The 138,548-nt window shown below is 43.7% G+C and overlaps 4 protein-coding genes and 1 pseudogene across 19 annotated transcripts in view; 3 read left to right on the top strand and 2 right to left on the bottom strand.

Moving 5' to 3' along the window:
• The first annotated feature begins 439 nt into the window (after window positions 1–439).
• UCMA (upper zone of growth plate and cartilage matrix associated) lies at window positions 440–13,141 on the top strand. Of its 3 annotated transcripts, XM_054435968.1 has the most exons (5): window positions 440–619; window positions 1,002–1,064; window positions 1,166–1,261; window positions 5,127–5,225; window positions 12,705–13,141. In XM_054435968.1, the coding sequence occupies exons 1-5, from the start codon at window positions 562–564 to the stop codon at window positions 12,800–12,802; spliced, it is 414 nt and encodes a 137-aa protein (XP_054291943.1). In that variant the 5' UTR covers window positions 440–561; the 3' UTR covers window positions 12,803–13,141. The 3 variants fall into 3 exon arrangements, with proteins under 3 accessions (XP_054291943.1, XP_054291944.1, XP_054291945.1); XM_054435969.1 differs by lacking the exon at window positions 1,166–1,261; XM_054435970.1 differs by lacking the exons at window positions 1,002–1,064; window positions 1,166–1,261.
• Window positions 13,142–23,219: 10,078 nt separating this feature from the next.
• Window positions 23,220–69,360, bottom strand: MCM10 (minichromosome maintenance 10 replication initiation factor). Of its 4 annotated transcripts, none has more exons than XM_054436306.2 (20): window positions 69,180–69,360; window positions 66,568–66,649; window positions 61,638–61,979; window positions 60,414–60,518; window positions 60,129–60,266; window positions 57,203–57,374; window positions 52,342–52,507; window positions 49,834–50,001; window positions 46,330–46,446; window positions 43,563–43,762; window positions 41,244–41,344; window positions 40,269–40,379; window positions 40,064–40,181; window positions 37,372–37,600; window positions 35,796–35,937; window positions 34,767–34,885; window positions 31,870–31,983; window positions 29,035–29,180; window positions 24,003–24,045; window positions 23,220–23,909 (listed from the first exon to the last, which is right to left on the bottom strand). In XM_054436306.2, the coding sequence occupies exons 2-20, from the start codon at window positions 66,572–66,574 to the stop codon at window positions 23,826–23,828; spliced, it is 2,622 nt and encodes an 873-aa protein (XP_054292281.1). In that variant the 5' UTR covers window positions 66,575–66,649; window positions 69,180–69,360; the 3' UTR covers window positions 23,220–23,825. The 4 variants fall into 4 exon arrangements, with proteins under 4 accessions (XP_054292281.1, XP_054292280.1, XP_063525631.1 ...); XM_054436305.2 differs by having other exon boundaries at window positions 60,129–60,269; window positions 69,180–69,338; XM_063669561.1 differs by having other exon boundaries at window positions 68,765–69,187.
• Window positions 69,361–73,547: 4,187 nt separating this feature from the next.
• LOC129044968 (BTB/POZ domain-containing protein 7-like) lies at window positions 73,548–74,990 on the top strand (annotated as a pseudogene).
• A 29,345-nt stretch (window positions 74,991–104,335) lies between these two features.
• OPTN (optineurin) overlaps window positions 104,336–138,548 on the bottom strand; it is a 37,250-nt gene continuing 3,037 nt past the window's right edge. For 4 of the 11 annotated variants that reach the window (XM_054436291.2, XM_054436292.2, XM_054436290.2 and 1 more), the window contains 13 exons: window positions 131,424–131,600; window positions 130,235–130,437; window positions 128,081–128,263; window positions 124,653–124,726; window positions 121,965–122,117; window positions 118,534–118,636; window positions 116,913–117,028; window positions 115,462–115,611; window positions 114,993–115,086; window positions 113,434–113,592; window positions 109,085–109,215; window positions 107,700–107,779; window positions 104,336–104,513 (listed from right to left, as the gene is read on the bottom strand). In XM_054436291.2, coding sequence (XP_054292266.1) covers window positions 104,392–104,513; window positions 107,700–107,779; window positions 109,085–109,215; window positions 113,434–113,592; window positions 114,993–115,086; window positions 115,462–115,611; window positions 116,913–117,028; window positions 118,534–118,636; window positions 121,965–122,117; window positions 124,653–124,726; window positions 128,081–128,263; window positions 130,235–130,437; window positions 131,424–131,589 — 1,734 coding nt within the window. In that variant the 5' untranslated portion in view covers window positions 131,590–131,600 and the 3' untranslated portion in view covers window positions 104,336–104,391. The remainder of the gene's footprint in view (window positions 104,514–107,699; window positions 107,780–109,084; window positions 109,216–113,433; window positions 113,593–114,992; window positions 115,087–115,461; window positions 115,612–116,912; window positions 117,029–118,533; window positions 118,637–121,964; window positions 122,118–124,652; window positions 124,727–128,080; window positions 128,264–130,234; window positions 130,438–131,423; window positions 131,601–138,548) is intronic. The other 7 variants (XM_054436298.2, XM_054436299.2, XM_063669559.1 and 4 more) reach the window with 2 other exon arrangements.
• LOC129006551 (small nuclear ribonucleoprotein G-like) lies at window positions 136,092–136,280 on the top strand. The gene has a single exon (XM_054436303.1). The coding sequence runs from the start codon at window positions 136,092–136,094 to the stop codon at window positions 136,278–136,280; it is 189 nt and encodes a 62-aa protein (XP_054292278.1).

Below are 138,548 nucleotides of genomic sequence, written 5' to 3'. Positions count from 1 at the left end.
CACTGTCAGCATGACCCACACGTCTGTGTGTCACCCTGATGTGTATTCCAGTCATTATGAGCCCTCCTTGCCTGACATTTAGATCAAAATTCCCCCATTGATCCCCTCTTCCTCCTTGCCCCCACCCATGCTTCAAGACCCTGAGGACCGGGGCCCTAACATCCCTGGAGCAGGTGCCAGGACCTCCTGACACAGCCCTTAGTCTCTGGAACCCTGACTGTTAGGATGAGCCTTCCCAGTAGCAGATCCCCAGACTCGGACATTGGAAAGTCCACTCCAAGACCGTCCCACCCAGGGCCCTAACTACAAGCTCTGCTTCTGGAGACATTTGCCAGGTGCCAAAAACATCTCCGGTGCTCCGTCCAGGAGCAGCCAATGGAGAGGGCAGCCCGGCCCCCTCCTCCTCTCCCCCAGTGGCATCCCAGCCTCCTGCCTCTCTCTTCCCTCCTCCGCCTTCCTCCCTTTCGCCTGGGCTGCCTGCCTCAGAATTGGGGACCCAGGAGGGTGCAGGACGCCTGGTCTGTCCTGTGGGTCCTGGACGGAGCCGCTACCTCCGCAAAGATGACTTGGAGACAGGCCGTCCTGCTGTCTTGCTTCTCCGCCGTGGTGCTCCTGTCTAGTGAGTACGGGAGGGTCAAGGCAGAGGGTGTTAGTTACACGGTAAGGGAGACTTGCCATACATAGGTAAGGCTGCTCAGGTGATGCAGTAGAAAGGGGTATGCTTATTGTTAGTGTGTGTGTGTGTGTGTGTGTGTGTGTGTGTGTAGGACACAATACAGAAAAAAAAAACCGGAAAGAAAGAAACAAAATAGAAAAAAACCCAAGCCAGCCTGCTTGGTGGGTTCCTGGTGAGATTGGCTCTGCAGCTGGTATGTGAGAAACCACGGGCCCCCTGCCAGGCCCTGGCAGGACGCTTAGCCTGGAAAGCAGGATGGGGGCTCAGCTCAGGGTCCGGGCTCCCCTCTGATGCTGCAGCCTCACTCTGTGCCCTTGTCCTGCAGTGCTAAGAGAGGGAATCAGTGCATCTGTGGGCACCATGCAAGCAGCAGAAGAGGCGAGTGAAGGTGAGTGCAGGGGCCGCCCACGGGGCAGGGCAGGTGCAGCCAGCAAAGCAGCAGCCCTGGCACCCCCATGCTGCTGGTGACAGGCCTCTCCTGGGTTTCAGATGCAAAACAGAAGATTTTCATGCAGGAATCAGATGCCTCGAATTTCCTCAAGAGGCGCGGCAAGCGGTCCCCCAAGTCCCGAGATGAGGTCAATGGTAAGGATGCTGGAGGGACCCCACCCCCCATCACCACCTCTGCTCGCACCTCCCGGCTTCTCCTCTCCCACAGTCAGCCGGGCAGCAGGATGCAGCCGGGCACCGAGGGCTCACCCCAGGGTATCAAAGGGACCGCAGCTCTGAATGAGAAATTACACCCTATTTCCTGAATGTAGGTCGTATATTGGATTGAATACTTTGTCAGGGTTAGGAGTCCCCACCTCTGCAAAGATGACTTGGAGACAGGTCCTCTTGTCCTGCTTCTTGGCCATGATGCTACATTAAACGTACCTAACAGGGATAAGATGCGTTGGATTTCAGAAAGGTGTAGGGAGGGAAATCTATACTCCGGTCTGGAGGGGACCCACACATCAGTGTGTGCTTTGCGGGTACTGGCCCAGCACACCTTCTGTGTAAGAGCAACAGCATCGCACATGGGGAAGGCACAGGACACTGGGTGCTGAGAAATGTGGGTTTGGGGACAGCTGTGCTGCTAAGTGGCGTTGTCTACTTCCTCCCTCTGGTCCTAATTTCCTTATTTATAAGCCTCTGAAAGAGCTGTGTTCAGCCAGCAGAGTTTTTTTGTTTTTTTTGTTTTTTTGTTTTTTTTTAAGTTTTCATTTTCAACACATTGGGGTAAGCCTGTCTGCTGCACAGCCTGCTGTAGGGCCTGTGGAGCCCTGGCTTCAGGGTCCTCATGCCCTTCACCTGCCAACCCCTGAGGGCATTTGAGTTTCTACTCTTGAATCTGCTTCTTCCAAGACGCTGAGCTCAGACCGTATCGCCTGAGTCTCTGGCTCCAGTCTTTCCTCCTCGTGCCTGTGCGTGAATGAACTCTTTGTATTCTTCAGGGCACTCAGCAAGGTGACTTGCTTGGTAAAAATAACAGGACTGTTTTCAAATCATGGAAAGAACAGAGATAGAAATGCTTGGAGATGAAATTTCCTTTTTTAAAAAAAATTGAGTAAGTATAACCATGCTAGGAAAACCTCCAGGCCTCATACAACTTGAGATTTAAAAGTTGGCCAATGTCAAGAAGCACTGAAAGGTTGGGAGGGGGGCTGGACTGTTTTTGATCAAAATGGGAGAAGCAATCTTCTGGCAGACTTCCAGGGGAAATAGGCTTGATTTTAGGCCAGGCAAATAGCTTCTGTCCTCTTTTTTTTTTTTTTTTTTTGAGATGGAGTTCACTCTATCGCCTAGGTTGGAGTACAGTGGCAGGATCTTGGCTCACTGAAACCTCCACCTCTCAGGTTCAGGTGACACTCCTGCCTCAGCCTCCCAAGTAGCTGGGATTACATGCACCTGCCACCATGCCTGGCTAATTTTTGTATTTTTGTAGAGATGGAATTTTGCCATCATGGCCAGGCTGGTCTCGAACTCCTGACCTCAGGTGACCCACCTGCCTCGGCCTCTTAAAGTGCTGAGATTACAGGCATGAGCCACCACGTATGGCCTCTTCTGTCCTCTTAAGCTGACTCCAAACAATGAGTACACCATTTAGCCTGAAGTGCCTCACGCCGGACAGAAGCTCAATGTGTCAATTAGTCGTGGGAGGTGCAGGACAGCCTGGTGAACACCCAGGATTGTGCATGAATGCATCTGCTGTCACCCAGTCAACTCCTGTGGATGGCAGGAGGGCAGCGTCCAGCGATCCCTCAGGTTGGATAAGGTGCAGGTGACAGACACTTCAATCAACTTGAATTTGGAACCAGGAGACAGGCATCTGACATCTCTAAGCCTCTGGGATAAAGGTGAAGGTTACTTTAGGGTGAAAAGAGAGTGTGATGAATGCGTGTTCTTGAGAAGAAACGTACACCATGCACAGAATGACGCATAGTATAAAATTACTATCTTGTCCTGAGGATTAAATTGTTCTTATTCATTACCTCAAAGCTCTAATTTGTGACACCTCTGAAAAGACCACTTGGGAAGATTGTTTGCTGTCCTGAGTACACAGGGGACAGAGAATGCTTCTTTTGGAATTGGCAGTGACTTACTAAGCACCTGCTTCCTAAACCCTGAGCCCCCGCACCTCCCACAACGGCTTTCTGGCGCTTGGAGCAACATCAGGACCCACAGTGGGTGGGAAGAGGGAAGCTAAGCCAGCAGTGGCGTGTGGGAGCCTGGTGCCCTAGCTCTGGCCCAACCTGCTGTGTGACCTCTGTTAGGTCATGCACGTCTCTGAGCCTGAATCCCCTCTGAGAAATGTGTGGATGCCGACTGAGAGGTGGGGCATGGGTATGGATGGGATAACCAACCCCTTCTGCCAGACTCAAGTTTCCTGCAACTAAGTAGGTAACGGCAGACGTTTGGGAAGAAACATTCCAGATGTCTGGAATCTGCACTAAGCCCAGTTCACAGCTAATTTGATTTTTAATCTGAGCTAACTTAAATAATAGAAAAGTAACAGAAATAACTAGTATTTATATAATTCATTAATTAATGTAAACATCTTACTTCCAAGAAGGATTTGAGATGGTTTCTATTTGTTTGTTTGTTTATTTATTTATTTTAAGACAGAGTCTCGCTCTGTTGCCCAGGTTGGAGTGCAGTGGCGCAATCTCAACCTCCACCTCCCCACTTCAAGCAATTCTCCTGCCTTAGCCTCCCAAGGAGCTGGGATTATAGGCGCCTGCCACCACACCCGGCTAATTGTTGTATTTTTAGTAGAGACGGGGTTTCACCATGTTGGCCAGGCTGGCCTTGAACTCCTGACCTCAAGCAATCTGCCTGCCTTGGCCTCCCAAAGTGCTGGGATTACAGGCGTGAGCCACTGCGCCCAGCCTGAGATGGTTTCCAATATTATCATTTTGCAAAGACTTTGCATTGTCTCTCCCAGCACCTCTGTAACGTGGGTTGGGGGTAGGAACCATGACCTTCCCCAGTTTCTCTGCTTCCTTCATCACCCCCCAGCCTCCTCTTGCACATCAGAGTTGATGGGGCAAAAAAATGGTACCTTCGTCTCCCCCATTTGGTGTGAGGGGAATCCCACCGTGAGACTGAGGTGTGCTGAGGGACCAGTTCTTCCTGCCTTAGACCTGGCCTCCCTGGCTTCATGGGTTTCTCCAGTTGAAGCTCGTGTTGGGGGAAATACCTTGAAAGTAGAGAGCTTTACATCGTTTCCTCCAGACAACCGGGAATTTTTATTCCAACGGCAGTAATGCTTGTTAAAACTTGTCTTATATCTTTCTCCTTATTGAACTATAGGTCTCTTAAGCAGAGGGAAGGATTTTTTTTTTTTTTTTTTTTTTTTTTTTTTTTTTTTGAGGCAGGGTCTCGCTCTGTTGCCTAGCGTGAAGTGCAGCAGTACAATCATAGCTCACTGCAGCCTTGAACTCCTGGCCTCAAGCAGCCCTCCTGCTTCAGCCTCCCTAGTAGCTAAGCTCACAGGTGTGAGCCACCATATCTGGCTGGAAGGACGGAATCTTTCTTACTCGGCTTTTTAATTCCAGTGCTTAGCCTACATCCTGGCCGTGATAAGTGCTCGAAAATGTTGAATGGATGTGAGATTAAGTTGGATTATTCCTTTACGGAATTCTTCTGATTATGGGATTTCTGGTTTCCAAGTGGCCTGGTATACTTGGATACGCCACCAACTTTATAATCAGAGCTAAATCACTTTACTCTTTGGGGCTTCTGTCTTCTCATCTGCAAATGAGGCAGCTGGATCAGACAATCACTTCAAGTTTTAAAGTCTGTGTCAGGAGTAAGTAATTTCAGGGAAGTCTCCAACCATAATCCCCCACAAACCACTCATCCCCCAACCAGATGTGACTTCTCAGATGAACTGTGCTCCCCTAAGTGTGTGCCCCTAAATGTCCTCATTCTTGAGGGGCAACTCTTGCTTCTTTTCCTTTCACAGCGGAAAACAGGCAGAAGCTTCGGGCTGATGAGCTGCGGAGAGAATATTACGAGGAACAAAGGAATGAATTTGAGAACTTCGTGGAGGAACAAAACGATGGTAAGAGCTCTTCAGCCAGTGTCTTCAGGGAGGTGGAGCTTTGGGGAGAAATCACATGGTTTGCTTTCTCTTCTTCTACCCAACTTTTTTTTTTTTCCGTTTTTTGAGATGAAGTCTTGCTCTGTTGCCCAGGCTGGAATGCAGTGGTGTGATCTTGGCTCACTGCAACCTCCACCTCCCAAGTTCAAGCGATTCTCCTGCCTCAGCCTCCGGAGTAGCTGGGATTACAGACGCCCCTGGCTAATTTTTGTATATTTAGTAAAGACAGGGCTTTGCCATGTTGGCCAGGCTGGTATTGAACTTTTAATTGGAGGAGGGAGGAAAGAGAAGGTCTACTTTCAATTCATATCCACGAGAGCCTTGAAAAGAAGGGAGGGCTGGGCGCAGTGGCTCATGCCTGTAATCCCAGCACTTTGGGAGGCCGAGGTGGGTGGATCACCTGAGGTCAGAAGTTTGAGACCAGCCTGGCCAACATGGCGAAACCCCATCTCTACTAAAAATACAAAAATTAGCTGGGCGTGGTGGCGGGCGCCTGTAATCCCAGCTACTTGGGAGGCTGAGGCTGGAGAATCGCTTGAACTCGGGAGGCAGAGGTTGCAGTGAGTGGAGATTGTGCCACTTCACTCCAGCCTGGGCAACAAGAGCGAAACTCCATCTCAAAAAAATAAAATAAAAAGAAGGGAGAAAAATGGCTACACAGAACTTGAGGAGGTGTGGAAGGAGACAGAATACCCTTATTTCCATTGGCTTGGGGGCTGTGGGGATGGGGCAACTGTTTACTGACTGTGTGGATATAAAACTCCTTTCCCTCTCTCCTCCTACTTGGACACCACCGCGCTGGTCTGTGTTCTCCGTCTAAGCACCAAAACTTAGGCTTAGCTCTGGTAGGATCATATTGGGCAGAGTCCAAACTCACTCGCAGGTGCCTTATATTCACGTCAATGTCCTGGCTCCAGGTCCTACTCCATCCTGGAAAATCAAGGCCTTCATTGACCTATTCAGTGTACTCAGCATCTTTACTGACTCGCAGAAGCAAACCAGGAAAACTGAACTCAGAAAACAGCTTGCCTTCTACCCTCTCACCCCACCCGCAGCATCAACATCTACAGCCTATCTTCAGGCTCCAACTCATCCAAAAGCATCAGATCCCCTGAAAATTTTTATACGGTTTTCTTGTGGCTTTATGCTTCTCCTATTTGTATCCTCTTCACTAAGCCTTGGTCTTTTCCTTACTAGCAAAAAGAAAGAGTAGGAAAGGGCCAGGGAGGCCAGGAATTTTGAGGGTCTGAGGTGGGCGGATCACTTGAGGTCAGGAGTTTGAGACTAGCCTAGCCAATGTGGTGAAACCCCGTCTCTACTAAAAATAACTAAAAATTAGCCAGGCGTGATAGTATACACCTGTAGTCTCACCTACTTGGGAGGCTGAGGCAGGTGAATTGCTTGAAACTTGGAGGCGGAGCTTTCAGTGAGCCGAGATCGCACCACCGCACTCCAACCTGGGCAACAGAGCAAGACTCAGTCTCGAAAAAGAAAAAAAAAGAAAAGGCCCAGACCAGAGAGCCCAGTGTCTCTGGCCAGGCAATTCGCACTCCTCAACCCCTTGGCAGACAGGGTTCCTGTCTGCTCTTAGAAAGTTCTGGCTGTGCCAGGGCTCAGTGGAGGATGGTGCGGCTGGGGACACGGGTAGAGGATGCTCTGTCTTTGAGCCACAGCTTCCCACAGAGTGGGATTTAATTTTGCTGTAAAGTACCCTCAAGGGTCACCCACAGCAAACATCCTTAAGACCGTTTAATGGGGATCACACCAGCATACCAGAGAATGCGTGTGTGTGTGTGTATTTCTTTTCCTTTTTTTTTTTTTTTTTTTTTGAGACAGAGTCTCATTCTGTCGCCCAGGCTGGAGTGCAGTGGCATGATCTCAGCTCACCGCAACCTCCCGCTCCAAGTTCAAGCGATTCTCCTGTCTCAGTCTCCTGAGTAGCTGGGGTTACAGGTGTGCACCGCTATGCCCAGCTAATTTTTGTATTTTGGGTAGAGACGGGGATTTACTATGTTGGCCAGGCTGGTCACGAACTCCTGACCTCAAGTAATCTGCCCATGTCAGTCTCCCAAAGTGCTGGGATTACAGGCGTGGGCCATCACACCTAGCCCTGTTTATTTATTTATTTGGTCTTTCTCCAAATTTCAAGATTGTAATGCTCCTGAGGAAAATCACCTGGTACCTCCTGGGTGCACGTGAACTTGGACGTGAGGCCCCAGTTTAGGTCGCCTTTGTTGGAGACAGTCAGCTCTTTCAGTTCTCCTGGCTGTTTGCTCTGATGGACTGGGGAGGCAGCACCCTCGGAAGGCATCTCCTAGTGAAAAGGAAACCACCCCGGGTCAGGTGCTGCACGCTGTGCCCATTGCCCTGCAGGTGCACCTGGCTGAGGCCTGCAAACAGGTGCTGGGCTTGGATCCTGGCAAATCAAACTTTCTTAGGAACATACTGGGAAAACTTCAGGCCATCACAGCTTGGAAGCACACACTTCTGCTAGAGATGTGTTTATCTTGGTGGGCAGCTCGGGGAGAAGCATTTAAAAGTTGAGAGTGTGGCCTTCAAAATTCCTTCAGTGTGATTTTGACTCATACTATTAAAATACCATTTTATTTTGAGCAGTTTTGAATGTTTTAGGTCCAAAGCTCTAGCATGTAGATGGAAAAACATTCACTGTTTTCCCTTTCTTGATGAATTCAGGATGCAGGGTTGGGCGCCTGCAGGTCCTCTTACAGGATAGGAAGACAGGAGATGCTAGGTTTCGCCCCCACAGATGGAGAAAACACAGGCCTTTGGGGAATGCAGTTCCAGAAGCTGTTGTCCTTGAGCCCTTGCTCTGCCAGGCACTGTAAGTGGCCACCTAATCCTCACGAACTGCCTCTAAGACAGGTCTTGTAATTTCCAGCTCATGTTTCAAAAATTGAGGCTCAGACTGGGCACCGTGGCTCACACCTGTAATCCCGGCACTTTAGGAGGCCAAAGTGGGAGCATTGCTTGAAGCCAGGAGTTCAAGACCAGCTTGGGCAACTAAGCGAGGCCCTGTCTCTACAAAAGAAAAAAAATTTTTCAATTAAAAAACATAGGCTGGGCGTGGTGGCATGTGCCTGTAGTCCCAGCTACACTGGAGCCTGAGGCAGGGGGATGGCTTCAGCCTAGGAGTTCGAGACCAGCCTGAGCAACACAGAAAATGAGAAAATTAACTTGGCTGGTGGCATGTGCCTGTAGTCCCAGCTACTTGGGTGGTTGAGAGAGGATCACTTGATCCTGGGGAGTTCAAGGCTAGAGTGACTATGATCATGCCACTGCACTCCAGCCTGGGCAACAGAGCAAGACCCTGTCTCAAAAAAAAAAAAAAAAAATCCACAACAAAAATAAAAAACTGAGGCTTAGAAAGGATACATGTATACCCAAGGAGACAAGGCAAGTAGATAGCCCTAGCATTAGAGCCCCAAGGCTTATTTGCCAGCAAAGCTCCTGTTCTTGTAAATCAAGGATGAGCAAATGCATAGAGGTCTTGGAGAGCTTCTTTGATCCAGGAATTGGCTCCGGGATGGAGTGAGTGAGAAAGATAAAGCAGAGTAGCCCTCAGGGGGTCTCCCCAGAGCTCCATCAAGGCAGGGGTCACAAGGTGGAGCAGGCCTGGCCTCCTGAGGATGGGTTTTGGAAAAGGTGGAAATCATTTCAGTCTTCTGTCCTCTCCGTTGCGTGTGGCTCGCCATGTTGCACAGGGTTCTGCTTGCCTGAAACCATCCCTGGGGCGGTGCTCAAGGCGTCTGACTTCCAAGCCTTCCCCTGAGGCCCCTGACATACCTGTCAGTCAGGACCCTGGTTTCAGCTAGCTGTCTTATGTAACCGAGTCACCTATTCTTTTTTTTTTTTTTTGAGACGGAATCTCACTCTGTCACCAGGCTGGAGTGCAGTGGCGCGATCTCGGCCGAATGAAACCTCCTCCTCTGGGGTTCAAGTGATTCTCCTGCCTCAGCCTCCTGAGTAGCTGGGATTACAGGCACTCGCCACCACACCCTGCTAATTTTTGTATTTTTAGTAGAGACAGGGTTTCACCATGTTGGCCAGGCTGGTCTTGAACTCCTGACTTCAGGTGATCCGCCCACCTCGGCCTCCCACAGTGCTGGGATTACAGGCGTGAGCCCCTGCCCCCGCCCCAAGTCACCTATTCTAAGGGTTACTGACAGCAGTTGGATATTTGACATCTCCCCAAAGTACTTACTTTATAAAAGGAATGCCCACCGGGACTACAAGCCTGTAGTCCCAGGACTTTGGGAGGCCAAGGAATTTAGTCCTGGCAACATAACGAGACCCTGTCTCTATTAAAAATTAGCTGGGCATGGTGGTGCGTGCCTGTAGTCCCAGCAACTTGGGAGGCTGAGGCTGAAGAATCACTTGAGTCCAGGAGGCTGCAGTGAGCTATGATTGTGCCACTGCATTTCTGCTTGGGTAATAGAATGAGAACTTGTCTCAAAAACAAAAACAACAAAAACAGGGATGCTGAATCAACTTCTACGTCAAAACCACACTCTCAGGGTTGGCAAAGAGTAGCTTGTCTACTGGGCTTGAGAAATGTCCAAAAGAGCTGAAGATGAACACACAAAGCTCTGGCCTGGGCCTGGCTCTGTGAGCTCCAGGCTGCCCCTGGGCTATCAAGTACCTAATGGGATTTTCGGCACCAAGGGGAGGGCCAGCTCTGCGCCCACATAGGAAGGAAACACTTGTGGCAGCCGTGGTGCCTCAACATGCCCTGGTCACTGAGCCCTGCACTCAGCTGGGCCGAGGTGAGACTAGGCCTGAGCAGGTGGCTCTCACAGGTGCTAAGGACCAAAGCAACATCTCCATTCCTCACACCCTGAAGCCACCAGGCAGTCCTGTTGGCCATTGCCACAGAGGATGCCAGTTTCACTTTCGCTAGTACCAAAATCAGGTTCATGGGCTTCTTGATGAGGTCCATATTTGAGAAAACAGAGGTAAGAAAGACATCTTGGTTCTTTAATTCTTGACATCATCTTCTGTTAGGATTTCCCATCCTTCCAACAACTTTGACAAATGCATCTTAAAAATGTGATAAAACACACATAACATAAAACTTGCCATTTAAACTCTTCTTTCTTTCTCTTTTTTCTTTCTTTCTTTCTCTCTCTTTCTCTCTTTTCTTTTCTTTCTTTCTCTCTCTTTCTCTCTTTTCTTTTCTTTCTCTCTCTCTCTTTCTTTCTTTCTTCTCTTCTCTTTCTTTCCTCTCTCTCTTTCCCTCCCTCCCTCCCCGCCCCCTTCCTTTCTTTCTTTTTTAGATGGGTTTTGTTCTGTTGCCCAGGTTGGAGTGCAGTGGTGTGATCATAGCTCGCTGCAGCCTCAACCTCCTGGGCTCAAGCAATCCTCCCACCTCAGCCTCCCAAGTAGTTGGGACTATAGGCACGTGCTATCACACCTGGCTAATATGTTTTTATTTTTTGTAGAGACGATGTCTTGCTACGCTGCTCAGGCTGGTCTCAAACTCCTGGCTTCAAGCGATCCTACCAGCTTGGCCTCCCAAAGTGCTGGGATTACAGGTGTGAGCCACCGTGCCCAGCATAAACTATTTTTAAGCATACGATTCAGCAGCATTTAGTACATTCATTGTGCAACAATCACTGCTCTTTCCAAACCCTTGCATAGCCTCTTACAGAAACTGCATGCATTAAGCAGTAACTTGCCATTCCTCCCTCCCGGCAGCCTCTGGCAACCTCTTTTTTTTTTTTTTGTCTCTGTAAATTTGCCCATTCTAGGCTATTGCAGTGGCTCACGCCTGTAATACTAGCACTTTGGAAGGCCGAAGCGGATGGATCACTTGAGGTCAGGAGTTCAAGACCAGCCTGGCCATCAGGGTGAAACCCCTATCTCTACTAAAAATACAAAAATTAGCTGGGCATGGTGGCATGCGCCTGTAATCCCAGCTACTCCAGGTGGAGGCAGGAGAATCGCTTGAACCTGGGAGGTGGAGGTTACAGTGAGCCGAGATCACGCCACTGCACTCCAGCCTGGGTGACAGAGCGAGAGTCAAAACAACAAAAACAAAAACTTGCCCATTCTAGACATCATCTAAGTGGAATCATGCACTATTCATCTTTTTGCGTCTGGGCTTATTTCACTTAGCAGAATATTTTTAAGGTTTGTCCATGTTGTAGAATGTGCCAGAACTTCATTCCTTTTTATGGCGAAATTTTACACACACACACCACATTTTGTTTATCCATTTCTTTGTTGATGGACACTGGGGTTGTTTCCACCTCTTGGCTGCTGTGACTAGTGCTGCTACGAACATTCACGTACAAGACAAGTATCCGTTTGTGTGTCCCTGTTTTCAATTCTTTTGGGCATTTTCTTTTTTCTTTCTTTCTTTTGTGTGTGTGTGTGTGTGTTTTTTTTTTTTTTTTTCTGAGACAGGACCTCACTCTGTTGCCCAGGCTGGAGTGCAGTAGCATGATCTCAGCTCACTGCATCCTCCACCTCCCAGGTTCAAGTGATTCTCATACTTCAGCCTCCTAAGTAGCTGGGATTACAGGTGTGTGTCACCATGCCTGGCTAATTTTTGTATTTTTTAGTAGAGACAGGGTTTCACCATGTTGGCCAGGTTAGTCTCGAATTCCTGACCTTGGGTGATCCACTGGCCTTGGCCTCCCAAAGTGCTGGGATTATAGGCATGAGCCATCCTGCCCGGCCAATCACAGCACTTTGGGAGGCTGAGACAGGAGGATCGCTTGAGACTAGGAGTTGGAGACCAGCTTGGACAACACAGTGAAATTCCATCTCTACAAAAAAAATTAAAAAATTAGCCAGGCGTGGTGGCAAAGGAGGCTGAAGTGGGAGGATCGCCTGAGCCCTGGGAGGTTGAGGCTGCAGTGAGTCATGATCACGCCACAGCACTCCAGCCTGGGTGACAGACTGAGACCCTGTCTCAAAACAAAACAAGAAAGAAAGAAAAAAAAAGAAAATTAATTCAGAACAGTATGGAGGAAAAAACTCCAAGTCGACAATGATTTCCTTCATGTTTTCAAGGCATGGTTTGTAGTCCCTTATTTTTCTTGCATGTCCTTCCAATAGTCCATTCCTGCTACTGTGTTGTTACTTTTTCATCTTGTGTCTTGGTTGTTATGTCTTTGAAACAGGGCTGCATAAGCCTCTGCCCTCCTACACTGGCTGGGCAGGCAGAAGAGCCTGAGATGCCCAGCCCCGGTCTACACCTGCCTGTGACCTTCGCCCATCTGGGCCTGACTTATATACAAGGCCTGTCAGCTCACATGCTCTGGATCCTCACCAGTCCTGGCCTTCTCTCACCAGGGCTCACAAACACTCTCAGTGCAGGTCACCACAGGGCAGGGGTTTGGCTGATGGCTGCTGGGCTCAGTGGCAGGTCAGAGTCCCCCTGTCCTAACAGGTGGCTTTGTCTTTCCTCCCCAGAGCAGGAAGAGAGGAGCCGGGAGGCTGTGGAGCAGTGGCGCCAGTGGCACTATGACGGCCTGCACCCATCCTATCTCTACAACCGCCACCACATCTGATCCCATCCTGAAGCCAGCCAAGAAGACGAAGCTTGTAGCACCATTGGCATCCCCGTGTTCCAGCAATCTTTCCCATGCAAACCGGCCCTTCAGAGGGTCTCAGCTTGGGGTCTGCAGTGGCCAGCAGCTCTGGAAAAGACGCATGCCTTTCCTTCCAGTGTATGAAAGTGTCCTGACTTTCACCTCTTTGCAGACCATCTTCTGAGGTGAGCAACTGCCTGCAAGGCCTCCTAGCACCAAACCTACAGTGGCTTCCCCTGGCTTCGTTCCCAAGCAAAAGAATCACAGTCAAGAATCACATGTTTGCTTATGGCTTACAAATAAAAATGCTGAATCAACCATGTGTATTTTCTTCTCAAATCTCCAACCGAGGGGTGTCATGCTGTCTTCCCTGAGCGATGATGTGATTCTTGCTGACTTGGGTGTTTGAAAGCTTGAACTTGAGGACCATTGCTCACTCTTCTCAATATGTCCCATATGCCACTGAATATGCTAGAGTTGACTCACCCAGTCGTCTATCAGTGTGATCGATTTCTGGACATGAAATGCTGGGTCATAACATATATGTGTGTGTGTGTGTGTGTGTGTGTATATATATATATATTTTTTTTTTTTTTTTTTGAGACAGGGTCTCACTCTGTCACCCAGGCTGCAGTGCAGTGGCAAGATCATGGCTCACTGCAGCCCCAACCTTCCAGGCTTAGGTGATCCTCCCACTTCATTCTCCCAAGTATCTGGGACTACAGGCATGTACCACCACGCACAGCTAGTTTTTGTATTTTCAGGAGAGACGGGGTCTTGCCATGTGGTCCAGGCTGATCTTGAACACTTGAGCTCAAGCAATCCACTCACCTTGGCCTTCCAAAGTGCTGGATTACAGGTGAGCCACTGCACCCAGCCGACGTCTACATATTTTAAACTGGCTAAATCGAATTTCTCTTTGAAGAGGTCGCGTGCTTCCTATCGCTGGGCATCTTTGCTGATCCTTTCTGAAAGCAAGTAAACTTAAGACCAGAAAAGTCCTGGGCAGGGGACAGGGGTGCTTGAAATATACACTATTCATGGTGTCTTTTCAGACAGCAAATCTCACTTTCAGCTCCATTAAATTTAACCAAGCCAGATGTAACCAGGTTCCTAGTGCAGACCCTAGCTATGTGATCCATGTACTTCTACCACCTACCCCAATGTCTTCGGGCCTGGCTGAACAGAAAGGCTGTTTAGGAACCCGCAGCTCTCCACAAACCTCCTTGAAAGTGACACACAGCTTTTAGTAAGCAATGTTCTAGCAATGGAAGAGACTGGTATAACAGAAAAACTTTAAGGCCAGGTGTGGTGGCTCATACCTGTAATCCCAGTGCTTTGGGAAGCTGAGGCAGGAGGATTGTTTGAGGCCAGGAGTTTGAGGGTGCAGTGAGCTATGATCAGGCCACTACATTCCAGCCTGTCAGACAGAGTGAGACCCTATCTAAAAAAAAAAAAAAGAAAGAAAGAAAAAGAAAAAATGAAATTTGAGAACAACATGTGTCTATCTCTAGATCAGTTACCAAGTGGATGGTGAGCCTGCCAACTGGGGTTGGCAGTTGGGCAGCAGTGAAAGCTTAACCACTGCTAGCTCAGATCCTGAGTCAGGTGTGCAGGCTGTTCAGCCAGCGATACCAGGGAGGTTGCACTACATTTGCACATAACTGACCCTCTGGTTGGATGCCAAGTCAGGCCCTGAGGTAGGTAGCCTCTGCTTACAAGGTTTTTTTTGTTATTGTTTTTTTAATTAATGACTTAAAAAAAATACTCAGTGTGCAATAGAAAAAAAGGCAAAGTGTTGCTCTGTCACTTCCATGGGGAAACAAGAGAAGCCCCAGTCTGGTTCATATTGGTCAGGATAACACACCCCAGTGCTTTCTGGCAAGAGGGCAGTTCCCCTTTGCTGCATGGTATTGATCAGGTTGATGTCAACCCATAACTTGACTCACAGCCACACCATGCACCACCTGCCTGTCGTGTGTCCACAGGAAGGAATGCAGGGCTTTTCAGATGTCAAAAACCAAGAATGGCTTGCTTTAAAAAAAGCAAAACAGTCTGTTCTTGCCTCTTCCCTGCTCACACTTAGCTTGGTGGCTCTAGATACAGAACTCTGGCAGAAAGGAGCCGAATAAGAATTCCATTACCTTGTTCTACCCCCATCCTTAACAAGGGCTCCATTATACTTCAGGGTTTTCAAATTCGGTCCAGAATTCCTTCACCAAATGCCAGCCATGGTCATTTCCTTGTGCAGGAGAAGCATAATAGAGGTAACGCGATCTGGGATCTGCACAGCCACAGTTCACAGGAAATTAGAACAGGGCGGTTTGTATTTTGGAGATTGGCCTTGTCAAAAGTGTGGCCTTTGGGGCTTCTTTTGCTTGGGTTTTTCTGTTCTTTCATTACTTTCCTGTAGTTCTTAGTGGGTTCTAGCTAAGCGGTTGAAAACAGACTTGTCAAAGGATATATCTGTCATTCATTTTTATTCACCAATTTTACATATGTTGGAATTTCATTTTCCCAGTGCAGGTTAAAGGTACAAGGGAAAAACAATGTTTTTGTGTGTTCCAGGAGAGAGTTTACAATTTATTGTCATGTGCCTTTGTTTATTTAGATTTTTTAGAAGGAGGTGGTAAGTTCTGTGAGCCACAGAACGATTAAAAAAATTTGTTTAACTTACGTGGTTTTTATCAGTTACATTGAGTTGGGTTATTTTATTTCTAATTCATTTTCTGCCAATTATGTTCTAATTCTTTGGGAAGTTTTTCATAATTTAAAAGGCTGGGCGTGGTGAGCCACACCTGTAATCCCAGCACTTTCAGAGGCCAAGGTGGGAGCGTCGCTTGAGCCCAGGAGTTTGAGACCGACCTGGGCAACATAGTGAGATCCCATCTCTACAAAAAAAAATTAAAATTAGTTGGGCATGGTGACACATGCCTGTAGTTCCAGCTACTCGGGAGACTGAGGTGGGAGGATTGCTTGAGTCCAGGAGGTTGAGGGTATAGTGAGCTATGTGACATCACTGCACTCCAGACTGGGCAAGAGAGTAAGACCCTGTTTCTAAAAAGAGTTCTGTCTCTAGCCTTTAAGGGATTTCTCTCAAAACAAATTGGTTAAATATAAATGTTCTAGTCTACAATTGAGAACTCTGATATACTCTGTGATCTTATAATGTTTAAAATTATAAATGTTTAAAAATGTTTTATTCACTTTCCACATTATCTTGGCTTTTTAAAATTAAAAATAGTCTAACAGGTACACGAGACTCCATCTCAAAAAAAAAAAAAAAAAAACAGTCTAACAGGTAATGCACACCCATGGTTTAACATTTTTAAAGAACAGAAAGGAATACAGTAGAAAGGTAGTCCCTCCTGGGTCTCCTGAAAGAAACCATTATCACCATTGTCTTGAGTTTCCTTTGAGTGATCTGTACACATCTAAGTATATAAACTTTTTTCTATTTTTATTATTTGTTTATTTTCCTGCCAGGAACACTGTGCTGACCATTTTTATTTTTTTAAAAAAACTTCAGAGTTTATTTTTGACCAGTGATACGTTTTTGGGCAGGAGTGCAAGCTCAGCCTGCTGCTAGCTCAGATCCTGAGTCAGCCCTGAAGGCTGTTCAGCCAGCGACACCAGGAAGGTTGCACTGTATTCACAGAAAACTGTCCTCCTGGTTGGATGCCATGCTTGGTTTAATGCCAGTTGGTTTACCTATTAAACCAACTTTCTACCACGAATAAAAATCTGTATAGTTAATTTACAGTTAAGCAGTTTTTGTAAAGCTTTCCAAAACAAAAAAAACCTTCCTACAGGAATGGCAGTGTTTGAAGGGGATGTGTTTGAAAAGAACCCTGATTTCACAAGCAAACAAAGGTGAACATTTTTCTAGATAATGTCTCATTAGTTTAGACACTCTAATAATACTTTTGAGTCTCAAATAACACACGAGTGAGTCTGGATCATTTAGTGTGTAAACCCCCAAGTTAAAGACTTGCAGAAATAAAAATGATGATCCCATTCCTCCGAGGCACTGAGGTCTGGAGTACTAGCTTATGATTTTATTAGCTCATGTTCTAAATTGTAATTTTTAATGCACTCAGTACAGAACGGAAGGGCACTGAGGGGCAAGATATTTTATATTTATATTTTGTGTTATATTCCTCTGTCCTTTAAACATCTTAAACCATGTGTATTCAAACTATTTTTAATTACAAAAGTCAAGATAATATGGAAAGTAGCAAAACTTTTTAAAATAGAGTTAGTACATTGTAAGATCACAGAGTATATCAAAACCATCAGTTGTAGACTAGAACATTCACATTTAACAAATTTGCTTATGGACAAATCCCTTAACTGCTAGAGACAGAACTTTTAAACTAAAGTGATTTACACAATTAGAATGGTATCCTGAAATCATTACTGAAAAAAATAGTGTAGCATATCCTTTAGAAAGTCACTGCAGATGTGGCTGGGGTGTGGTGGCTCACACCTGTAATCCCAACACTCTGGAGGCCGAGGCAGGTGGATCACCTGAGGTCGGGAGTTCCAGACCAGTCTGGCTAACATGGTGAAACGGTCTCCACTAAAAACACAAAAATTGGTGGGGAGTGTCAGTGGGTGTCTGTAATCCCAGCTACTCGGGAGGCTGAGGCAAGAGAATCCCTTGAACCTGGGGGGCTGAGGTTGTAGTGAGCCGAAATCGCGCCACTGCACTCCAGCCTGGGTGACAGAGCAAGACTCCATCTAAAAATAAAAGAATAAATTTAAAAAGTCATAAAAATAAGACTTGAAAGTCGAAATGACTTCTCAATCCATGGGTTGCAGAATGGAGGATGTGTTAGCAGGCATGAATACATTAATCTCTTTGTACATCTCTGTCAGAGCTCTTGGATGACCAGGTGTATTGTCAACAAGCAGTAATATTTTGAAAGGAATCTTTTTCTGAGCAAGAGGTCTCTACGGTGGGCTTAATGTATTCCATAAACCATGCTGTAGATAGATGTGCTCCAATCCAGGCTTTACTTTTCCATTTATAGAGCACAGAGTAGATTTGGCATAAATCTTCTTACGGGTTCTAGGATTTGGGGAATAATAAATGAGTATTGACTTCAACTTATAGTCACCAGTGGTCTTAGTCTCTAACAGGAGCGTCAGCCTGTCTTTTGAAAACAGGCATTGATTTATTTTTAGCTATCAAAGTCCTAGATGGCATCTTCTTCCAACAGAAGGCTGTTTTGTATACATTAAAAATCTGTTTAGTGGGCCAGGCACGGTGGTTCACACCTGTAATCCCAGCACTTTGGGAGGCTGAGGCAGGCGGAACACCTGAGGTCAGGAGTTTGAGACCGGCCTGGCCAACATGGTGAAACCCCATCTCTACTAAAAATACAAAAGATTAGCCGGGCGTGGTGGTGTGCACCTGTAGTCCCAGCCACTTGGGAGGCTGAGGCAGGAGAATCGCTTGAGCCTGGGAGGCAGGGGTTGCAGAGAGCTGAGATCGCACCACTCAGCACTCTAGCCTGGGTGACAGAGCAAGACTCAGTCTCAAAAAAAAAAAAAAAGTTTGCTGTAGCCACCGTGATCAATAACCTTAGATAGATCTTCTGAATAATTTGCTGTAGCTTCCATATTACACTTGCTGTTCACCTTGCACTTTTGTATTATGGAGACAGCATCTTCATCAAATCTCATGAACCAACCTCTGCTAGCTTCCAACTTTTCTTCTGCAGCTTCCTCACGCCTCTTAGCCTTCACAGAATTGAAGAAAGTTAGAGCCTTGTTTTCCACTCAAATCATTAAAACTTTCTCCATATGAGCAATAAGTCTGTTTCACTTTCTGATTATTTGTGTGTTCACTAGAGTAACTTTTAATTTCCTCCAAGAACTTTTCCTTTGCATTCACAACTTGGCTAACTGGTGCAAGAGGTGTGGCTTTCCGCCTATCTCAGCTTTCAACATGCTTTCCTGACCAAGCTTAATCACTTTCAGATTTTGATTTAAAGTGAGAGATGCAGGACTCTCTCAGTCGAACACCTAGAGGCCATTGTAGGGTTATTAATTGGACTAATTTCAATATTGTTGTGTCTCGGGCAATAGGGAGATTTGAGGAGGGGAGAGAAATGGGGGAATGGTTGATCGATGGAAAAGTCAGCACACACATTTATCGATTCAGTTTGCTACTTACATGGGCACAGTTCCTGGCACCCCAAAACAATTACAATAGTAACATCAAAGATCATTGATCACAGATCACCATAACAGATATAATAATAATGAAAAAGTTTGAAACATTGTGAAAATTACCAGTATGTGACAGCTACACAATGTGAGCACATGTCGCTGGGAAAATGGTGCCAACAGGCTTGCTTGATGCAGGGTTAAAAATCGCAGTATCTGCAAAGCCCAAAAAAAGGAGGTATTCCTATTCCCAAAATACAGAAAAACATGTTACAGTTTACCAAAAAAGACATCAAACGGTCAACAGCACATGAAAAGATACTCAATATTATTGGTCATCAGGGAAATGCAAATTAAAATCACAATGAGATTCTATTACACATCTATCTGTAGGAGATCGATAAGAGTGGTGGAACTACAGCGAAAGAAACAGGCTTTCGGAAAGCTCAGAAGGCTCTGCAAAGCTTCGGGGGAGATTAGCTGAAGGCAGCTGTTCTCTAACCCTGAGGCAGAGGGCAAGGAACAGGTACAAGGGAGTGTAGGGGAATTTATCTTAAACAGGCTTGTTTACTTATGTTGACCACCTTTGATCAGGCGCACAAACGTTCCTTGAAAGGGGAACAGTAAATGTTAATTACCCACAGACTGTGTTTGCTCCAGGCTTTCTGCATTATGCCTGCACTGAATAAAAGCAAGCAGCAAATAAAAAAAGCAGCAAATAAAAGAAGCAAAGCTTCCGGCTGCTGCACTTTGGCCCCTAGAGCCGCACAGCCCCCTAGCTGCTCTTACACTGCATACCTGTGTCTGAGTACTCCTTTCATCCATTGCTCAGCCTGGGTCTGTCCCACAGACCCTATCAGAGTGGCTAAAATGAAAAAGGTATTGGTGGGGAAGTTGGGTAAATGGAACTCTCGTGCATTACTAGTTAGTGCGGAAAATGGTACAACCGTGTTGGAAAATAGTTTGGCAGTTTCTTACAAAGCTAACGTATACTTAACACATAACCTAGAAATTCCATTCCTAGATACTTACCCAAGAGAAACAAAAACACAGCCACAGAAAGACTTATACCTGAACATTTATAGCAGCTTTATTCAGGACACCCCCAAACTGGAAATCCAACCCAAATGCCCACCAACAGGTGAATAAATTCTGGGGCATATTCATACAATACAATAAACCATGGATCCATGCAACATGAATTGCCAAATATTATGCCCAGTGAAAGAAGCCAAAGTGTGTCCCGTATGACTCTGTGTATATGAAACTCTAGGAAAGACAAATCTACACGATAGTGATGAAAATAGATGAGTGATGGGTTGGGGCTGGGAAGAGGCATAGGCCTTTTGGGATGATGGCAATGTCTCATATCTTGCTTGTGCTGTGGCTATGCAGATGTATACATTTGTCTGAATGTAGCCAACTGCATACCTAAGATATGCGCCTTTTACTATATGAAATTTATACTTTAACACAGTTGATTTTAAAAATATCACTATACACGTGCCTGTAATCCAGCTACTGGGGGGATGAGGCAGGAGTATTGCTTGAACCCGGGAGGCGGAGGTTGCAGTGAACCGAGATCACACCACTGCACTCCAGCCTGGGCAACAGAGTGAGACTCTGAAAAAATCAAAAACCTACTATAGAAGTCTTGGTCAAGCAGTGTTCCCACAGACTTGGTTCCAATTCTGTTTCAGATCTTATTTCCAAATTACTTAACCAACTTACAGGTGTGCATTACCATGACCAGCTAATTTTTTTCTGTTTAGTAGAGACGGGGTTTCACCACGTTGGCCAGGCTGGTCTCCAATTCCTGACCTCAGGTGATTCACCCACCTCAGCCTCCCAAAGTGCTGGGATTACAGGCATGAGCCACCGCGCCTGGTCAGATTTCACCCATCATTCCTGAAAGCTGTATTTCCAAATCTCTAGCCATGGGATCAGAGAAGTCTATTTTACACCTAATGGGTTGCTACTAGAGATATACTTATGCAAACAGATTTGTGCTCCAGATTTTCTAAAATGTCATTAGGTATGATTTCACCTGCTACAAACATCAAGCTTTACTTCTGTCTTCATCAGCTTCTACACAGAAACCCAATCCATGCAATCTCTTCCTGTCAACTTTGTTATCCATCAGTCCGCCTGAAGCTTTGAATGTTGAAGTTCCCTTTGGGGAAAATTCCACACCTATTATTCAGAAGTTCCTCATTTACTATTCAGGATGGTTGGTATCTAAAATACTTCAGATTTCCTTTTGATGTTTGGAAAGGGAAAATTTATTTTAACGAAACTCGAGACAAAGATGATTTTCTTTAGGAAGCCATTTATTTCCTCTAAACAGAAAAAGGCACAGTAAAAAGAAAAAAAAAATCTATTGTGAAGATTATAAAATTTAGATCAACCAGGTTCTCCTCGAAGGACACGGTTGTTTTTGTTTGCTAGTTCAGATCACTGTGTACTTACCTGTTCCAGTGGCCTGTGATTACACATTTAATCCCTACGTTACCAATGACAGGTTAAGAAAAATAAAACACGTATGTTGGATTTGCATGAAAGCATTTCATAAAGGTTGATAAGGAAGGTAGGATTAGGCTGGGCACAGTGGCTCATGCCTGTAATCCCAGGACTTTGGGAGGCCGAGGCAGGTGGATCACTTGAGGCCAGGAGTTTGAGACCAGCCTGGGCAACATGGTGAAACCCCTTCTCTATTAAAAATACAAAAATTAGCCGGGCACGGTGGCACGCGCCTGTAGTCCCAGCTACTCAGGAGGCTGAAGTGGGAGGATTGCTTGAGCCTGCGAGGTGGAGGTTGCAGTGAGCCGAGATTGCGCCACTGCACTCCAGCCTGGGTGACAAAGCAAGACTCTGTCTCAAAAAAATAAGTAAAATAAAGTAACAAGTTTCCCTACCCCACCCCTACCGACCGCTTCTCATCCCCAAATATGCTAAGAAAGCACATGCACAGAGCACCTCAAAGCAAAGTCCCCCAAGATTGAGCAAAACTAAGAAGTGACAATTATGTTTTAAATTTATTTTAAAAGTTAAAATCAAATTGTAAAAAGGCATCCAGATACAGCTCACCCTCAGCCTTTACAAGCATATTATACAACTTATATAACAATATACAAGTGAATACTGACTGCAATGATACCCTCTGTTCAAACAAGAACATTGTTTTTCCCATAAGAAAGGGATTGCTCAGACACCAACCTGGTGTTCAAGTTCTGTTGTGACCTATTTCATACACATAGCTGTTGTTTTAAGTTAATGAGATAAATAAATCTACCCTAAACGAGCCATTAAAAACATCAGTTTCAAGTGCTTTCTGGTTCTTATTAATAAATACTTTATTCTTTTCTTTGTTACAAAAAATTAAAAGCAACCTTCTATAAAGTAGAAGTATACTCCTAAAAAAATAGTTATTAGGACATAACCTTAGGAGGAACACGAGTTACATACAGCACCTTCCACCCAATTAGAGCAGAGTTTTATGAAATCTAAGGCATGTAAATTTTATTTCTAGCTTTTGAAAACCTAAATCAACCGTCTCCCACAACAACCTCCCAAAAGTGTTATGTCCCTAACATAATAACATCTTAGGGGAAACCTAAATTACTTTTAGCTAGAGCTCAAGCTTCAATACAATAATTCAACCAATTTACCCAATCTTTAGCTTGTATCAACATTCACTTAGGTCAAATGATATTTGGAAAACCAGGTTGCCCAGATGGAAGAATCTCCTGAATGAAACCTTTGCTGTGGTAATTTGCATAGGGGTTGACCTTTCATTCTTTTTTTTTTTTTTGGGAAACAGAGGTGGGTGGATCGCTAGTGCTCAGGAGTTTGAGACCAGCCTGAGCAACATGGCAAAACTCCATCTCTACAAAAAAATGCAAAAATTAGCTGGGCTTGGTAACAAACGCTTGTAGTCCTAGCTATTTGGGAGACTGAGGTGGGAGGATCACTTGAGCCCAGGGAAGCCGAGGCTGCAGTGTGCCGCGATCGCACTACTGCACTCCAGCCGGGGTGACAAAGCGAGACCCTGTCGTAAAAAATAAAAAAAATTTAAAAAAAAAAATGAGATTTTACATATTTCTATCACAGGGCTCCACAGTAATGTAAGAGCAGACAGCCTTCTTTCTATATATAAACTGAAGTGCAAAGTGGTTCAGTTGCTTGATCAATTTCAAAGAGTAAAGCAGAGATAACAGAATTGAATGAAGAAATCTGGCTTTTAATGTCCGTACATCAAGACTATATTAAAGGCAGTGATCATCATTATCTAGATGGGAAAAAGTTTTATTATTTGTAGAAATCCAGTGCTAAAAAATACATTTCAGGATCACTTAGTCCAATCTTCCTGATTTTACAGATGAGAAAACTGAAGCCCAGGAGTTAAGCAACTTACCTGGAGTGAGAATTAAGCTAAATTAATTCTTTTGCCTCTGGGTGTTCGTATAAGCACTAGAATTTTGTTATGACAAAGAAGTGAACACTCTATAACCAAAAGATACAGAAACATATCTCTCTGTTTACCTTCCAATTTTTGGGCAAAAACTTCAGTGAATGAAGTAATGCAATCATCCACACTGAGCTTAGAAAAGACAATGATAACTTGGTTTTCCACTTAAATGTCAATGTTAAATGTGGTATCAAACCAACACAATGGCAGAAAGTAAGGAGGCAAAGCTTATGGGCTTAACAAGCATTTGTTTTTGACGGCGTCAATCAGGAATCAATGGACAATACACAGCCAATCCTTTGCTTTCCAGAGTCACAGGAGGCCAGGAAGGCTGTGGGAAAATGTCTGAAGTTCGGGTTATTTAAGGCTGTTCAGAAATTTAGCATGTTCTTCTCCTCTCGGTAACAGAGTTTCTCCTCCTATCTTTGGACCAGTCTTTTCCTAGAAAAATGAAAATATTTTAATAGGAGATGGTTCCACATTACTAGCATGGGTCACTAAAAGGAGTGAAAAATTAGTACGCGAATGGCATACCTTTAGCATTCCGTCCCGTTCCCATTTGTAGAGGCCACAGTTACTGAAACAGAACAGATGGATTTATTCAGCAGGGTGGTGCAGGCCCACTCATGTAAAGACGATGGTGCTCACTGCACCTGGAGAGAGTAGGCCCCCATTCAAGGAGAAGCTGTTCAAGGTGACATTCATATTGTATGCCAAATCTGAGGTTATGCTCGAATGCGACAAAAATAAAACTGCAATGACTTGGGAAGTGGTCTGTAGGTCCTTACAAAGCTAGAGGCTTCAGAGATGGAGCTTCAAATGATGGCACCACAGGGATCCACGTGCTGCAGGTAATGAATGCACCCTTGGTTTTTACAACTGATGGTGGTTGGGATGAGACTCAGATTTAAGGAGCTGGCCTTCTGGTGCAGGATAATCTATGTTTGGCCCCTTCCTCCTCTTTTTTTGGAGCAAAAAGGTTGAGCTAAGAAAGGAATAATCTTCTTTCTAGTCTGGATCATCTTTCTCCCTTTCTCTTTATAACCCAAAAGCCTTTACTCACTTTCTTTTCTTTTCCTTTTTTTTTTTTTTTTGGAGAGATGGGATTTTGCCATGTTGCCCATGCTGGCCTCAAACTCCTGGGCACAAGTGATCTGCCCACCTCAGCCTCCCAAAGTGCTGGGATTACAGGTGTGAGCACTGCGCCCAGCCTCTTTACTCTCTTTTTATTCAATGGGCCCAGGGACTCTTGTTTTGTTTTTATTTTTTTTTAGAGACAGTGTTCACTCTGCGGCCCAGGCTGGAGCGCAGTAGTATGATCACAGCTCACTGTAGCAGCCTTGATCTTCAGGGATCAAGTGATCCTCCTGCCTCAGCCTCTTGAGTAGCTGGGACCAAAGGTGTACACTGCCATGCCCAGCTCATTTTTAAATTTCTGTAGAGATGGGGAGTCTCACTATGTTGCCCAGGGTGGTCTTGAAGTCCTGGGCTCAAGTGTTCCATCTGCCTCAGCCTCCCAAAGTGCTGGAATTACAGGCATGAGGCACCAAGTCCAGCCCTTCAATTGCTCTTGTTTTTAAAATGGTGGGTGACTTCCACCCTGAGAAGGGATGTGAACACTATGGTGAAAACTTATTTCCTACGAAGTTTACTCTGGGGAAAAGAGAGAGAAAGAGAGAAGACATATAATAAAGCCAAGGAAGTATGTCTGCCAGCTCCCTTGGATTTCAGAGGGGTGGGTGGGGTGGGGATGCTCTGCCTGTCTCCCCTTCCCCTTACCTAGCTTACAGTCTACTCGTATTAGTCTGTTCTCATGCTGCTAATAAAGACATACCCAAGACTGGGTAATTTATAAAGGAAAGAAGTTTAATGGACTCAGTTCCACATGGCTGGGGAGGCCTCACAATCATGGTGGAAGACGAAGGAAGAGCAAAGGCATGTCTTACATGGCGGCAGGCAAGACAGCGTGTGCAGGGGAACTCTCCTTTATAAAACCATCAGATCTCATGAGACTTATTTGTTATCATGAGAACAGCCTGGGAAAGATCTGCCCCATGATTCAATTACCTCCCACTGAGTCCTTCTCACAACTTGTGGGAATTATGGGAGCTACCATTCAAGATGAGATCTGGGTGGGGACACAGCCAAACCGTATCACAATTCCTGCCCTGAAAGGTGGCACGCCAGTGGCCTTAGCCCTTACTTACAGCCTCCCAACCATCACCTTCCACCTCTAGAAACTGGTTCAGTATCAATGAAGAGAACTCTGGTAGCCTACATGTAGATCAATGATAAAATTGTGAAAAAAAAAAATCACTATTCTAGTTAGGAGTCAGCAAACTACAACCCCAATCCAGCACATCACCAGTTTTTATAAATAAAGTTTTATTTGAACACAGCCGTGCCCAGTTGCCCGTGTATTATCTATGGTTGCTTTCAGGCTGCACCAGCAGAGCCGTGTGGTTGTGATGGATCATCTGGCCCACAAAGCCTAATATATTCACCACTGACATTTTATAGGCAATGTGTGCTGACTTCTGTAGTAGATCAAGAACTAGCCAAGCATGGTGGCTCAGGCCTGTAATCCCAGCACTTTGGGCAGCTGAGCCCACTTGAGCCCAGGAGTTTGAAACCAGCCTGGACAACATAGTGATACCCTGTCTCTATAAAAAAAGTAAATTAAAAAAATTAGCTGGGTGTGGTGGTGCACACCTGTAGTCCCAGCTACTCAGGAGGCAGAAGCAGAAGGATCGCTTGAGCCCATGAGTTAAAAGCTGCAATGGGCTGTGATCATGGCACTGCACTCCAGCCTGGATGACAGAGTGAGACCCTGTCTCAAAAAAAGAAGGAAAAAAAAAAGCAACTGACAAAAAGTCCAGAAAAAGCATGGTTCTTACAATCACAGTGCCATCTGGAGGCTGAAAGGCATCGTGCCCTTCCATTTGTGCCCTGTACTTAATGAACAGAATTTTTTTTAATTTTTCTAACGTTTTCCGTAAGCTCTTGCTATAATGACATTTTTAGTCATCTATTTTGGAAAGAAGTCAAGTATCAATATATAAATAACTACTTAAAAATTATAATCTAGATTGTGAAAAATTGGCAAGCCAGCTCCTGGTAAAGTGATGAACTGGCCCGGGTTCCTGGCTCCCTCCCTCGATCTCTGGATCCACCCTGGAGAATCTGAAGTGAGAGCAAAGTATGAACTCCAGGAAGTAAACAACAAATGAGAATAAGCAAACACACAAAAAGGCAGTGATACTATCCCAGTGAGAGCTCTTGACAAGAATAAGAACTCACTGAGGTGAAAGCACTGAGGGGCTGAGGCCAGGGGACATGTGTGGGGAGGGTGTAGGGTGCCCGCGGGTAAAATGTGATGGGTGCTGCCTTGGGCACTGTCATCAGTTAGGAACAGCAGACCCAATGAACATAGCGAGCACAGACGCATCCTACAAACACAGAGCCGAGTGATAAACGAAATCAAATGAGACGTCTAATTCTGTACCACCTATGTGAAACAAAAATGGCTGCAGAGCAAGCAGTACACGTTCACAAGAAAACTAACAAGAGGATCACAGCAACCATTGGAGAATGGCTGAGGATGGTGTGAAGGGATGGGATGGAGGGAGAATGGGTAAGAAGAGCACGTGAATGAGTCGGGGAGGGCACTGGATGGACCTGCGATGGCAGCATGCTGCACCAGGGAGGGTTCCTTAACCCAGCTCCAGATGTGCCATCGTCATATTCTACGTGAATGATGTTCCTTGACTGTCAAACACGGCAGCTCTGCCTCCGTATCTGACGTTGCCCCCAAAAGTAAAAAGAGAAACAAAAGACCCTTACAACACACAGTCAGCCCACTACACCTGTGGGTTCAACCATCCCATCCGTGGGTCCAAAGTATTCGGAAAAACACTCATCATCAGAGATATCATCTTATACCAGTAAGAATGGCTATTATTAAAAAGGCAAAAAATAACCAGATGTTGGCATGGATGTGGTGAAAAGGGAATGCTCACACTGCTGGGAATGCAAATTAGCACAACCTCATATAGAAAACATAGGAAGATTTTGCAAAGAACTAAAAATAAAACTACCATTCAATCCAGCAATCTCACTACTGGGTATCTACCTAAAGAACAAGAAATCGGTATACTGATTTCTGCGCATGTATGTTTATCGCAGCACTAGTCACAATAGCAAAGACATGGAATCAACCTAAATGCCCATCAAGAGATGACTGGATAAAGAAAATGTGGTACATAAACACAATGGAATACTGCTCAGCCATAACAAAGAATGCAGTCACGTCTTTTACAGCAACGTGGATGGAACTGGAGGCCATTATCCTAAGTGAAAAAACTCAGAAACAGAAAGTCAAATACTGCACGTACCCATTTATAAATGGAAGCTAACATGGGTGTGCAAGGACGCAGAAGGCGGAATAACAGACACTGAAGGGTGGGAGGGGGCGAGGGAGGAGAAATTACTTAATGGGTACAATGTACATTATTTCAGGTGATGGCTACACTAAAAGCCTCGACTTTACCACTACACAAACTATCCAGGTAACAAAATCGCACTTGTGCCCCTTAAATTTATACAAAAAAAAAAAAAAAAAAATATATATATATATATATACACACACACACACACACACACACACACACACACACGGGAAGCACAATAAAAAAAAATACAATAAAAGACAAAAAACCAAACACTGCATGTTCTCACTCATAGGTGGGAATTGAACAATGAGAACACATGGACACAGGAAGGGGAATATCACACACTGGGGCCTGTTGTGGGGTGGGGGGAGGGGGGAGGGATAGCATTAGGAGATATACCTAATGTTAAATGACGAGTTAATGGGTGCAGCACACCAACATGGCACATGTATACATATGTAACTACCGTGCACGTTGTGCACATTTACCCTAAAACTTAAAGTATAATAAAAAAAAAGAAAAAAACAATATAACAACTATTTGCAGCATTTACATTGTATTAGGTATTCTAAGTAATCTAGAGATGATTTAAAGTATATGGAAGGATGTATGCACGCTATATGCAAATATGACACTATTTTATATCAGAGACTTGAGCATCCAGATTTTGGTATCCTGTGGGGAAGAGTGCTGTCCTGGGACCAATGCCCCTTGGATACTGAAGAACAGCAGTCCTCACAAGCTAAAGACATTTAAAATGATCAAATAACTCTGTGGAGTAGAGAGAGGAAAAAAATATTATGTGCATCCTAACCCCTAACAAACACACACATGTTCACCACCCCACCCTATGATTCTTCACTTATTTATTCAACAAACACTTCTGAGGACCCCCTATGGGCCAGGCACTATATTAGGTGCTGGGGACAGCAGTGAAAGGGCAGGGTCCCTTCCTTCCAGGGATTTCAGTTAACAGCTTGAGTCCCAAGGGTAGCCTGGAGCTATAGGAAGGCATGGAATGATCATCCAACGTTCCAAGGGAACAGAATCACAGACTCTGGAAAAAGAGATGAAAATCCCCACGTGGGACAAAGAGCTCCAGGTGATTCTCATACCTGCAGTGCTTGTTCGGGAGTCTGTCCAAGGAGATGCTTCTGTTTCCACAGGGACATTTGAAAAATCTCTTCACACCGTCGTGCCAGTGGTATTCGTGCTGCTCACTGACGCAGGTCTCCAGCAGCTTGAAGTGGGTGTAGGCGCACTGCACAGAGCAACGAAAAACCCACACTGCCGGTGAAGAGCCTTTGAGGACAAATGCTCAGCTGCAGTCAGGGCAATCTGCTCCATGACCACCTGGTCTCTCATCACCACCTGGGCCCTTGCTAGGCAACTGGGCCACCTTCGCCTCTTGCTACAGTGACCCGTGTGATTGCCTGACTCCCTCACACTGATACCACCGTTTCTCACGTTTGGCCCAATTTCTGATCAGGCACAAAGTACACAATAACTTTCTGTTATTGTGTAACATGTTCCATCATGACAAAAGCAAGGGCAGGAGAGGAAACGTACTGTAAACCCCTAAATAGCTTCGGTCAGTCTGTGCTAGAGTCATTACGGCCCCTTGCTTACATAGGATGCTGAGGGTTGGGATCTATTTAGAAAGACTGACCAGCAGCTCTTTCATTCTCTTCTATGATCTATAAAAAGGATATAGGCTTCTTCTTACTCCCTATTAGCAGCAAAGCCAAGACAGAGAGATGAAGGAATTCACTTTTAATTTCGATCCTCAGAAGGACCGAAGAGAATGAGAAGGGGTGGGTGAGCAGCAAAACACGTGCAGGAGAGAGCGATGTAACTTCTGGGAATTACACTGAGTTTGATCAATAACTCAACACTTGGACAACCTCAGAAAGTGCACAGCAGAGTGGTGAGCCCAACGCTGGCATGACGATAGCCCCCTAAAAATGTGGCTACTCCCTACTCCCCGAAACTGTGAGTGTGTGATGGTCCAGAGGGAAGGGGAATCGAGGCTGCAGGTGAAATTCAGGTTGTTAATGGATAGGGAGATTGTCCTAGATGATCTGGGTGGGCCCAATGAAATCACAAGGACCCTTAAACGTGGAAGAGGAGCTCAGGGCTGCAAGGTGACAGCTCAACCCGCTGCCGCTGGCTGTGTGGAGGAAGTGAGGACAGGCAAGAATGCTGTGACTTAGAAGCTGGGCCAGGAGATGATTCTCCCCTACAGCAGCCCCATCTGCAAGAAACCCGGCCCTGGCTACACCCTGATTTTAGCCCAGCAAGACCCACACAGACTTCTGACCTACATAAGAGCTAATAAATTGTACACTGTGAGGCCAGGCATGGTGGCTCATGCCTGTAATCCCAGCGCTTTGGGAGGCCAAGGCAGGCAGATCATCTGAGGTCAGGAGTTCCAGACCAGCATGTCCAACATAGTGAAACCCCATCTCTATTAAAAATACAAAAATTCGCCAGGCAGTGTGGTGCGCGCCTGTAATCCCAGCTACTCGGGAGGCTGAGACACGAGAATCGCTTGAACCAGGGAGGCAGAGGTTGCAGTGAGCCGAGATTGTGCCACTATACTCCAACCTGGGTGACAGAGTAAGACTCTGTCTCCAAAAATAAATAAATAAATACATACATACATAATAAAATAACAGTAAATGTGTATTGTGTTAGGCCACCTCATCTGTGATCATTTGTTACAGCAGCAACAGGAGACAAACCCACCAAGTCCGCCTGCAGGTCCACTGCTGTGTTGGAGTAAGAGCTGTCATCTGAGGTGAAATGCAATGGTGGGTTTGCATTTCCTGTCTTCCAAAAATTGCGTTTAAGAGAATCATCTTTACTTATGCCCCAAGACAGAAACTTTCTCAAGGAAGCCATACTTTTGGTGGTAGCTGATTCAGAGCTGACCCCCAAATACATAGGAGAGCTAAAGTGTTAAAAGGAATAAGAGAGAGAAAAGTGCATTTGGTAAGCTACGCCACTTCCACCTCTTTTGCAGGTTTATTAAGTAGGCTGATTTGCCACACAGGGATTGTGAAAACAAATGGTAGTGGAAGGAACAGAGTTCAGCAAGAGCTTTCTTCTTTCTTGTCTTTTTTCTTTTTGAGATAGGATCTCGCTCTGTTGCCCAGGCTAGGGTGCAGTGGCGTGATCATAGCTCACTGCAGCTTTGGATTCCTGGGCTTCAGTGATCCTCCTGCCTCAGCCTCCCAAGTAGCTGGAGCCACAGGTGTGCACCACCACACCTGCCTAATTTTTTATTTTTTGTTGAGATGGGGTCTCATGATGTTGCCCAGGTTGGTCTCAAACTCCTGGCCTCAAGCGATCCTCCTGCTTTGGCATCCCGAAGTGCTGGGATTCCAGGCATGAGCCATCGCACCCAGCCCTTTCTTCCCATGTTTAATCAATGTTGAGAATAGAGGACTTAGATTTTTCTAACAGATTTATGATAAAAATTCTGCAAACACAGATGATGATATAGTCCATACTCTAGCTTGAGACTCAACAGAGCAGGTTGAGCCAGGAATAGGGAAGCAGTGGTGGATCATAACATGAGAAGCCAAGGGGTTCAACCATGGTCCCAAGGCCTGAGAACACTGAGCAAGGATATGACCACTGAGAAAGAGTGGTCAGAGCCATGCGGACCCAGTGGTCCAGGGCAAGAGATGTTAGGGCCCATCCAAACTCGGTGCTGTGGTCAAATGAGAGAAGAATCCCCTCAACAAACACTCTATCAGCAGAGCTCAGCAGCCAGGTCAGGCAGGAAGCTGGGTCCTGGGCCACCTGCGCCCTTTGCTTTCCAGCCTAATTAACTGACACATCACGAGATAGGGCCCCAGATCCCACAGGTTCTCCACATGCTGCCGAGTCACAAAAGCACCACACAGGGCCCATGGGTTTCTGCAGCCCCCACCTTCACCCACCGTCTTGCATGTCACGACACGGCACTTCACTTCTCTGATGTTTCTCATCTTTTCTTCCATTTGTTCTTTTTTCACCAGTGGCTCAAAGTAGCGCTCCTGCATCTCAGCCTCGGCCTGGAATGACAGGGCATAATGGAAGACCTGGTACTAAATCCAGTATGCACTCAGGCAGCGCAGTAAGAGTAACTCGATGATTATTCAAATGACTCAGCTGATAATAATCAAAACAGAACAGAATGGAAGAGGCAGACTAAGTGTGAGAGGGCCCTGGACAGCACCTCATGAGCTGCAAAGCAAAAGATGATGATGCATAGAAATGAGCTCTTAATAAGCAAAAACAAAGGGACATGAGAGCATTTGGTGATTTTTATTTTTATTTTACTTTATTTTATTTTATTTTTGAGATGGAGTCTCGCTGTCACCTAGGCTAGAGTGCAGTGGTGCAATCTCTACCTTACTGCAACCTCCACTTCCTGGGTTCAAGTGATTCTCCTGCACCAGCCTCCTGAGTAGTGGGGACTATAGGTGCCTGCCACGATGCCCAGCTAAATTTTTGGATTTTCAATAGAGATGGGGTTTCACCCTGTTGGCTAGGCTGGTCTCAAACTCCTGACCTCAGGTGATCCGTCCGCCTTGGCCTCCCAAAGTGCTAGGATTACAGGCATGAGCCACCGCACCTGGCCCATTTTGGTGATTTTTAAAGCACCAAATACAAATAAACACTCCTAACATGACAGTATAATTATGTCAAGTGTGTGCCCAAAGGCAGTTATTTCTACTGTCCTGATACAGACTCCACATACACAAGGTATTCCAGGCCCCCACTGGTGAGTTTCCTGGGTGCACGGAACATCAGGGAACAGCCCTGAGGGCAGATATGCTTGTGGCAGAATGTGGGTGCAGCGACGGGGTTAGTGCTGCTCCACAGACAGGAGGGCCCGGGGCCTCAGGTGCCACAGAGGCGAGGAGCTCAGCTCTGCAGGCTGCAGAGTCAGCTCTGGCATCTCTCCTGAGTTTCAAGTCCAGTGAAAAGATATGACGCAGAACTGTCTCATTAGTTATTTGTTAATCAAAGAAGAGCAGATCATTTGGAGTAGTGATACTGAATGGGGATATTTTGAAAATTGGTGGGAGCACTTTCTTTTTCATTGCAATGATTGCTACCTCTGCGGCTGGCGGGGACCAGGGGTGCTGCACTGTCTGCAATGCACGCGACAGTCACCAACACAACCAAGGATTGCTTCTCATCCTGCCTGGCTTCTGTGTGTGGATGGGGAACCTGATTAAAACCCTAGAATCTAACTGCTTTCTACACAACCCTATAATATTTGTGCACGGTTTTAACCTATGTTGACTATTTCAAGAGTAAAACTAGACTCCTGCATATACTGAGGGACAATGGTGCTTTGGTTTCTAAGGATTATTTACTTACACACACACACACACACACACACACACACACACACACACACACACACACACAATCCAGCCTGGGCAACATAGATAAACCCTGTCTCTAAAAAAAAAATTAATTAAAAAAAAAAATTAGCCAGTCATGGTGATGCGCCTGTAGTCCCAGCTACTTGGGAGGCTGAAGTGGGAACATCACTTGAGCCCAGGAGTTCGAGGCTGCAGTGAGCCCTGATGGCGCCACTGCACTCCAGCCTGGGGGACAGAAAAAGACCTTGTCTCAAAAAAACCAAAACCTCCCCAACCCTCCCCAACCGCCCCAAAAGTACATTATCTAGTCCTAGCTACTCAGGAGGCTGAGATATGAGAATTGCTTGAGCCCAGGAGTTCAAGACCAGCTTGGGGAACAAACGGAGACCCTGTCTGAACACCCCTCCAACCACTGACAAAACCCCTACATTATCAAAGAAATAGGTCCATGCTATTCACCAAGACACAAACCTACGTGCACCTCCATTTCTGGCTCATTTACACTGATAAGTCCAAGCCTCTGACGACTTTATTATTTCCCCTAAGCTAGTTCTGCCTCTGCATTTATGAATCCATAATGAAATCTGTATCTTTATCACAAATATTTTCATTTTTTCTTATTTGCATTAGGATATTTATTGATTTTTTTGAAATGACTAGTATAGGTAATTCATATTATCTATGAATTTTATTTCAAGATAAGGAAGCAATATAAAATACTTATTATTAAAAAGGGTCCTTGGGTGTGATGGGGTTAACTACTGATTTAGAGCATTTGAAATGCCAATATAAAAATACTGGAATGGGAAAACTCTTTTTGCATATTGCAAGGCAGAAAATAGCAGCAGTGTAGAGCCATTTAAACATAATTTCACAGCCATAACCAAATGTAAACATTTTTATAATATTGATATCTATTTAAGTCATGTTAAATCAAATGATATTCTTTAGTAAAGAGACAAGGACAAAGCTAAAATCTATTAGAAATTCTCCTGTTCTTCAAAGCAAACTCAAACAAACTGACATATACCTACTTCTAGATTTATGTAAAAAACAGATTCTTGGCTGGGTACGGGCATGGTGGCTCACGCCTGTAATCCCAGCACTTTGGGAGGCCAAGGCGGGAGGATCACTTGAGGTCAGGAGTTAGAGATCAGCCTGGCCAACATGGTGAAACTCTGTCTCTACTAAAAACACAAAGATTTTCTTGGTGTGGTGGCAGGCGCCTGTAATCCCAGCTACCTGGGAGGCTGAGGCAGGAGAATCGCTTGAACCTGGGAGGGGGAGCTTGCAGTGAGCCAAGATTGTGCCACTGCACTCCAGCCTGGGCCACGGACTGAGACTCCATCTCAGAAAAACAAAATAAAACAAACAACAGATTCTTGGTCCTACAGCTAGCACCTTGGCTTTGAAGGACATCGGACATCAACACCATCCTTGAGCTTTTGGGCTTTTACCTCTTTCAGGATGCCTGTGTGTTTTGATTTTGCTTTTAGGATTTTCTGAAATTCCTCAGATTCCAGGTAGGCAAGTTGTTCTCTCCTTTTTTTCCTGGCAGGCTCCAATTCATCCTCAGCTAAGGCACAAGGAACAAACATCAGCAGTGACCAAGAAATTTCAGAAAGCCAGTGCGCCTCATCAACTCCACTCCCTCCCACTCCCTCCTCCTCTGCCTACCAGCCCTTCAAACTTGACCTACCCCAGCTGGTCCCAGCAGGGAAAAGCTCTCAGAGGTGAGCCAAGAAGCTGAGCCTAGAATGTAGGGTGGTGGCAGATTTTACCACTAAATAGAATCTCTTTTTCACCTTCAAATAGGCAGCTGACGATAGTAACAGATAACAACATTAAATAATGTTGACAATTATGTTAAAATGATATTGCCAACTTCAGAGTTTTAAAAATAAAGATACGGCAATTTAAAACAAAGGAATTCTAGTTCTGTCAAAGTAAATCTTTATGCTAATATATATGTACAAAGATCCAATGAGCAATCATATTCCCAAGTATTCAAATTGTGCCCAATTTGATTCCAATTTAATGTGATTATAAAAAAATCAGTTCCAGCTCACGTCTGTAATCCCAGCACTTTGGGAGGCCAAGGCGGGCAGATCACGAGGTCAAGAGATCGAGACCATCCTGGCCAACATGGTGAAACCCCATCTATACTAAAAGTACAAAAAATTAGCTGGGCGTGGTGGCGTGCGCTTGTAGTCCCACTTACTCGTGAGGCTGAGGCAGGCGGATCGCTTGAACCCAGAAGGCAGAGGCTGCAGTGAGCCGAGACTGCACCACTGCACTCCAGCCTGGCAACAGAGCAAGACTCCGTCAAAAAAAAATCAGTTCCACCCGTAGAAATTCTATTTAGGTATTCTATATAGGAGGAAATGGAAGTAATTGCTTGATATCTGGGTGCTGGTTTGGGTTTAGAACATATTTCCCTTAGAAACAGTTTCTCTTTCCCACTGTTAACTGTGAAACTGCAGTACCTTGAGAAGAAAGCATGGTGTTTTTTTCTACACGTTCCTTCACCTCCAGGATGTCCTGAGGGTCCTTTTGCTTCTTAATGCTGTTTGGGTTTGTTTTTATAAGAACCTGGCCTTTTGCCCTTAATTTGGTGATAGCAGCTAACTAGAAAAAAGGGAATGAGAGGGAGGTAAAGATCTAAAAGATGACAGAGGCACTTATAGACTTGAATCCCTTTTTTATTATTAACCAGTGAATTCTGGCTGTTCTCTGACAGAAATTGGCAGAACATATCTTAATTTTACTTAGCATTATTAACACAATTACTAGAATATAATAGCATGGGAGATACGTCTATATGTTGATGAATAAAATCTTAGTTTATTTAAATATAACAAGTTTGACATCAGCGAGGCTGCAGGCTTCCAGATCCATAAAGGAGCCACATCACCATTTTGGAAGTTTTAGAATCAGAGAGAATTAAGATACAGTTCCATCCAGCTCTGCCACGGACTAGCTCGTAACCCAAGGAAAATTACTTAATTTTTCATTTATAAAATGGAAATGGGGCTTGGCATGGTGGCTCATTGTAAACCCAGCACTTTGGGAGGCCGAAGCAGGCGGATTATTTGAGCTTGGGAGTTTAAAACCAGCCTGAGCAACACAGTGAGACTTCATCTCTACAAGAAATACAAAAATTAGCTGGGCATGGTAGTGCATGCCTGTAGTCCCAGCTACTCAGGGGACTGAGGTGGGAGGATCACCTGAGCCCGGGCAGGTGGAGGTTTCAGTGAGCTGTGATTGCACCACTGTACACCAGCCTGGAAGACAGAGTGAGACCCTGTCTCAAAACAAACACACAAAAAAAGAGAAGGAAATGATGATATAGCATTGACCTACCTTTGAAGGTCATGGTTGTATGGATGAAATAAGATAACATCTGCAAAGTATGAATCTTTACATAGTAAATACATTCCTGGCTGGGCACAGTGGCTCATGCTTGTAATCCCAACACTTTGGGAGGCTGAGGCAGGTGGATCGCTTGAGGTCAGGAGTTCGAAACCAGCCTGGCCAACATGGTGAAACCCTGTCTCTACTAAAAATACAAAAATTAGTCAGGCGTGGTGGTGGGCACCTGTAATCCCAGCTATTCGGGAGGCTGAGGCAGGATAATTGATTGAACCCAGGAGGCGGAGGCTGCAGTGAGGCGAGATCGGACCACTGCACTCCAGCCTGGGTGACAGAGTGAGACTCCATCTCAAAAAATAAATAAATAAATAAATAAAACATAAAAAAAGAAGGATTCCTTAAACCACCATTTTATAGTCTCACCTCAACAATTCCAAGAATTGTTTTCCTACTGTCAATGCCTCTGGTTATAAAACACTATCTTCCTCTAGGCTACCACTTGTAGCCTGACAAGAAAGTGTTGAGATAACAGATCTAACTTTCTTTTAGTATTATGTTGACACTACCATGTTTTCAAATTACACTGACTCTAATGATCACGATCAATAAAGAGCTATTAGGTGTGTCTTTCCTCCAGCTCTGCCCTACAGAATGCAAACTCAAGTGTTAAAGAGAATAGATGCCAGTTACCTTTTTGGCTTCCGCTAAAGCACTCAGTTTTGGTCTTGGTGGTGGTGACTCATCATAAAAGAGAACATCATCTCCTTCCAAGACACCTCGCCCCAGCTTGGGCGTCATTGTGGCCGGGGCTCCCTCCAGCCTGGGGAACTCGGATCCTGTCCGTGGAGGCTGAGCAGGGGGCTGTCTTGATGAGGATGGCACAGCTGGGCTCTCAACTTCACTTGAGCTCTGCAGAAATCTTTAAAGAACATACAGTCAAAATATGCAAACAGGGTTTACGAAAATAAAAACTCTAGAACTCAAAGTGGACTGGGAGGCGGCAGGCAGGCCACCAGCTGGGAGCTAGTTGTTAGCAAAATAATGTCCCCTTCTAGGCTGGTAATTCAAATTTGCACACGCTAAGAACAATACTAGCTTTACTAACTCCTCCTTAATTGAGTTTTCTTTGAATAAGCTGTAATTGTCCTAACACTTTAGAACTGATAACTGTTTTTATCAATTGGCTGTCCAGTGGATGTCATCCACAAGGCACACAGCTGAAGGCGCGGTGTGAACTGTATTCCCACCCCTACCATCAGCTCTAGGGCCTGTAGGAACTCATTGCACCTCCCTGCATCTTTGTTTATGCTACTGGGAAGAGACAATACATGTGAGACATTTGGAAGTTATTAATGAAAAACACTGTAACTTGCAGCGATTATTTTACATCCCCCTTTTTTTTTTTTTGATTTTTTTGAGACAGAGGCTTGCTGTGTCACCCAGGCTGGAGTGCAGTGGCATGATCTTGGCTCACTGCAACCTCTGCCTCCTGGGTTCAAGTGATTCTCGTGCCTCAGCCTCCCAAGTGTTGGGATTACAGGCGTGAGCCATCACACCTGGCAAAAAATAGTTTTAAGAGCTATTTTACTTTTATTTTTGGAGACAGGGTCTTGCTCTGTCACCCAGACTAGAGTGCACTGGCATGATTGCAGCTCGCTGCCACCTCTGCCTCCCAGGCTCAGGTGATCCTCCCACCTCAGCCTCCCGAGTAGCTGGGACCACAGTGTGCACCACCATGCCCAGCTAATTTTTGTACTGTTTGTAGAGACAGGATTTCGCCATGTTGCTCAGGTTGGTCTCAAACTCCTGGGCTCAGGTGATCTGCCTGCCTCGGCCTCCCAAAGTGCTAGGATTACAGACATGAGCCACCGAGCCAGCCTCATAAGAGATATTTAAAAACAAATAACAAACCCCAGAAATCATCTAGTCCAAACTTCTCATTTGATCGATGAAGAAACTGAGGCCTAGGATCACATTACTCACAAGGGCCAGATTCAGGATGAGAGCCAGGCCATCCCAGAGCAGTACTCTTCCCAACCCCACAGCCACTCTTGCAAGCTCTAGGCTGTGTTTGCAAACTGCCTATCAAATCCTGCGCAAAGATAAGGTTTCCTTGGCCAACAAAATTCTGAAAATTTTCATTACGCAATGCCTTCAAGCCGATGGGCATTCTCTATTTCCCAAGAGGCCCCCTCTCCGTACATATTTCTGTGTCCACGTATATAATTTATGTCATCTGTAGGCTCAAGATGAATAGCTCTATAGATATCCCACTAGCACTTCAAACTAATCTGCCTGAGACCAAACCCATTCTCTTACTTTCCCAAAGAACTTCCTCTTGTCTTATCATTGACTCCCTTTCATGGATGCAGTTGCCTTTCAGCAGCCCAGATTCGGGATGGCAAAAGGTTCAGCACCTGAGCACAACATGTGTGAGCCCAAAACTCGGCCCCACCATAAACTAGCTCTCTGACCTCCAGGCACACTATTAGTAAAACAAGGCTGAGAAGCCTCCAGAGGCTCAGATGCTGTGTTTATGGAGTATGTATGAAGTGCCTGTGAACCGCAGCTCTCATTAGTATTGAGGTGACCTGAGTTCAGGAATCATTCATTTGTCCACCTACCATATGCATTTCCACTTGATTTTTTTTTTAATTATTGGCTGAAGCCAAGTAACACATTTCCACTTGCTTTTGCCTCTAAAATGACTCTCCATTTTTAGTGCTTCAGTTTTATCCTTTATCCAAAGAACTGTACTCTACTCACTGGCTCTGCCTGTCATAAAAAACTGAATTGTGGCAAAACCCAGAAATGGCAGCCAGGCAAATCACCTGCGTCCAGGAGTTTGAGACCAGCTTGGGCAACGTGGCAAAACCCAGTCTCTATAAAAAAATACAAAAATTAGCCAGGCATAGTGGCACATGCCTGTAGTCCCAACTACTTGGGAGGCCAAGGCAGGAGGATCATTTGAGCCTGGGACATGGAGGTTGCAGTGAGCCGACACTGCGGCATTGCACTTCAGCTGGGGCGACAGAGTGAAAACCCGTCTCAGAAAAAAAAAGAGAGAGAGAGAAAATGACAGCCAGCATGTGAACCTACGCTCTCCCCCTTCACAAAAACCCTCTTTACATACACTTCACTCCTTTCCCTTTTCCGTGGTGATAACGACTCTAACCTGTACCATTTGGTGTTGGGAGTCACCAGTGTAAGAAATAACACAGCCTTAAATGCTATTCAGGTTATGGGAAAACTATTTTAAACTTTCAGAGTTAAAACGCAGCCAACTGAAACCTGAAGTCACATTCTGGAAATCGATGAAGACGTTCTGAGGACGCCTGAGATGGATGACCCAAGCGGGGAATATTAAATCTGCTCCTCTTACCGCTTCTGTATTTCTTCTGATTTCCTTCTCCTCATCTCCAACATACGCTGCTTCTGTTGCTTCAAGAGTGCTGAGGCCGAGATGGACTGGATGGCCGGTTTTGGGCTACCCATGATCCCTGAAACAGAAGCCCACAGACTGAGGGAGTGCCCTGGGCGGCTGAGGGAACACAGGGACACACGTGTGGCCGCGCAGCTGATGGTACCTGAAGCTGTGGCTTTGGCTAAATGTTGTTTTAAGTTCCTGGCTCCACACGTCGGCAGGTCCATCAGTTCCTTGAACTCCTCAGAGCAAGACAGGCTCTTCTGGGGTATTCCTGTGCCAGGTCAACACCAGCTTTAGAGGATTCACATTCAGATAGTTTGAGGTCATATGACATACCACTTTCTAAACTCTGCACTTGTAATTTTAGTCATATGTAAACAAAGAAGACGGAATACCAAGCGGAAAGAAAAGAATCCTTAACCTCTATCATCAGACTCATAGGATGGCAGGGTATCTTGAGTATATTTTATTTCTAGTAATGATTAGAATATTAAGCCCTTAAATCTGGGGGTCATTCCATACCCTGTTTCTGGAATATCCACTAAGGATAAGGGTCCCTGACCACTGTTTAGGCCCAGGATGGGGGCTGCATTCTCTGATCAAGATTTGTTTTTATTTATTTTTATTTTATTAAAAATTTTTTTTGTTTTTATGACCAAGACCCATTTTAACAAAAGATAACCAATAAGTTTGGCCATACTTATTATCAGCAGATAATACTGCTGATTCTAATACTGGATGTAAAGAGTTGGACCCAGATACACCAAGAAATTTTAAAAAGCATACTAAGGTAAGACACAGCTAAAATCAATATGCTGTTTTTTTCCTTAAGGTCCTGCAAACCTGGCTTGATTCCTTTAGGTTAGACCATACCACTCACTAAGTACAGGTGATGACTGGATTCTTATTACTTAAGAGTATGAGCTGTATCCATTTTCAACCCTAAAGACTGCTTGCTTGCTTATTTATTTATTTATTTTTGTGCATGAATAAGTTCTTAGCGGTGATTTCTGAGATTTTGGTGTACCCATCACCGGAGCAGTGTACACTGTACCCAATGTGTATGTAGTCTTTTATCCCTAAGACTGCATAATTAAACCGGAGAAAGAAATTTCTAATGGAAAAACAAAGTTACCGAGTTTTTGCCGTGTTTCCTGGATGATCAAGTTTGTGCCCTTAACAACCAGATTACTCAGAGTGGTTTGAATCTTCTTCTTAGGAGCCACAGCTGCTGCACTGAAATGACAAGTCACCCCCAAAAGGAGAATCACTAAAGCCCCGATGCTCTGATGAGGTAAAGAAGGCGTAGATATCATCATTCATTACACACACTGTCAAAGTTTCTCAAAACACCATCTAAGTAGGCTTTCTTAATGTCACGGCCCAATAGCGTAACTGGTTGATACACTGTGTCACAGAGGAAAAGCTAGAGGCAGCCTACAAATCCGCTTGAGGCCATTCTGGAAGGAAATTTGGCAAAAGAAATAAAAAAAAAAGCCAATGCTTTGATCTAGCAGTCTGGATATTTATCTTAAAATAATTAAGGATTATGCAAAAATTTAGGATATTAATGGCAGCTTTGTTTATAATGTCATACATTGGAAACACCATTAACGTTCACCCATAGGGAATTGTTTAAATGAATTAAGGCAGAGTATGTAAAAGAACACTATGTAGCCACTAAAAATACATGATAAAAACATTAATTATTTTACACTGGAAAAAAAGTGGATACAAAGAATAGGAACAATATGATCTCATTTTATATTACTAAAAATGTATATATATGAAGAAACACAACATCTAGGAGTATATATACCAAGGAACTAACAGTTTGGGGGTTTTTTTTGAGACAAGATCTCTCTCTGTTGTCCAGCCTGGAATGCAGTGGAGCAATCGTGACTCACTGCAGCCTCAACTTCCCCAGGCTCAATCAATTCTCCCATCTCAGCCTCCCAAATAGCTGGGACTACAGGCATGTGCCACCATGCCCAGCTAATTTTTTTGCATTTTGTAGAGCTGGGGTTTTGCCATGTCGCTCAGGTGGGTCTCAAATTCCTGGGCTTAAGCAATCCTCCTGCCTTGGCCTCCCAATGTGCTGGGATTACAGGTGTAAGCCACCGTGCCTGGCCTAGAACTAACAGTTTTTCAGATGGTAGGATTATAGTTGGTTTTTATTTTCTCCATTGGTTGGATTGTATGTTCTTTTAAAAGACTAATATACATATATTGCTTTTAGCAGATTGGAAAAATTCAGAAATCATTTTAAATCTCAAAAACATGCTTACTGTTAAAAAAGAAACAGGAAGTGAGTCCTCTTGCTCCATTCCTGTTGGATTGGGAACAAAAATCTATGTTTTATTCTTGGACCAACCGTAGCTGCCTCGTGCCAAGTCCTCAGATATGCTTTATATAATGTGGTGACGAGGTCACTGATTACAAGCTTGTCCAAACCATAGCCCGCGGGCCACACGCAGCCCAGGATGGCTTTGAATGTGGCCCAACACAAATTCATAAACTTTCTTAAAACATTAAGAGATTTTTCTTTTCTTTTCTTTCTTTTTTTAAGCTTATCGGCTGTCATTAGTATATTTTATGTGTAGTCCAAGACAATTCTTCCAAAGGGGCCCAGGGAAGCCAAAAGATTGGACACCCCTGGATTACAGCGTCAGGGGCTGTAGTGACTCTGAATCCCCAGGCAAGGGGCCATGGACGCCTGCCCAGCATCGCCCCACTCCCTGTGTGAGGCTTCATAGTATATTCACTCACTGAATGAAATTTGGGTTCCACAAGGTCTGTAGCCTCACTCAAATAGTCACACGAGAAATAATTAAAAGGGTGTTAACACTGTAATTAACACATTTTTAATGGCCCTGATGAAGGTGCACTATTCACATTAGGAGTCAAAGAGGGGCCGGGAGCAGTGGCTCATGCCTGTAATCCCAGTACTTTGGGAGGCCAAGGCAGGCAGATCACCTGAGGTCAGGATTTCAAGACCAGCCTGGCCATCATGGTGAAACCCTGTCTGTACTAAAAATGAAAAATTAGCTGGGCGTGGTGGCACGCGCCTATAGTCCCAGCTACTCGGAGGCTGAGGCAGAAGAATCACCTGAACCCAGGACTTGGAGGTTGCAGTGAGCTGAGACTGCACCACTGCACTCCAGCCTGGGTGATAGAGTAAGACTCCGTCTCAAAAAAAAAAAAAAAAGGTTGAAGAGGAAGAGTGGGCTCTCTTAAAGTCCAACACAACATAAGTCAATCTCTCTCTCTCCTGAAAGTTTTTCTCTCTACCTGGGAATAAAAGCAGTCTTTAACCAACTTGTTTCAGGCAGTGAGTTATGAAAGATAAAACCTGTACAAGTATCCTATGACGGTTACAGGAAGGTACAACCAGTAGGTTTAGTCTTTGATAAGCAAAATCCTCTGCCCAAAAGAAGCCCCGAGAACGTCTTACATTGAAGCTGCATACGAGGCAGAAGAAACCCCTCCGTAGTAAAAGCCATCTTGGCACAGCCGTTCTTTGAGGCTGGTGCCTTTGCGGGTAAACTTCTTTGGAACTCGTCCTCCAGAGAAGGTGGACTGCAAATCCGCACGCTTTGCGCTGAGCTTCTTGTACTGAGCCTGGACATGGTACTGACAGTACTCACAGTCACGCTGCAAAAGGCAGAGCAGTGGCATCAGGATGAGGGCGACAGGCCAGGAAACAGCAGGAGCAGACACAGTTCCTTCTCCCCACTTCCCAGAACATGATGCATGCAGAGTCCTCCCTGCCGACCTCCATGACCGTTCCCAATGTGGAAGGGCTACTCAGTCCCTGAGGGGAAGAAGTTCTTCCCTTCGAGTCCCCTGAAAGCACTGTTCTGGTGAAATACCCCTTGCCCTCTTTCTACAAAGGAAATCAGCTTCTAGGATGAACCTTGAAAACAAGTTAGGGGAGAGAAGTCAGACACACAAGGTCCCATGTTATTTAAGTCCTTTTACATAAGAGGCAAATCCACAGAGACAGAAAGCAGATGAGACGTCACCAGGAGATGGACGGAGTGGGGATGGGAGTGATGACTTTATGTTGCCAGTGTTTTTACAGGGTGATGGAATTCTGAAACCAGGGAGCTGGTGGTTACACAACTAAATATCACTGAATTATATATATATTTTAAATTGGTTAACTGTATATTTTGAATTTTGCCTCAATCAAAAATAATTTAAAAACAAAATCAGCTCCCAGCGAAGGTTTTTCTAGCTGTTTCTCTGGTTGATCCTCGGACAAGTGCTATCCTTTCAGTGAAAGAAGCAAAGAGAGATGGTGCAGCATTGTTCTACTGGGTGAACAGTAGATACGGCAACAATGGATTTTTTTTTGGAGACAGAGTCTCGCTCTGTCACCCAGGCTGGAATGCAGTGGTGTGATCCTGGCTCACTACAACCTCTGCCTCCTGGGTTCAAGTGATTCTTGTGCCTCAGCCTCCCAAGTAGCTGGGATTACAGGCGTGCACCACCACGCCCAGCTAATTTTTGTATTTTGACTAGAGACAAGGTTTTACCATGTTGGCCAGGCTGGTCTCGAACTCCTGGCCTCAAGTGATTGGCCCACTTCAGCCACCCAAAGTGCTGGGATTACAGGCATGAGCCACCGCCCCTGTCCAGACAATGGATTTTTAAGAATCTAGTTCTCATGGGGAGATCTGTTAGGTACTTCACTCTGAAACCTCATTTTCCAACCGTCTCCCACCTTATTCTCTCCTGCCCACTAATTAATCTAATAGGAAGGAATAAGGAACTAAAAAGAGACGAAACCAAAACCTGCCATTTAGTCCTTTCAAAGAACTCTAAGAAGTACCTCTTCACACCTACTACAGTGGCTATAACAAAAAAGAAATACAGTAACAGGTGCTGATGAGGACAGGGAGAAACTGGAAAGTCCATCCATTGCTGGTGGACCACTTGGGAAACCAGTCTGGCAGCTCCTCCAAAATCTGGACAGTTACCATGTTGACCCAGCAATCCCACTCCCAGGTATATGCCCAAGGGAGTGGAAAACATATCCACATAAAAACTTGTATGTGACTGTTTTAGCAGCATTATTCATAATAGCTAAACGTAGCAACAACCCAAGTGTGTATCAACTGATGAAAGAATAAACAACGTGGTATATCCATACAACGGAATATTATCTACCCACAAAAAGGAATAAAGTGTTGATAAATGCTACGGCATGGATCAATTGTGAGAAAAATTATGCTAAGCAAAAGCAGCCAGACAGAAAAGGCCACATATTGTGATTCCATTATATGAAATGTCTAGAAGAGGCAAATCCATAGAGACAGAAAGTAGGTTAGTGCTTACCAGAGGCTGGGGGAGAGAAGATTGGGGAGTGATTGCTAGTGGGTACTGGGTTTTTTTCTCAGGCAATGAAACGGTTCTTAAATTACACAGTGGTGATGGTTGCGCAACTCTGTGAATGTACTAGAAATTACTGAATTGTTGACTTTATTTATTTATATTCTTTTCTGGAGACAGAATCTCACTCTATCGCCCAGGCTGGAGTATAATGGTACGATCTCGGCTCACTGAAACCTCTGCCTCCCAGGTTCAAGTGATTCTCTTGCCTCAGCCTCCCAAGTAGCTGGGACTACAGGTGCCCACCACCATGCCCGGCTAATTTTTGTATTTTTAGTAGAGATGAGGTTTCACCATGGTGGCCAGGCTAGTCTCAAACTCCTGACCTCAGATGATCTGTCCGCCTTGACCTCCCAAAGTGCTGAGATTACAAGAGTGAGCCACCACACCTGGCCTGAATTGCTTACTTTAAAAGGGTGAATTGCATGGTATGTGAATTATACCTAAATGAAGCTATTATTTTTTAAAAAGCTCTAAGAAAAGGTATAATGGAGTTAAAATATAGGCTAAAATACAATTTTCATTGTATTTCATCATGTTTGCTCTGTAGAACTACAAGAATTAAAGGCAAACAAAAATTCTGTCTTAAACCTCTTGGTCAGATAAAAGATCACTTTCCTAAGAGGTTAAATTCCCCCACCCTTCCCCTGCCCTCACTTTTTTAAACTGGCAATTATTAACCACACATTAAATTTTCTCATTTTGACTCTTCCTTTAAGTGGGAAACTCAGTTCCAAACTGGTCATCACAGCTAAAGCGCCTACAGTTTATTCCTAACTGTTCTTTTCTTTAGCAGAAACCACCCTAACAAGGCTGAAACCAACCAAATTCACAGTCTGTGTGCACGGCTCTCCATTCTTCTTCTTGGCTTTACAGGTTCCCAGGTCAAGAGCTTCACCCATAATTAAGACCTTCTGAGGATGATCGATAGATAAACACACCTGTAAGAAGAGGTGGGGCAGGAGTTAAAGGCAGACAAAATTATGGCCTTTTATTAGCAGGAATAGAAAAAAGAATGGTTGGTGCTGATTTAAGAAGGTTATTGCCAGGCACAGTGGCTCACACCTATAATCCTAGCACTCTGGGAGGCTGAGGCAGGTGGATCGCTTGAGGCCAAGAGTTTGAGACTAGCCTAGGCAATGTGGCAAAACCCTGTCTCTACAAAAAAACACAAAAATTAGCCAGGCATGGTAGTGTGTGCATGTAGCCCCAGTTACTTGGGGGGCTGAAGTGGGAGGATCACTAGAGCCTGGGAAGTCCAGGCTGAAGTGAGCTGTGATCACACCACTGCACTCCAGCCTGGGCAACAGAGTGAGGCCGTCTCAAAAAGGAGAGCAGTTTTACTGGTCTAAAGGAATTTGAAGCCAGTGCTCTATAACTGTTTTAGGAACAGGGGTGCAGAAGGCACCTTCAGTTCTCTTCCCATTTTCCATCCTTTCCTTCATCTTTGCGATTGGAATCCTGATTTTGTCTGGGCTGGCCGAGTTCTCAGCCTCAGGTAATAAATCCTGTTCCCTGTTTTCCCAGCACTCCTTAGAGCTAGCATTGGTTATGTGATAAGTTCTAGATGCTCAGACATAAACAGGAATTGGTGGGGAAGCTTCTGCTTTCCTGATAAAATGAGTTAGGAGGCTGGCTCCCCCTTCCTCCTCACTTCTCGCCTTGAATGGAGATGACTGGAGGGAGACAAGTCCCTGAAGGGCCTTGCTGAATTCAGCTCTCTCCCTTCTTGTTTGCAATTCTTTTCTTGGAGAGATTGTACCAAGAGGGACTGTCCCGAATAGCTCAGGCTTTGTCCTTACCCCTCCTAGGACAAGATCTCCTAAAACACTTGAGCTCAATAAGCCAAGCGGCCTCCAGGTTATGAAGGCCACCCAGATCAGGGTGCTTTCATAGTCCCTCTGTTGCAGAGCGAAGAGGGCCATGAGCAGACAGGACTCTGCCTGCCTGGAGTGCCTTTCCTGAGCCTTGGTGGACTGGCTCAACCCAGATCCTAGGCTTCTGTGGACTCTCGCTGCCTAAGGTGCTTTGCCCAACTTGTGTAAGTGTTTTGTCTCCCGGATGCATACTCCCGCAGGCAGGCTTGTGCAAAGCTGCGGGTAGCTTGGTTTATGCTGAACCACTGGCAGCTGGGTTTGTACAAAGCTTCCAGCCAGACCTGGGAACCTACCAGATCTAGAAATAGTAGAAATTGGCAGGGTGTTTAGAGCCCTCCCACGGGACTGGTAAACAGTGCATGGTGTTCCTCTCCAAGAAACTGGCACCCTTCCAGGGTATGCCACTTCACAGTGATGGCTACAGTTTCAAAGGCATCTTGTGACCAGGAGAGAAAGGCTGAGACTCACAGAGATGTCACTCTTAAATCACTATAGTGTTTAAATCTGAATTTTTTTTTTTTTTTTTTTTTTGAGATGGAGTTTTGCTCTTGTCGCCCAGACTGGAGTGCGATGGCGCGATCTTGGCTCACTGCAACCTCCGCCTCCCGGGTTCAAGCTATTCTCCTGCCTCAGACTCCCGAGTAGCTGGGATTACAGGCACCCACCACCACACCCGGCTAATTTTTTTGTATTTTTGGTAGAGACGGGGTTTCACCATGTCGGCCAGGCTGGTCTCGAACTCCTGACCTCAGATGATCCACCCGCCTCGGCCTCCCAAAGTGCTGGGATTACAGAAGTGAGCCACCGTGCCCGGCCCTGAATTTTTTTTAATATGTAAGAAAAATAAGCCCCACTGTTTATTGTTGAAAAGAAACTATACTTAAGTTTGTTTGTTACTTGCAGCCAAACACATTCCTAACCAATAGAGGAAGATTTGTTGCCATTCTCTGGTGAAAGCAACGAATGAGATAACATTTTTCTCACTTCTCTTGAAAATAATAATCTGACTACAACAGAGTAAAGCTCCGTGCTGGGTCAGAGAAGAGAAACTGCCAGTTGCTATTCACACTGTGTCTAGATTTGCGATTTCCTAGAGAAGCAGTAGGTAGTGCCAAAACTCTAGTATTTGAGAAGATGAAAATTCACTTTGATTTTAAACTGCAGCTATGGTGGTCATACTCAATGGAGCAAAATTCCCTCAACTATAAAATACTGCTTTCTTGATGCCACCATAAAAATTTATATAAGGAATCATGCTGGGCACGGTGGCTCACACTTGTAATCCTAGTACTTTGGGAGGCCAAGGCGGGTAGATCACTTGAGCCCAGGGGTTCGAGACAAACCTCAGCAACATAGTGAAACCCTGTCTCTACAAAAAACACAAAAATAGGCTGGGCGTGGTGGCTCATGGCTGTAATCCCAGCACTTTAAGAGGCTGAGGCAGGTGGATCACCTGAGGTCAGGAGTTTGAAACCAGCCTGGCCAACATGGTGAAACCTCGTCTCTAATAAAAATGCAAAAAACTAGTTGGGCATGGTGGCACATGCCTGTAATTCCAGCTGCTGAGGCTGAGGCAGGAGAACCACTTGAATCTGGGAGGCATAGGTTGAAGTGAGTCGAGATCGTGCCATTGCACTCCAGCCTAGGCAACAAGAGCAAAACTCTGTCACATACACATACACATACTGCTAATAAAAATTAGCAGAGCGTGGTGGCACGCACCTGTAGTTCCAGCTACTCAGGAGGCAGAAGTAGAAGTATCACTTACGCCCAGGAGATGGAGTTTGCAATGAGTCAAGAACACATCACTGTACTCCAGCCTGGGCAACAGAGCAAGACTCGTTCTCAAAAAAAAAAAGGAAGGTATGAATCTAAGGAAACCTGAGTACAATAGTTCAAAAAACTCAAGGAACTTTGTAACTAATTTGAAAAGATGGAATAAAAGTAGTTGTTACAAAACACTTTAGAATAGGTGGAAATTCAGAATACTGATGGGTAATGAATGAACAAAAAATGAAAAGCCAGATTCACGGAGACACAATCACATAAAAGCATGACTTATTTTCTGGAGGTAGACTAATACAAACTTTTTTCTTTTCTGGTCTTTTTTTTTGAGATGGGATCTTACTTTGTTACCTAGGTTGGAGTGCCGTGGCACAATCAGGGCTCACTACAGCCTCAACCTCCCACCGCAGCCTCCTGAATAGATGGAACTACAGTTGTGCGCCCCCACTCACAGCCAATTTTTATATTTTTTGTAGAGATGGGGGTCTCACTATGTTGCCCAGGCTGGTCTTGAACTCCTAGGCTCAAGTGATCCTCCCACTTTTGCCTCCCCAAAGTGTTAGGATTACAGGTGTGAGTCACTGTGTGCAGCCTCAAACATCTTTGATAAAACTCAGTTAACTTGTAAAGACAATCATCAATCAAATCCCAGAAACAGGCTCTTACCTCCTCTGAACCATCCTTGGGCTTCATGGGGTTGGCATTGAGGATCCCTACGACAGTCCCCTGCTCCGTCTTCCAGAGCGCTTTGTGCACTTCTCCAAATAAGAACAAGGACACACAATGTGTCAAGTCACGAAGATCATTCAGTTTCCAGATGCTGAAGGTTTTTCCCTGGAAAAAATAGTTATTTTTATTTTTTATAATTTTGAACTGTAGGTTATGCTGTCCCCATTTATGGTTCAAGAGTTTTACTATGGAAAACTATATGCCTATAATCCATTAAATCCAAGTTTTTTTGTTGTTATTCAAATATGTATCATCAGCATGTGTGATAACTTTAAATTAACCCATTCTTTAGGCTTTCGCATTCTATTACCCTTCTCATTTTAGAGATGAAGGTGAAATAAAGCAAGCCAGTGGCAAACTTGTTAGCAGAGTCTCTAATTATCTCGGGTCTAAGCAGAGGGAGTGGGATAGCACTGCCTTTCTAATGACACAGAGACACACACGCACATCATTAAAAGGACAGTGGATGGTATGACAGTACCATTTAATAACCTACTGATATGAATCAATATTAGGTAAATTGAGTAAATCTATTCCATATCATTGGTTAATTATATGATGATTATTATTTTTAGAGACAGAGTCTTGCTCTGTCACCCAGGCTGGAGTGCAGTGGTGCAATCACGTCCCGTTGCTCACTCCAACTCCTGGGCTCAAAGAATCCTCCACCCTCAGCCTCCCAAGCAGCTGGCACTACAGGCATGTGCTACCAGCCCCAGCTAATTTTTTTTTCTTTTCATAGAGATGAGGTCTCACTATGTTGCCCAGGCTGGTCATGAATTCCTGGGCTCAAGTTATCCTCCCACCCCATCCTCTCAAAGCGTTGGGGTTACAGACGTGAGCCACCAAGCCTGGCCTAAGTCTATTATTAATATGAATAAAGAAGTTTCCTTTCTAGGCTATTAAATCTTTGCTTAGCTTATCAGAAAAACAAAAGCATCATTTCAAGAAAACTGGTTGAGTTTAACCTTAACATTTCAGAAGTATAATTAAGTATCTGAAGAAATACAGCTCAAAATGCTGACCGATTATAACGTGAAAAACCTCCACTTTTACAGTTGTTTTTAAAACCAGAATACTGTGAATAATCTTGACTTGCACTATCTCAGAGGCATCCCGGGCTGGGTATGGTTGTGGGTTACAGCATGGAATCTACTGCCCGGACTCTGAGCTGGAATCCATCTTCCAGGGATTTGTTCAGTGCCTGTCTTGGAAGAGTTCAGATAAATTCTCGTGTCTATTAGTATCATGTCATTACAGCCACTTATGAAGTAACTAAGAATTTAATCAAAGGAAAACCAGACCTGTCCACATTTACCTCAACAGTAGTAGGGCTAGTGTAGGACCGGGTAATCTTTAATTTTTTTAAATTTTTTTAAGCTCCGGGGTACATGCGCAGGATGTGCAGGTTTGTTACATAGGTAAACGTGTGTCATGGTGGTTTGCTGCACCTATCAACCCATCACCTAGGTATGAAGCCCGCCATGCATTAGCTCTTTTCCCTAATGCTCTCCCCGTCCCTGCCCTCCCCCAACAGGCCCCAGTGTGTGTTGTTCCCCTCCTTGTGTCCATGTGATCTCATTTATTTAGCTCCCACTTATAAGTGAGAACATGCAGTGTTTGGTTTTCTGTTCCTCCATTAGTTTGCTGAGGATAATGGCTTAGGACTGGGTACTCTTAAAATTCAACTCCATGTCAGCTCTAATGAAAAACCAAAGGTTGGCCAAGATCTAAATTAGAGAATAACATCATGATAGAGCATGATCAATCATAGCATTTCAGAGACAGGAGAGATTTTCAATCTAATCGAAGTCACTTCCTTCATTTTATAAATAAGGAAATGGAAGCCGGTAAAGAAAGATTAACGGCTTTAGGGTAACATCGCTAGTTAAAGGCACAAGGCTTAGAAGCCAGGCTATCTGACTTGCCAGGTCACAGAATAACTTTCCCATTTACGACTCAGTCAAAAGTGATTTTGAAACTTGTTAGATCTTTGGTAATAACCGTCAAATTAAATATATCATAGGGCACTGACACAGGCCAGCAATTTCAGCACTTCTGTGGCTGGTACCTTACATCTAAAGGGACCTCCAAAGAATCTGTGAACTCAGCCTCTTCGGTTACTTGCGCCTCTCCTCCATGGGAGAGACCACAGTGTCACAGGGACAACCACATGTGCCACCAAAAACAATGACAAGTGAAATGCAGTATGGATGATTTGGACAATGGAAAGCCCAAGAAACCTGTACCACCAGGTCTTATTTAAACAGGGCATCCTTTGCTTATACCCACTGGATACCAACTCAATGATGTGTGGCGATTCTGGAACTCACTATACTTATTTCTAAATGAAACACCAACGGGTTCCAGTTAACAAATTCAGGACATCGAATTCCCGCTGTTAGTTTGTAGTAAAACAGCTAAGAAACCAATACAATGGCTCACACTAGTCACACTCTGTGGCGTAACCTTCTTCAATATAACCCCAAATGTCACCCAGTCTATTTCTTCCAGCTTCTCTCTGGCCATCTTTTCCTTGATCTGAGACAGTCTGATCAGTTTTCGGCCGGTCATTTTCTTGTTCATTTCTGTGGAGGATACTCGAGGCAGCCTGGGTTAAGAAACCAGCGATTAGTAATTATGATTCTAATAAAAAATTACCGGGCACCTTAGCAGGTTTGGTAAGGGAGTGTGATGGTCAGAAACCTCTACAGTACCTGTTCTTGGGAAGCTTAGTTATATAGTTTGACCAAGGCATCCATTTTTATAGCAAATAAATAAATAATTCTTTTTTTTTTTTTTTTTTTAAAGATGGAGTCTCACTCTGTTGCCCAGGCTGGAGTGCAGTGGTGCAATTTCGGCTCACTGCAGCCTCCGCCTCCCAGGTTCAAGTGATTCTCCTGCCTCAGCCTCCTGAGTAGCTGGGACTACAGGCACGTGCCATCATCTGCTAATGTTTGTATTTTTAGTAGAGATGGGGTTTTGCCATGTTGGCCAGGCTGGTCTCAAACTCCTGGCCTCAAGCGATCTGCTCGCCTCGGCCTCCCAAAGTGCGGGGATTACAGGTGTGAACCACTGCACCTGGCCTCTAAGATAATTTTTAAAGCTAGGTTTGCCTTTCTTTGGATATAGATCTAGGGCTTATATAGAATACAAGAAAGATCACAAATCCTTTAAGCTCTTAAATTAAGCAAATTTTAATATTCTTCTGCAAACAATCCTTTTTTACTTTATTACAAAACCATGAATTAATATTCATAAATAAGACACTTAAATTTCATCGATTATGCAAGAATTTCACAGGTTCTACTATTCTAATTGAATTTTTTTTAAAGACGACATTTTGACATACAATAAAGGCTTTTGAATGTAGCTTCAATTAAAATATTCTTATTCCTAATGACTCGGTCGAAAAACTCTTAGGGTTATTAACATTTGTTTCATCTTTGATCGCATTATATATCTGCAGATGAGAAAAGACACTCAGAGAAAAACATGCTTCTTCACTATTTCATCAGTCTTCTGGAACAGAAAGTCCCAGAGCTAAGTTTGAACAATGAAGAATATTCAGGAAGCAAAACATTGACTTTAGTGGGAAAATTCTTTCCTTTGTCTGATTTCTGTGATTGTAGTGTGATAGGTTCCCCCCCCACCCCAAGTTGCTTAAGGGTGTACGTCAGCTGCCTGAACCTTGAAGGCCAGGTAGGGGGCCACAGTCATGGTGCCCAGCCGAGGAGCAGATGTCCCTAAGAACCCAACCATTCTGGAGCATATCTGGGAACACACCAAGAAAAGAGCCTCATCACACATACACAGTAGGCAAACAGCTTAGGGGAGTCCTAGCTAGAGCAATCAGATGAGAAAGAAATAAAGGGCATCCAAATTGGAAAAGAAAAAGTCAAATTATCCCTGTTTGCAGATATGATCTTATATTTGGAAAAACCTAAAGACTCCACCAAAAAACTATTAGCACTGATAAACAAATTCAATAAAGTTGCAGGATACAAAATCAATATTCAAAAATCAGTAGCATTTCTAGATGCCAACAACGAACAATCTGAAAAAGAAATCAAGAAAGTAATCCCATTTACAACTGCTCTAAATCAAACACCTAGGAATACACTTAACCAAAGAAGTGAAAGATCTCTACAATAAAAACTAAAAAACATTGATGCAAGAAATTAAAGAGGATACCAAATATGGAAAAATAGCCCATGTTCATGGATTGAAAGAATCAATGTTGTTCAACTGTCCATACTATCCAAAGCAATCTAGAGCGTCAATGCAATCCCCATCAAAGTACTAATGACAGTCTTCACAGAAATAGAAAAAACAATCCTAAAGGTATATGGAATCACAAAAGACCCAAAATAGCCAAAGCAATCCTGAGCAAAAAGAACAAAACTGGAGGAATCACATTACCTGACTTCAAATTATATGAAAGGTATAGTAACCAAAACAGCATGGTACTGGCATAGAGGATCCAGAAATGAATCCATAAATCTGCAATGAACTCATTTTCAACAAAGGTGCAAAGAACATATACTGGGGAAAGGACAGTCTCTTCAACAAATGGTGCAGGGAAAACTGGATATCCATATTCAGGAGAATGAAACTAGACCCCTATCTCTTGCCATATACAAAAATCAAATCAAAATGTATTCAAGAGGCTGGGCACGGTGGCTCACGCCTGTAATCCCAGCACTTTGGAAGGCCGAGGCAGGTGGATCACCTGAGATCAGGAGTTTGAGACCAGCCTGGCCAGCATGGCGGTTTCTACTAAAAATACAAAAACTAGCCAGGCACTGTGGTGCGTGCTTGTAGTCTGAGCTACTTGGGAGGCCGAGGCAAGAGAATCATTTGAACTCGGGAGGCAGAGGTTGCAGTGAGCTGAGATCACGACACTGTACTCCAGCCAGGGCGACAGAGCAAGACTGTCTCAAAAAAAAAGATTAAAGACTTAAATCTAAGACCCAAAACTATGAGATTACTAAAAGAAAACATTGGGGAAACTCTCTAGGACATTGGTCTTGGCTAAGATTTGTTGAGTAGTAACACGAAAGCACAGGTAACCAAAGCAAAAACAGACAAATGAGCAGATCTCCCAAACAATCTTGCTGCCATCCAGGAGTGCCTTATATGTAAGTCCGAGTCATTCTTTGGCTTTTGGATCCTTCCCAGTTTTGAGGAAACTTTTTTTTTTGAGATAGGGTCTTGCTCTATTGTCCAGGATGGAGCGCAGTGGAACAATCTTGGCCCACTGCAGCCTTGACCTCCCCACTCAGCCTCCCAAGCAGCTGGAACTAGAGGCGCATGTCACCACACCGGGCTAAATTTTGTTTCTGTAGAGATGGGGTTTTGCCCTGTTGCCCAGACTGGTCTCAAACTCCTGAGCTCAAGCAACCTGCCCCACTCAGCCTCCCTAAGTGCTGGGATTACAGGTGTGAGCCACCATGCCCAGCTAGGGAAAGGTTCTTCTATACAGCCCAGGGTTTTTTCTGTAACGAGTTAATAGATTAAAAAAAAAAAAAAAAAAAGCTCCAAAATTTTGGATTTTCAGATTTGGGATGCTTAATCAGCAAGTCTATTTAACGTAAATATTCCAGAATCCAAAATCCAAAACAGTTCTGGTCCCAAGCATTTTGGATAAGGGACCCTCGACCTGTGTTGGGGAATTTCTATATGTCCTTTAGAGTATTTTTAGGGCCTGAGGTTCACATATAAAAATGACAAAGAGACTCAAACAATTCCGTAATCCCTTAAATTTAAAAGCCACTCAGAAGCTTTTGCTGAGTAGTTTAAGCCTCTTCTATCTCAATTCTGATTCACATGTACAATAAATGCCCACCAGCAGCAACATGGTTCATTACCCGTAGGGAGCTTCAAGTGGGCCATGGCTGGGGCAGGCAGTAGCATCTCAGGTGGGGGCAATTCTCTACCTTGAGAAGGAAGCCAGCAGCCCCCTCAGTGAGAACCACAGCTTCTGCTGCTGTATTCTATTTCTCAGACTCTGTCTCAGATGTAATCAAGATATAAATACATTCTTCAGTATTGGAGAATACCAAGTCTTTACAAGACACTTCTTTTTTGTTTGTGGAAACAAGGTCTTGCTCTGTTGCCCAGGCTGGAGTGCAGTGGTATGATCATAGCTCACTGCAGTCTTGAACTCCTGGGCTCAAGTGAACTTCCTGCCTCAGCACCCCCAAGTAGCTAGGACTACAGGTGCATACCACTGTGTCCAGCTAGTTTACTTTTTGTAGAGAGGAGGTCTCACTATGTTACCCTGGGAGTCTTGAGCTCCTGACTTCAAGCAATCCTCCTGCCTCGGCCTCCCAAAGTGTTGGGATAACAGGTGTGAGCTACCACGCCCAGCCTTATAATACACTTTTAGTGTATGTTGGCAACACTTGTTCTCCTCTGCTAATAATATATACTTTAAGAGCTTAGCAGTTTTAGTTGTTGGCTGATATTTAGACTGACAAGGTTTAAGAGTTTTAGAGGGTTTCACTTGGTTCCTCAAATGGACTGTGCTAAAAGCAATCCAGTCTCACAGTAAGGATTACTGTTCTGCCCTGGGATTATCCAGATGTAATGATGGAGATGCAATGGAGTAGTGATACAGAGTATACATAATTAAAAAAATTAAAATAAAGTTAAAAAAAAAAGTCCAGGATTTGAATATAGCTTTTAATTGAATTGAGCTTGGAATATATTCCTATTATAACAGGCTATCTTAAATGCATCCCTATAACAGATGCAAAGAATATAAATTTGCCTTAAAAAGGCTATTAGAAAGAAAAACAGCATAGCTATTTTTCTTAACATCAATTACAAGAATCAATAGAAAAGGAAAAATGATCCTAAAATTTATACAGAACCACAAAAGACCCAGAAGAGCCAAAGCAATACAGTAATTGCTTAATTGCATAAATATTATCCTGGTTAAACTGTCTGTGTATTTAAAAATAGTCTAAATTATACCTCAATAGAGACGGAGAAAAATTTTTGAAATCTACTATTTCCATCTGTCAATTTCTGATTAAATATACTACCATTTGTCCATTTCTTTTTATAGATACACATTCTTTGTTGATTACACAAGAAAAAGTCTTTCTTAAACATTTTATATGCAACTGTACTTAGTCAAACCCAGGGCTACTGCTAGTCTTCCAGTGGTGTTTTGTCCAGTTCAAGAGCTGCTGGTGTTTTCTGGATCCTGATGTATAAACACACTACTTCTAAAGGACTCTGAGAGGCACAAAAAGCTATGAAGTGGCGCACATGAATAGATGGTATAGTTACTGACCTGAGCCGCAGGCCGGAGAAGGCTTCCACACAAATGGGTTGAGTCGTTTCCCCAGAGCTTCCTGGGGTCCCCACAATTTGACCTCTAGTTATCCCACTAGGTTTGTTCCGAGAAATCGTCTGGAGGGGTTGGGAGGGTACACTTGTCATCCTTGAAGATGAGCTTTTGGGCTCTAGAAAATTAACACAATTAATAAAAAGGCAACCACAACGATAATCATGAACGGAATTTGGAAATTTTTTACAGATTTGTTCCTTTGAGATAGGGACTCACTGTGTCACCCAGGCAGGAGTGCAGTGGTGGCGTGATCTGGGATCACTGCAACCTCCATCTCCTGGGTTTAAGCGATTTCTGAGTAGCTGGGACCACAGGTATGTGCCACCATGCTCGGCTAATTTTTGTATTTTTTGTAGAGACAGGTTTTGCCATGTTGCCCAGGCTGGTCTCAAACTTCTGAGCCCAAGCAATCTACCCACCTAGGCCTCCCAAAGTGCTGGGATTACAGGCGTGAGACACTGCACACGCACATGGCCCGAACTGTTCCTTTTTTTTTTTAGATGGAGTTTCACTCTTGTTGCCCAGAGTGCAGTGATGCGATCTCGCCTCACCACAACCTCCGCCTCCAGGGTTCAAGCGATTCTCCTGCCTCGGCCTCCCAAGTAGCTGGGATTACAGGCATGTGCCACCATGTCCGGCTAATTTTGTATTTTTAGTAGGGATGGGGTTTCTCCATGTTGGTCAGGCTGGTCTCGAACTCCCGACCTCAGGTGATCTGCCTGCCTCAGCCTCCTAAAGTGCTGGGATTACAGGCATGAACCACCGCCCCCAGCCAGGATTGTTCCTTTTTTAAAGCAACACAAGCAATAATCAAATCTTGGGAACAAAGCATGCCCCACAAGACCATTTCTTGGCCTTACAGTCCAATAGAACTTTCTCTGATGATAACAATGTTCTACATTGGTGCTGTCCAATAGGGTGCCAGCTACCAGACACATGTGACCATCAGTCACTTAAATGTGACCCTGTGCTTTTAAGGAAATACACTTCTAACTAAATTTAATCTAATTTTAACTTAAATATCCACATGTGGCTAGTGGCTACTGTACTAGATAGTGCCGCTCTAAAATACTGATTCTCTATGCAATGATGTTTACTGAGTATTCATCAAGATACAGAGCACTGGCGCAGATTATCAAAGGGAGGACAAGACTTCCTTCAGAATGAGTAATTAGTGGAGATTTGTGTACAGTTCAAATTCTACTTTAAGAACCTGTAATCCCAGCACTTTGGGTGGCTGAAGTGGGCAGATCACTTCAGGTCAAGAGTTCAAGATCAGCCTGGCCATCATGATGAAACCCTGTCTCTACTAAAAATACAACATTAGCTGGGTATGGTGGGGCGTGCTACTCGGGAGGCTGAGGCAGAAGAATCACTTGAACCCAGAAGGTGGAGGTTGCAGTGAGCCCAGATCATCCCACTGCAATCCAACCTGGGTGACAGAGTGAGACTCTGTCTCAAAAAAAAAAAAAAAAAAAAAAAAAAAAAAATCCAAAACTAGCTCCCGTTTTCTTCTTTCTTGTTTCATTTCATTCCATTCTATTTTATTTGTGGGGCCAAGGAGAGTTAGGGGTCTGGTATTCTATTCACTATTGCTTCATTAGATATCCCTGATGGAGTTACTTTTCATATTTTAGAAGTGTTTGATAATTCTCCTGAAAGTCAGACGCTTGGGTATTTTCCTTAATCAAATATCACTCTCTCTCTCATAAGATTGTTGTATGCCCTCAAAGGGACTTTGGATCACTGCTCTCACACTAGGGGCCAGGGTGACCCTAGAATTTTAGAACTTAGAGGTCAGGCCCATTCCCCACCCCTCAAAACCAAACTTTGGACATTACCTAATGCAACACCCTAGTAATGCCAAAGGTCCTGAGGGGATGGATGCTACTCCTGAATGGATATCTGAATATATAACTTGCTGTCAGATTAATATGAACACTCAGGCGGAAGTAGTTCTCTACTACTGTGGCACAGACCCATGCTATTCAAAGGGACTTTCCCAAACACACACAGCCAATAAAATGCTGTGTCCTCCAACCCATGTTTTATCAGGACCATCTTGTCTTAGGTCTCCCGGCAATACAAGAAAAGCAATACATAGGGCAGAAAGCCTTTTCACTGCTGTTTTGTGCATATACATGTGTGTGCTGAACTAGGACTGTATTTGAATACCATCCTCTACTCGTGGCAAAGAAGTTGTTTCCAAAAAACGGCCCTTTTGATTTGATACAACCTGGCTTCAAATAAAACTTGACCATTTTCTAAGGAAATAACCTCACAAGTCTAAAGCATGAGAACTTAACCAGTGGCTTTACTTACTACAATCCGGGTAAAACTATGAGACTACAGAGTTAAAAAAAAAAAATTCAACCTGTTAAGTACTTAGTAAATAGCTACTCCGTACCTAATGATTTCCCTTTTTTCAGACAGGGTCTTACTCTGTGGAACAGGCTGGAGTGCAGTGGTGCGATGACAGCTCACTCTAGCCTCAACCTCCTGAGCTCAAATGATCCTCCCACCTCAGCCTCTCAGGTAGCTGAGACTACAGGCAAGCAACACACCTGGCTAATTTTTTTATTACTGTAGAGATAGGGTCTTGCTATACTACCCAGCCTGGTCTCAAACTCCTAGGATCAAGCAATCTTCCTGCCTCGTGCCTTGGCCCTAAGGATTTTCTAGGCACTTTGAGACGTAGACAAAGAACACAAAATATATCATGTGGCTCCCATTCCCAAGAAACTTTCTTTCTTTCTCAATGGGGACATAAGAGACCAAAAGACACAGACACCCACACACACACGAACACCCACACACACACACAAACACATACAATAGTGCCAAGATACTGAGACCGCAAGTACCACACCTGGAGGTGAAGCCTTTGGTGTCCGGGCCACCCGCTTGGTTCTTGGTAGTGCAGGGACATCAAGCTCCGCAGAAAAGCGTGTCGACTCCTGAATTCTCTGAACCCTCCTCTCCTTAAGAGGTGGCCGGGGAGACTTCTCTACTTAATCAAAAGTAAAATAAGTGAGTAAAAATCCATTCAGAAAGAGGTTCAAAGGGCTGTTTGGACAGGAGTTGGATGCAGAAATAATGTGATAATTTCTAATAAAAGAAATGCACACGATTGCCAGAATGACAGTCTTCTTACCAGGGGATTTTTGCAGACGGGCTGGGCTTGCTGTCTGTTTAATTGTTGTTACTTTTAGCTGTTCTTGTAAGGACTTCATTTGCTCTTGCAAATTCCTTAATTCCTCTAGGAAATGAAAATATGTTAATTTAAGAACCAGGCAGGAGAAAATGTTCTACATGACAAAAATGGGGGCAATATTTTTGTTGTCCACTCCCTGCCCCAATACCTGGAGACCCACAATATAATCACATACCCAAAGCTCATGATTAACTTTTGTACTTCAAAGAGGTCCCTTAGAGAAATACATATTTTATTTAAAGTAATGAAGCACCCAATAGTCAAACTAGTTATAAATCTGTACTATTAAGAGATATCAAATACAAATCCAGTTAACAAGTTTTTAGGAGTTGAGAAATAATTATAGGCCAGGCATGGTGGCTCGTGCCTGTAATCACAGCATTTTGGGAGGCTGAAGCAGGAGGACTGCATGAGCCCAGCAGTTCGAGACCAGCATGGGCAACATAGGGAGATCCTGCATCTACAAAAAATGAAAAAAAAAAAAAAAAAAATTAGCTGGGCATGGTGGTGCATGCCTATGGTCCCAGCTACTAGGGAGGCTGTAGCAGGAAGGTCACTTGAGCCTGGGAGGTGGAGGCTACAGTGAGCCAAGATTGCACCACTGTACTCCAGCCTGGGTGACACAGCAAGAATCTGTCTCCAAAAAAAAAAAAAAAAAATTATATTTACTTCATAAATTGGATATCATAACTAATATAATAAATGCTGGCTTCTGTATTAGAAGAAACAGCTAACCATTGAATTGTATTATAGCTTAAACATGTATGAGATGCCAGGAATAAGAAAAGAATGTGTATCAAAGCTTCTGTTCAGGAATGCTCTGCTCAAATAGATATGTGGCAGCTTTGCAGCCTTGTCTCTGGCTCCACATCCACATAAATCCCAAAGTACTACTATTCCATAAGAAACATGAAAAGTCTCAGAGCCATTCCGTACAGGATCAAGTGCAGCTGGCTGACACTGATAGAGTCTGTAGTGTGTGATGAAATGCTGGCCTTAAACATTTCATCTACCAACTCGTATAATTTTCTTTCTTTTTTTCTTTTTTTACAAAGTCGTTTCTCTCTACCCTTGAATCAGCAGCTATTTTGATGACAGCTATCAGATTGGTGGTCTTCATCCAACTTATCCGAAAGAAATAAGGAAGGCAAGTAGTTAGGGCACCTTGCAACTCTTCATTCGTTTTCTCTCGCCTGGGGGCAGGAGCAGGGAGGATCCTATTTTCAGGTGACTGTGATGCAGGAACTTCTTCTTCATCTGTTAAGTGCTCCATATCTCCAAAGAGAGTGGCCAAATTTTCCTTTTCTTTTTTGGTCTTTCCTGTTTCTCCATCATCAGCCTCTTCTGTATAAGATTCACCGTCACCGTCAGCATCAAAGAGCTCATCAAATGTGTCGGGCTCGCCATTTTCCTGCGTCAAGAAGTTACTTTCTTCTGAATTACAATCCAAGGCTGACTCGTTTTCTTCCAGCAGTGCGGTCAGCAGAGACAGATTGTCTTCCTCCTCTAGGGGAAAAGAAGAGAAAGGACAGAGAATAAGCACAGCTAATTCCAAACATTCAACTTTAGGCAATTTAAATGACCCCATGGGGGTAAGAGAAACTACCTAATGGGTACAATACTCATTACCTGGATGATGGGTTCAACCATACTCCAAACCTCAGCATCACACTATACACCTTTGTAACAAGGCTGAATCTAAAATGAAAGCTGAAACTAAAAAAAAAACCAAAACCTACAGATGCACCATTTTGCCTGGTCTTTGTTATCCTTGTCTCCATCTTTCCTGTCCCCAGGTGCTTCTTAGGGGATCCTGGGCTAGGAAGGAGCCAATACTGCTTAGTGAGTAGAGTGGGCCAGCCACGGGGCCAAATGTCCTCAAGCATTCTACTCCAATCAATGAGACAGCTTCCCGCACACTGACTTCCATGAAATTCAACCAACAAGGGAATAATTTTAAAACACCAAACATAGATTTAGGCTTTAGATATATATAATTCCTGATCTTTAAATTATTTGAGATTTAAAACAAAAAAAAATACAAACTATATAAAAAATACTAAGATCCCATCACCCAGAATTAGCCATCATTAACATTTTGTTGTTTGCTTCTTGCCTTTAATATTAAATAACACCTTCCAGATGAAGTCTGTCATGCCCAATCTTATCCCAACTCCTGACCACTGCCCCCACTTCCCATTGTAATCACTTTCATAATTTTGAGGCATCATTCCAGTCCATTCTTATGCTTTTACATAAATATATAGGCAGTCATAGTCAATATATATTAGATGGTTTTAAAAATATTTACATAAATATTCCACACTGCATTACTCTGCATTCCAGGTTCATTCAAGATTGCTTGTAAGATTAGCCCAAATCAAAACATATAGTTCTAGCCAGGCGCGGTGGCTCACGCCTGTAATCCCAGCACTTGGGGAGGCCAAGGCAGGAGGATCACCTGAGATCAGGAGCTCAAGACCAGCCTGACCAAGAAAGTGAAACTCCGTCTCTACTAATAATACAAAAATTAGCTGGGCATGGTGGCCCGTGCCTGTAATCCCAGCTATTCAGGAGGCTGAGGCAGGAGAATTGATGGAACCTGGGAGGTGGAGGCTGCAGTGAGCCAAGATCGCACCACTGCACTCCGGCCTGGGTGACAGGGCGAGACTCCATCTCAAAAACAAACAAAAAAACCCCATATAGTTCTAGTTAATTTCTTTTCATTGCTATATTGTATCCTATAATAAAACTGTATCACACCTTATTAATCCATTTTCCAATAAAGGACAATATAGGCTATTTCTAATTTTTCCCCACTACTAAATACGCTGTAATCATGTATCCATCTTCTTGCACATGTGTTTCTTGGGAATATCTATCAGAAATGGAATTGCTGTATTGCTGGGTATCCACGTTTTCCAATTTTGCTAGATGCTGCCAAATTGTTCTCAAAGTGGATGCACTCTTGAAATGGCATCGTTCATCTCGGGTAATACCCGAGGTTCGTTGTCTCATGCAAAGGAAATCAAGGACGCTGACACACAAGGAGTGAGGTTAAGTACAGAGATTTAATAGGCAAAGAAAGAGAAGAGCTCCCTGGCTGGTGAATCGTCCTGGAGAAAGACTCGCCACCATGCTGACTGGTCTTTTTTGTTTGTTTGTTTATTTACTTATTTATTTATTTTTTCAAGACAGGGTCACACAGGCTGGAGTGCAGTGTCACAATCTTAGCTCACTGCAGCCTCAAACTCCTGGCCTCAAGTGATCCTCTTGCCTTAGCCTCCCAAGCAGCAGAGACTAGAGGTGCACACCACCATGCCCAGCTTATTAAAAATTTTTTTGCAGAGATGGGATCTTGCCATGTTGCCCAGTCTGGTCTTGAACTCCTGGCCTCAAGCGATGCTCCTGCCTTGGCCTCCTAAAGTGCTGGGACTACAGGTGTGATCAACAAGACCCTGCCTCAGTCTAACTTTAAATTTTTGCACACCCATAACAAACAAGCATTCAGAACTGCTTAAAGATTCCCACACTTCCCCAATTCATTTGCTTTCCCAGGCTCTGACCACTTCACACTGTCTCTCCTCAAACCTCCTATGCCCACTCCCCACTCTTTACTCTTAGCTGATGAGATATATATATATATATATATATATATATTTTTTGAGACAGAGTTTCACTCTTGTTGGCCAGGCTGGAGTGCAATGGTGCCATCTCAGCTCACTGCAACCTCCACCTCCCAGGTTCAAGTGATTCTCCTGCCTCAGCCTCCCGAGTAGCTGGGATTACAGGCATGTGCCACCACGCCCGGCTAATTTTGTATTTTTAGTAGAGATGGGGTTTCTCCATGTTGGTCAGGCTGGTCTCAAACTCCCAACCCTAGGTGATCCACCTGCCTTGGCTTTTCAACGTGCTAGGATTACAGGCGTGAGCCACAGCGCCCAGCCCTTGGCTTGTATTTTACAGAAAAAATAGATGCAATCAGACTTCCTCATCCTTCACTCCCAACTCTGAAAGTATCTTCTCTGCTTTCCCTCCTAGGTCTAAGTTATCTAGTGCTATTCACAGCCAATTCTTCCACTTACAGTCTTACACTGGGTCCCACTTCTCAGCTTCTCAAAGGCTTCATTCTACAATTAGCACCTCTCTGGCTCCTGCATCCCCAATTTCTCCCTCTTCTCTGAAGCACTCCTGTCAGCATACAAAGACATAGCAGTGTCTCCCACCTACTAATTACCCGTTTATTGTTTTGTTATCTTCCTCCCTCTACTAAAATATAAGCAGGAACACTGTTCAACAGTATATCCCAAGTACCATACACTTTCCGATTTCCTCTACACCGGCCAAATTGTGAACCCATGCCAATCAAATGAGATTTTCTTACTAAACATTATGATTTCTTTTTCCTCTTTTTTTTTTTTTTTTTTTTTGAGACGGAGTCTTACTCTGTCACCCAGGCTGGAGGTGCAGTGGTGGGATCTCGATGCAATGCAACCTCTGCCTCCCAGATTCAAGCGATCCTCCAGCCTCAGCCTCCTGAGTAGCTGGGATTACAGGCACATGCCACCACACCAGGTTAATTTTTGTAGTTTTAGTAGAAATGAGGTTTCACTATGTTAGCCAGGCTGGCCTCGAACTCCTGACTTCAGGTGATCCACCCACCTTGGCCTCCCAAAGTGCTGGGATTACAGGCATGAGCCACCGCACCCAGCCTAAACATTATGATTTTTTTTTCTTGACCTCTACTGTTTCCAGATACATACTGTGATTTCTTAGAGAACATGTATCCATTCACCTCTTATTTTCATGTCAATCTGATAGCAAAAAGTGATGCTTTGTATTATATAACCTGCCCTGTAGGCAATTTGCCAATTTTAAGAAACAGGAAACTACCGTGATAGCATCAGGCAATGAGTTTCACATAAGGAATAACCCCTTATCTGAGGGTTTATTTTCTGTGGTTTTGGTTTTCCATGGTCACTGTGGTTGAGGACAGTACAATGGATATTTTGAGAGTGCAATAGATACTTCAGAGAGAGACCACATTCACATAACTTTTATTATAGTATATTGTCATAATTGTTTCATTTTATTATTGTTGTTCATCTCTCACTGTGCCTAATTCATAAATTATACTTTATCACAGGTATGTATGTACAGGAAAAAACACAGCATGCCTAGGGTTTGGTACCATCCTTGGTTTCAGGCATCTGCTGGGAGTGTGGAAACACATCTCTCAGGGACGACGGGGGCCACTGTGCACCACAGTGGGAGGAATTTCAAGTTTTGTTTTAAAGGGCAAAGTGTAATATGTTTGAATTTTTTAAAAAGATCCAGTTTCAGATTATGAGTTCAATTATGCAACTAGATCTCTTCCCAACCAGCACAATCATTTTAATTTTTTAAAAATAGAAATGAGGTCTCACTCTATTGCCCAGGCTGGTCTTGAACTCTTGGGCTCAAGCAATCCTCCCACTCCGGCCTCCCAAAGTGTTGGGATCACAGGTGTGAGCCACTGCGTCCGGCCCAGCACAATCATTTTAGGTGATCGCTAATTAGTGCAACATCTCTTTTCTAGGTAAACGTTTTGTACACATCCTTGCAAAATGAACAAAATTAGAAAGGATGATATTAATAAAAACTTAAGTCAGAGCTAGACTAATATCGCTTCAACAGATTTCATTATCAAATGTAAACTCTGAAGTCAGACTGCCTGGTTCAAAGCCCTGCTCTGCCAGCTTGAACTGTGACAAGTTACTAAACGTCTCTGTTTTCCTGCCTATAAAATACGTTTGCCTGAGGACTGAATCAGTTAATTTCCACAAGGATCTTGGAGCAGTGCCTGGCCCACTGTACACCTACCAGCTATTGTAATTATGAAAGACAAGCACTGTTGCCAGAAGAAATCTCCCCTGATAAAAGCAAGTAACATTCAGTGACCTCTGTGAGATGTGAGATTGCTTCAGAACCACTAAGACAATACCTGAGGGCTGGGGAGCATTTTCACCATTTTACAAGCAGAATAAATAACAAGTCCATGGACAAAAGGTTAGTTTTCCTTGAAACAGAGAAACAGAAAACTGCCAGGCCTTACCATCCATGCTGTCAAGAGGACAGTTGTGACAGGAAACTTCAAAGGAGGCTCAGGTGCCCAGATGAGCAATGTAGAATCTTGGCTGTGTGAAATCAATATTAGAAATGTCACTTTCAATTCTTCTCTTTCTCTCACAACACACATCCAACAAACCCAGAATCCTACCGCTCCTGTGGGCTCTAACCTCAGAATTCATCCAGAATCTGACCATTTCTCACCTCCTCTCTCCACACCGCCAATGCCATCTCCTTTCTGGGATGTAAGCAGCTCACTTTTACTTGTCTTTAAACTAAAGTTACAGAAACTTATTGAGATGCAGAGCAGTTTGTAAATCACACTAGATTACGTGGATGAGATAAATTATGAGGAAGAACTACTGGGGTTGGCTAGGTACGGTGGATCAACGCCTCTAATACCAGCACTTTGGGAAGCTAAGGTGGGCGCATCACTTGAGGCCAGAAGTTTGAGACCAGCCTGGTCACATAGCAAGACTTTGTCTTTTTTAAAAATTACACACACACACACACACACACAGACAAATTATTGGGGTCGATCTAAATTAGGCTATTCTTTCATTTTATTCACTGTAATACACCTGACATCTGTGTTATCCATGACAGCTTACTGTATGACTCTACTTAGTTGCAGCCTTAGTGACAATCACGATTTTGATTCAATACTAGTCAGCAAAGCACAGAGAAACAGCATAGCTAATTAAGACAAAGTTGTTTCACTCTGTGCACTTCTCTTTTCATTTAAGATGATTTTTTAAACTGCAAGTAAAAAAGTATAAATTTTCCTAGGCTCTTATTTAACTTACATGTGCTCTTTGGCAAGTTCAATGTCAAGGAACTAATTACAGTGATTATGGTGCTTTCTTTTTTTTTTTTAGACAGGATCTCGCTCTGTCGCTGGGGCTGGAGTGCAGTGGTGCTATTGGCTCACTACAACCTCCGCCTCCCAGGCTCCAGCGATTCTCCTGCCCCAGCCTCCCAAGTAGCTGGGATTACAAACGTGCACTACCACACCCGGCTAATTTTTGTGTTTTTTGTAGAGACAGGGTTTCGCCATGTTGCCCAGGCTGGTCTTGAACTCCTGATGTCAAGTGCTCCATCAGCCTTGGACTCCCAAAGGTGCTTTTTTTTTTTGAGACGGAGTCTCTGTCACCCAGGCTGGAGTGCAATGGCGCGATCTTGGCTCACTGCAAGCTCCGCCTCCCGGGTTCACGCCATTCTCCTGCCTCAGCCTCCCGAGTAGCTGGGACTACAGGCGCCCGCCACCACGCCCGGCTAATTTTTTGTATTTTTAGTAGAGATGGAGTTTCACCGTATTAGCCAGGATAGTCTCGATCTCCTGACCTGGTGATCCGTCCGCCTTGGCCTCCCAAAGCGCTGGGATTACAGGCGTGAGCCACCGCGCCTGGCCGCTCTTTAAAAATTCATTCAACAAACATTTCCACGGATCCCTCATGTGCCACACACTGTGCTATCTACTGGGGAATCTATTGGACAGTAAACTTCCTGAGCGTTAGGAGCAAACTGTCTTGTTCAAGTCTATAACCTGCCTCGTCTTCCCCCAAAGTGAAACTGCACCCTCCCTCGCCCTCGAATCCACGGCCACTGACAAGTACTGTGGTTCCATCTCCAAAACACTGCTCAAATCTACCACTTCTCTCCAACTTCACTGCCAGAACCCTAGGCCAAGCCACCATCATCAACCTTTCACCCAATGACTGTGTTAGCTTTCTATGTTGGTCTCTTTGTCCCCATGCAATCTGTTCTGCATACAACAGCCACGGTAATCTTCCCTTTCCTTAGTAACCTTTTAGGAACATAAATCAGATCATGGGGGTCCCTTCATTGAAATTCTTTAATGATTTTCCATTGCCCTTGGAAAAAATCTACAAGGCCTGCGAGGCAATGATTCCTATTCTCTCTCTGTTTCCAAGCTTTCTACTCCCTCACATTTTCCACAATCCACCACGTCCAATTCTACCCACCCCGACACCCAAAACGATGCTCCAGTCTGGCCAGCCCGCTTCCACCTTCTGGAACACACTAAGCTGCTTTGAGATCTCAGGCTCTGTCAGAAGAAAGCTCCCCCCAGGTCCTTCTCGCCCTTCGGTCTCCACTTACTCATCTTTCTGAGACTTTCTGAACCACCCTGAGTCGTCCACTGTCGTGCATTTGCTTATTACCTGCTCGTGCCTTTAAACTGTAAGCGCCGCGAAGGCAGCGGAAATGTGATCCGAGCCCTGCACACCGTCCGCGTTCAATAATCATTGGCAAATCATGAATACGAGAAATCAATGAATGAATGAATGAATAAAAGAAAGCCCAGGCGGCAGGCACTTGGCAAGCACTTAAAAGGCTGCGTTGAAAAGAAAGAACCCGATTCCTTAGTAGACGGCCGGCAACTCCCAGCCCCCGGCCGGGCCATGCCAGCCCCGAGCGGTCCCAAGCTGCCGCCAAATCCAGATCGCGCCCACCCGAGCTCCCGGGACCCCGCGCCTCTAGCCCTCGGACCCCTTGCAACCCGCGCAGAGACGTGCGAGGCGGCCCAGGCTCCGCCGCCCGAGGGTCACATGCACGCCCGGGGCCCGCGCTCCTCACCCGGTGCCGGGACGCCTTCTTGGTTCACAGCCGAACCCGCCAAAATTCCGACCGGATCCCGCCCCTGCCTTGACGTCAGACGCACGCAGCTGTGGGGCCGCACTGACTGGCTACGTCAGCGAATCCCGGCCCTGGCGCAGAGCAATCGGCTTGGGTTACGTCATTGGACGCCCTCTTTGTTGGGGGCAAGGGACCTTCCTGTCGGTAGAAGCCACTCTCCTTTAGGTAAAATAGAGTGGCGCCCCCTGGTGCCGGGAAGTTTAAGTCGTCCCACCCAGTATTTTCCCTGCGGTCCTACCTCAACTCCTGACGCTCTGGGACCGACTGTTCTTTTGTCAGCCTTAAGTCCATTCGAAATGTTTGGGCTCAGGACCAAACAGATCCGGTCCACTTTTACCCTGTCTGACCTTGGGGAAGTGACTTATCTTTCTGAGTTTCCCCTTCACCATCTGTGCAGTGAGGGAAAGGGTAGATGACATCTTTTACACTGAAACCACCGTTTCCCTAGTAATTCCTGATCCATAGATTTTGGGACTTCTAAGGGGCGTCAGGGCTGAAGAGAACTTATCAGCAGACCATATCTTTCACAGATTTTTTCAGATTTTTTTTCAGGCCTCTTTATGTATTTACATTCTAAAAAGTAGTGTTTGTACATAATACTAAGAACATAGTTTCTAAACGCAGAATAACATTTAGCTTTTACATAATTTCAAGGGATTGATAGCAGAAGAGACTTTGATGGACCAAATGACCACTTTAAGTCTTTCCTCCCTTTTCCTCCTTGCAGACACTATTCAGGCACTGCAGTTCCCCCACTAATAATCCCTTTGGTATAAGATCCTATCTCTATCCACTACCTACTTTCATTTTCAGAACAATTAAAATCGACTTTAGGAAGACTGAAGATAAACAGTCCTGATGCCATCTACGTTGACTTTTTTCTGTGTCCTAATGGAATATTACCGCTCCATTTATGAGCTCAGCCCTATTACTTAAACCTATATTGGCTCAGGAATAGGAATACAACCATTTCTGAGAGCTGCTAGTGTTAAAAATTCATAGTAATGGAGGAACTCTAGTAATCAAATTGAAAAAGTATGTTTAAATGCATCACTACGGCCGGGCACGGTGGCTCACCCCTGTAATTCCAGCACTTTGGGAGGCCGAGGCGGGCAGATCAAGAGGTTAGGAGTTCGAGACCAGCCTGGCCAACATGGTGAAACCCCGTCTCTACTAAAAACACACACACACAAATTACCTGGGCGTAGTGGTGCGCGTCTGTAATCCCAGCTACTCGGGAGGCTGAGGCGGGAGAATTGCTTGAACCTGGGAGGTGGAGGTTGCAGTGATGAGCCGAGATCTCGCCGCTGCACTCCAGCCTGGCGACAGAGCCAGACTCTGTCTAAATAAACAAATAAATAAATAAATGCATCACTACATCTAGTGATTAAAAAAAAAAGGCTCGTCATAGATTTATTCTTAGCCATTATGCAGAAATTCCTTGACCAATTCTGATCAGTACTCTGAAGTTCTTTTCTTCACCTTCACTTTCCAGGTCCTCTTTGCATCCAGTTCTGTGCAAGGAGTCAGAAACAGAATCAATCTAAGCCCACAAACCTTCCTTAAGTGAGGAATCAAGCACTTTTTATTGGAATTAGTATAGTGGTGTCTTTCAGAAAAGAAGTGGAGGTGATTTTGAGAAACAATTAGGCAAATCGATTTTTTAAAATCCATTGAATGTGGCTTTTCCGTGCCGATAGCGCTCACACAAACATTATGAAGGTTCCTAAAACCCGCCAGACTTTCTATAAGAAGTGTGGCAAGCACCAACCCCACAAAGTGACACTGTACACGAAGGACAAGGACTCTCTGTATGCCCAGGGAAAGCGGTGTTATGACAGGAAGCAGAGTGGCTATCGTGGGCAAACTAAGCCGATTTTCCGGGAAAAGGCTAAAACTACAGAAGATTGTGCCAAGGCTTGAGTGCGTTGAGCCCAGCTGCAGCTCTAAGAGACTGCTGGCTATTAAAATATGCAAGCATTTTGAACTGCGAGGAGATAAGAAGAGAAACGGCCACGTGATCCAGTTCTAAGTGTCATGTTTTCTTTTATTATGAAGACAATAAAATCTTGAGTTTATATTTTAAAAACATCCATTGAATGTGGAGATATTAGTGAGAAGGAAGCAGAGAGGGGATGGGGAGACAGTTTTAGGATGACTGTTAGGTTTCTGATTTATACAACAGGGTAGTTTTTGAAGTCGTGCACTGAAGTAGGAGACACAGGAAGAACGGAGCAGGTTTAGGGAAGAAGATTTAGTTTTCTATTTCAGAATGAGATGTATGAGGGATACTGATTAAGAGACGCATGGTAGCCAGCTTGATCTCCAGATGTGAAGGGGGTGCGTCGCCCCTTCACACCTGTGGGTGTTTCTCGTTGGGTGGAACGAGAGACTTGGAAAAGAAAAAGACACAGAGACAAAGTATAGAGAAAGAAATAAGGGGACCCAGGGGACCAGCGTTCAGCATATGGAGGATCCCACTGGCTTCTGAGTTCCCTTAGTATTTATTGATTATTTGTCGGTGTTTCTCAGAGAGGGGGATGTGTCATGGTCACAAGACAATAGTGGGGAGAGGGTCAGCAGACGAACACGTGAACAAAGGTCTTTGCATCATAGACAAGGTAAAGAATCAAGTGCTGTGCTTTAGATATGCATGGACATAAACATCTCAATGCTTTGTTAAGCAGTATTGCTGTCCGCATGTCTCACCTCCAGCCCTAAGGCGTTTTTTCCCTATCTCAGTAGATGGAACATACAATCGGGTTTTATTCCATTGCCCAGGGACGGGCAGGAGACAGATGCCTTCCTCTTGTCTCAACTGCAAGAGGCATGCCTTCCTCTTATACTAATCCTCCTCAGCACAGACCCTTTACGGGTGTCGGGCTGCGGGACGAGGCCATATTTCAGACTATCACATGGGGAGAAACCTTGGACAATACCTGGCTTTCCTAGGCAGAGGTCCCTGCAGCCTTCCGCAGTTTTTGTGTCCCTGGGTATTTGAGATTAGGGAGTGGTGATGACTCTTAAGGAGCCTGCTGCCTTCAAGCATTTGTTTAACAAAGCACATCTTGCACAACCCTTAATCCATTTAACCCTGAGTTTGACACAGCATATGTTTCAGAGAGCACGGGGTTGGGGGTAAGGTCACAGATTAACAGCATCTCAAGGCAGAAGAATTTTTCTTAATAGAGAACAAAATGGAGTCTCTTATGTCTACTTCTTTCTATACAGACATATTAACAATCTGATCTCTCTTGCTTTTCCCCACACAGATGTGGGGTTCTAAGGAGAGGCCTGGACTCTCCTTAGAATACAAACCAAGGCCAAAAAAGAACAGCTCTGACAGTCATCAACATCTATCCAAAATGAAATCTAAAGCAAACAGCCCATATTGCAGTGGTCCTTAACCTTTTTTGGGCGGTAGGAGGGTGTTTATCACAGAGCCCTTTAATGTAATAAAAGTGGGCTGGGCACGGTGGCTCATGTCTGTAATCCCAGGACTTTGGGAGGCCGAAGCGGGCAGATCACCTGAGGTCAGGAGTTCGAGACCAGCCTGGCCAACATGGTGAAACCTCATCTCTACTAAAAAATACAAAAATGAGCCGGAAGTAGTGGCGCATGCCTGTAATCCCAGCTACGCGGGAGGCTGTGGCAGTAGAATCGCTGGAACCCTGGAGACGGAGGTTGCAGTGAGCCGAGATCGGCCACTGCACTCCAGCCTAGGCAACAACAGCAAAACTCCATCTCAAAAAAACCAAAAACAAAAAAACACACCAAAAAAAGGCCAGGCCGAGCCCCTCCTGCTCCCTCTAGGAATCAAAATGGCGGCGAGGGAAACCTGGAGCAGTCCCTGGGCCCAGCCACTGACAGGAGAGGAGAAGGCGGCGGCGGCGGCGGCGGTGGGAGGAGGATGGCGGCGGTGTGCTTGCGCGGGTGCCTACGGCGGTGCTGGTGGCGGAGGCGGCAGGGGCGACGGCAGAGGTCCCTGCGGCGGCAGTGGCGGCGGCGGGAGGAGCCTCCCGGTTGGTTGAACAGTGGATGCGGAAACTATGACTAGGAAGGGCGGACTGTATAGTAAACCCTTTAGGATCCTTGCTGTGTGGTTCTTACAGAATGCACTGTCCGTGTGTCTGGCTGCCCACAGCCTTTCATACTTCCAGTAGTATGCACTGAAGTAAGGTCTAATGGCCCTGTTCTCATAGAAATAGATGGAAAGAGGCTGCTGGATCCAGGGTTGAAGGTTCGTAATGGCCTCTGGGATTATACTCTGAAGAATCCGCAGACGGAATGCCTGAGTGACTGAAGAAAATGGGTGCTAATGCATCTCATTATCCTCATTCATGTTCCGCGAAGGTAGGGGGAAATTCACAGGCCCAACAGACTTTTATAGGGACGTCATCCTCTTCTCAGCAATGCTGTGGTTGCGAATCAAAATTGTATAGCCTTGACCGTGGCCGTGAGAAACCACAAGACAAAAAAAAGAGGCCGGGCGCGGTGGCTCACACCTGTAATCCCAGCACTACGGGCGGATCACGACGTCAGGAGATCGAGACCATCCTGGCTAATATGGTGAAACCTCGTCTCTACTAAAAAATACAAAAAATTAGCCGGGCATGGTGGCAGGCGCCGGTAGTCCCAGGTACTCGGGAGGCTGAGGCAGGAGATTGGCGGGAACCTGGGAGGCAGAGCTTGCAGTGAGCCGAGATCACGCCACTGCACTCCAGCCTGGGCGACAAAGTCAGACTCTGTCTCAGAAAAAAAAAAAAAAAAAAAGAGGACCTCTGGCCCTGCTACCTTCAAAAAGAACTTAATTAAGCGTCGAAAATCTGATAGGTCTGCCGATCATGCCAAGCAGATGCGAGAACTCCCCTCTGGGTGGGATATTAGAGATGTAAATGCATTAGTGGAGGAATATGAGGGAAGGTCAGCATTAAAGGAGCTTTCCCTACAAGCCAGTTTGGCTAGACCGGAAGCCCGGACATTGCAGAAAGATATGGCTGATCTTTATGAGTACAAGTATCATACTGATATAGATTTCATATTTCAAGAAACTTCTTATCCTGTTCATTGTGCCATTTTGGCAGCAAGATGTCCATTTTTTAAAACAATGCTTTCTTCCTCACCTGAGTATGGGGCAGAGATAATAATGGACATCAATACAGCTGGTATTGATATGCTCATGTTTTCTGCTTTGTTATACTATCTTTATACAGGAGAGTTTGGAATGGAAGACTCAGGGTTTCAAAATGTCGTTATCCTTGTTCAGCTTAGTGAAGAATTCCCTTGATGTAGATATGCGTGGACTCTTTGATTACATGTGTTATGATGATGTTGTTTTTTGTTTTTCTTCAGACTCTGAACTGGTTGAAGCTCTTGGTGGAAATCAGAACTGTTTAGATGTAGAGCTCGAATCCCACAAGGCTGTTATTTCTGCATGGTCCCCATTTTTTCAAAACTTATTACAAAGGAGAATACCAACTGTTGAAGAAATCACAGATGGAACTTTGAGGACTCCCACAAGAATTATATTAGATGAGTCCATTATACCAAAAAAAATGCAAAAGTGATATTACACTGTATGTATACCGACGAAGTGGACCTCTCTGTTTGGCACTTGTGGGGAGTCTCAGTGAAGTTCAGGCTCTCGTCGCAGGGAAGCCAAACATGACCAGGGCAGAAAAAGCCATGGAACTTTACCACACAGCACCGTTCTTGGAATTTAACATGCTTACACACGGTATGAAGTTCTGATTTTTAATTTTGATTTCTAGAATTACGTATTTATCTTCCAAACTGAAAACATAACTAGCTTAGTCTATGATTTCAGTGTTTGGGATGTTACAGGGTCAGTTTTTTTGAACCTTCAGTTATGACATCTGAGACAGATTGAGCATCAGTATTAATGTGGTTCTTTATTTACTATGAAAATCAAGCACTCAATACTACAAAATATTTTATATATCTATCTCTATATATATCTATCTATATATCTATATCTATCTATATATCTATATAGATATATATATCTATATAGATACAATGAGTAGGTTGCATATGAGTATCTATATATATATTTATAGATATATCTATAGATATCTATATATCTTTTTAAAATTTTATTATTATTATACTTTAAGTTTTAGGGTACATGTGCACAACGTGCAGGTTTGTTACGTATGTATACATGTGCCATGTTGGTGTGCTGCACCCATTAACTTGTCATTTAACATTAGGTATATCTCCTAATGCTATCCCTCCCCCCTCCCCCCACCCCACAACAGTCCCCAGAGTGTGATGCTCCCCTTCCTGTGTCCATGTGTTCTCATTATTCATTTCCCACCTATGAGTGAGAACATGCGGTGTTTGGTTTTTTGTCCTTGTGATAGTTTACTGAGAATGATGATTTCCAATTTCATCCATGTCCCTACAAAGGACATGAACTCATCATTTTTTATGGCTGCATAGTATTCCATGGTGTATATGTGCCACATTTTCTTAATCCAGTCTATCATTGTTGGACATTTGGGTTGGTTCCAAGTCTTTGCTATTGTGAATAGTGCCACAATAAACATACGTGTGCATGTATCTTTATAGCAGCATGATTTATAATCCTTTGGGTATATACCCAGTAATGGGATGGCTGGGTCAAATGGTATTTCTAGTTCTAGATCCCTGAGGAATCGCCACACTGACTTCCACAATGGTTGAACTAGTTTACAGTCCCACCAACAGTGTAAAAGTGTTCCTATTTCTCCACATCCTCTCCAGCACCTGTTGTTTCCTGACTTTTTTGTTTGTTTGTTTGTTTTTACACGTCACAATGGCTATTATTTATTTTTATTTATTTATTTATTTTTTGTTTGTTTTTTTTAAGTAGTTATTGATGATTCTTGGGTGTTTCTCGGAGAGGGGGATATGGCAGGGTCATAGGATAATAGTGGAGAGGTCAGCAGATAAACACATGAACAAAGGTCTCTGGTTTTCCTAGGCAGAAGTCCCTGCGGCCTTCCGCAGTGTTTGTGTCCCTGCGTACTTGAGATTAGGGAGTGGTGATGACTCTTAAGGAGCATGCTGCCTTCAAGCATCTGTTTAACAAAGCACATCTTGCACCGCCCTTAATCCATTTAACCCTGAGTTGACACAGCACATGTTTCAGAGAGCACGGGGCTGGGGGCAAGGCCATAGATCAACAGCATCCCAAGGCAGAAGAGTTTCTCCTAGTACAGACAAAATGGAGTCTCCTATGCCTACTTCTTTCTACACAGACACAGTAACAATCTGATCTCTCTTTCTTTTCCCCACATTTCCCCCTTTTCTTTTCAACAAAACCGCCATCGTCATCATGGCCCGTTCTTGATGGTCACTGTCTCTTTGGAGCTGTTGGGTACACCTCCCAGATGGGGTGGCTGGGCAGAGGCGCTCCTCACTTCCCAGACAGGGTGGCCGGGCAGAGGCGCTCCTCACTTCCCAGACGGGGCGGCCGGGCAGACACTCCTCACCTCCCAGATGGGGGCGGCCGGGCAAAGGCGCTCCTCATTTCCTCCCAGACGGGGTGGCGGCCGGGCAGAGGCGCTCCTCACCTCCCAGACGGGGCGGCCGGCAGGGCAGAGGCGCTCCTCACTTCCCAGACGGGGCGGCCGGGCAGAGGCGCTCCTCACTTCCTCCCAGACGGGGTGGCGGCCGGGCAGAGGCGCTCCTCACTTCCTCCCAGACGGGGTGGCGGCCGGGCAGAGGCGCTCCTCACCTCCCAGACGGGGCGGCCGGCAGGGCAGAGGCGCTCCTCACTTCCCAGACGGGGCGGCCGGGCAGAGGCGCTCCTCACTTCCTCCCAGACGGGGTGGCGGCCGGGCAGAGGCGCTCCTCACTTCCTCCCAGACGGGGTGGCGGCCGGGCAGAGGCGCTCCTCACCTCCCAGACGGGGCGGCCAGGCAGAGGCGCTCCTCACTTCCTCCCAGACGGGGTGGTGGCCGGGCAGAGGCGCTCCTCACATCCCAGACGATGGGCGGCCGGGCAGAGACACTCCTCACTTCCTAGACGGGATGGCGGCCGGGCAGAGGCTGTAATCTTAGCACTTTGGGAGGCCAAGGCAGGCGGCTGGGAGGTGGAAGTTGTAGCGAGCCGAGATCAGGCCACTGCACTCCAGCCTGGGCAACATTGAGCACTGAGTGAGCGAGACTCCGTCTGCAATCCCAGGACCTTGGGAGGCCGAGGCGGGCAGATCACTCGAGGCCAGGAGCTGGAGACCAGCCCGGTCAACACGGCAAAACCCCGTCTCCACCAAAAATACAAAAACCAGTCAGGCCTGGCGGCGTGCGCCTGCAATCCCAGGCACTCGGCAGGCCGAGGCAGGAGAATGACAGGAGCCCGAGGCAGGGATGTTGCAGCCAGCTGAGATCACAGCAGTACAGTCCAGCTTCGGCAACAGAGTGAGACTGAAGAGAGGGGGAGGGGCAGGGGGAGGGGAGAGCTGTTTCCTGACTTTTTAATGATCGCCATTCTAACTGGTGTGAGATGGTATCTCATTGTGGTTTTGATTTGCGTTTCTCTGATGGCCAGTGATGATGAGCATTTTTTCATGTGTCTATTGGCTGCATAAATGTCTTCTTTTGAGAAGTGTCTGTTCACATCCTTTGCCCACTTTTTGGTGGGGTTGTTTGTTTTTTTCTTGTAAATTTGTTTGAGTTCGTTGTAGATTCTGGATATTAGCCCTTTGTCAGATGAGTAGTTTGCAAAAATTTTCTCCCATTCTGTAGGTTGCCTGTTCACTGTGATGGTAGTTTCTTTTGCTCTGCAGAAGCTCTTTAGTTTAATTAGATTCCATTTGTCAATTTTGGCTTTTGTTGCCATTGCTTTTGGTGTTTTAGACATGAAGCCCTTGCCCATGCCTATGTCCTGAATGGTATTGCCTAGGTTTTCTTCTAGGGTTTTTATGGTTTCAAGTCTCACATTTAAGTCTTTAATCCATCTTGAATTAATTTTTGTATAAGGTGTAAGGAAGGGATCCAGTTTCAGCTTTCTGCATATGGCTAGCCAGTTTTCCCAGCACCATTTATTAAATAGGGAATCCTTTCCCCATTGCTTGTTTTTCTCAGGTTTGTCAAAGATCAGATAGTTGTAGATATGCGGCATTATTTCTGAGGGCTCTGTTCTGTTCCATTGGTCTATATCTCTGTTTTGGTACCAGTACCATGCTGTTTTGGTTACTGTAGCCTTGTAGTATAGTTTGAAGTCAGGTAGCGTGATGCCTCCAGCTTTGTTCTTTTGGCTTAGGATTGACTTGGCGATGCGGGCTCTTTTTTGGTTCCATATGAACTTTAAAGTAGTTTTTTCCAATTCTGTGAAGAAAGTCATTGGTAGCTTGATGGGGATGGCATTGAATCTATAAATTACCTTGGGCAGTATGGCCATTTTCACGATATTGATTCTTCCTACCCGTGACCATGGAATGTTCTTCCATTTGTTTGTATCCTCTTTTATTTCATTGAGCAGTGGTTTGTAGTTCTCCTTGAAGAGGTCCTTCACATCCCTTGTAAGTTGGATTCCTAGGTATTTTATTCTCTTTGAAGCAATTGTGAATGGGAGTTCACTCATGATTTGGCTCTCTGTTTGTCTGTTATTGGTGTATAAGAATGCTTGTGATTTTTGTACATTGATTTTGTATCCTGAGACTTTGCTGAAGTTGCTTATCAGCTTAAGGAGATTTTGGGCTGAGACAATGGAGTTTTCTAGATACACGATCATGTTGTCTGCAAACAGGGACAGTTCGACTTCCTCTTTTCCTAATTGAATACACTTTATTTCCTTCTCCTGCCTGATTGCCCTGGCCAGAACTTCCAACACTATGTTGAATAGGAGTGGTGAGAGAGGGCATCCCTGTCTTGTGCCAGTTTTCAAAGGGAATGCTTCCAGTTTTTGCCCATTCAGTATGATATTAGCTGGGGTTTGTCATAGATAGCTCTTATTATTTTGGGATACGTCCCGTCAATACCTAATTTATTGAGAGTTTTTAGCATGAAGGGTTGTTGAATTTTGTCAAAGGCTTTTTCTGCATCTATTGAGATAATCATGTGGTTTTTGTCTTTGGTTCTGTTTATATGCTGGATTACATTTATTGATTTGTGTATGTTGAACTAGCCTTGCATCCCAGGGATGAAGCCCACTTGATCATGGTGGATAAGCTTTTTGATGTGCTGCTGGATTCGGTTTGCCAGTATTTTATTGAGGATTTTTGCATTGATGTTCGTCAAGGATATTGGTCTAAAATTCTCTTTTTTGGTTGGGTCTCTGCCAGGCTTTGGTATCAGGATGATGCTGGCCTCATAAAATGAGTTAGGGAGGATTCCCTCTTTTTCTATTGATTGGAATAGTTTCAGAAGGAATGGTACCAGCTCCTCTTTGTAACTCTGGTAGAATTCGGCTGTGAATCCATCTAGTCCTGGACTTTTTTTGGTTGGTAAGCTATTGATTATTGCCTCAGTTTCAGAGCCTGTTATTGGTCTATTCAGAGATTCAACTTTTCCCTGATTTAGTCTTGGGAGGATGTATGTGTTGAGGAATTTATCTGTTTCTTCTAGATTTTCTAGTTTATTTGCATAGAGGTGTTTATAGTATTCTCTGATGGTAGTTTGTATTTCTGAGGGATCAGTGGTGATATCCCCTTTATCATTTTTTATTGCGTCTATTTGATTCTTCTCTCTTTTCTTCTTTATTAGTCTTGCTAGCGGTCTATCAATTTTGTTGATCTTTTCGAAAAACCAGCTCCTGGATTCATTAATTTTTTGAAGGGTTTTTTGTGTCTCTATTTCCTTCAGTTCTGCTCTGATCTTAGTTATTTCTTGCCTTCTGCTAGCTTTTGAATGTGTTTGCTCGTTTTTCTAGTTCTTTTAATTGTGATGTTAGGGTGTCCATTTTAGATCTTTCCTGCTTTCTCTTGTGGGCATTTAGTGCTGTAAATTTCCCTCTACACACTGCTTTGAATGTGTCCCAGAGGTTCTGGTATGTTGTGTCTTTGTTCTCGTTGGTTTCAAAGAACATCTTTATTTCTGCCTTCATTTCATTATTTACCCAGTAGTCATTCAGGAGCAGGTTGTTCAATTTCCATGTAGTTGAGCGGTTTTGAGTGAGTTTCTTAACCCTGAGTTCTAGTTTGATTGCACTGTGGTCTGAGAGACAGTTTGTTATAATTTCTGTTCTTTTACATTTGCTGAGGAGTGCTTTACTTCCAACTATGTGGTCAGTTTTGGAGTAGGTGTGGTGTGGTACTGAAAACAATGTATATTCTGTTGATTTGGGGTGGAGAGTTCTGTAGATGTCTATTAGGTCTGCTTGGTGCAGAGCTGAGTTCAATTCCTGGGTATCCTTGTTAACTTTCTGTCTTGTTGATCTGTCTAATGTTGACAGTGGGGTGTTAAAGTCTCCCATTATTATCGTGTGGGAGTCTAAGTCTCTTTGTAGGTCACTAAGGACTTGCTTTATGAATCCGGGTGCTCCTGTATTGGGTGCATATATATTTAGGATAGTTAGCTCTTCTTGTTGAATTGATCCCTTTACCATTATGTAATGGCCTTCTTTGTCTCCTTTGATCTTTGTTGGTTTAAAGTCTGTTTTATCAGAGACTAGGATTGCAACCCCTGCCTTTTTTTGTTTTCCATTTGCTTGGTAGATCTTCCTCCATCCCTTTATTTTGAGCCTATGTGTGTCTCTGCACGTGAGATGGGTTTCCTGAATCCAGCACACTGATGGGTCTTGACTCTTTATCCAATTTGCCAATCTGTGTCTTTTAATTGGAGCATTTAGCCCATTTACATTTAAAGTTAATATTGTTATGTGTGAATTTGATCCTGTCATTATGATGTTAGCTGGTTATTTTGCTCATTAGTTGATGCAGTTTCTTCCTAGCATCGATGGTCGTTACAATTTGGCATGTTTTTGCAGTGGCTGGTACTAGTTGTTCCTTTCCATGTTTAGTGCTTCCTTCAGGAGCTCTTTTAGGGCAGGCCTGGTGGTGACAAAATCTTTCAGCATTTGCTTGTCTGTAAAGTATTTTATTTCTCCTTCACTTATGAAGCTTAGTTTGGCTGGATATGAGATTCTGGGTTGAAAATTCTTTTCTTTAAGAATGTTGAATATTGGTCCCCACTCTCTTCTGGCTTGTAGAGTTTCTGCTGAGAGATCAGCTGTTAGTCTGATGGGCTTCCCTTTGTGGGTAATCCGACCTTTCTCTCTGGCTGCCCTTAACATTTTTTCCTTCATTTCAACTTTGGTGAATCTGACAATTATGTGTCTTGGAGTTGCTCTTCTTGAGGAGTATCTTTGTGGTGTTCTCTGTATTTCCTGAATTTGAATGTTGGCCTGCCTTGCTAGATTGGGGAAGTTCTCCTGGATAATATCCTGCAGAGTGTTTTCCAACTTGGTTCCATTCTCCCTGTCACTTTCAGGTACACCAATCAGATGTAGATTTGGTCTTTTCACATAGTCCCATATTTCTTGGAGGCTTTGTTCATTTCTTTTTATTCTTTTTTCTCTAAACTTCTCACTTCATTTCATTCATTTCGTCTTCCATCACTGATACCCTTTCTTCCACTTGATCTCATCAGCTACTGAGGGTTCTGCATTTGTCATGTAGCTCTCATGCCTTGGTTTTCAGCTCCATCAGGTCCTTTAAGGACTTCTCTGCATTGGTTATTCTAGTTATGCATTTGTCTAATTTTTTTCAAAGCTTTTAACTTCTTTGCCATTGGTTTGAATTTCCTCCTGTAGCTCGGAGTAGTTTGATCGTCTGAAGCCTTCTTCTCTCAACTCATCAAAGTCATTCTCCATCTAGCTTTGTTCTGTTGCTGGTGAGGAGCTGTGTTCCTTTGGAGGAGGAGAAGCGTTCTGATTTTTAGAGTTTCCAGTTTTTCTTCTCTGTTTTTTTCCCATCTTTGTGGTTTTATCTACCTTTGGTCTTTGATGATGGTGACATACAGATGGGTTTTTGGTGTGGATGTCCTTTCTGTTTGTTAGTTTTCCTTCTAACAGACAGGACCCTCAGCTGCAGGTCTGTTGGAGTTTGCTAGAGGTCCACTCCAGACCCTGTTTGCCTGGGTATCAGCAGCAGTGGCTGTAGAACAGCAGATATTGGTGAACCGCAGAGCTCTATCCAGTTCAAGCTTCCCGGCTGCTTTGTTTACCTAATCAAACAACTAACTCAATGGCGGGCGCCCCTCCTCCAGCCTGGCTGCCACCTTGCAGTTTGATCTTGGACTGCTGTGCTAGCAATGAGCAAGACTCCATGGGCGTAGGACCCTCCGAGCCAGGTGCGGGATATAATCTCCTGGAGTGCCATTTTTTAAGCCCTTTGGAAACGCACAGTATTAGGGTGGGAGTGACCCAATTTTCCAGGTGCCGTTTGTCACCCCTTTCTTTGACTAGGAAAGGGAATTCCCTGACCCCTTGAGCTTCCCGGGTGAGGCGATGCCTCGCCCTGCTTCGGCTCGCGCACGGTGCGCTGCACCCACTGTCCTGCACCTACTGTCTGGCACTCCCCGGTGAGATGAACCCGGTACCTCAGTTGGAAATGCAGAAATCACCTGTCTTCTGCGTCGCTCATGCTGGTAGCTGTAGACTGGAGCTGTTCCTATTCGGCCATCTTGGCTCCTCCCCCTATATATCTGTATAGATCTATATCTATACAGATATAGATATATAGATATATATGTGATGAAAGTGATGGTTTTTTCTCCCAGAAAAATGCACACCCATACACTCAAGTTTGTGTATGCCCTTTCAAGGGATACACTTGTTCTCCTGAAGCCCATCTACAGACACCCCTCTAAATTAAGAACTTCTGGTGCAAAAGGCCAGAACCCTGGGAAGCACAAACATTTGAGGGTCAAGCAGCCGAGGCAAAGAAGAGAAGCCAAAGACAGGAACCAAGCGGGAGCAGCCAGGGTGGTTCAGAAAGCAGAACCAGCCCTAGCCTGAGGCAAGAGGGCACCCTGGCCTGGGCCTGCCTTTCACAGGGCGCAGCTCTCCTACTCTTCCAGCTGCATCCCTCCCCTCGGGATGACCAGTCCCAGGGCCAAGGGGATATATCCATCTGGATCCTGGGCAGCTCCATGTGGTCAAAGCTCTAGGTCCTGGGACCCTGGGATGTTTTACCCAGACAGCCCTCAGCCTGCTTCAGAGACCTGTGTGGGCCCCTCTCTCTGGTTGTCGTTCCAAGGAGTGGCCATTCGGTGTGATTGGAGGGTTGAGTGAGGGAAGGGAGCTTGGACAGCAGTCTGGGGTATCCCTACAATAGGGAGAGAGGCCAGCAAAGGCCGCAGAGAAGTCAGCCCTGGTGTTACAGGAAAGGGGTCCCGATCCAGACCCCAAGAGATGGTTCTTGGATCTCACGCAAGAAATAATTCAGGGTGAGTCCTCAGGGTAAAGTGAAAGCAAGTTTATTAAGAAAATAAAGGAATAGGCAGGGCACCGTGGCTCACGCCTGCAATCCCAGCACTTTGGGAGTCCAAGGCGGGTGGATCACGAGGTTAGAAGTTTGAGACCAGCCTTGCCAATGTAGTGAAACCCCATCTCTACTAAAAATACAAAAATTAGCCAGGCGCGGTGGCAGGTGCCTATAATCCCAGCTACTCGGGAGGCTGAGGCAGAATTGCTTGAACCCGGTAGGCAGAGGTTCCAGTGAGCCAAGATTGCGCCACTGCACTCTAGCCAGGGCGACAGAGCAAGACTCCGTCTCAAAAAGGAAAAGAAAAGAATGGATATTCCATAGACAGAGCAGCTCTGAAGGCTGCTGATTGCCCATTTTTATGGTTATTTATTGATGATATGCTAAACAAAGACTGGATACTTCATGCCTCCCCTTTTTAGACCATATAGGGTAACTTCCTGATGTTACCATGGCATTTGTAAACTGTTCTGGCGCTGGTGGGAGTGTAGCAGTGAGGACCACCAGAGGTCACTCTCTTTGCCATCTTGGTTTTGGTGGGTTTTGGCCGGCTTCTTTACTGCAACCTGTTTTGTCAGTAAGGTCATTGTGACCTGTATCTCGTGCTGACCTCCCATCTCACCCTGTGATTTAGAATGCCTTAACCTTCTGGGAATGCAGCCCAGTAGGTCTCAGCCTCATTCTACCCAGCTCCCATTTAAGATGGAGTTGCTCTGGTTCACATGCCTTTGACATTGGTAGGAAGAGAAGAAGGGTTTGCAGGGCTGGGGCCCACTGCTCCTTAAGCTGTTATGTTTCAGTGTGAAACTCCAAGGAGATTGTTAGTTTTATCTATAAACTTAAAAATTTTACACATAGACGATGTAGGCCTATGTCTGTATTCTTGCCCTGGGGTTTTTCCAATGTAAAGGGGTGGGCCTGCGGGAAAATGATGGCTCAGGATGCCAGGGAAGGAGAGTTTTAGGAAGGACAGAACAAACGTCACTGCAGCAGGACAGCGTTGCATCCTGGAGCCTGGTCTTTGGGCCAGCAGCAGCAGTGTCACCCGGGAACCTGTTAGAAGTCCCATGCTGGGCCTCATTCCAGAGCCTTGGAAGCACTGACTCTGGGGTGGGACCCAGCATTGCATGTTCCGCCTTTGGAAGGTTTTGTTGCTGTACAGCGGTGGTTCATAAAACTTCAGAGTGCATCAGAATCACCAGGAGGGCCTTGGAAACATGGCGCGGTGCAAGACATTGAAACAGGCAGGAGGGGGGAGAAGGTGAGTTGGCTTCAGGCCTCCTTCCCCCAAATGCCTCTGGCTTATATTGCTCAGCCCCTCTCCTTGTCACCTCTGCCATTATGGGGAAGTTCCTCATCCCCGCATCCAATTATCCTGCCTCACAGACTGTGTGTCTCTTTCCTCTGGAACCCATCCACTCCTCTACATCCTTGCTATGGCAAAACCCCGTTTCTACTAAAAATACAAAAATTAGCCAGGCATGGTGGCAGGTGCCTGTAATCCCAGCTACTCAGGAGGCTGAGGCAGGAGAATTGCTTGAACGCCAGAGGTGGAGGTTGCAGTGAGCTGAGATCGCGCCATGCTTGCTATGGGTGGATGGGTTCCAGAGGTAAGGGCCTAAGCCTCTTTAGGCTCTTGTCATCTCTCTCCTTTTTACCTCTAACTGGTCTGTTTCCAATCTCACCCACCTTCAATCCACTTCTCTTGTTGCCTCCACTAACAACAAAGTCTTGGCATGGCCTTTCTCTGTTTAAAATCTGTTAATAGGCCAGGTGTGGTGGCTCATGCCTGTAATCCCAGCACTTTGGGTGGCCAAGGCAAGTGGATCACTTGAGCCCATGAGTTCAAGACCAGCCTGGGCAACATGAAGAAACCCCATCTATACAAAAGTTACAAAAATTAGTCAGGTGTGGTGGCGAGCGTCTATAGTCCCAGCTACTCGAGAGACTGAGGTGGGAGGATGGCTTGAGGCTGGGAGGTAGAGGCTGCAGTGAGCTGAGATCACGCCACTGCAGTCCAGCCTGGGTGATAGAGTGAGACCCTGTCTCAATAAAATAAAATAAATCTGCTAATAACTTCTCAGGTCCTATTAATTCCAAACTTCTCACCACTGAAGATCTTTCCTTACAGACCTGATTTCTGCCTGCTTTTCCATTAACCTCAACTCTCGTCTTTCCCCACTGAATGAGTCTTCCAGTCATACTGAACTATTCCCTCTTCCTCAAATATTCTAGGCTGTAGCATGCATCAGAGCCTTTGTACTTGCAAATCCATCTGCCCAGAATGTCTTCAACCATGAGGTCAAGTCCCAATGACCTGTCGACTCCTCCTCTCCCAGCTAAGCTCCGTTGGGGCCTCCTCTCCTTTGCAAAGCTCTCCTGGATCCCCTGGGCTAAACATTTCCTACTTCCTAGAGCTCTAGAGCTTGCACACAGAGCTTGCGCACAAGCAGCTCGCAAACAGACCTTTCCACAACGTACCCTAATTCTTCACGACTTCTGCTTCTTCCCTCTATAACATGGGCACCTAGAGAAAAGGGAACCATGTCTTGCTCCTCTTCCTCTCTCTCTTCCTCTGTCTTCTGTCTTGACCGCAGTGCCTGGCACACAATAGATGCTAATAGAAAGAAAGAACTGAATAGCATATTTGCTCCTGGACAAGTCACTTAGCATCTGGGAGCTCGGTTTTTCTACTGAGCTGATGACAGCAATACCTGGATTTGAAGGTTTTGGGGAAGATCAAATGAGACTTTCCAGGACATTTTCACACAGCTGTTATTTATCTCCTTATGTTGAAGTCTCTCTATGTTGCCCAGGCTGGTCTTGAACTCCTGGGTTCAAGCAATCCTCCTGCCTCGGCCTCCCAAAGTGCTGGGATTACAGGTGTGAGCTACCGACACCTGGTCCAAGACTGTACTTTTTTTTTTTGAGGCAGAGTCTCACTCTATCACCCAGGCTGCAGTGCAGCGGCACCATCTCGGCTCACTGCAACCTCTGCCTCCCGGATTCAAGCCATTCTCCTGCCTCAGCCTCCCGAGTAGCTGGGATTACAGGTGTGCACCACCATGTCCAGCTAATTTTTGTATTTTTTAGGAGATACGGGGTTTCACCACGTTGGATAGGCTGGTCTTGACTTCCTGGGCTCAAGTGATTTGCCCAGCTCAGCCTCCCAAAGTGCTGGGATTACAGGCGTGAGCCACCGTGCCTGGCCAAGACTGCACGTTTTTAACTGCCACATACAGTAGGGATGTGCAACCTTGGGTAAGCTACTTAACCTCGCAAAGCCTCCACTTATTCATCTGCCTAATGGGGACAGTAATAGTTATTTCATAGGCCATCATGAGGATTAGATGAGAAAAATTTGGAAATATGCAATAGTGTGCCTGGCAACCGTAAGCATTAAATGTGTGTTAATTTATGTTCTCATTGCTCCATCGGGCACTGTTTAGGGAGATTAAGCTAACAAAGGCAGGTGCTCAGGAACTGAAAACACAACAGACTGGAGGCAGAGAAAGGAAGAGACAAATGGAAAATGTATCGGGGAAAGCCTATCTGCTTTGGTAACTGACAAAAGGAAAGTTACCTTGGGTAGGAAAAGGAGAGGACACTGGGCAGGTTGGCAATGCCCAGGAGACTGGCGGAACCATGGAAATAGATGAGGAGTCTGAAAGAGGAGCTTACTGTGGACCAGACAGGGATGATGAGTTCAGTCCCAGGCTGTGATGTGGAGATTTCCTCCTTCAGGTTTGTGACTGAAGCCAGGGGGATCTGGGTTTCAAATGTAGGTCTGGGGTGTGGGTTTAGAGAACATAGTTGAGGCTGGTGCAGTGGCTCATGCCTGTAATCCCAGCACTTTGAGAGGCCGAGGCGGGCAGATCACTTGAGGTCAGGAGTTCAAGTCCAGCCTGGCTAACATGGTGAAACCCCATTTCTACTAAAAATACAAAAAATTAGCTGGGCGTGGTGGTATGCGCCTGTAGTCCCAGCTACTTGGGAGGCTGAGGCAGGAGAATCACTTGAACCTGGGAACTGAGACTGTGCCATTGCACTCCAGCTTGGGCAATAAGAGTGAAATTCCATCTCAAAAAAAAAAAAGAGAACATAGTTGAGTTCTCCAAGTGGACATTGCAGAGTATCTTTGAGTGTGTTTCCTTAGCTAAGGCACCAGATTGTTAAAACAATGATTCCATCATTAGGCCCAGCAGGAGGGGATGCTATTCAGAGTCAGACCCACTGGGAGTAATAGCCTGGTTTCTGCAACCCACCCCACCGCCACCATCTCTCCTAGGCCCCTGTTTGTGTCTGACTTCACATCTTCCATGCTGGATGGTGCAGAAATCTCTAGAGTTTTATCCCAAACTTGAATTTGTCCAGCTGACTGGACAAAGACCTATATCTCTGCTTAGAAATAAGTGGCCTTCTTGAGAAAGAAAAAAACCCAACCTCTTTAATTTTCATAACAGGATATTGTCTTTCTTGCCCAAATAGATGTCTATTGCTCTTCAGCCAACCTGGAGGTTAATTCCACCTAGTTACCTTGACTGATGTTTTGCAAAGGGAAGCCAAGAAAGAGTTTAGCCACCCTTAGAGGCAACAGATGGCACATGTTTCCTATTCAGATCTTTTAAAAGGCCAGACTCTTGGTTAATCTGTTCAGGATCAGAAAAAGACCTGGAAAGGGAAGGGGATTCTCTACAGAATATAAATTACCCCACAAGAGACAGCTTTGCAGGGCCACTTCAAAATATGTCAAAGAAATATATTTTGGGGTAAAATACTTAAGTTTCTGTCCAGGCCTGCTGTCATGTGATGCTATACTAGATTCAGGTTGGAATCTTGTATGTTATTGCTACAAAGAGTCTGTTTCATCAGTCATAAGATCTCTGCTTCCCATCATGGCCTAAACTAGTTTTTCAGGTTCACTTTGGAATCCAGTTGGCCCAGAGGAGGTTCCATCCAGCTGGCTGGGGGGCTTAGTATTTTTGGTTTATGACTTAAAAGCTGCAACTAGGCCAGACACAGTGGCTCACGCCTGTAATCCCAGCACTTTGGGAGGCTGAGGCAGGTGGGTCACCTGAGGTCAACAGTTCGAGACCAGCCTGACCAACATGGTGAAACCCTGTCTCTACTAAAAATACAAAAATTAGCTGGACATGGCCGGGCGCAGTGGCTCACGCCTGTAATCCCAGCACTTTGGGAGGTGAGGTGGGCAGATCACGAGGTCAGGAGATCGACACCATCCTGGCTAACATGGTAAAACCCCGTCTCTACTAAAAATACAAAAAAAAAAAGAAAAAAAAAGAAAAAAAATTAGCTGCACGTGGTGGTGCGTGCCTGTAATCCCAACTACTGAGGAGGCTGAGGCAGGACAATCGCTTGAACCTGGAAGGTGGAGGTTGCAGTGAGCTGAGATCGTGCCACTGCACTCCAGCCTGGGCGACAAAGACTCCGACTCAAAAAAATTAAAAACAAATAAATAAATAAATAAATAAATAAGCTGGGCATGGTGGCAGACGCCTGTAATCCCAGCTACTCAGGAGGCTGAGGCAGGAGAGTCGCTTGAACCTGGGAGGTGGAGGTTGCAGTGAGCCAAGGTCATGCCATTGCACTCCAGCCTGGGCAACAGAGCAAGACTCTGTCTCAAAAAAAAAAATAAAAAAAGCTGCAACTAGGTGTCATATCCATTTTCCCCCACTGAATTAATGATGGCATAATAAATTTAATATTTCATTAAAAATAATCCAAGTTAGCCCTTTCCTTATGGGTCACATGGAAGTGTTAACTAATACTTACAACAACCTTGATTTTCTGATGCAAACATAAATTTTAGGTGTGTTCACATTAAATAATCTTATAGTTCAAAGTTTTTTTCATTTAAAAAAATAATAGACTTTATTTTTTTTAGAGCAGCTTCAGGATTACAGAGAAATCAGCTGGAAAGAACAAGAGAGTCCCCAAATAGCCCATTCCACACACACAGTTTCCCTTCCTACTAACATCTGGCATTCGTGTGGGATATTTGTTACAATTGATAAATCAATATTGATACATTATTAGTAACGACAGTCCACAGTTCATTAGGGTTCACTCTTTATGTTGTACAGTTCTATGGGTTTTGACAATGGCGTCCACCATTACAGTATCCTACAGTGTAGTTTCACTGCCCTAAAAGTCTCCCATACTCTAACTCTTCATGCCTCCCTCCCCGCAATCCTTGGCAACCACCATCATCTCTATAGTTTTGCTTTTTGCATCATCAGATGGTTGGAATCATACAGAAATCATACTTTTTCAGAATGGCTTCTTTCACTTAGCAATCTGCATTTTAAAAAGTGCAAGGAATTCCACCCCAAAATATGACTCCTTGGCATAATGAGCATTTTGAATTAAAAGTCCTTACAGATCGATAGGACTTGGAAGAGACTTTTCTCCTAGTTACACAAAGACCTGACAGATCCACCAAGAAGAACAATGGTTTTTTTCTGCTATGTTATTTCATTGTCTATTGCAGGAATGATGATCAAGAATGTAACCAGACTTGGCCCAACCTTTTTACAAAATAATGTCTGTCTCTCAGGCTCATTCATTTTCCACAGAGAACCAATTACAAATCAGTCTCTGTTCCCCTATCTATTCATCCCCCTAAGTATCCACTCATTCTCCCTAGTAATCATTTACTGCCCCTCAACAGAATTACCTATATTCCTCATCCCCAACTCCCTTTTGGCATGAGGTTATATAAGTATTTGGGCCCCACTGGGATATTGGGTAATCACTCTGTGATTCTCTCCACATGCATGGTTAAATAAATTTGTATGCTTTTCCTTTATTTTTATTTATTTATTTTATTTTATTTTTTTGAGACGGAGTTTCGCTCTTATTGCCCAGGCTGGAGTACAATGGCGTGATCTCGGCTCACCGCAACCTCTGCCTCCCAGGTTCAACCAATTCTCCTGCCTCAGCCTCCTGAGTAGCTGGGATTACAGGCATGCGCCACCATGCCCGACTAATTTTGAATTTTTAGTAGAGACGGGGGTTTCTCCATGTTGGTCAGGCTGGTCTCGAACTCCTGACCTCAGGTGATCCGCCCACCTTGGGCTCCCAAAGTGCTGGGATTACAGGCATGAGCCACCGCACCCGGCTTGCCTTTTATTAATCTGCTTTATTCTGAGTTGATTTTTTCAGCGAATCTTTCGAGGGTGAAGGGGAAGCTTTCCCTTCACCCCAACACATGTAAGTCTCTTCCGTGTTTTCTCATGTCCTGCTAACTAATTTATTTTTATTGCTAAATAATATTCCTTTTTATGGATGCACTATGGTTTGGTTATCCATTCACCTACTGAAGGACATCTTAGTTGCTTCCAAGTTTTGGCCAGTATGAATAAAGCTGCTATAAATATTCATGTGCAGGTTTTGTGTGGACATAGTTTCCAACTGATTTCAGTGAATACCAAGGAGCATGACTGATGGATTATATGGTAAGAGTATGCTTGGTTTTTTTAAAGGAACTGCCAAATTTTCTTCTACAGTAGGTGGCTGTACCATTTTGCATATCCACCAGCAATAAATGAGAATTCCAGTTGCTCCACATCTTCATCATTTAGTCTTGTCGATGTTTTGAACTTTAGCCATTCTAATAGGTGTGTGGTGGTATCTTATTGTTGTTTTAATTAGCAATTCCCTAATGACATACGATGTTGAGCATCTTTGTCATATGCTTATTTTCCAACTGTACATCTTCTTTGGTGAGGTATCTGTTCAGATCTTTTGCCCATTTTTATTTATTTTTTTGAGATAGGGTTTTGCTCTGTAGCCCAGGCTGGAGTGCAGTGGCAATTATAGCTCATGACAACCTCAAATTCCTGGGCTCAAATGCTTCTCCCACCTCAGCCTCCAGAGTAGCTGGGACTACAGGCATGCACCACCACACCTTGCTAATTTTTTAAGTTTTAGTAAAGATGGGGGTCTCCCTATGTTGCTCAGGCTAGTCTTGAACTCCTGGCCTGAAGTTTTCCTCCCATCTTGACCTCTCAAAGTACTAGGATTACAGATGCGAGCCACTGTACCTGGCTGCACATTTTAAAATTGAGTTTTCTTACTGTTGAGTTTTAAGAATTATTTGTATACTTTGGATACCAGTCTTTTATTAGATATGTATCCTGTAAAGATTTTCACGTAGTCTGTGGCTTGTGCTAGTTTTTATAAAAGATGTAAGGACTGTGTCTAGGTTCTTTTTTATTTGTTTGCATGTGGATATCCAGTTATGCCAGAAACATTTATTGAAAATCCCTTCTCCACTGAATTGGATTTGCTTCGTTGTCAAAGATTAGTTGACTGTATTCACGTGGGTCTGTTTCTCAGCTCTCAATTCTCGTCCACTGATCTATTTGCCTGTCCTTTTGGCAATGCCACACTGTCTTGATAACTGTAGCTTTATAGTAAGTCTTTAAGCCAGTGGTGTCACTTTCCCAACTTTGTTCTCCTTCAATACTGTGTTGGCTATTTTAGGTCTCTTGCTTTTCCATATAAACTTTAGAATCAGTTTGTTGATACCCACAAAATAACTTGTTGAGATTTTGACTGGAATTACATTGAATCTATAGACCAAGCTGGAAGAACTGACATCTTGAATATATTGAGTCTTCCTATCTATGAACATGGAATATCTCTCCATTTAATAGATTTTATTTGGTCTATTTATTTTCTTTTTTTTTTTGAGACGGAATATCGCTCTTGTTACCCAGGCTGGAGTGCAGTGGCGCAATCTCGGCTCACTGTAACTTCCACCTCCTGGATTCAAGCAATTCTCCTGCCTCAGCCTCCCAAGCAGCTGGGATTACAAGCGCCTGCCACCATGACCGGCTAATTTTTGTATATTTAGTAGAGATGGGGTTTCATCATGTTGGCCAGGCTGGTTTCCAACTCCTGACTTCAGGTGATCCGCCCACCTCAGACTCCGAAAGTGCTGGGATTACAGGCGTGAGCCACCACGCCCAGCCTATTTGATATATTTCATCAGAGTTTTGTAGTTTTCCTCATATAGAGCTTAAATGAATACTTTGGAATACCAAAGTGTTCCATTTTTTGGTGCTAATGCAAGTAGTACTATGTTTTTATATCTCAAGGGGCAATGATTCATTGTTGGTATACTGGTACTGGTAATTTGTACCTTGTCTCTTTTTCTTAGTTAACCTGGCCAGAAGTTCATCAATTTTATTGATTTATTCCAGATAACCAGCCTCTGGTTTCTCTGTTGATTTCCTGGTTTGTTTCATTAATTTATGCTCTAATTTTTATTATTTCTTTTCTTCTGCTTATTTTGTACTTTGCTATTCTTTCCTAGTTTCCTAGGCGGAAGCTTATATTACTGATTTCAGTCTTTCTTCTTTTCTATATATATATATTCAATGCTACAAATTTCCCTCAAAACACTGTTTTCTCTGAATCCCACAAATTTTAATAGGTTATATTTTCATTTAGCTTACAATATTGCTTGAGACTTCTTCCTTAAACCATGTATTGTTTGTAGGTGTATTTTTTTCTTTTTGAGATGGAGTCTTGCTCTGTTGCCCAGGCTGGAGTGCAGTGGTGCAATCTTGGCTCATTGCAACCTCCGCCTCCCAGGTTCAAGCAGTTCTCCTGCCTCAGCCTCCCAAGTAGCTGGGACTACAGGCACACACTGCCATACCCAGCTAATTTTTTTTGTGTTAGTAGACGGGGTTTCACCATGTTGTCCAGGCTGGTCTCGAACTCCTGAACTCAGGCAATCTGCCTGCTCAACCTCCCAAAGTGCTAAGGATTACAGGCATGAGCCACCACGCCTGGCCTATAGGTGTATTGTTTAATCTCCATGTATTTTTGGAGTTTCCAGCTCTCTTTCTGTTATTGATTTCTCATTTAATTACTTTTTGATGTGACAGCATACTTTGATTTCCATTGTTTTAAATTTGTTAAGGTGCATTTTATGGCTCAGAATGTGGCCTATCTTGATGAATATTCTGTATGAGCATGAGAAGAATGTAAATTCTGCTATATGCAGAGTATGAAGTATTCTATAGGTGTCAATTAGATCTAGTAGACTGATGGTGTTTAATATAGTTTGGATACCTGTCCCCTCCAAATTCCACATTGAAGTTTGATCCCTAGTGCTGGAGGTGGGGCCTAGTGGGAGTGTCTGGGTCATGGGGGTGGATCCCTCATCAATGGCTTGGTGCCATCCTCATGGTAATGAGTTCTGACTCTAATAGTTTCTGGGAAAACTGATTGTTAAAAAGAGCCTGGCACCTACCTCCCTTCTCTCCCTTCCTCTCACCATGCAATGCCTGCTCCCCTTTGCCTTCTGCCATGAGTGGAAGCAGCCTGAGGTCCTCATAGAAGCAGATGCTGGCCGGGCGCAGTGGCTCACAGTTGTAATCCCAGCACTTTAGGAGGCTGAGGTAGGTGGATCACCTGAGATCAGGAGTTTGGGACCACCCATGGCGAAACCCCATCTCTACTAAAAATATAAAAATTAGCCAGGTGTGGTGGCTTGCGCCTGTAATCCCAGCTACTTCAGAAGCTGAGGCAGGAGAATTGCTTGAACCCAGGAGGTGGAGGTTTCAATGAGTCGAGATCACACCACTGTACTCCAGCCTTGGTGACAGTGCAAGACTCTGTGTCAAAAAAAAAAAAAAAAAAAAAAGAAGCAGTTGCTGATGCCATGCTTCTACAGTCTGCAGAAATGTGAGCCAAATAAACCTCTTTTCTTTATAAATTACCCAGCCCCACACATTCCTTTATAGCAACACAAACTAAGACAGTGTTGTTCAGTTCACCTCTGTCCTTACTGGTTTTCCACCTCCTGTACCTGTGATATTACTCACAGAGGGGTTTTAAAGCCTCCAACTGTCAGTCTCCTCAAGCTGCCATAACAAAATACCATAGTCTGGGTGGCTCAAACGACAGGAATTTATTTTTCACAACTCTGGAGACTAGATATCAGAGATCAGGGTGTGGGCAGGGTCAGAGTCTGGTGAGGGCTCTTTCCTTGGGTTGCAGATGGTTGCTTCTTGCTGTGCCCTCACATAGCTTTTCCTTGGTGCATGCACACAGAGAGGGAGGAAAGGAGGGCTCTCTGATGTGTCTTCCTGTAAGGGCACTAACTCCATCATCAAGGCCCCACCCTCGTGACCTTATCTAAACATAATTAAGTCTCAAATGTCCCATCTCCAAATATCATCACACTGGGGTTCGGGCTTCAACATATCAATTCTGGGGGACACATTTTAGTCCATAATGCCAACTATACTAGTGAATTCATCTATTTTTCCTTGCAGTTCTATCAATTTTTGCCTCATGTGTCTTGACATTCCATTGTTAGGTGCAAACACACTCAAGATTGTTGTGTCTTCTTGGAGAACTGACCCCTTTATCATTATGTAATGTCCCTCTTTATCCTTGGTAATTTTCTTTGCTCTGAGGCGTCTTTGTCTGAAATTAATGTTATCTACTCCATGTTTGTTTTGATTAGTGTTAGTATAACATATCCTTCTCCATCTTTTTAATCTATATATGTCTTTATATTAAAAGTGAGTTTCTTGTCAACAACTTATAGTAGGGTCTTGTTTTATTTTTTTGTTGGTGTTTTTGTTTTTTTGAGATGGGGTCTCACTCTGTTGCCCAGGCTGGAGTGCAGTGGCATGATCTTGGCTCACCACAACCTCTGCCTCCCAAGTTCAAGTGATTCTCCTGCCTTAGCCTCCCCAGTAGCTGCGACTGCAGGTGTGCACACCATGCGTGGCTAATTTTTATATTTTTAGTAGAGACAGGGTTTCACTATGTTGGCCAGGCTGGTCTTGAATTCCTGACCTCATGATCCACCTGCCTTGGCCTCCCAAAGTGTTGGGATTACAGGCGTGAGCCACCGTGCCTGGCCTAGTCTTGTTTTATTTATTTATTTATTTTAAATCCACTCTAACAGTCTCTTTTAATTGGTATCTTTAGACTACTGATGTTTAAAGTTACTATTGATACAACTGGAATAATGTCTACCATATTTATTGCTGTTTTCTATTTGTTGCCTTTAATCTTTTTAATTGTCTTCCACTGTATTTCTGCCTTTTATGGTTTCAACTGAGCGTTTGATATAATTTTCTCTCTTCTCTTAGCATATCAGTCATACTAATATATATCAGTTTCCTTCACTCTGAATAACTCCTTTTAACATTTCTTAGAAGGGAAGATCTAATGGTACCAAATCCTCTTAATTACAGTTTGAAAAAGTCTATTCCTCCATCACCTTTGAAGGATTATGTCCATATATACAGAATTCTACATTGGTGGTTGTTCTCGCTCAACACTTATTTCACTTTATTCTCTTCTTGCTTGCGTGGTTTCCAAACATAGGTCTGATAGTTCTTATCCATGCTCCTCTCTACAGGTAAGTTTTTTTCCCTCTCTGGCTTCTTTCAAGATTTTCTGTCTTTGCTTTTCTATAGTTTGAATATGATATGCCTAGGTATAGATTTTGTTTTGTATTTATCATGCTTGGTATTCTCTGAGCTTCCTGGATCTGTGGATTGGTGTCTCATTAATTTTTGAAAATGCTCAGCCATTATTACTTCAAATACTTCCTTTGTTTTCTTCTCCTTCTGATATTTCCATTATATGCATAACATTTGTAATTAACCGACGGTTCCTGAATATTCTGCTCTTTTCATTCATTCTTCTCTGTGCATTTCAGTTTTAGAAATTTCTATTGACATTTCTTCAAGCTCACCGATTCTTTCCTTGGCTGTGTCCAGTCTATTGATGAGCACATCAGAGCCACTCTTCATTCCCATCAATGTTTTGATTTCTAGTACTTCTTTTTGATTATTTCTTAAAATTTCCATCTCTGGTTATGTTACCTATCTTTCCTTGAATTTTAAACACTTTTCCCATTAGAACACTTAAGAGTATACATCATAGTTATTTTAAATACCCAGTCTCATAGCTGTCATAACTGAGTCTGATTCTGATGCTTGGTCTATCTTTTCAAATGGTGTGGGGTGTTTTTGTCTTTATGATGCCTTACAATATTTGTTGAAAGCCTGGCAAGATATACTGGTTAAAAGGAATGTAAGTAAATAGGCCTTCAGTGTGAGGTTTTACATTTATTTGGCCGGGAGTTAGGATGTGTTTACTATTTGCTTTTTTCCACAAGTATCAGAGGCTAAAATTTCCTCTGAAGTTACTGTTTTTGTTTTCCTTGTGTTTTGGGTTTCCATACAGATATCTTCTTAAATAAGATCTGAGACACACAGTTTTTTCATTTGTAACCCTGTTATTATGCAGGAGCCCTACTGATGTGGTGGTAAGGTGTAGAGGGAAGGAGAAACATTCTACAATCCTATGATAAGTAAGGTCTCAGTCTTTTAGTCAGCCTGTGCCTCCAGGCTGTGACCTTCAACAGTACATCTTAGGTTTCTCCCCACTCCCTCTTAGGTGACAGGAGGAAGCCTATGCAGGGCTGGGTTGGATATTTCCCTTCCTCCAGGTCAACAGGGTTTGATAAAACAATTTCTCCCAACAGTAGGTCTTTTTAAGAGGAACAGAATGCTCTGGCATATTTCCAAATGGCTACTCCCACCCAGATGCATGAGGGGATTTTTCTCCAGTCTTCACTTAAGAATCTGGCAGGACTCCTGGCGGTAAAAATCACAAAAGTGTAAGAGTTCTTCTAAGACTTGGCCCTCCAGGAGTTTCTAACTCTCAAGCTTGTCCACACAGAACTTCCAGCCATTTACCAATTAAGCTAGCTTAAGTTTTTCTACCATGACACTGGCTCCAGTGGTGGTTTCTGCTTCTGAGCTTCGGATCTGGTATCTTGCAACTCTCTGTATTATCCTGTCTTTCCAATTTTGGGGATAGTGGTTTGCCCTGCAAGCTCAATTCACTGACAGACTTAAAAATGCATTGTTGATATGCAATTTGTTCAGCCTTTTTCTTGGTATGAGAACAGGAATGATGGCTTCTCAGCTCCTCACTTAGACTGAGTCAAAGTTATTTTCAAATATAAAAGTTTAAGATAATATTTTAAAATAATTGTGTTAAATTTTTCTGTCTTTTTTTTTTTGAGACAGAGTCTCACTCTGTCACCCAGGCTGGAATGCAGTGATGCAATCTTGGCTCTCAGCTCACTGAAACCTCCATCTGCTGGGTTCAAGTGATCCTCCCACCTCAGCCTCCCAAGTAGCTGGGATTACAAGTGTGCACCACCATACCTGGCTAATTTTTGTATTTTTAGTAGAGACAGGGTTTCACCATGTTGGCCAGGCTCGACTCAAACACCTGACTTCAAGTGATCCGCCTGCCTCCACCTCCCAAAGTGCTGGGATTACAGGCACGAGCCACTGTGCCTGGCTGTAACTCAGTTAAATTTTCATTGGCTCATTCGTATTTCCCAGTTCCCAATCTTTCTATTGCTCCCATTTAATAAGACTTCAAGAATACGTACGACATGGACAGGGGGTAGGGAAGGAAGATAGTGGCACCCAACAGCCAGTGAGGAGAGAGGGACATGGGGATCTGAGGAGTGGCCAGTCTCTTGTGTTATGGCCATATCCGTTCACATGCTCTCCTCACACCTCCTGACAGGTTGGGTAGGAGGATGTGTCTGGTATCTCAGAAGAAGAGCCATGCAGGAATCCCCTCACAAGTTCATGCATCTTTTTAGGAATGCCAATAAGAAGTGGATTTCATTTCAGCACTTTAGCTTCCTCAAATGCAGATATGTCACACAGCTGAACAGAAGCCTCAACCAGCAAGTAGAACCAAGGCCAGAACCAGTGGCATCTCCTTGCCTTGCAAAAATGTCTTAGGGTCAAGCAAAACCAGAAATACATCAGATAAGACTTCTTCCAGCTCCTAGCCTATCTTCATCTAGAAAGTCAAATGAAAAGGAATTGACAGAACTAGAGTATGCCTCAGTAATTAGTTTCTTTTTCTTTTTTTTTTTTTTGAGACAGAGTTTTGCTTTGTCACCTAGGCTGGAGTGTAGTGGCACGATCTCAGTTCACCACCTCTATCTCCTGAGTTCAAGCGATTCACCTGCCTCAGCCTCCCGAATAGCTGGGATTACAGACACGCACCACCACGCTCAGCTAATTTTTGTATTTTTAGTAGAGATGGGGATTTCACCATGTTGGCTGGGCTGGTCTTGAACCCCTGACCTCAGGTGATCCGCCCACCTCGGCCTCCCAAAGTGCTGGGATTACAGGCTTGAGCCACCGCACCTGGCCTAGTTTCAATAGATGTAGGAAAAGAGACAAAAAAGAAAAGCAATGGAAAGAGATGAAGGTGCATGTGGATGATTTGCAAGGAATTTTGGCTTGACTACCCAAAATCACAAACAGGTACTTTGTTTTTCTGATATAGTTAGACAGTTGAACTCTTACTTTTAGTTAAACAAAAAGCTAATTTTATTGACTGCCCTGAAAGGAAAAATTTGGAACTGCAGTTCCTCTCAGTAATTTTCCTCTCTTTAATTTAATTGGGATTTGAAATCGAAGTTTCTGAAATCTATTTATACAGAATTGCAAATAATATTGCATTATAAGTATCAGAGTAAAAATCGTCTCCTTTTCATTTCCAGTTAAAGTTGAATGTTTATCCTGCTTTAAAAAAAAAAGAATACAGCATGGCAGCATTTACAAAAGGGAGATGGCAGAACAGGAAGCCCCAGGCCCTTCTTCCCCGCCAGGAAGACACTGGTTCAACAATACATGGATGAATTCCCTTTGTGAGAAATCAAGAAAATAGTTAACAGGCTCCTCCACTCCAGATGAGCATGAAACCAGCCATGTAGGAGAACCCGTGGCACTCCCTTGCCATAGTACCTCCTGTGGCTCAGTGTGGCACAATCAGGAGAAAGCTCTCAGCTCCTGAGCTCTCCCTGGGGAGGCAAAGAGAAGACTAATACCTATGCCCAATGTGCAGACTTTTCAGGGGCTGCCTGAGGGATTAGTTTCTATCTTGCCTGAATTTAGGAACTGACTGAAAAGGGTATCAGTCTAAGGACCACTCAGAACAAAAGAGGAGACTGGGATTGGCATGTACTCTGTCACCATACCCATTGCCCCAGCTCAGTGTGAAACAAGTGGGAGAAAACACCTGGCTCTTGGCTTTCCCTGGGGAGGGAGAGAGTTGGAGCCTGAATCCAATTTCCAGTTTTTCAGGGGGCTTCCCAGGGGACTGTTTCTCTTGTCTTGAGCACTGAAAGGCTTGATATACCATAAATGCCTGGGGACTACTGAGAACAAGAGCATGGCAGCTTGCTGCTGCTGTAGAGGATCTGCAGTCCAACAGAAGCCAATACATCTTGGCAGCCTCTCCTATACAGGGGAAAAGAGAAGAGAAAAGTGTGTCCAACATTCTGCCCTTTTGGGAGGCTGTCTGAGGGACTCGTTTCTGTTTTGTCTTGGAGTGCTGATGGAACACAGCATACTCTAGATGCCTGGAGGACACTGGGAAAGAGAGAGAGCTGGGTGACCTGACCTGCTATTGCTCCAGGACTCATGGTGCAGCATACAGAGGTTGACATAGCTCAGCCAGCCTCTCCCTTGTGGAGGGAAAGAGACTAGTGGAGCGTGTTTCAAATGTTCTGGCTTTTAAGGGGCTGCCCAGGGAACTGGTTCTATCTCGCCCAACTTAAAGAGTTTTGACAGAACCCAGAATGCTCTAGAGAGAGACCTGGAGGCTGCTGAGAATAAGATAAGGAGTGCTGGATGGCTTGTGGCAGCTCCAGGGAATATGCAGGGCTGCAGGCAGATACCAGAAGGAACAAGAGGCTACAGATTCTGAAAAACGAGACTAGCAAATCTAATTGAACATTTGCATGCACAGGTCTGGGGGGATGTATCTATGGAAGAGGTCTGGGAGATCCCGGAATCTCTAGCCAAGATGATTGGTAAAGATCTTTCCCTGTATAAAGCCAGTCCCTAAAGACTAGAACACAGAGTTGTTTTTCAAATACATGGATCCCGACACAAAATCACAAGACACACGAAGAAACATGTGAAAATATGGCCCAAAGAGGCAAACGAAATCTCTAGAGACTGACCCCAAGAACTAGAGGTATATGAATTACCTGAAAAAAAATTCAAAAGATGTTCAGTGAGCTCAGGAAAATGATGTATGAACAAAATGAGAATATCAACAAAGAGAGAGTATAAAAAAGAGCCAAACAGAAATGTTGGCAGTGAAGAATAAAATAAATTGAAAAATTTATTAGAGGGGTTTGACAGCAGATTTGATAAAGCAGAAGAAAGAGTGAACTCAGAGACAGGTTATTTGAAATTATCCAGTCAGTGGATCAAAAAGGGAAAATAATTTTAAAATGATGAAAGTCTAAGGAACTTCTGGGACACCATTAAGTGGACCAATATAAACACTATGGGAATTTAAGAAGAAATACAAAAAGGGACAGAAAGCTTCTTTAAAAAAATAATGGCTCAAAATTTCCTAAATCTGGGGAAGAAAACAGACATCCAGATTCGAGAATTCCAAAGGACTCCAACTAGAATGAACCCAAAGACATCCACATTGAGTCATTTTAAAATAAAAAAGCAACTTGTCATGAACAAGGGATCCTTCATAAAACAGTGGATTTCATAGCAGAAACCTTGCCAGATGGCCAGAAGGGACTGAGATAATATATTCACAGTGCAGAAGGAGACAAACTGCCAAATAAGACATACTATGTCCAGCCAAACTGTCCTTCAAAAATGAAAGAGAAATAAAGACCTTCCTAGGCAAATATAAGCTCAGGGAGTTCATCACCGCTTGATTTATTTTCAAGGGTTGAAAGGGATTCCTCTCACACCAATAATCCTAGCACTTTGGGAGGCTGAGGCGGGAGGACTGCTTGAGCCTAGAAATTTGAGACTAGCCTGAGAAACACAGTGAGAATCCATTTCTACATAATTTTTTTTTTAAAAAATAGCCTGTGGTGTCCCTGTGGTGCCAGCTACTCAGGAGGCTGATGGTTTATAAGAAACCTATTATTGCAGCAGCAAATAGCCCAGCCATTGGGCTAGGGGCACCCATGTTGCCTCTCTGTGATATGGATTGGGTTAATAAAGAGGCTTAGTTTCAAATACCTTATACCACCCTTGAGCAGAGTCCTCATGGCTCTTCTATGTTTCCCAGGATAACATGAGAGCATCGGCAAATGGAACGGTGCTCAGCAGGTGGAGTCACGGGACCGGGGCGGGGGTGGGGTGGGGGGGGTTGGGGGGGAAACGAGTAGCAAAGGCCTCGTTTCCCAGGTGCTTTTGCCTGAAACCTTCATCCAGGAAGTTATGGTTTGAATGAGGGAGCTATGTTAAATGAAATAAGCCAGTTACAGAAGGAAAAATACTATGTAATCCCACTCATAGGAGGTATGTGAAACTCAGAAGCAGAAAGGAGAGTGGTGGTTGCCAGGGATTGGGGAGGGAGAATGGGGGCTGCAGTTCAATGGGTGTAGAGTTTCATTCATGCAGAATGAAAAAGTTCTAGAGATCTGCTGTACAACAACGTGCACACAGTTAACGATACTATCCAGGATAGTTGTAAACCTGTTAAGAGTGTAATCTTCAACTATATATTTTTACCACACACAGACACAAAATTCCTAGGAGGTATAGTTAACTGGTCACATGGAACAGAGCCTTTGAAGGGATATCAGACTAAATAAATGAGGTAAGATGTGCACAGAGTTTATAAGCTATTTACCAAGCTGGAAACAACAGCCTTAATTTAAACTGACTACATGAAATTGCCTTCATTTGTAATTCTTCCAATTATTAAACAAACGATTTGGTCACAAGCTTAATAAGCCCATTCATGTTATTATTTCAGTCTGGCTTTGCTGAATATTTTGACTTGAACAAAGTAAAAGGATTATGTCCAATAACTTTAAATGTGAAACCATTTGGTTTCCTTCTCTATTTAGGAGACTATAGAAATATATTTCCTCCAGTATAAGATGATAAGGGAAAAAACTTACATTAGAAACCATAACAAAGAAAAGTAAAAATGTCAGAGTTACTTTAGAAATGTCTTTAACAAATATTCTCCCTGAGGCGTGGTAGAGGACTCGTTTAATTGAAATTACTGTTGAATCTGTATCGTGTTCTCTTGGCATGAAGATATAGTGAACTATTTTGATTCTTATTGAAGCGTGTGTGTGTATAGCCAAGTTTGTCTAGGAGAGATTCTTAAGACGAATTTAAACAAAAGAGATCTTTTAATTTTTTCTTAAATGCTTTAGTATCTCAATGCATAAACACACTGTTTACTTTTACAGCTGGTCCAGTGTTATTTACTCTTGGCAAATCGTAGACTTACAAAACAAGGCAAATCCCTTCCTACTCACCTTCTCAGCAAGAATGACTTCTAATTCAAACAGCACATACTGGGCTCTAGTAAAGGGATCTGCTCATATTCATAGAACTAATGAAAGATATATGACTAAGTATACAGCTTAAATGAAACCAAATGAGCTTAATACAGAAAATATATATGATGATATTAATCATATATAAACAATGTAAAAGATTCATAAGCAAAATTTTATTTTGCAATCACTAATTCTTGTGATTATGAAGATATAACCTAACCTAGGAAGAAAATAGGCAGCTATTCTTTTTAGAAATTAATTATCTACTGTACAAGCCCATAGGCCTGCAGGTACAATGAAAGAATGAAGGTAACTTCTTTACACTGTGAATGGGTAAAGAAATCCAGTGAGACCAATGTTATCTGTTTCATCGATGCCAGTATTTTTTCACTTGTCTTGATATTAAGTAAAGGCTCACAGTGCCTATGTGAAAACTTTGGTACAATTATTGTGGCTGCAATAAAACTACAACATACACACATAACCTCCAATAGATCCATTTTAAATGAAGAAAAATAACTATAGTTCATTTTTAAAAATGCTTCAAAAACATTTTTCTTGATTAAATCTGTGGCCACTTCATTGTTCCTGCATCCCTAAAAGATTCTTAAAATTAATCAGTGAGGTTTCTTCCATCTAATTACATGAACTTTGTCGCAAGATGTCACATGCTAGCTAACTGCATGAGCAGTGCAGCTGTTCACATCAACCAAACATAAAAAATACTAAAGTTATTATCGGAAGAGTGGTAGGTAAGGATTCTACTTTGCGAGTTGATGGAACTCCACCAAAGGTGGTCTATGTAGAACAGGCACCTTTTCTTCTCCTTCCTTCTCCTTCTCCTTCCTTCTCCTTCCTTCCTTCCTTCCTTCCTCCCTCCCTTCCTTCCTTTTTTCTTTCTTTCTTTCGAGACAGAGTCTCACTCTGTCACCCAGGCTGGAGTGCAGTGGTGTCGTCTCGGCTCACTGCAACCGCCACTTCCTGGGTTCAAGCAATTCTCCTGCCTCAACCTCGCGAGTAGCTGGGACTACAGGCGCGTGCCACCACGCTCGGCTATTTTTTGTAATTTTGGTAGAGACAGGGTTCCGCCACGTTGGCCAGGCTGGTCTCAAACCCTGACCCCAAGTGATCCACCCACCTCGACCTCCCAAAGTGCTGGGATTACAGGCATGAGCCACCGCGCTTGGCCTGTTTTCTTTTAAAACAAGAATAATGAGGCAAAATATTTGAGTGAAAACAAATAACACAAAAGGACAACTCTTGGAGGAAAAAATCTGACATTTACCAACAGTTTTGGGGAGGTGACACATCAACACTTAAATGATGCAATCCATCACGTGAATCTGTAACGTGTCTATGTCAGGCAGAACCTCTCCACACTTGGGGCAGGAATGAATCGGAATATTCCGCTGTTGCCGCCAGTCCCTGTCCTCAGCTCCTGGGAATACGTATGAAATGAAATATAATTCCATTAGTTCCATTTTGCAGGCAGTTTTGTTTGTTTCACTTGAAGAACAGATGGTGAGTTTTAACATCAGTTCAACTTTGTATTCAATACGTAGTGGGACATGAGCACAGGTGTTTGGTCTTTAACCGAAGTCATCACGATACACATAGAGAAAAATCTCTCCAAATGATACCTGTTTCCCTTTTAGGAATTTTTTTTTTTTTGAGATGGAGTCTCGCTGCTCGCTGTCACCCAGGCTGGAAGGCAGTGGCGCGATCTTGGCTCACTGCAACCTTCACCTCCCGGGTTCAAGTGATCCTCCTGCTTTTGGCCTCCTGAGTAGCTGGGATTACAGGTGCGTACCACCACACCCAGCTAATTTTTGTATTTTTAGTAGAGATGTGGTTTTGCCATGTTGGCCAGACTGGTCTCAAACTCCTGACCTTATGATCTGCCCACCTCAGCCTCCCAAAGTGCTAGGATTACTGGTGTGAGCCACCGCGCCTGGCCTGTTTTAGGATTTTTTTTCTTTTCTTTTTTTTTTTTTTTTTTCTTGACAGATGGAGTCTTGCTCTTTCTCCCAGGCTAGAGTGCAGTGGCACAATCATAGCTCACTGCAGCCTCTAACTCCTGGGATCCAGTGACCCTCCTGCCTCAGCCTCCTGAATAGCTGGGACTATAGGCACATGCCACCACACCTGGCTAGTTTTTAAAATTTTTGTAAGGACGGGATCTCACTATGTTACCCAGGCTGGTTTTGAACTCCTGGCCTCAACTGATCCTCCCATCTCAGCCTCCCATGTACTGGGATTACAGGTGCATTGGTGCATTCTTTTAGGATTTAAACTGTATTCCATTTTCAAGGTATGCGAAAATACATGGTTTCAGTTCTAGGTACAGGACAACGCATGTTCTAGTAAATACTAGGATATCTGGGAGAAGAAAAGGGATGAATGAGGATATAAGCAAAAGAGGGAGGGAATGTGGAGAAAGAAATCCACAGAACCCAGGAGAGGTCTCCTAGAACAGAGTGTACCTTCCCAGAAGCAGGGGCAATCATCTCATTTGTTCAGCAGACACTTTTGAGTCCTCTGGGATGTACAGAGACACTGCTGTGTGCCAGGAGACAGATGTGGTGGAGAAGCCAGGCGAGAGATGTGGCAGCAGTGTCGTGGCAAGGTGTTAGGCACGGGTGTTAGGCACGAATGTTAGGCCAGGTGAGTGTTAGGTGCAAGGGCGTCCAGGGGAGAAAGGGAAGGGCCCCTAGTTTAGATCTTGGTGCAGAAAGGCCTCCTAGATGAGACCAATTAACTTGAGAGGGGCCTTGAGAATGAACAGGAGTTATCTACGTAAAGTTAACAAGGAGGAATGACGGAAGAATGCACCCTATCATTTCCCCCAGTTTTGAAGTAGTACTGAGGTTCAAGCCTCAATCAGAGCATGTCTGAAATAAACCCTGACCCTAGCTAGGTCCTGGATCCGTACAAACTGTGATTGATGCAGGAAATTATTTCTGGCTCCCAGGCATCTCTCTGTTCTGACCTTTCTGGACCAATGCAAACCATCTTGGTTTTTTGGTCTCAGCCTAGATTTTGGTTTGGCTCTCAAAATGTTTGTTTTTGGAGGCAACCTTTATTTGCTTCTAAGTACATTACTTGGATGTAGTAACATGTATGAATATTTGAGATTGTGTTTAGCAGCCTTAAGAAGCATTTCTGAAGAGGTATGTATTGATCATAAAGCATGATTTCCAAAGCAGGGAGCTTTCTAATCACCCCACTGCCAGAGAAGAGGGGTCAGGATCCGGGGCTGCCTCTGCTCTCTGACTCCCAGCATAAGTAGTACGTCTTGCACATCCTGTAGGACTCAAAAGTATCTGCTGAACAAATGAGACCATTGCCTCTGCTTCTGAGAAGGTACATTCTGTTCTAGGAGACCTCTCCTGGGCGGGTGGATCACCTGAGGTCAGGAGTTTGAGACCAGCCTGGCCAACATGGCGAAACCCTGTCTCTACTGAAAATACAAAATTAGCCAGGCATGGTGGCTCACGCCTGTAATCCCAGCACTTTGGGAGGCCGACGTGGGCAGATCACCTGGGGTCAGGAATTTGAGACCAGCCTGGCCAACATGGTGAAACCCTGTCTCTACTAAAAATACAAAAATTAGCCGGGCGTGGTGGCATGCACCTGTAGTCCTAGCTACTTGGGAGGCTGAGCCAGGAGAATCGCTTGAACCCGGGAGGTGGAGGTTGCAGTGATCCACGATCATGCCACTGCACTCCAGCCTGGGCAAGAGAGTGGGACCCTGTCTCAAAATAAAAATAGAAATAAAAATAAAGTACTTAAATATCAACCTAGAACACACAAACACCTATAAAATAGCAGACAGGTACCAACAGAGAGGAATAAAGTACTTTGGAAGTTCAAAATGGAAACAGTTCATGGAGATGGAGTTTGAAATAGATTTTAAAGATGGGGTAAGAGGTCACTGGAAAGAGACTGGAGGAAGTCAGGAATATGCATAAGAAAAGGGCGTCTATGTGAAGGGCATAATACAAGCGAATACAGGCTTAGGACAAGTTCAAGGGGATGATTCAGTCTGGCTTAATATCTGTAAGAGAACAGAGGGAGACACGGTTTAAAAGTGTGGCTGTAGACCAGGCACAGTGGCTTGCGCCTGTAATCCCGGTACTTTGGGAGACCAAGACAGGCAGATCAGTTGAGGTCAGGAGTCCGAGACCAGCCTGGCCAACATGGTGAAACCCCATCTCTATTAAAAATACGAAAATCAGCTGGGTGTGGCGGCGCACGCCTGTAATTCCAGCCACTCGGGAGGCTGTGGAAGAACCGTTTGAACCCAGGAAGCGGAGGTTGCAGTGAGCCGAGATCTCGCCACTGCACTCCAGCCTGGACGACAGAGCGAGATTCTGTCTCAAAAAAAAAGAAAAAAAGAAAAAGTGTGGCCGTGCCAGGCACCTTCTGGCAGGGTGAAGGGTCTGGTCTGGATTCGGTGGGTAATGGATGGAGATGGGAGTGCTGTGGAAATGAGACTGACGGGTGCTATATTTTTGGTGCCTTGATTTGGAATCCATTGTAGAGAATGAAGTGGAATTTTTCTTCAAGCATCTTTTTCATAGGATAGCTATTTGCTGAAAATCCAGGATCACACAGGACTCACCTCTTTGAACAAGGTAAGCCTGCTGGTCAGCGCCACTTGTTCTCGCCCCATGACGACTCTGCATCTCCATCAAGGACTGCCTGCCGGGATGAAAAGCAACACGCCGTGTGATGTTCTACAGCCCCGAAACATGACAACACTGAGCAGACAGTCAACAGAAGTAGGGGAAAAAAGACTCAAACTACACTGCCAAGGTTCATAAAAACCAGACTAATTTTAGTTTTAAATCCTATTGGCACTAGGAGACTACATTGTGAAAGTAAATAATTATGGTTAAAAAAATCAGGAAATAACCAAACTGTCATCAGTAGGAAACAGATTAGAAAGAAGTGGCATACTTATAAATCAAAATACTCACATCAATGAAGTATAATAAATTACATCCGCACATATCAACAGAGAACTCAAAATCATAATATTATGTAAAGTAAGTTGCAGAACAATACCTAGTGATCATTTTGTAACTTAAACACAGAGAAATCAATATCATCTGGTTTTGAGATATGATATAGGTATGTGTGTATGTGATATGTAAAAGTATAAAATAGGTGGGGAAGCTACCCACCAAATTCCTAACAGCACAAGGTAAAGGAAGAAAGGAATATAATGATGGATGGGGAACAAAGGAGACTTCAACTCTAACTACAACTCCCTTTTCCCTTTAATAAAAAAAAATACTTGAAGGAAATAAAAGCAGCTGTCAATACAGGAAGGAGTACATAGTAGAGTCTGTTATTTTATTCTCTGAATTTTGCTGTGTTTTAAAACTTTCTCAAAATAAATTTCTAAAAGTCAGAAGTAATTTTGGGCAGTATTTTTTAAAGAATATTCAGGAATTTAAAGTGCTATGAATATTTCATCCGTGACAATGGCAAGACAGGTCATTGGGACACGTAACATTATTGTTACAAGTGCATGGTGGCATGCACTTGTAGTTCCAGCTACTTGGGAGGCTGAGGCACAAGGATCACCTGAGCCCAGGAAGTTGAGGCTGCAGTGAACCATGATCATGCCACTGCACTCCAGCCTGGGTAACAGGAGTGAGACCCTGCCTCAAAAAACAAAACAAAACAACACAACATTTTAAAATCAAATCAAAATCCTTGCTTATCTGAAAGCAAGGAGCTTGATCAAGCTCCCACAAGTCTCTGTCACGCTTTCCTGTAAGACAAACTAAGTGTTGGGAACATGATCACATGAAGTGTAAGTGAAGCAATTATTATTATTTATTTTTCAGACAGGGGACTCACTCTGTCACCCAGGCGGGAGTGCAGTGGCACGAACACAGCTATTCTTATAGTTCAAATCAGGAACATCTTTGGACAGGCACCTCTTCTACAGCCATGCTGATGTGAGCTCTGGGTCCTCCTCTCTCTTTTCCTTACCTGCCTCCGTCTTCAAAAGCATCATTCTCTTTCAGCAGAACTGCCAGCTGCAATGCCAGTTGCTCCTTTTGCTCATGAATTTTCTCTCTCGCTGCTCTTTCAGCATGAAAATCAGAACAGTAAACTTCCATCTGTTAGAGGAAAAAAAGATACAGAAGTTAGTACCTAGATGAATGCAGATTCTTACAGTGTTTATGCGATGAGGAGGTAGTGCTGTATCCTTCAATAGCCCTTGTGAATCACAGATGCATAATCCTGCTAGAAAACAGTACAATTCCGATAGCAGATACAAGCTGTGTTTGTGTGTGTGCTTTAAACAACACAAATCCTGCAACTGCACTGATATAGGTAGTTTACATACTGTAACTTACATAGTTACATACTGTAGTTACCATTAATTCAGCAAAATTATCTGGACTTTTAGATAATAAACAATTCAGGATAAACTTAATATAGTAAATGGCCTATTCATTCTGCCAGGTGTATTTATGAAGGCTGGTCTTAAGCTAAATTTAAAAGAATAATCATCAGAAATAGATGCTATTTATTAAATTCCAAGCACGTGTGAGGTCCTATGTTGGGTCCTTTACATTTACTATCTTATTTTACCTTATGCAAAATCCTGAGAATATAGAATGGCTATCCTCATTTTACAAACTTAATGGCTCTTAATCTTGGGAAAATTTGTTAAGCGGCCAAATCAGCATTTGAACCAGACAGAAGACCATTTCCCGTGGACTTTTCCATATTCAATCCATGTCCCGTGTGTGGTCACCAGCCTCCTGAGATGGCTCCAGGGATCCTTGCCTCTTGGTATTCATCACCTTGTATGTTTCCCTCCCACAGTGAATAAGGCCAACCTGTGTAACCTCTAGGATGCTGCAGAAGTGATGGTGTACGGCTTCTGAGACTAGGTCACAAAAGACACTGTCACTCCTTGCTCTCTGTTGGATCACTTGCTTTGGGGGAAGCCAGCTGCCACGACATGAGGGCACCCAAGCATCCCTCTGGAGGAGACCACATGGTGAGGAACTGAGGCTTCCTGCTGACAGCCTGGGCAACATGGCAAAACCTCATCTCTACTAAAAATACAAAAAATTAGCTGGGCATGATGGCATGCACTTGTAGTTCCAGCTACTTGGGAGGCTGAGGCACGAGGATCACCTGAGCCCAGGAAGTTAAGGCTGCAGTGAACCATGATCATGCGACTGCACTCCAGCCTGGGTGACAGGAGTGCGACCCTGCTTCAAAAAACAAAACAACACAACATTTTAAAAATCAATTTTTAAATTATAAATAACAAAACACTTAATAGTGTTTTAATATTTAATGGTGTCAGCTAATTGAGTAAACCGTTCCATTGGTATTGGAATTTAATACTAATTTTTCACTTTCTATGTTTAAAATTAGTTTTTTCTTTTCAAATTTGCTGGTTCTGAGATATAAATTATTATCCATTATTTTAAAAGTAAAATTAAAAATCTAAAGATTCTATCAAAACTATAGTTACTTAAAAGTATGTAATAAAGAGATCATTTTAAGGGATTTCCTATCAATTGTGAGTGGTTCAGCATCTCACAGTGTCGGCGATGGATCATGGCTGTTTTGGAGTATTACTTAAATTGGATTTAGTCTCACTTCTGTCACTTACTAGCTTGGAGCAAGTAAGAACAGAGTCTTTGTTTTGTCCATTCCTATATCCCAGGCAGTAAGAACAGTGTCTGACATATATATATATATATAATGTAATTATATATTATATAATATATTATATATATATATATAAATAAATATATATATATATATATATATATATATATATATTTTTGAGATAGAGTCTCGCTCTGTCACCTAGGCTGGAATGCAATGGCGTGATCTTGGCTCACTGAAACCTCTGCCTCCCAGGTTCAAGCAATTCTCCTGCCTCAGCCTCCCGAGTAGCTGGGACTACAGGTGCCTGCCAACACGCTTGGCTAATTTTTGTGTTTTTAGTAGAGACAGGGTATCACCATATTGGCCAGGTTGATCTCGAACTCCTGACCTTGTGATCTGCCTGCCTCAGCCTCCCAAAGTGCTGGGATTACAGGTGTCAGCCACCAAGCCCGGCCGTGTCTGACATATTATAAGTGCTCAAAAAAGAAGTTATTGAATGAATGAACAAGAGTATCCATCAAGAGAAAACAAATGTCTTTGTCTAGAATGCGTGAAAATACATGACTGCAGCAGAGTGGAAGAAGCCAATAACATGGGTTGCCCAAGCAAGGAAATGCTCTGAAGAGCTGAGAATGCAGGTTGAGGCTCTATTCCTGTAGAAATAAAACTAAAGCTATAAGTACCAGTCAACTGGCTGCATTTCACAGGGGTCAGCCACTCTGGGCAGCTGGTGATAATGAGTCTGTATGTAGGGAATAACAAACTGCTGACATTATTGTATTAAAAATCATATGTTCATCATATTGGCCAAGGTTTTTAAAATAATGCAAGAATGTGAGGACACAGGAGTGCTTATCTTTTGGTGAGAGTATAATTTTGGTTAGGCATTTTTAGAAGACAGCTTGGTAATATTTATTTAACTGAGAAATGGACATAACTTATGATCCAACCATTCAATTGGATGCTGGCCGGGCGCGGTGGCTCACGCCCATAATCTCAGCTGGGCAGATCATGAGGTCAAGTGTTCGAGACCATCATGGCTAACATGGTGAAACCCCATCTCTATTAAAAATACAAAAATTAGCTGAGCATGGTGGTGTGCACCTGTAGTCCCAGCTACTTGGGAGGCTGAGGCAGGAGAATGGCTTGAACCCGGGAGGTGGAGGTTGCAGTGAGTCGAGATTGTGCCACTGCACTCCAGCCTGGTGACAGAGCTAGACTCTGTCTCAAAAAAAAAAAAAAGTTTGATACTTTATAATAAGACAGCATGGTACCAGAGCAAAGATATATGAGTAGACCAATAAAACAGAACAAAATCCAGAAACAGACCCATGCATACATGGACACAAGTTATGTTGAAGAGGGCAGCAGAGCACTTAAGAAAAGATGGCTTAAATGGTGCCAAGTTAACTGGATATTCATATAGGAAAAAAATAAATATTTACCTTTACTTCATTTTCTATACACAAAAGCCAATTTCAAATGGTTTGTACATCTTAATGTAAAAGGTAAAACAAAATTTTCAGAAGACAACAGAGGGAATATCTTCCTGGCCTTGGGGTAGCAAAAGTTTCTTAAACAGGACACAAAAAGAACTAATTATAAATGAGAAGGCTGATATACTGGACTACCTTAAAACTAAGAACTTTTGTTCCTCAAATGACACCTTTATGAGAGTGAAAAGGCAAAAATAACTGACAAGGACTTATATGTGCAGTATATACAGAAGTCATTACATTTTTTTGAAAAGCCAGGCCAGGCACAGTGGCTCATGCCTGTAATCCCAGCACTCTGGGAGGTGGAAGTGGGTGGATCACCTGAGGTCAGGAGTTTGAGACCAGCCTGGCCAACACGGTGAAACCCCATCTCTACTAAAAATACAAAAATTAGCCAGGCATGTTGGCATGTGTCTGTAGTCCCAGCTATATGGGAGGCTGAGGCAGGAGAATCGCCTGAACCCAGGTGGCAGAGGTTGCAATGAGCCGAGATCACACCACTGCACTCCAGCCTGGGCGACAGAGCAAGACTGTGCCTCAAAAAAGAAAAAAAAAAAAAGCCAGGCAAACCAAACCAAAAAAAAAAAAAAAAAAAAAAAAAAGGCAGGCTTGATCAGGCACTTCACAAAAGAGGATATCTCAAAGGCCAAAAACACTTGAAAAAGTACTCTTTCCCATTAGTCATCAGGGAAATGCAAATTAAATGAGATACCACTATATACCCTCCAGAGTGGTTAAAGGAAAATGACTGATAATAGAAGTGTTGGTAAGATGTAGAGCCATGGAAACTCTCTGTTGATGGGAGGGAAAACTGGTCCAACCACCTTGGAAAACTGTTTGGCATTACCTGTTAAAAGTGAATAACATGCAGAGCCTATGATCCAGCGACTCCACTCCTAGGTGTGTACCCAACAGAAATATAAAATATCCACATGTGAACAGAGCAACACACACAGGAATGTCTTAGCAACGTTAATCATAATGCCACAAACTGGAAAGAATCCAATTACCTATTAAATGTAGAACAGATAAGAGCCACTGAACACTTTCCAAATGTTTCAATTTTAAAGTTTTAATACATTCACGGGTGAAAAAAATATAAAATAGAAAATTATAAACATTCTAAACACCATCACTTTCCAATGCGAGAATACAGTCAGGGCTGGCCTCGCTCAGCTGGCGTTTCGGAAGGTGCCTCACCTGAGCCCTGAGAACGGTCATGGTTTCCAGGTCCTCCTCCTGCTTGGCAATGGTTTGCTTCATTTCATCCATTTGCAGCTGTTTGGAAGCCAGAGCCTGCTCTGCCAGTTCCAGTTTTTCACTCAGTTCCTTCAGCACTGCCCTGTCCACTTTTTCTGACTGAAAAAGAAACATTTATTCTAGAAATGGTTTTGAAATAATTCTGCCTATTTTAGTAAAATATTAGAAAAGGTTTATTTTTTGAATTATCAGCTCTGGCCAGGTGTGGTGGCTCATGCCTGGAATTGAGAGGCTGAGGTGGGAGGATCGTTTGAGCCCAGGAGTGGGTGACAAGCCTGGGCAACACAGCGAGATCTAAAAAATGTATCAGCTCTAACCAGTCTGTTAATCAGCAGTGCTAACTTATTCAGAAAGTTGTATTTAAGTTGTGGCTTGCAAATAATGAATTCCTAAAAAAAAGAAGATAACACCAAAATCAGGGATACAATAACAAACTCCAATCTTGATAAGGCTGTGACTCGTTGATACTGTTATTTTTCCACTTGTTACTCTTACTTCCTGAAGTCAGTGGAAAAGAAGAAACATGTTTTAAATTTAAAATTATTAGGTCCAAGAGAGGAACACTACTGCTGGGCATGATGGCTCACACCTGTAATCCCAGCACTTTGGGAGGCTGAGGCACGTGGACTGCCTAAGCTCAGGAGTTCAAAACCATTCTGGGCAACATGGCAAAACCTCCTCTTTAAAAGAAAATAAATGAAAAACAAAGAATATATTTACAAGGCTAAAAATTCAAAGATCCCTTCTAATTCACAAGCTTCTGTGGTCTCTAAACTATCACACCATGCTGGCATTATTACTAATTTACTTATTATTTTTTTTTTTTAGAGACAGGTTCTAACTCTGTCACAGGCTGGAGTGCAGTGGCGTGATCACAGCTCACTGCAGCCTTGACCTCCTAGGCTCAAGTGATCCTCCTGCCTCAGCCTCCCAAGGAGCTGGGACCACAGGCACGAACATCACACTTGGTTAACTCTTTATTTTTTGTAGAAATAGGGCCTCCCTGTTGCCCAGGCTGGTCTCAGACTCCTGGGTTCAAATGATCCTCCAGCCTTGGCCTCCCAAAGTGCTGGGATTACAGGCATGAGCTACCACACCTGGCCCATTATTATGAATTTAAACTGCAGGCTGATGATTCCAGGGTCCCAAATTCACTGACAGCAGGCACGCTGGTCTTGCACAATTCCCCAAAGCAGATGGCCCTTCCTACCCACAGAAGCCCATGCTCTTAGCTCTCCTACAAACCTAACCTTAGAAATACGCAAGCGCTTAATCCCTGACCATAGGACATTGACACCATCTTTGTACACAATAAAGCACATTACACACATGTGGAACATCAGAAGTTATAAACTCTAGATGCAACAAATAATGATACACTGGAAAACAACCTTTGAAACCAGATTTAGTGAAGGATTCATGCAATTATTTTATATACAAAACGTTCAACAGTTTCTGTTTATTACGGAGATATGGAAGTAATTTTTTTCAGTGAATACCTCTTTTCTTGTTAGTTCCTCAATTGTTTTCAATGCATTATTATGTTCTTGAAGAAGCTTGTTGTGTGTCATCTGTAGCACAGTTAATTTGGACCTATTAAAAAAGATATTAAAAAATGGAATCCTGGGGAAAATATCATAGAAACTTACAGTCTTGCCTCCCAACCTTCTGAACACTCAAGTAGAAAAATCTTCTCGCCTACCTTTATCATCCCACCACCTACTAGCATTTCTTACTCTCAAAAAAAATCTTTTCTGAAAAATCAAGACAGAGTGCAAACAATCAGCATAATTTTATTATGACAAAACTTTTAAACTTTATCCCCTCTGAGAAGTCTCCTAGGACTCCTTCAGATAAGTGAAAAAGAAATTTTTTAAAATTTATTCTCAAATCCGAATTCCAATCTGTATAAAAAGATGATTCTCTCTCCTCTGCCCCGTTGCCGCCCTTCTGACTCAACATACTCACTTTTCATCCTCTGTTTTAGCCTGTTCCATTTTGATTTCTGATAGCATGCTTTCCACTTGTAGCTCTAACTTTTTGTTAGTATAAACAAGCTCTTGCTTTTCATTCAACTCTGATGGAGTTGCAGAATTTTTCCTTTCAAGGGCCTGACACCTAAGAAAGGTCAAGGTTTCATGAGGATAAACAATGCTCCTTTACATCGCAGTGGCTTTTAAACAAACCCCAAGGTTATGTACAATACAAGAATTTTAGGGCTGTAGGGTTTATGAATGCAAAATGAAATACATAATCCTCCTTGCTTCTTCACTAGACCTGGCCATATTTCTGAACCCTTACACCTGAACATAAAAAAGTACAGATCTAAGCTCACATGCAATACTGTCCTCTTTGAATAACTGTTTTAACTAGTCATATAGATACATTTTTAGTATTTAAACACAGACCACAGTAGTAATTAGCTAAGGTGCTTCTCATGTAGTGATGCGTGGATATCTTTTATATTAAAAAAAGTTATAGGTTCTGTCAATTGCAAAGACTTTAGTTTCTGACAAAGATTCAATAAGGGAAAAAGGAAGTTCCCCTAAGTCTTCTGAAAGATCAGAAAGAGGATTTCAATATAACACAAATAAATGACAGCTACGCACAAAGCATTAATGCCCAGCGCATTAGACATATCATTTAACACAATGTATATAGAAGAAATTATAACACACAATTTACAAATGACAAGACAGGCTCAGAGAACTGAAATAAATACCTTGCCCAACACAAATAAGTTGCAGACTCATATGTCAAATCTAGGTCTGTTTGTCCAAAGTCCTTAGTTGTAGCTGCCATGTTGTATCACGTTACCATAATACTACAGAGTGTTGGGAATTATAACCTCAAGAAAACACACACACCTCCATATTGTGCTAGAAACATGTTTGCCAATGAATCCAATAGAACAACATCAACTTAGGTTTGCTAAGTTTTGGGTAACTTCTTACATCAAGAGAAACAAGCAAATGCCAAACTCTCAATCTACGTGTTAGCCTGAAATTAACTGATTGAAATAACAAATTGAAATTGACCTTTTTCCAAATAAATGGCACTCAAGATCTTTATGCTCTTTTCATCTTTCTTTATGCTTACTCACATCAATGTCATCAGCTTAAGTCAGTAACAGGAAAACTAGCTCACAGCTTTGTAGAGATCTTACACAGGCTCATACATTTAACAAATGCCCCTAAATGGCAGAATTAAAGCTCTCCAGTCCCCAACCCCTAATCTTACAAGTATTTCATGCTCACACATTAACTGGAACATTAGTATTTTCTGAATTCATATTTTAATTAGGTGTCTATTTTTCTTTTAGTCATAACATAGTTTAAAAAAACTATGTTTTTATATAGTAGTATACTTTGTAAAAATATATATTTCAAAGGAGGATAAAATTGCTCTCGCATTCTTACTTTTCTTGAAGTCTCTTCTTCATTAGCTCAGCTTCGCTGAGTTTTGTATGAGCCTCTTGAAGCTCCTTAAACAGAGATGTCACCTGAAGGTTCAGTGCTTCCACTTCGCTTCCAACCTATCATACGGGAAATCCCAAACATATGTGTACAATTATCATCAGAGATTAAACAAACCTCTTTGGGAGAAAACAGGCTGAACCATTAGTAGCCAATTAAGACTGGCTGGTGAATTGATCCAACTTTGACAATATCCCAAACATCGTGTAGGAAAAGAATGTTTTGGATACTTGGTACTTAGATTTGCTAAGTTTTGGGTAACTTCTGTTTCCTAATAAAGCATGAACTAATCAATTTGGATGCACTGTGATAATGACTTTATCGCTATTAAAATGAACCCTATTCCAGGTTCAGAGATCACAGACCACAGAGGTGTCAAAGCACGGTCCTATCTATCCAGCTAACAACTTGCCCCCATACTCTCTTCCCAGTGTATGTTTCTAGTTTACTCAACTATTTTTGTTGTGCAGCCTTTTTCCTGGTAGCTCTATAATTTTTGTAAATGAGTTTCTGATGCCTTGAAAGACCATACTTCCCTGCTATTGGCTGTTGAATTCGTTTTAGTCAACAGGGAACTATTATTCACTGGTGGTCTCCTCATCTGTTTTCTAAATGTTCTCTCTTCTTTCAACAGTAAGGGCTCAGTCTCCTGGCACATGGTAGGCATTCAATGTACATATTTGTTGAATAAATTAATTACCTAAAGTGAGTATTTTATGTAAATGCCTTTCATGTGGGCCCCTATGGCTATCGACCTGCATGGCTTCATTAACTTCCCAAAGCTGAAGACTCTCTGCAGACTCAAAGGCACCTCTCTCAATTACCAGACAACACTGAACAAGACAACACTGAACCTTTTCCTTTCAAACTACTTTATTCAAACCAGTAATGGGATAGAACCCAAATCTTTCAATTCTCCCTCAAGTTTCTGAGTCATATCCTCAAATGATCTCATTATAAAGTGGACAACATTCCTTTTCCTACAGTAGGCTTCTTCATTGAAGGACTGAGGAGAAGAAACCAGTCAAGAAGAGACATAAGAAATGGTTTTGTAGAATACTGACAGAAATACATCTCACAGCTGGGCGCAGTGGCTCACGTCTGTATTCCCAGCACTCTAGGAGGCCGAGGTGGGAGGATCACGAGGTCAAGAGATCGAGACCATCCTGGCCAACATGGTGAAACCCTCTCTATTAAAAATACAAAAATTAGCTGGGTGTGGTGGTGGGCACCTGTAATCCCAGCTACTTGGGAGGCTGAGGCAGGAGAACTGCTTGAACCTGGGAGGCAGAGGTTGCAGTGAGCTGAGATTGTGCCACTGCACTCCAGCCTGGCGACAAAGTGAGACTCCGTCTCCAACAATAACAACAAAAAAGAAATACATCTTGCTACAATTGACACAGACCAGGACAAGGACATATAAAAGGAATAGATAGATAATATTCAATATCAACATGATTTCTATATTTCTAAAGCAAATAACCCATCACAAGATTTGAATTCAGTGGCTGGACTACTCTCGTGTGTGTGAATGTGACAGTGGCCATGGAATCTTAGGACTCACAGTCTCCAGGCCTTTCTCTTCATCATTCTCTTTCTCTGTGCTCCCCTCTGTCTGGGTTTCAATCTCAGAACGATTACTTGCTTTCTTTTCAAAATCTGAAACTCTGGAAAATCACAGAAGGTAGAAAAGTTACTTTCTCTTTGGCTTTAAGAGAAATAGCAATTACAGAAGTACTAAAAAGAACATTGTTTACAATTGGGATAAAGGATCAGGGGTTTTCAAAATCTCTACACATTCACTATATTAGCATTAATTTTATTTTTCATCCTAAAATTGGCTATAATTGATTCACAGACAAATACACACAGAGGTAAAAGGCAAGTGAAACTCATCTTGAACACCATTTGTTTTCATGCAACTGTACTATGCAGCAATGTTTCTGAAATTGTTTGTGTGTTTACACATATGGATGCATGTGTGTTCCATGAACATGGTATCTCATTTATAAGAATCCATTAGAGAAGGAAAGACTTTTCCTTTTAGGACACAGCTAAGTTTAAAAGTCACCGAATAAACAACAACAAAAAAAGTAACACCATTCTTAACACCAAATCATAACCACAGGAAAGCCATCCCAATCCACATGAAACAAGAGACTATTGTTAAAGATAATGGGTTGAACAGATGCATGTAATTTTTTTCCTAGCCCAAACTCTACTAAAAGGACCTTCAAAAAGCCATGTGCCTACAGGAACAAAGAAAAAGGGAGAGGAAATAATAGTAGGAAAATATGGCAGTACAGGTCTGAGTGGGGCCTTACCAGCCCAAGAAGGCCGACCTTTGAGCCAACAGTAGGGACAGCCAAGAAGCAACCAGATTCACACTGTGGGAACTGCAGGACATTCAAGCATGAGTGACACCAGGAACCTCTGAAAGTGATGACAAAGGTGGGGCCTTAGCTTTCCCAAGATTAGGAACAAGACAAGGATGCCTGCCCTTCCATTTCTACGTAACCCTTTTTTTTTTTTACAGGATAATCAGGCAAGAAAAAGAAATAAAAGGCATTCAGACTGGAAAAGACGCAGCAAGACTATCTGTGCGATGACGCAATCCTGAAGATGGCAATTCTCCCCAAATCATTTGGGGACACAGTGCAATCCCTAGTAAGATCCCAGCTGGCTTTTTTCACAAATTAACAAGCTGATCCTAAAATTCTTATGGAACAGCAAAGAACCCAGAAGAGCCAACAGTCTTTAAAAAGAAGAACAAAGTTGGAAGGCACTATCTCTTGAGTGCAATTTCAAGGCTCTCCACCTTCTGATTCCCTTCCCTTAGGCGCAGCAGGAGCTGGCTCACAGTTAACTCCTTCCTCATATGGTTAGGCTTTGTGTCCCCACCCAGATCTCATCTTGAATTGTAATCCCCGTAATCCCCACGTGTCAAGGGAAAGACCAGGTGGAGGTAACTGAATCACGGGGGCAGTTTCCCCCATGCTGTTCTCGTGATAGTGAGTGAGTTCTCATGAGATCTGATGGTTTTCTAAGTGTGTGGTAGTGGCTCCTGCGTTGCTTCTCCTTCCTGCTGCCTTGTGAAGAAGGTGCCTTGCTTCCCCTTCGCCTTCCGCCAGGATTGTAAGTTTCCCGAGGCCTCCCCAGCCATGCTGAACTGTGAGTCAGTTAAACCTCTTTCTTTTATAAATTACCCAGTCTCAGGCGGTTCTTCATATAAGTATGAAAACGGGCTAATACACTTCCTGATTTCAAAACTTACTACTAAGCTATAGTACTCAAGACATTGTGGTACTGGCATAAGGACAAACATAGATCAATGAAACAGAACTGAGAGTCTAATGAAGTTGGAATCCTGTATGACAACATACATGGAAACAAACTCAAAATGGACCACAGGCTTAAATGTCAGAGATGAAACTACAAAATTCTCTTTTTTTTTTTTTTTTTTTTGAGACAGAGTCTTGCTCTGTCGCCCAGGCTGGAGTGCGGTGGCCAGCTGTAGTTTTGGCCACCACACCCGGCCAAAACTACAAAATTCTTAAGAGTAAAACATAGGAGTAAATCTTTGTGACCTTGGGTTAGGCAACGGTTTCTCAGATGGGACATCAAAAGCACAGGTGACAAAAGAAAAAGGAGATCAACTGTATTATATCAAAATAAAAACAAATGTGCTGCAAATAATACCATCAAGTGAAAAGATGATCCACAGAACGGGAGAAAATAGTTGCAGATCTGCCGGGCACAGTAGCTCATGCCTGTAATCCCAGGACTTTGGGAGGCTGAGGTGGACAGATCACGAGGTCAGGAGATTAAGACCATCCTGGCTAACACGGTGAAACCCCGTCTCTACTAAAAATACAAAAAAAAAATTAGCCGGGCGTGGTGGTGGGCGCCTGTAGTCCCGGCTACTCGGGAGGCTGAGGCAGGAGAATGGCATGAACCCAGGAGGCAGAGCTTGCAGTGAGCCGAGATTGCGCCACTGCACTCCAGCCTGGGTGACAGAACAAGACTCCGTCTCAAAAAAAAAAAAAGAAAAGAAAATAGTTGCAGATCATATATTTAATAAGGGTCTTGTATCCAGAATGTAAAATGAACTCTTATAATTCAACATAAAAAGACAAATAACCCAATTTTTAAAAATGGGCAAAGGCTCTGAATAGACTTTTCTCCAAAGCAAACAAACGGTCAACATGAAAAGATGCTCAACATCGCTGTCACTAGGGAAATACAAATCAGAACTATGAGATACCAATTCACATCCACTAGGATGGCTGAAGTCAAAGTGAAAGACAATAAGAAACGAGCGTTGGTATGGACGTGGAGAAAGTGGAATGCTCATGCACTGCTGGTGGGAATGCGAAATGGCGCAGCTGCTTTGGAAAATGATTTGCTGGTTCCTTAGAATATGAAATAGAGGTACCATATGACCCAGCAATTCCACCCGTAACGATATACCCCATAGAATTAAAAACACATACCCAAGCAAAAACTTGTACACAATGCTCATAGCAGCATTATTCCTAATAGGTAAAAAGTGGCAACAACTCTAATGTTTATCAGCTGATGAATGAGTAAACAAAATGTTGTGTATATAGATAATGGAACGTTATTCAGCAAGGAAAAGGAAGTACTGATACATGCTACATTGTAGATGAACCTCAAAAACATCACGCTACGTGAAAGAAGCCAGTCACAACAAACCACAGACTGTATAATTCCATTTATACGAAATGTCCAGAATGGCCAAGTCTATAGAGACGGAAAGCACATTGCTTGGAGGAGCAGACAGTGAGTGCTGTTTGGGGGAAAAAAATGTTCTAAAATTATACTGTAGTAACTAACAGTGGTTGCACAATCCTGGGAATATTCTAAAAAACACTGAAATGTATACTTTAAATGGGTGAACTGTATGGTATCTTAATTATATCTCAGGAAAGCTGTTTTAAAAAAACACATATTTCAAGTTAACCCATTTCATACCTTTCTTTGGCCTCCTTGAGTGCAATTTCAAGTCTCTCCACCTTCTGATTCCCTTCCCTTAGGCACAGCAGGAGCTGGCTCACAGTTAACTCCTCATGTTCCAAGTAATTCTTGGCCCCCTCTGCAGATCTGCTCCTATATTTAGACAATGCCCTGTTCAGTATAAAGGTTAAAAGGTTTTCATCAGAAAAATTCCAAAGCCTAAGAAGAGAGTAACCCAATATAACTGGGACCAGCTTAAAGGAACTGCTTTCCAGAACATTCTCCAACTAATTCTCAACTAGTGAACAAGCACAGCTGGTCCTGGGACCCCCAGTGCCAAGCTCCTCCCTGCTTCCTAGGGAAGGTGTGAAGGCTCAGTGAGGTTCTGGAGAGGCCAGCCTTACACTGCACATACCCACTTCCTCCAAACAGTCACTGTGTACCTGACACCAGACCACAAAACCCATGGAACAGTTCAGCAGAGGCAGCCGTGGCTGAAGGTGCCAAGCTTTCCAGAGATCTAGTCTCAAAGGGGACTGCAGTAAGACAAAAGTTAAAGACACACTGTACAGACCACTGGCCTTTCTCCAAGTTAACAGAGACCATCACAGCTTAAGTCAAGGGGAGAAAACCTTTTTCACTTGTGGTTTCAAATAATGACAGCAGAGAAATGGAGGCGCTGTTGATATGTCAAGTATTTTTCTCGATTTCAAAATCTGACTAAATCAAGAGACATATCAGTGACAAACAGAATCATGATCACTGTTCCAGAACATGAGGGATGACTATGATAATGCTAACGGCAGCTACTCTTTCAGTCACCGACTCGGGTTCACATAGCTAATAAACAGCCAGGATTAAATCCCAGTTTCCAGGACTCTGAAGCTCCAACTCCAAACCTGGAAATCAATCTCAGACTAATTACAATACTCACAAATGGTACAGAGCTGTTATTTTAAAAATAGCCATGTGGCTTAAAAGAGGAAGCGGTCTTTGCATCTGGATATGAAAGATGAGGAAGTGGCTTTGATATTTCAACCAGGGCTTTTTTATTTCCCACTACTTCCAGGAACATCTTTAAATATTAAAAAAGCAATTTGGGGGAAACGTGAAGAATTTTTAACCAAAAAGGGGAATTACTTTCGTTTATGCCAATTACTCTGTTTGACGAAAGAATATTATCTAATACTTACTTTCTTCCTTATACAAGAGCTTAGAAACATAATGGGAGACAATTTTTTTCACGTTTTGTAAGTCATTCTATATGCACATTTTTCAAGTTATACAAAGAAGGTTTTAAAAATCTATGAGATGGCTTGGCACAGTGGCTCACGCCTGTAATCCCAGCACTTTGGGAGGCTGAGACGGGAGGATCACCTGAGGTCAGGAGTTCCAGACCAGCCTGGTCAACATAGTGAAACCCTGTCTCTATTAAAAACACAAAAAGTTAGCTGGGCGTGGTGGCGGCCACCTGTAATCCCAGCTACTCGGAAGGCTGAGGCAGGAGAATTGCTTGTACCCAGGAGGCGGACGTTGCAGTGAGCTCAGATCGCGCCACTTCACTCCAGCCTCGGTGGCAGAGTGAAACTCCATCTCAAAAAAAAAAAAACAAAAAACAAAAACAAAAAAAAAACTATGAGATAAGAGATCCTGGCCGGGCGCAGTGGCTCACACCTGTAATCCCAGCACTTTGGGAGGCCAAGGTGGGCGGATCACCAGGTCAGGAGATCGAGACCATCCTGGCTAACATGGTGAAACCCCGTCTCTACTAAAAATACAAAAAATTAGCCGGGTGTGGTGGCGGGCGCCTGTAGTCCCAGCTACTCAGGAGGCTGAGGCAGGATAATGGCGTGAATCTGGGAGGTGGAGCTTGCAGTGAGCCAAGATGGTGCCACTGCACTCCAGCCTGGGCAACAGAGCAAGACTCCATCTCAAAAAAAAAAAAAAAAAAAGAGATCCTTAGAGTTCTTTTCAGACAATTGTGTCTTGAATAGATGATTACAGGAGCAAGCAGCTTGCAGAAGGCGAGCTAGCAGTCTCCTTGGTGAGCACTGCTTGTGAAGAGTCAAGAGGTTCAGGCGCTCAGTTCTAGGTCTGCCTCCCTCCCCAAGGCCCCGCCACTATTTAAGATGTCTGTTTCCTCACATCTACATAGGACAGGTACACTTGAGACTCCACAGATAAGAAATGTGGGCACTTTCAGGCGACACCCACAATGACTGAGAGTGCTATCAGTCATTGTTACAATAGATGTTCCAGTATTGGTCATGCCAGCTTATAACTGGGAAGTAGCAGGGAAAAGAAAATGAAAATATTTCACTTATGGAAGCTGGGCAGGCTGGTCTGGGTCAAACGGCACCGGGGAATCAATGAGCAAACATGTCTTTGATTAGGGACAAATCACTGACTTGATTGAGAACCAGTTTGCTTTCACTTTTCATCTGCTGGAGGTGAGACACCACTAGAACAGAGCAGTTAGTGTGAGCCAAACAGGAACCAAACAGTTTTTAATCTTTGCCAGTTTGAGCTGCAACATTAAATAGCATTCAAACCAAATATTCTTGAAAGATCCTGGTATAAATCATAAAGAAGTTACTTGCTCAGGTCACTACATTTGACCTCCGGCGACAAGCACCCAGTGACAAGCACCCAGTGACGAGCCTGCCCAGCCTGTCTGCCTGACAGCCCGAGTCTTCCTTCACATACCTGCTAGTGGAGACTGTTCTCGTGGGCCCAGGACTATGCTTGATTTCTTTTACTGACCCTTCTGCTTCTCCTTCCTGTAAAAACAGAAATGCAGGGGATTTAACACAATATGTCTGCAAGACAAATTCTTTGTCAAAAGAAGAAAAAGGCAAAAGATGAATTTTTGTGACATGCAACCCAAGGAACCTTCCAAACATTCAGATGTGCACTGTTTAAACTGGGTGGCTCAAATGGAATGGAAACGTACCCTCCCCTCACCTGGCACACCCTGTCGGGATTATAAATATCCCAGCTAAGGCGTGAAGGTCAGTTTCCTCTCGCCATACACATTCTACCTGACTCTGTAAACATGAAAGCTTATCTGCTCCTCTCTTTCCTTGGCAGTTCCCTCTTTCTCAAGGTTAAGGTCATACAGAGCTGGTGACAACTCCACATATCCTTCCTTTAAAATGCAAAATGCTAGAACTCACTGAGGTAAAGTTAAAAAAGAGGCAGTTTCTGTGAATGAGATTCACAAAGCGCCATCTTGGCCAAGTTGGTTCCCATCAGAAATTTGTGTGCATCACAGGTCACTTAGGGAACAAGATAGTCTAAGACCCACAGGATTTGAAAGACATTTATATTCCAATAAGCTCCCAGGAAAAATCTTCAAAAATGCACAAAGATGGTTCTAGATATGTATGTATAAATATATATATAATATGTTTTTATATTTAGATATAGAAATATAGATATATATTATATTATATAATGTTATATATGTAATTATATATTAATTGTATAATATATTCTATATTATATATTATACAATATATTATATATTCATTACATAATATAAATAGATATATCTATTATAAAAAATAGAGATACATATATAAGTGTATATATATTATGCAATTATATAATTGTATAATATATTCTGTATTATATATTATAGAATATATTATATATATTCATTATATAATATAAATATAATGTCTATTATAAAAAATATAGATACATATATAAGTGTATGTATATTATACAATTATATAATTGTATAATATATTCTATATTATATATTATAGAATATATTATATATTCATTATATAATATATAGATATATCTATTATAAAAAGTATAGATACATATATGTGTATATATTATACAATTATATAATTGTATAATATATTCTATATTATATATTATAGAATATATTATATATATTCATTATATAATATAAATATAGATATCTATTATAAAAATATAGATACATATATAAGTGTATATATATTATACAATTATATAATTGTATAATATTATACAATTATATAATTGTATAATATATTCTGTATTATATATTATAGAATATAATATATATTCATTATATAATATAAATATAGATATATCTATTATAAAAAACATAGATACATATGTTTTTTCTCTGCTTGGGGTCATGGGGGTTCTAGATATTTTTGATAATTCTTCCTAAATCTTGGGCAGTGCTTTCCAGTTCACAGAAGAAACGCGTGCAAAACATGTTTACACTAAAAATAACTGTCACTCATCTGACAGGGAGAATGAGATGCTAACCATGCACCCTGAAGGAAGAAGCTTCACTTGGAAACTTCTCATATGCTGTTGGGTTTCCTGCAGCTTATCGGTTATTGACAGAAGGGTAAGGTTCTTTGGTTAAACTTCTGTCTCAGTAATCTTCGATCACCTGCAGAAAGGGTACTCTGGCAAAATATGACTTTCAATTGACATTTTAATTCTCTTGATTTTGGCCTCTAAAATGTATGAGGGGGCATGGATGGCAGGGTTATTCAGAGCTGTTTCCTAACTCTAGTGCGGCAAATAAATCAGAAAGCAAAGTCAGTCAGACATTCTTATTTCAGATATAACCAGTAGGTGAGCTTTTTTGCAAGTTGCTCCCCACTCCTCCTGACTTGTCTACAATGTACATTTTTCTCTTCCAGGGACACAATTTTTTTCTCTTCTTTTTTTTTAAATTTAAAGACAGAGTCTTGCTCTGTCACCCAGGCTGGAGTGCAGCGGCACAATCATGGCACACTGCAGCCACCCAAACTCCTGGGTTCAAGTGATTCTCCTTCCTCAGCCTCCTGAGTAGCTGGGAGTACAGGCGCGTGCCAACGTACATAGCTAACTTTTTGTATTTTTTTTTTTATATACACACAGGGTTTCGCCAGGTTGCCCAGGCTGGTCTAGAATTCCTGGGCTCAAGGGATCCTGCGTCCTCAGCCTCCCAAAATGCTGGGATTATAGGCCTGAGCCACTACACCCAACCAGTCCCTTTTCCTGTATCAGACATGTACTCTGACTCATCGAAAGTGACCATCTATACTACAGAGGATTTTACCCTTGTCTATCTCCCTGTCTAATCTTTATTAGTAGCAATGAAGGAGAGGCCCCCACCTGGTGCATCAACCTGCTCTGCTCTTTAATAGGGCTGCCCCTATGCCCAGGCACAGTTGTAACAGATGCTTCTCAAGAGCTTAGGGCCCCCTTGCTTAGCCCACTTCATTTGGGGTTGCAGAGAAATTTGATTTTGATAGCAATGGCTTCAAACTCCATTCTCAGAGGCTCCTGAGTAGCTGCTTTTGAAAGGGAAGGAAAAGCCAGGACACTCCCTCAATCTACAACCAGAGCAGTTCTGCTCTTTCTTTTCTCCTCTTCTTCTTTTTAATATATCAGGGTTCCTCATACCACTTTGTTTGAAAAGAGGGTTCTGTTGGCCAGGTGCGGTGGCTCATGCCTGTCATCCCAGCACTTTGGGAGACCGAGGCGGATGGATCACTTGAGGCCAGGAATTTGAGACCAGCCTGGCCAACATGGCAAAACCCTGTCTTCTTTTTTATTAAAAATACAAAAAATTAGCCGGGTGTGATGGCATGAGCTTATAGTCCCAGTTACTTGGGAGGTTGAGGCACAAGAATCTCTTGAACCCCAGAGGCAGAGGGTGCAGTGAGCCAAGATCACATCACTGCGCTCCAGCCTGGAGGACAGAGTGAGACTCTGTCTCAAAACAAAAAAGAGGGTTCTGTTGTTAAAATATGTTTGCAGCTCCCTGAAGGGAACTGCAGAATACAGCTTTGAGACCTAGTTTGAAAAATAACAGAAAGTTCATGCTCGTGTGGGTTTTTTCCTTTTCTGGTCACAAAAATGTTCAATTTGCCAGGACATGATGGAAAAAAAAAAAAAAAGACTACAGCTTTCATCATAAAAGGTAATTAATATTTTTCCATTTTAGCTATGATAACCCTTACATGCATTATGCTATACTTAGAAAATGAGAGCCAATTTATCTTTGCTACACTGGAATTTCCTCAATCCTTGGCTTGTGTTGACAAGAAAAAGTGGTATTTGTTTCATTTTTCCAGCTGAGGCTTTATAGTTTGCGCAAAACAAAAATAAAACCAAAAACTCACAGCCATCCTAATTTCAACAAAGGAATCTTCTGAGGAGCCGCTGGAGTTCAGCTTGAGCTGCAGTTCAGACACGATGCCCAACAGGTCTGCCTTCTCTGCTTGTAGCCTCACCACCTGGGTCCTGAGCTGGTCCTTTTCCTGCTCCGCTTCTGCCCTGGGAAGCCTGGAGTCATCAGTGGGGTCCTGGAGATGACAAGGAGTAAAGTGAATGAACAGATCAAACTAAGGCTGGGCACCACGGGCTCATGCCCATAATCGCAGAGCTCTGGGAGGCTGAAGCGGGAGGCTCCCTTGAGGCCAGGCTTTCGAGACCAGCCTGGGCAACATAGCAAGACCCCCATCTTTACAAAAAATTTAATAATTAGCCAGGTGTAGTGGCACACACCTGTAGTCCCCATTACTTGGGAGACTGAGGCAGGAAGATTGCCTGAGCCCAGGAGTTCAAGACTGCCAAGACCCTGTCTCAAAAAAAAAAAAAAAAAAAAAAGCCAAGCCAGGCGCGGTGGCTCACGCCTGTGATCCCAGCACTTTGGGAGGCCGAGGCAGGCGGATCATGAAGGTCAGGAGATGGAGACCATCCTGGCTAACACAGTGAAACCCCGTCTCTACTAAAAATACAAAAAGATTAGCTGGGCGTGGTGGCGGGCGCCTGTAGTCCCGGCTACTCGGGAGGCTGAGGCAGGAGAATGGCGTGAACCCGGGAGGCGGAGCTTGCAGTGAGCCGAGATTATGCCACTGCACTCCAGCCTGGGCGACAGAGCGAGACTCCACCTCAAAAAAAAAAAAAAAAAGTCAAAAAACAAATACAAATCAAACTAAGGACCTGGCCATGATACTCAATTGCCCCTACCCCTACTGACAAGGAAGTTTCTCAACACCTTTATGCCCTGTGTTTAATGTAGAAAATTCCAGCTTTTACCTGTCAATTTTTTTTTCCAGACAGAGTCTCACTCTGTCGCCCATTGGAGTGCAATGGCGCGATCTCAGCTCACTGCATCCTCCGCCTCTCGGGTTCAAGCAATTCTCCTGCCTCAGCCTCCCAAGTAGCTGGGACTACGGGCACGCACTACCACGCCCGGCTAATTTTTGTATTTAATAGAGATGGGGTTTCGCCATGTTGGCCAGGCCCTGGTCTTGGACTCCTGACCTCAGGTGATCTGCCCATCCTAGCCTCCCAAAGTGCTGGGATTACAGGTGTGAGCCATCATGCCTAGCCCACGATTTATTTTGACATAACATTTAAAATGGAAATTTTTACATTATTTATTGTATTCAAATAATCAAAATTTAAAGTAACTTCATGACAAGAAAGCAAGCCTTCCTTGCCATGCTGGAATAATCTGATATTATAGAAATAATCAACCACACTTTGGCAACAGTGGACTCATAAGCTGTGTCTAAAATTCCAGAAAGGAAGGAAAAAAGTTCCCACCACCCAACCTCCTGCCCTTTTCCTCCCATCAATGCCCACCCACACCCCTTCTCCCCACACTTGGCATGGACAGCAGAGGCCTCCTTAACAAACCACGCCCAGTGGGGATTTCAAACGTGTTCTGGGTTGTGTCATTGCTAACGTCTTTGACATCCACTCCCAGGTATGAGCACATTTTTCCAGGTTCTTCGGGTCAAGAAAAATGTGTCTCTTTCTCTTTTCATGTATGGCAATGCGATAGCCTCCTACCACAACATGACATTTTCCAAAACATTTTTAAAAAGGAAAATGTAAAGTGAATAATCTCCATTTTAGACTGAGAGAACAGACAAGGTCAACAAGTACAAATTCTGAGTAATGGGTTTTTTAAACATATCTTTTATATCAAAGACAGAAACTAAAAACAATTGTTGGTTCTAGGCAGAGGCCCATCTGCACCATCTATAATGAATACAATACAATGATTTATAACCTTACTGTTCTTTTGCCTACAATCAGTATGGTCAAAGCTTTACAAATTTCTTTCCTCTAAAAGAGATTATCCATGACCCTTAATAGGGCAATCAATCTTTTCAGCAAAAGCACTTCTTCCAAGACCAGGCAAAACACCAATCCAGACTGAACCATGAAAGGTTTTGATCTAGGAGTCTAGACACGTAAGATTCTACTGCAAATGTCAAGGGGAAAAAAAAGAAAACATCACAATGGATCGGTCTGCTCACCTCAGATGACCTTTCTGATTTCCCTTTTAGTTTTCCAAGCTCTTCCTTCAATTTCTCATTCTCATGACTCAAGGCCATTAGACGCTCTTTGGCTTCTTTGCTCTGTATCTCAAAAAACTGGCGTTCTTCCTTCTGTTTCTCTGTCCAGGCCGAAAGCTCCTCAAATCTCCCTTTCATGGCTTGATTATTTAGCTTCATGGCTTCTGCAGGAGGTTCAGAGTGATGGAGTCACACACCAGGAAAGCGGACTTGATTTGATGAACAAAATCTCCCTCTAGTCCACTTGACCCCATGGCTCTGAATCGAAAGATGCCATGCTTAGCCTCGGCCCAGGGGTCAGCAGCAAAAAGACAAAGTGGTTTTTGCTTACAGAAAAGACTAGTGGGATGAACATCATTTCTAGTCCTTAAAAATCCCAAGAAGATAAAGTTGATTTGGGTACCGCCACTACAGGACAAATATCTAAATATCTATGGTTACTAGGAACTAAGGAAGTTCTTACTACTCCTAGATTCAAACACTGGTCCTGCCCAAAGCCATGGCTTGAGATACCAGGATGCTTTCTCTTAATAAGGTAATATTTAGGACTAACTCTGGAACCATAGCAGCCTTTCTTCCTTTTTCCATTTTTTTTTTTTTTTTTTTTTGAGTCAGGGTCTCTCTCTGTCATCCGGGCTGAAGTGCAGCGGCACGATCACGGCTCACTGCAGCTCCAACTTCCCGGGCTCAAGCAATCCTCCAACCTCAGCCTCCCCAGTAGCTAGGACCAGAGGCGTGCACCACCACGCCCAGCTTTTTTTTTTTTTAATTTTTTTGTAGAGATCAGGTCTTGCCATCTTGCCCAGGCTGGTCTTGAACTCCTGTACTCAAGCAATTCTTCTGCCTCAGCCTCCCAAAGTGCTAGAATTACAGGCATGAGCCTCCACGCCCAGCCTCTTTTTCCTTTTGAATGGGCTAAATATCATTATGCTACTTCCTTGAGATACACACAGTTTTTATTTTTACCTGTTTCCAAAAGTAAAAATCAGAACAGATTTAGCCTTGCCAAAAGCTAAACCCTGTGCTTCCCCACCCGCTACCACCTACAGAAACGGGGAGAAGGGAGCTCACCACCAAGCCTTAGTGCAAAGGGACGGCATTTCTTGCAGGCCCAGGATGAATGGGGCACGCAGGGGCCAGCCCTGCTCACCTTTCAGCTGGTGGTTCTCAGTCAGGAGCTCTTTCATCTGCTGCAGCAGCTCCTCCGGGGTGAACGTGTCCAGGTTTGGGTGGGCCAGGTAGGGGGGTCCATTTCCTGTGCTTTCCCTGGGGCTGTCCTCCTTTTCAGTGAGGCAGCTGAGAGGTTGATGGGACATTGCAGAAGTTCCTGTGGAAAAGTCACCCGTTGAAAATAGAGCTGTCCCCCACCCCACAAGGGGTCCCTGGGAGTCCCACAGACCCATTGGTGATTGCTAATATTTACTCCAAAAGTGGCCCACTTTCTCTCCAGTTACATTTTGAACATTTTTGATTCTTCCTTTTAAACAAAAAAGGTATATGTAGCTTCAGAAAAGTGTGTGTGTGTGCGCGTGTGTGCATGTGTGTGTGCGTGTGTGTGTGTGTGTGTATGGGTGTATAAAAGGGTACAATGAGGGCCGGGCGCGGTGGCTCACGCCTGTAATCCCAGCACTTTGGGAGGCCGAGGCGGGCGGATCATGAGGTCAGGAGATCCAGACCATCCTGGCTGACACAGTGAAACCCCGTCTCTACTAAAAATACAAAAAATTAGCCGGGCTTGGTGTTGGGTGCTTGTAGTCCCAGCTACTCGGGAGGCTGTGGCAGGAGAATGGCGTGAACCCGGGAGGCGGAGCTTGCAGTGAGCCGAGATCGCGCTACTGCACTCCAGCCTGGGCAACAGAGCGAGACTCCGTCTCAAAAAAAAAAAAAAAAAAAAAGGGTACAATGAGGATTTGGGAAACGGGGGAGGGAGACGAGGGTATGACATCATGATGATCGGGATATATGTAGACATGCACAAGGTATCATGAAAAAAATTTCCCATGCAAATCTTCAAATTCAAATCTCCTTATTTCTAGTGAATTGCATGGTAAGTGAATTCTATCTCAAAAAAGCTGTTTTAAAAACTATTTTTTGTTTATTGTATTTTTGGTTAAGAAGAAAGGGAGAATTAACATTCTTTGAATGCTTACTATGTGTGGACTCAGCACACCAGGCCTGTCACTGACTAATCTTCATTAACGCTGAACCAGGCAGCTGTTTCATAGGTGAGGAAGTTGGGTTTACAGAGGTGTACAGCTCATCCAAGGCCAGGAAGTGGCACCACCAGGTATCAAAGCCACACGTTGTAAAACAACAGAGTCATACTACTGAGTACTTAGGCTTTAATATTCTATTTTGCAATGCATACTGAAAAGACTAAGATATCTTTAGGTATTGCATGGTCTGAAATTTTTTTACACATATCACTTTGTTTTACAGAGGGGTCCATGTGGACATAGAAATGCAAGACAAATGAGTAAATCCCCACTCTGCTTCTGTGTTACCAACCACCCAGGCAAACATCTTCAGCACAAATTTCCACCTTCACACTTGGTGAAAATGATGTATTTTCTTCAAGAGCTGATGGGGATAGATTATAAAGCAATACATAGCAAAGGCAACTCCTCCCCACTGACGGTGTATACACATGGCCCACACACCCACTCCACAAAGGTCAAGAGTGGCCAAAGTCCAGAGAGATGCCTGAAAAAGCATATTATTACTTCCAGGATGTTTACTGTTAGAAGATTGTTTTTGAGCCGGGTGCGGTGGCTCACACCTGTAATCCCAGCACTTTGGGAGGCTGAGGCGGGCAGATCACGAGGTCAGGAGATCGAGACCATCCTGGCTAACACGGTGAAACCCCGTCTCTACTAAAAAAATACAAAAAATTAGCCGAGCATGGTGGCAGGCGCCTGTAGTCCCAGCTACTCTGGAGGCTGAGGGAGGAGAATGGCATGAACCCGGGAGGCAGAGCTTGCAGTGAGCCGAGATCGTGCCACTGCACTCCAGCCTGGGCGACAGAGCGAGACTGTCTCAAAAAAAAAAAAAAAAAGATTGTTTTTGTTTTTTGAGAGTTTCTCTCTGTTGCCCAGGCTGGAGTGCAGTGGAGCGATCTCGGCTCACTGCAACCTCCACCTCCTGGGTTCAAGTGATTCTCCTGCCTCAGCCTCTCAAGTAGCTGGGACTATAGGCATGAGCCACCATGCCTGGCCAATTTTTGTATTTTTAGTAGAGACGGGGTTTCACCATGTTAGCCAGGCCGGTCTCGAACTCCTGACTTCAGGTGATCTGCTGGCCTCGGCCTCCAAAAGTGCTGGGATTACAGGCGTGAGCCACTGCTCCTGGACCTTAGAAAATAATTTTAAATCCATCTATCCAACAAATAGGTATTAAGCACCAATGTACACTATACAACTGTGATCAGGCAGAAAGCCACGGATGCACAAAAGGGGTGAAGAGAGAACCTGGAAGCGAGCATCCCATTTCTAACGGGGGAAAGGCACTGGTCTCAATGAGATCCATCAGCCACTCATGACTATGGAGCCTGTGTGACCCCTGAGTTGTGGAGAATCCATTACACATGATATCAGTCCCTGGAAGATAGAGATAAGAGCACCGCCTGTTTCTGACATGTAACTGTGTCATAATATCTATGTGTGCATTTAATAGCCATCAATTAAAATAAAACAAAATGCACCACTGTGGTGTTGCGTCCTTGGCCACAGGAGGCAATACCTTGGGCTTTCTGTAGATCTTCTGGAAGCAATACCTGGTAACCTCCTTTTGGTGCGAGGAACTTGTAGGTAATCAGAGACAGAGCTACCTACCACACCCTGTGACAGGACAGCCTGTGCCACTTCTTCCTACAAGAGCTAGCACCAAGAGGGGCATTCTCACGTAGTCACGTAACGAGGGTGATGGCAATTTTACGAAGCGGAAAACACTGATAAACCATAGGATTCATTTTTGAACCTTTTGTATCTATGTGTCACACACCCAAATTCACTTAGAAAACAGGTATAATGCAGAAATGTTCCATAGCTTAGCATTAGGTGACTAGAACAGACTGCTCTTCTTCTCACAAAAATAATCTGAATAGACCATCAATTTCTAATTTTCCGTAAAATTCATTTTATTGTACCCAGAATCATCTCATTAGAATAGGGTTTTACCGAGTAACAGTGTTCCTACCTAATTTGCAGAGGAATACTAAAATTCTAGGTAATAGACCTAAAAGAGAAAATCCTTGTCATATGTATCATTTACTTGCCAACATTTAATTTTTCTTAGGTATTCAGTGATTATACTATATTTTGCAAAGGCCATGAAAATATTCGACAGATTTTTTTAAAGAAAGGATCTAAGCACATTTTTAGAAATGTGTTTGGTTTCATCTTATCATATGCGCAAATTTCTCCTTTTTTTCTGAAAATGAAAGGAAAGGAAGGGGAGGGGAGAAGAGAGGGGGAGAAAAGAGAGAGACGTTTATTTGAAAACTGTTAAGATTTTTTTCCTCAATGAACTTTTTTTTTTTCAGACAGAGTCTCACTTTGTCACCCAGGCTGGAGTACAGTGGCACAATCTCAGCTCACTGCAACCTCTGCCTTTCAGATTCCAGTGATTCTCCTGCCTCAGCCTCCCAAGTAGCTGGGATCACAGGCATATGCTACCACACCTGGCTAATTTTTGTAGAGACAGGGTTTTGCCAAGTTGGCCAGTCTGGTCTTGAACTCGTGACCTCAGGTGATCCACCCATTTTGGCCTCCCAAAGTGCTGGAATTACAGGCTTGAGCCACTGTGCCCGGCCCCTCCATGAGCTTTTATACCTCCACCAAGCCTACAGATACCACCATAATAAAGTTAAAACTGGTTCTAGTTGTTACATCAGTGTTTCTGACTTCTCACGTTGCCCGGATTTTATAAGCATACGAGGAAAAAAGTGGGGTCATGCTAAGAGGCCACAGAAAAAAACACTTGTACCATTAGCCAGATGTGTGGCCTTGGGAAGTCACATGACCTCTAGTAGTATTTATTGACTCATCCAGCAAATGATAATCCTTATGTTGTTGCTTTCAGCTCAACAACTCTGTGAAAAATATTCTTTAGTTTCTAGAAAGACCACAATCTAAACCCCACCCTTCAATGCATATACACCAAGTATCACGGGCAGGCCAGTCACTCTCATGAATAGCTATACTTGTCCTAATGACAGCAAATTCTGTGATATTGTGTATTGTTAGAAAAAATATTTTGTAATTCAAATGTCATCAAACATAAGAAGTTAGCATAAATAGTAAATATAAGCATGTAAATACTTAATATTTGTCGCCCAGGCTGGAGTACAGTGGCACAATCTCAGCTCACTGCAACCTCTGCCTTTCAGATTCCAGTGATTCTCCTGCCTCAGCCTCCCAAGTAGCTGGAATCACAGGCATGTGCTACCACACCTGGCTAATTTTACTAAAAGTAATTTAATTGATGCTGGGTGCAGTGGCTTATGCCTGTAATCCCAGCACTGTGGGAAGCCAAGGTGGGCAGATCACTTGAGGCCAGGAGTTTGAGATCAGCCAGGCCAACATGGTGAAATCCCATCTCTACTAAAAATACATAAATTAGCAGCAGAGCTCGCGTGTTGGCGTGGTTACCGCCAGCAGCCACTGCACCTCTTTCTGGCCGACTCGCCTCCCGGTCCTGCGGTCGGGCCCCTGGTCACCCCCACGCTGTCCCTTCTTCGTTCCTTGAAGATCTCGAATGCCACCTTTTGTTGAACATCTCGAATAGCATCATGTTCTAACCAGATGGCTAGAGGGGATTTATGGACAAGAAGTTATCATTGAAATTAAATGGTGGCAGACATGTCCAAGGAATACTGCGGGGATTTCATCCCTTTATGAATCTTGTGATAGATGAATGTGTGCAGATGGCGACTAGTGGGCAACAGAACAATACTGGAATGGTGGTAATACAAGGAAATAGTATCATCGTGTTAGAAGCCTTGGAATGAGTATAAAAAATGGCTGTTCAGCAGAGAAACTCATGTCCTCTCTCCATAGGGCCTGTTTTACTATGATGTAAAAATTAGGTCATGTACATTTTCATATTAGACTTTTTGTTAAAAAAAACTTTTGTAATAGTAAAAAAAAAAAAAAAAAAAAAAAAAAATTGCTGAGTGTAGTGGTGCATGCCTGTAGTCCCAGCTACTCGGGAGCTGAGGCATGAGAATTGCTTGAACCTGGGAGGCAGAGGTTGCAGTGAGCCGAGATCATGCTACTGCACTCCAGCCTGGGTGACAGAGTGAGACCCTGTCTCACAAAAAAAAAAAAGAAAAAAAAACTAATTTAATTGATTTTGGATGACTCAAAGGACACTTCATAATTCTTAGGTTATCTTAGGACATCACTATGAGCTATCACTGTGCAGTGCACATATGAAATATCTATTGGTGGAATGCCAGTTACAGAAAGCTTCATTCTCTGTTTTTAACATCACCTTGAGCTACGTTCAACTGAGGAAAGACAGAGATACATTACATATCCTTGCACATGTCTTCGAAGGTTACAGAAACTGAAACTAAGCCATTTATTCTAAGATTCTATCTAATAACAGAGTTTCCCATAATCAACTGACCTAGATGTGAAGTATGTTATTTCTAGGCAAAAGTGATATTTAATGATGGAAGCATGAATTAATTGAGCACAGGATTTGTCAAGATTCCACCAATGAGGAAGACTGAGGACTGCCTAGTAGGTGGATGGCCAAAAGCAAGTCCCCTAGATTTTATTCCCAGATCTGCTATCTCAATTCCTGATTGTGTGTGTGTGTGCATGTGTGTGTATATACATTTAAATTCCAGAGATCAAGTAATTATAGTAACGACTTGACCTTGTAAACACGAGCATGCATCTGATTGCTGAGTTGGCCTTAGAAATGATCCAGACCAACATATTCAATGCAAGAATGTCTTGTCTGGTTTTGATGGCACATGATCCTATAGAGCAGGCTTGAGTATTTCAGTGATAGAGCATGAGCGCAGTGACCTTAGCAGGCACTGTCTGTTCCACTGTGGGATGGCTCTAGTGGTCAGAAAGTCGTAATGTGTCAAATGGTACCTGCCTTACACTGACTTCCCCCCAGTGGACACTGGACACGGTATAAGGTTAGGCCCTTGCCCTGGTATGGCCAAGTCTTCAAATTTTCTAATGAAGTATTCATAGGTTCAGTCCCTACATGGGATAAATGAGTTTTAAACAGTGAAAACTTGCTTTTTGACCAGAGACAAGAGTTGGCTACTGGCAAATTCTATGAAGAGTTTGCGTTCACAAGTGGGGTAAGATTCTAACATTGCATTGACTAAACCCTTCACCACCTTGGAAAAAGAACTTAGAGTATGCACCCTACTAATGGGGTAAAAGCAGCCTTGTCATTACACACTAGAAGGGATATTGTGACTTTGTATTTTAGTAATATACAGAAAATGGCAGCAGCTTTAACCTAGCTGCCCAAGGCAGGAACCTGGGAGTGAGGCTTGATTCTTCCTAGCCCCCTTTTCCCCAAGTCTAATGGGTCACCAAATGCCATCACCTCTACCTCCTAAATATTTATTTTTTCTTTTTTTTTTTAAATTAAGACTCAGTCTCACTCTGTCGCCCATGCTAGAGTGCCGTGGCAAAATCTCGGCTCACTGCAACCTCCGCCTCCCAGGTTCAAGCAATTGTCCCACCTCAGCCTCCCAAGTAGCTGGGATTACAGGCGCATGCCACCATGCCTGGCTAAGTTTTGTATTTTTAGTAGAGACGGGGTTTTGCCACGTTGGCCAGGCTGGTCTTGAACTCCTGATCTCAAGTGATCCACCCACCTCGGCCTCCCAAAGTACTGGGATTACAGGCATGAGCCACCACGCCTGGCCCTCCTAAGTGTTTCTAAAATCCACTGCCTCCTCTCCATCCCCACAGGCTTAGTTCAGGCCCTTATCTTGTCTGTACCACAGCCACGTTGACCTCCACAAAGGACAGGGGTTCTGCCTATTTTGTCCACTGCTGTATCCCCAGGACTGAGAACATTACTTGCCACATAGAAGGGAGGACTCAGTAAATATCTGTTGAATACATTTTAACAGCCTCCTAAATGACTGGCTTTCAGCCCTGTCAATTTCAGTCCTCATGCCCTCATGGTTTCTTTTGCAATATGAGGTCATTCCCCTGAGTCCATCCTTCCCGTACAAGACAGACTTTCAGCTTCTTAACAAGACAAACGTGGCCTTTCAGGGCCCAGG

Source organism: Pongo pygmaeus, chromosome 8 (assembly GCF_028885625.2).
Source record: "Pongo pygmaeus isolate AG05252 chromosome 8, NHGRI_mPonPyg2-v2.0_pri, whole genome shotgun sequence".
Classification (NCBI taxonomy): domain Eukaryota; kingdom Metazoa; phylum Chordata; class Mammalia; order Primates; family Hominidae; genus Pongo; species Pongo pygmaeus.
Note: the sequence above shows the minus strand (reverse complement) of the source record. Positions and strands in the feature narration are given on the sequence as shown.

Excerpts from the sequence above, each read along its gene's own strand:
- UCMA (XM_054435968.1), top strand. The coding sequence starts at position 562 with ATGACTTGGAGACAGGCCGTCCTGCTGTCTTGCTTCTCCGCCGTGGTG. Across the intron at positions 620-1,001 it reads CGCCGTGGTGCTCCTGTCTA|TGCTAAGAGAGGGAATCAGT; the intron begins GTGAGTACGGGA and ends CTTGTCCTGCAG. Across the intron at positions 1,065-1,165 it reads AGCAGAAGAGGCGAGTGAAG|ATGCAAAACAGAAGATTTTC; the intron begins GTGAGTGCAGGG and ends CCTGGGTTTCAG.
- LOC129006551 (XM_054436303.1), top strand. The coding sequence starts at position 136,092 with ATGGACAAGAAGTTATCATTGAAATTAAATGGTGGCAGACATGTCCAA.
- MCM10 (XM_054436305.2), bottom strand. Across the intron at positions 43,763-46,329 it reads GCACACAGACTGTGAATTTG|CGTGACTGTGAGTACTGTCA; the intron begins GTTGGTTTCAGC and ends TGCCTTTTGCAG. Across the intron at positions 35,938-37,371 it reads CTTTAGCGGAAGCCAAAAAG|TTAGCTGCTATCACCAAATT; the intron begins GTAACTGGCATC and ends CCTTTTTTCTAG.